The sequence below is a fragment of the Manis pentadactyla genome, chromosome 4 (assembly GCF_030020395.1).
Source record: "Manis pentadactyla isolate mManPen7 chromosome 4, mManPen7.hap1, whole genome shotgun sequence".
Taxonomy (NCBI): domain Eukaryota; kingdom Metazoa; phylum Chordata; class Mammalia; order Pholidota; family Manidae; genus Manis; species Manis pentadactyla.
Genome location: NC_080022.1, coordinates 163,573,230 through 163,717,408, shown reverse-complemented (window position 1 = coordinate 163,717,408; position 144,179 = coordinate 163,573,230). Strand labels below are relative to the sequence as shown.

At 39.7% G+C, this 144,179-nt stretch overlaps 1 pseudogene; it reads left to right on the top strand.

Moving 5' to 3' along the window:
- Window positions 1-5,040: 5,040 nt before the first annotated feature.
- Window positions 5,041-5,158, top strand: LOC118909458 (small nucleolar RNA SNORA18; annotated as a pseudogene).
- Window positions 5,159-144,179: the final 139,021 nt, after the last annotated feature.

The window sequence follows — 144,179 nt, the reverse complement described above, 5'->3', positions numbered from 1 at the left end:
CACTTGTATTGGGTCTTGGGTTTGGACTAACAGCTTATCTGCAACTCTCCTATTAACTTTCAATGAGGGAATCACAATTCATTACACTGTCGGTGTTGGGTGTGTTTGAATTGAAAGAGTGTATTCAGTCTGAGTGAAAATACAGTTGGAAAGCAGCTGTTTGAATAAGTTATGAGAACTGCAGTGGTGCTGGGGATAACAGCAGGAACTCTAAGCAACCTAATGCTTTTTATTTTTTAACCATTTTCTGATCTAATATCAAGATTGCACAGGACTTTGCTATTATGGGAGAAAACTGAGAATCCATGGTCCAGTCCTACTTTAGAAATGAGGAGAATTTGGCCTGGAGACTGCAATTAATTTACCTAAAATGATAAAATTATTTGGTGGCAATCTGGAGTTAGACCCCTGGTCAACTGCTCTTGCCCTGGCTCTTTCTGTTATAAGGTACAGCTTTCTCAGGCAAGGATGTTCAGAAAAATGATAATTCATATTACCTCTATCTCCAGTCACTGCCACTCTCTCCTATCAGTGGGCACCACCTGGAAAAATGGCAGCAGGGCCGCCGAGTGCACAAGGGTTTTCTATTTTACCAACAGATCACTCACATGCTTTTGGGGAAAGAGTAACCTTAAAATGATAACTGTTTGTCCTATTAAAAGCTCCTCCAGCACAGGCATTATTGATAGTGTGTAAAAAGGCCATCTATTTTAGTGCAAATGAAAATTGAAATGGAGAGAACACCATGGCTTATTTTCTAACATATGAAGCTGACTCAGGAGCAGTGCGATTGATGTGAGCTGAAAACAGCTGTCTGGAGTCCCTACGACCTTCGCCTTCTTCCCACTGCTGATCCCAGGACACCCAGCCAGCTTCCTAACACTTATATAATAACGGGAACCGCAGCCTTAGCAGGGCGTTCAAGGACTCTCATTATCTGGTATCAATCTACTCCTTGGATTTATCTGCTGCTACTTTCAGTTTCACAATCAACCTGCTAGTCATCTGAGATAATGATCATTATTATTTCTAGATCACTGTATGTTCTTGCAATCTCCTCTGTATGCCGTTTTCTCTGCCTTTCAAGCCCTTCTCCTCTGTTCTGCAAGGCTGAGTAATTCTCTCCACTTCACAGTCCAGCCCAGTGTCCCCACGGGTTCCCTCTCCACCCCTTCCATTCCTCAAGCTGCATGAACTTGCATCACCAGTACACCTCCAGTGCTTTTTAAAGTTATTGAGGGTGTTCAGATGAATAGGATTATGGTCAGGTATATGCCTGTCCCCTCATCCAGAGGAGGATCTTCCTGATAGTAGAGACGTTCCTTCTGTGTCTTTGCATCTCCAGTGCCCAGCACAGTACTTAGAAGATAGCAGGCAATTAAATATTTGCCTAAAGAAGGAAACTATCAATGAATGATGAGTGAATGAGTAACACATGTGGATCAGAAAGCTTCACCCTATGGATACTTCTTTAAGAAGACTGTCTCAGCAATAGGACTTCATCTTAGCCACAGCCAGTCCTAATGATCAGGAATTGGGCAATCTACCTGGGCAATGATCCCAGCTGCCAAGATATGTGTCATCTTAATAACACACTGAAATTATGTTCCAGGAGTAATGTGGTGCTCACCTGAAAGAGGTTCGTCTTTTAAAATGAAGTGATGTTTTTCAGTGACATGGCACAACACTTGGGACCCTCTGTACTGCATAATTAACATCCATGCATTAGTCTTTCTACCTTATCACTGGGTTGGAGCCCTTTTCTGGTGATCATTATCTTGTGACATGAGAATTTCAAAATAAACTGGCTGTTAATTTAGCATTTAAAAGTGATGAGAGAATAAAGATGTCAGAATAAAATGATGTATTTCTTTGAAAACTCAGACAACTATGCAACTGTTTTGAAATCCAGCTAAGCGTACAAACCTTAAAAGGGGCAGGATGAAAGTGTGGCTGAATTGTGATTTAGTGCAGACAGAGAACCAGTAGGGAGGCAGTATGGGAAAATGAAGAGGATTAGGCTCAGAGCCAGAAGGTCTGGATTTGAAATCCCAGTTTCACCTGTCGTTAACTGTGCCAGCTTAGCTGTTTTTCTTTTGCTCATAAACTGTGCATATTAATTTCTACATTGCAGCACTATTGATAAAATGAAGTAATGTTTATGTTAGCTCCAAATCTGGCATGCAGTTGGTGCTTACTGAATGCTCCTTCATTTCTCCTTAAAAAAAAAAAAAGTAGAATTCACAGAGCATTTGTTATACCTCTGTGTCCTTTGTGAGCATGGCAAGAAAGGCTGATCTGGAAATGGGGATGAAGTAGAATCAAATATGCATAAGGAGGTAAGATGACTCAGGAGCTTAGTAAACCACTTCAGATTTATTTCAAATTGGGAAAAAAAAATCAGTCTACTCAATCTGACTGCCCTCCTGGTACAGCAGTTGAAACCTCTGGGAAGATAAAATGAATAGGGCCTGTGTAATACCAAGACTAACCTTTTAACTCATAAGATGATCTCATACTGGTGGAAAGATTAGGGGCTTTTGGAGTCAACAAGAACTAGATTCAAATTTGGGTTCAGCTACTTCTTAGCCACATGACCCTATAGTCATTTAAGCCCTTTGAAATGAAGTGACCAACATCTCTAAGTATAGTTATTTTGTTGGTAAAATGGGAGTATAGTACTTACAGGGTGGCTGGGAGCATTAATTTGATAATGTATATAAACAGTTCATATAGTACCTGACACACAGGAAGTGCATGACCATCTAGTGTTCCTCCCAACTTGGATGCTGGTGTTGGTTTTCCTTTACAGACTGGGAATTAGTCCCTATAAAGTTTTAGAGCTGCACAGGCTCATGGGAATCATCTCCCCCAGAATTTTAGTTATATTACATGGACCCCTAGGATTTTTCAGAGGTGTCCTCCATGCCACCATAGGGATGGCAGAGTTCTCCATTTTAATCTGTTTTGTCTTTAAAAAAAAATGGTGACACCACTAACAAAGCAAATATCAATAGAACAAAGGTCTGTAAACCAGTGAGCCCTCACAACTCCTTATTTTATATTTGAGTAAACTCAAGCCAGTGAAGGGTTTGGGCTTGCCAGAAATCGTCCTGCTGGGGAGATAAATGATGGCATGTCAGATACTTAACGTAGAATGGAGACATGTTCTAACGTTCTAACGTTCATGAGGTCATGTGAGATAAATGAATTGAATAGAAACTCTCATGTGAGAATTTCATTGTCGTCTACCTATTATGATTCTTTCCTCCCAACTTAACCTCATAATTTTGCCTAAAACTAACTCTATTTACAAAACAATTTGTGTAAAAGATAGTCAAGTATTTCTACTGTATAAATAAATTTAAAAAAAGGGAAGTGATATGTGTCATGGATGATATATTGGAGTGGTAGGATGTGTATTCAGGTCTGGGATGAGGGTGGAGAAATAAACTGGAGAGTCATCTTTCTAGGACAGTTGAAGGTAATGTTCCATGAACTGTGGAATATGGTTATATCAGCCCTCTCCAGTAGGAAACAAATATATGAATGCACGCACGTCCAGGTTGGAGCATCAGAGCTAAATTCTAACCCTGGCTTTGCTTCTGACTTGCTGTGGACTTCGGGTATGTCACTTGGCTGTTCAGTCCTTCCCTACTTGTAAAATGAGACACATGAACAGTATTTTGATGGTCCCTCCAAATTCTAACTTTGTCCGATTGTAGTTGAAAACAGTATCTCTCTTCTTTCACTCCACATTTCTTACACACCAAGGGCAGAAAGAAGGTTTGTAATAGAGAGATTCTCTAACATGTATTCAACCCCAAACTTTAACATCACTTCTATTCAAGTAGTTGACTCTGTCGCTGGGACACTGGTTCATCACAGAATGGTGCCTTCATCCCTGGTTCTATCCCGTGTAGCAACAGTGGCGATAAAAATGGGTCAATTAGTCCATGTAAATTATTTTCCAAAATTTGCTTTGGTCCCCACATGGTCACAGCCTGTCAATTTCATTTCCTTCTCCTGCAGCCCTCAGCTTTTATTTTGAAATCCATCAAACATCCCTGTCCCAACTGAATTCAGGGTTCTTTTTCTTACCAACAGCCTCCGTAGCCTGCAACTCAGCACAGTGTATCTGGAGCACCCTGGTACATTACAAGCAAAGCAGTTCTCCTAATGTCACCCATGCAAGTTAGAGATGCTAGCTACTATTATTGTTTCCATTATATATTTAACTGGATGATTGCAAGACTGAGATTTGTTACATCAATTTATTGCCTAATGATTATTTGGCATTTTGTTCAGTGCCATTCATTTTAACATTGCTGTTTGTATTACATACCCAAATTGGGATTATGGTAAGGTAGTTTGGCATACAGGGAGGAAGAAATAATCCTCTTGGAAGAGTTAAATATTTAACACATTGTGGCAGGCTTACTTCATGAAATAGATACTCCTTTTGAGGTTGATGATGTGTTTTAGCTAATGTTCAGTTATAGATGACTTCTATTCCACTTTCTGGGTGTTTGTGGGAAGTGAGGAGAAGAGCATGGAGGAAGGATCAGTATCGTTCTACTTTAGGGATGTGCAAAATCATGTATTAAAAACCTGCCAGGGATCAAGCCTCAGAAAAAAGCAATCCAGCCTAGAGCTGAATGGCGCTGGGCTTGTGGCTCGCAATTTTCTTTAATGGGGTAGCCTCTGAAAGATTCTAAGTGATCTGGCTCTTTCTCTCCTCCACTTTTCGGTCTCTCTCCCTCTTCCATACACCTTGGCTCCCTCTATCCTAGATGGAAAATTGTTGCACAGACTCCCCCTGGGCTGGGGTGTACCTTCTCTTTCACCCCCGTGGCCAAGTCGGGCCAACCTCTAGCTTCTACCTCAGTCTCCACTGATGTGGCAATTTCTCAGAGGGAACCTTGCCCTCTTCAAATTTAGATCCAGTATTCCTATTTTATTCTCTCATATCACCGTGTGCTTTGTCTTTAGAGTACATACTCTGTGGTTTTCATGTGATTATCTAAAGTACATCCCACGCTTGAGGTCTATCCTGAAGGGGCTTTTTCTGTAGACCTACGTCCTTGGATATGCCTCATAGAGTGTCTATGTAGTTTCCTTTACTCACGGATCTGTGGGAAAGAACTGCAAGACAAGTCTACTACACCTATGAAAAGACCTAATAGAAAACATTTTTAACCTTAGATATTTGCATATCCTAATGATTGGTCCTACTTCTAGGGTATGAAAAATTAAGAATGAATATGATTTGAACTTAACTCATGGTTACAGGGTGTCTGAAACGGAGAACCAGGCAGACCTATCTACTTGACTCTAAATGTGGCCCCAAAGTAAATCACCTAAAGAAACTGGATCTCAGAGATTACAGGTGGGAATTTTTGAAGTATGTCCGTATTCAAGTGTAGAGCAAAGAAGCTCAGCTAAAAGAATATGGGATGGACTGATAATGGCAACTGTGGATTGAAGAAAAGTTGATTTTCAAATGGTTGTCTTGAAGATCGTGACTCAGACTTTGAAAGAGCTATGGCGATGGGCAGTAGAAGGAATTTCAATAGACGAAATCCTTTAAAAAATTATTGACTTAAAATAATTTTGCCTATGTTATACATAATTTTTGAAAACCCTTTATAACTTTGCAGGAAAAAATAGTAAAATACATCCCACATCTTTTACAATGACAAAAACCTTGGTATCAGGGATGAAGCTTATTTGGTTTTATCTGTATTTCCCATACTCAGGACATAATGGAAAATCAATATACATTTCTGTACCAATGGATATTTTCCCTTTTATTCCTCATTTGTTCAACTCTGGACTCAGCCTTGTAGAATTACTGGGCCTGGTGGGTACCAACTTACTATAAAAATGGCAACTGGTATGAAACTAATCTTGTAATAAACATTGATCATATTAACTTACATTCATATAATCTCCATTACTTGTGTTTCAAATAAATATTACAAATTCTTCGTTAAGGATTGGTAGCAAAGAAAAGGAATCCACTCAGTGATGCCCAGTATAAAGGCTATATGGGGACCTAGTGTAACCAAATGCAGAAAATAGAACTGTACACCATGAGACTGAAGTCTTCAGGCAACCTCTCTCTCCTGCTCTTTATCTGGCTCTATGATATACTTTTTCATTTCTGCCTCTTTCTGGCCATGCCATGACTGTTTCAGAATGGTTTTCTCAGTGAGATCCTTAATTTCCCCTCCCACTTCATAACTGGGGCTTACACAAGCAACACTTTGTCATGAACCTGACTCCATCCCTACGTCTCTGTGACGTTGCAACTCCAGTGCTCAGCCTCGTCTTACTCAGTCATCCTTGGTCTGGTTTGGCTCAAACTCTCAAGAAGATACTGAGAGTGGTTGCTGTCTATGCATCAAGGTGTTTCCTTAGGACCTTGCTGTGTAAGACCTTTGTGAAGACCTGCAATGTGCCAGAATCCTGACGCAAGGGCTCACGCTCAGCATACTGCCTTAAATAAGACAACAGAGGGGCAAACGTTTTAGAAATTTTCCTATCAAAGTATTTAATGAACAATTTTGATGTTGGCTTTGGAAATATATGTTTATCTGGATTATTATTCTATGGGGAATAATTTATTCCTCAATGATAAAAGATAACCAGGGTGTTATGAGTATTATAATAATATTGTAAAACCAGAGGCAGGAATAAGTCTTCACTCTTGGGTTTGACTTTGTTTCCTAAGGGGAGTGATGGTATATGTTAATCAAAATCTGTCTTGAGTGTTCCTGTACACTTTGTAAGTGCTCAGCAAACAGAGAGCTGGCTGGCCCCTTGCAGAAGTGTGGAAATGCCCATGTTTAATGCAGGTGTCCATGTTTAGGCAGGTTTAATGATGTCCATAGTGCAGGCTCCTGGACTTAGGCATGAAGGCTTGGGGGGTAGGGATGCTGATGTATGACATGCCTACTCTCCTTCTTGGAGCTCTGAATCAATTGAGATAGACAAAAGATTAGGGAAGAAGGAGAAATGAATAATTGCATTACTTATTAAAGCCAAAGTAGACAACAAGACATTAGTTATGGCACACAATGGGCTTCCTAATACTCTTGCTTCCCTCTCTCATCCCCTGCCCTCTCCTTCTTTCAAGTATAGTCTTATTGTCAAAATTGGACTAATGAAAGCACCAGTTATAGACTGAAAGTTTTAAGGCAATACCAACTCCAATCTTATGCAAATTGCTCTAGAGATGAAAAAGTAGTAAAAAGCTACCTAACTTATTTTATGATGGTGGTATGGTCTTGATACTAGAACCAAAGGAAAATGTGAGTAAAGCAAATTGTAGGCCAATGTATTTTCTAACATAAATAATGTAGAATCCAGTTGTTCATACACAGAGGTGATGTCCCAAGGTGATAATGAATTTAAGCCTCAGAGTCCTGCAGTTACAAGAGAGCCTTCCAAGTCATACTGCTTCATTTTAAATTTAAAAATTCTTAATTTTAATTGTAATAATTCTTTTTCTTAAAGAGGAATCCCAAGTTGTGTAAATTTCAGGTCCTACCAAAACTGGATCATCTTTTTACAGATACATGTACACAAACATACACACATGAACATTTAGGGCTTACTCTATGAATGCAAGGATCTATTAACATAATTAACCAGAATAATAGAGAAAAGAGAAAAATTATGATCATCTAAAGATTAAGAAAAAAAATTACATTGGATACATTTCAGCATCTATTTTTGATAACAGAATAAAATGTGTTTAATCCAGTAATGGCTAAGCATCAAGAACTGCTACCAAGCATTCTGCTTTATAATGAAATGTTGGAAGCATTCCCTTGTGGGAACAAGGCAAAGATGTCCACTATTGCTACTTCTATTCTCTACCATTCTTAAGGGCCTAGCCAACCCATCAAGGCAATATAAACAAAGAGTATAAAAATGGAAAAGAAAACATGAAATAGATTTTATGTGAAGAGAAATAATTGTATTTATAGAAATACCCAAAATAGTCTAATGATGAACAGAATTAAGATTCAGCAAGTTTATCTGACACAAGTTTAATATGCCAAAATCAGTGACATTCTAATGCACAGCAAAATCCAATTAGAAAATTTAGTAATAAAGACGTCATTTATAAAATAAAAAATTTGTTATGAATTAATGCATTCAATACAGTTGCAACCCAAATCACAGCATGGGTTGATACATTAAGAAAATTCATATGGAAGGATCAAAAATAACCAAAACAGGGAAAATGAAAAAAGTGGCATCCACTTTGTAAGATGTTGGCCTATTATAAAGCTCTAGGAATTAAAATCACATGGTAGTGTGCTAAAATATCAAGTAGACTAATAGAACATAATGGAAAGAAAGTCCAGAGACCTATGTCAATAGGGGATGTTGATATCTGAGACAGACAGCCATCGAAATCAGTGAGAAAATCAGGGTCTATTCAGTAAGTGGTGCTGGGCAATTAGGTTAAATACTGGGGGAAAAGGTCACATCTCTTTCTCCCATGAGACAAGAAAGTCAAGTCCAGATAGAATAAAGACACAAGTGTGAACAGCCAAACTTCAAGTTCTTGAAGAAAATATAGAAAAATATTACAAATTTCATATGGAGAAATTTTCGTAAGTCACACAGAGCAGAAAACAAAAAGGAAAAAATGGATGCATTGACATAACCAAAATGTAGAACTACACCAAAGCACATTATCCAATAGAGTTAAATGATGACCACTGACAAGAAATCAGTATTTGCATCACATACAGGCAAGAAATGATTAGTGACATGGATATTAACATGCCTGGATTTTGCATGCCCTTTCTGATAATTGGTGAATCCCTCATTAAGTGGGTACTGTTGCCCCAAGGCAGAATCCAGCTAGGGCATAGGCAAGGGGACTAAGTGTCAATGATCAGATGTACCAGGGCAAGAATTTGATTAGGAACAAAACCCCAGCTTTAGGGCACAGCAGGCACTTTTTCCAGCCTTCAGTCTCCAGGTTCATGAGTGACCCGTGCAGTGCTTGGGTCCAGCTGTGCAGCAGTGTGGTCTCTTCTGTGACAGTCCTGCGGTGCGATTTGGCTGAACCATAGGACCTCTGGTTCTGACTCTTTGGTCCTTCCAGAGATTCTGTTAGCTGCCCCACATCCTCTGAATACATAACTTTTCTGCTTACACTGGCTAAACTGCGTTCTTCTGCTTGCAAGTAAGAACAATGACTAATACAGTTCATACCCAGAGTGTATACAGGAGAGGCAATAAGAGAATTACCATGTCAATAGAAGAATTAAAAAATGAACAGGAGATTCAGAGTAGAAAACCTGCATAGAATGGCTAACTAGAACATGAAAAGATGCTCGACAGTGCTAGTAATCAGGGAAATGCAAATTAAACATGAGATAATGCTTTGCATTCACCCTATTAGGCAGAATGAAAAATCTACCCAGACCAGATGTGGTAACAGACAACCCATCACTAGTGCTGATGGAATTGTGATGTACCAACTGCTGATGTAAGTTGCTAGAGCCACGAGGAAGAGCACACATCTTATCAGGGGGAGGCTGTGCATACCTATGACCTACCTGACCTACCAAGTATGTTCTCTGGAGAAACCCTTTCCCATATGCTCAAGGAGGTATGTACAAAGATGTTCACTAGAATTGTTTGTAACATTGAAGGTTTGGCAACAACCCAGAAAGTCAACAGGAGGATAAATATATAAATTGCACTAATTTTAGTCAGTGGAATTCCATGTAGCAGTTAAAATGGATTAATAAATACACACCGGGTGTAAATGTCAAAACAATGTTCAATGGCCCAAAAACAAAATGGTATACTCAGCAGTGACATACCACATTTGTATTTTTTTCCAAGCCTCTCCCCCCACCAAAAAAAACAACATTTTGTATAGTTTAGGGATACATACCTAGATAGTGAAAGCATTAAAATCATGCATACAAAGGGTACTCACCAATTTTGAGATGATCTTTACTTCTGCAGAGAAAGGGGTGAGGAGGAATTTCTAGCCATTTCCATTGCTATTTCCTTAAAAATATTCTGAAGCAAATGTGCCAAAATGATCAAAGGTTAAATCAAGTAGTGGATGTATGTGTATCCATTGCCTTATTCCCATTCTTCTATGTGTATTTGAGATGCTTCCTATTTAAGTTTATAATTAAGAACTTTATAGATGTTTAGGTAAAACAAGACAAAGAAAGAGGATGTGGGGAAAACTGACAGCCTGACAACCACAGCAGCGTGGACATGTTTTAGTCCAACACAGCATCAAAATGTGCAACACTGACGCCATGTCACTTTTGACTTACTGGTGTCCCCAGGCATTGGGCATAAATCCTCCTTCTTGTCCTCCAAAGCCATTAAACCAGTGTACAACATGGGATTCCATATGAGAAAACTGAGTTCCCTGAATGAGCACAGAGGAGATACTCAACAGTGCTCGGTCATTGACTGACTGAATCAATAAAGGTGATTAAGTAGCCAAAACAGGAATAGCACACATAGTGTATGGTGGGGTGACAACCTGAAGTGTCAGAATATAAACTAACTTGAAAAAAATGGAAAACAGTCTAAATTGCCCTAGAAAATCCTTCAGAAAAACCCCGGTTGGGGGAAGTCAGTCTCATTGTTTAAAATGCATCTCACCTCTTGCTGGGGAACCACTTTTTTTAATTGTTAAAAAGTCATATAAAAGGTAGTTGTTGTCTATTAAGGGGTGAAATTGTCCTAAGAATATGTATCTTTGAATGTTATAACCACACTCTGGGACACAAGAAGTCTATGCTATCAGAAGCATGAGGAACCTGCTCTTAAGAGTTTAGCACATCTCAAGGCTGCTGTTGGGTAGGTAGGTACTCAGTGAGTGGAATAGTGCACAGAATCATGTGCCATTTAAATCATTGTTCATCTCTCCATTGTCTTTACAAACCAAGCAAATACAATTGAATTTCCACAAATGAATTGAGAATATCATGTGATTCAAGCTGAAATAGAATTGTTTCATTATTACCAAAAGAATCATAATTAACTAAAGCATGCTAGGAACCTGTGGCTTTACAATTGAACATCATCCCAACATGCTCATATTAATGACTTAATGTTCATTTATTTATTTTAGATCAGTCACAAAAGGACATCTTTCTAAAATTTCCCCACTACAGTCCATTTCTACAAACTGCTGCATCTCTAACTGAAAAATTCACAGTTCCTTGTAATTTTCTACTGTGTATGTGCCTGCCGCATAGTCTATTCCAAGATGTCAACCCAGGAAACAGGCACTTTTAAGAGCGTGATACAGGGTGTTGTCTATAGCCCTGACCTCTTCAGAATTTTTGTGCCAAATTGAAGGCAGGCTTATCAAATTTTCAAATGACAAGAGGCTCAGAGATAGAGAAAATGCTTTCAAATGCAGAAAGACAGAAAGAAAAGCAGAAACTTGACAGTTTGGAATGATAAGATGAATAAAACAACATGGATTTAAAAGAAATAAATGTAAGGGCCTGGACCTGGGTTGAAAAATCAACTACTCAAAGAGAAAATGGGGGAGATAGGTGTCAGGAACACACATATGAAAAATAATTAGATATTTTCATCAACAAGAAGGTCATCAGGGTAATGGGGGTGTTGAGACTTCATTCAGAAAACATTTTCATGGAATGCATGAGCCCCAATTCACAGAGTCTGTAAACTCTAATGATGCTGCTAATATAAGCACTTAATATATCACAGTTTGGAGGTATTGTACAATTGCATTTCAGTGTAAACCTTTTGTGGGGTAAATGGAAGAATTTCCAGAATCTCCCACCTATCCTTAGTCTGTTTACCTACCAGTGGATGTTTCAGAGCCTCCAGTCGAACTGGGGAAAGGGGTGGAGAGAAAACAGCCATTCTCTCCTCCCCTCTTTTCCTGGTGCCTAATTGGTCTGGTGCCAGTCAGTCCTCACGACCCCATCCATGGAGGTCCTGCTAGAAGGTGTGGGCACAGTACGAGAGTGCACACTGCAGCCAGAGGTGATGGACAGAGCCAGGCCTGGCTAGCAAACTGAAGCAAGCTTGCCTTACTTTGGTTTCACTGGATTCATAGTGGAATGTGTTCCAGGAGGGGAACCCCTTTACTACTAGAACTACACCCTTTTAGACAAATGAATTAATACATCCAAATATAGCTCAAAGGATAGTGTTTCAGTTTTCTATTGTGGTCCAAAAAAACAGTCCAAAGCTTAGTGGCTTAAATGTATTATTTCCCACAATTCTGTGGTATGGGTATTTGGTCAGAGTCCCACTGGGTGGTTCTTCTCCCAAATGTACCAGCTGAGATCATTCACTCTTTCAGTTGCATTTAGCCAACACCTAGGCTGAGCAGCAGGCCCAGGAGGTCTTCAACTCAAAGGCCTTGGGTCTCTGTAGTCCTCCATGTGGCCTCTCTGCATGCTCCTTCTCTCATCATTTGTAGTCCAAGCCAGTGTTTCTCTGCTTCTGCACTATTGACACTTTGAGCAGAAAAGCAGGTTGTTTTTTTTCCTATTAGGCAGTGTTCTGTGTTCTGTTTGTAGAACCTTTGAAAGATTCAGTGGTTTCTACCCTCTAGGTACCAGAGGAAGCCTTCTCCCATCCTTCTGCCCACCCCCAGTTGAGACAGTCAAAAAATATCTCCAGGCATTGTCAAAGGTCCTGAGGCATTTTTTTTCCTGATTGAGAATCCCTGGTCTGACCCAATCACATTTTTTAAAGCATGGCAGCTGGCTTCCCAGAGAGGGAAAGGAGAAGCTTCCAGTTGTCTTAAGGCCCAGCCTTGGCATTCCCGGCCCATGACTTCTGCCACATCCTTTCAGTCAAAGCAAGTCACGCAGCAGCCCAGACTGAAGGAGCAGGAACATGACTCTACTGCATCAGGGAAGAGACGCAAAGTGTTTGTGGCCAACCCTAATCTACCGCACATGGCCTCCTGCCTGCCCCACGATGATCCTTTACCTGTGTCCCATTCTATTCTTATCCTTTATAAGACTGTGCTGGGATGTCACTTCCAGCAGAGGAGACTAGCATAATGAGCAGGAGTCTGAGTCAGAGACTCTGGGTTTAAATCTCAGCTCTGATCCTTCCTGACTGTGTGACTCTGATGATATTTTAAATTCACAGTGCCTCCATTTCTTCATGTGGCCTGCTTCTTCCTATTACTACCCCTGAGAGTTGTTTTAGATACCGAATGAGCTCATAAGTGCAAAGTCCTGCACACAGTTCCTGGCGCTTCGTAAATGCTCAGTAAATGTTTATTATTACTCTTATTACCAAGGCCTTATCCTCAGTGTCTCTCTATGAATGTACACAAGGTTCATTTTAAAGGCAGACATTATGAAGTGATTTCTACAGAAGGTTTTGGCCCCTCATGGTCTCTGAAAAATATTTGCCCCCAGTTATGTTAACCTGAAAGCCTTCTCCCTCTGTCTGTACAGATTTGCCATCTCTGTTGTCCAAATGGAATGTAGGGTATCCCAAACTATGTCATCCCACGGCGCTCTCTTTACTGTTGAGGTGAGAAGTAATTTTGGTGGAAAGAATTACTTTCCAATTTGAATCCAAACTGAAATCAGTTTTTCCCACTGAGTATGAGCATGATGGCAATATTATTTTCTCAAAACATAAAAAATCATCTTGTCTGTGTTATAGCAGTTCAGGTTTAACAAGTTAACTATGTGCCTCTATGGTCCTATTAAAAGCAATGTGTAAAATTTTTGTAGAGGGGATTTACTCTTAAGTAAGTAGTCAGATCAAATGAAATTTAAGGTGCCGAAAATACCAAAATGCCATGATTTTATTTCCATCTATGTGCATTTCTCAAGTTCTATTAAGTCATATCAGGCCTATTTTGCAATGAGTGTATAAAGGAGGAATGACAAGTTTGTGAATGTAAGTTCAAGGGGAATATGATTTTGTAAGGCATTAATGTCATGCAAACATATTTTAGTGGCAATGCTCTATGAGGGGCAGTCTCAATACATTTGTAAGGCAGCCATCAAAATTCGGTTGAACTTCAACAACAAAATTCCAACCAAAATACCAAGTAGGTATCCAGATGAAATCAGGTTTCTGTTCTGTTGGAAACTGCCACCTACACAGGCTTTCAGCCTTCCTCACTGCGTGGGATAGAAACCTTGTCTGAAACAAAGCAAGGAAGAGAGACAAAATTCTATGTAGGGACTATGACAGGGCTGAAGAGCTTGCCAGAGTTCTGGAAATGTGATTTGCCCAAAATGATAAGAATAAGGACATGATTATAGCAAGTCTCTCAAAGATATCTTCGATGTGGCAAAGTCTGAGATTAAAATGAATGGATTTGTTTGGCTGCATCCAGCATAAGGTAAAATGTCTTTCCACATTGCTGGAATTGGAAGCTGAGAAAGAGAAAGAAGACCACCACCTCACTCCTGGAGAGATGAGAGAACACAATGATTAGAAGGCAACTAAGCCATTTTCAGGTAGTGTGTGTGCTCAGAAAACTTGGCAAGAACCCAGCTGCAGTTAGAAAGTACCATGTGGGCCAGGAAGTCTCAAAGTGGTTAAAAGAATATCTTGACTGAGGTTTGTCTCTTAGAATTATTTCCTGTGCAGGCTGCTTTCTGTTCAGAGATTTTAATAAATTCCTAGTTCTAACTGGGCAGGTAGGTGTCTTCAGGTTGATGAAACATTCAGGTTTCCCTACCTTAGTACACATTTTCTTTCTCCTCTTCCTTACCAATTCTCATCACTGTGGCTTAAGACCCCACCCTTCTCCTGAAATCTCAAATACCACTGAGAAACTACTCTTCGAAAAATCCGGTGTCCCTGCCTGATCTTCACTATCCTCAGTGTTTTTGAAGCACTAGATGCTGTTGATCATGCATTGCTTTTCTAAACCTTCTCTCTGTAATTTTTTGCTCTGCCACCTTCTCTGAGTACTTCTTTTTCTGATACTTTGTTGTTAATGTTCATCTGTTCCTCATCTTTCATGCCTTTATTTTTGTCCATGTACTCCCTCAGAAAGTTTATCCACTATATATTTTTTTCAACTATTACTATCTGGGAAATGAGTTTCAAATCTCAATTTCAAACTGTGAATCTTGTTGTTTACATTCCAACACTGTCTTTTGGATTTGTCTGCTTAGATGGCACATGTATAATAGGACAGGAAAGGTGCTGTTGCACAACAAATAAACCTAGAAGATTAGTGTAATGATGATACAAAAAGTTTAATTGCTCATCATGTAACATGATGTGGGGCAGATGGCTTTCTTCTAAACATTGACTCAAGAATCCAGATCTCTTCCTTCTTAAACATGTGGCATCCAGACCAGACCTAGAGAGGGAAGTGGCATGCATCCCTTCTGATGACATCCCGTTGGCCAGAACCCAGTCACCTGATCCCACCCTAAGTTGAGGAAGACTCATAAAAGCAGTCTTCATGTGAGCACAAGGGAAAACAAATCAGATGGGATTTGGTAAACCCTGAATATTTTCTCTGCCACAACATTCTCAGTAAAGCTCAATCTAACTCAAATTTAACTCATCTTCCTCCTCAAACTGTAGTTAACCAATCATAATAGACTATTTCCAACAGTCATCCACTACTTCTTCTTAAGTAGCTTAAGCTTAAAAACATTATCTTTAGCAAATCTTTCTACTTTATTCCTTATGTAAAATTTGACGCTACAATGTATTATTTCGTCTTTGACAGCATCAGTCAAAATTCTCAGCCAGAGAGAGACTAAATACTTGTAAACTCTGCTAGTATTACTTCAAACATCTCATTATATCATTTCCTTTTTTAGTTTATCCTGTGTTGTTGTTCTGGAAATATCTTCCTAAAACAATGCTTCCTCCTTGTCTCTTTCCTGCATAAGTGACTTCCTTGTTTTCTCGGCATCAAATTCAGATACTTATGGATCTCTGAGCTTTGCATGATCTGATCCCATATCATCTAGTTGGCTTGATCTTCCATTGCTATATTAGTCAGGGCTCTCCAGAGAAACAGAACCAATAGAATATTTATACCCATATCTGCATACACATCTCCATCTCTACCTAGAAAGAGATTTATTATATCGTGTTGACTCACACAATCAAGGCTGAGAAATCTCACCATCTGCAACCTGGAGACCCAGGAAAGCTGGTGGTGTAGCTCCAAGTCCTAGAGCCAGACACCTAATGGTGTAGATTCGAGTCTGTGTTTGAAAGCCTGAGAACCAGGAGCACTGTGGGCAAAAGACTGATGTCCCAGCTTAAACAGTCAGGCAGAAAGTTAATTCACCCCTCCTCTGCCCTTTCAGTCTATTCAGGCCCTAAATGGATTAGATGATGCCAACCCACACCAGGGAGGGCCATCTGCTTTACCCAGTCCACCAATTTAAATGCTAATCTCTTCCAGATTCTCACAAACACTCCCAGAAATAAAGTTTAACCAGTTATCTGGGTGTCCTATGGTCCAGTCAAGTTGAAAAATACAATCAACCATTCCAGTTATGCTCTAACATGTTCCCTGTAATCTGGACACTCCCCACCATCGTCCTCCACCTTCAGTACATACAGGTCATCCTATTACTGGCCTCGGTGACCCTTTCCTAGCCCAAAGATACATTAACTCTTTTATTCATCTGTCCGAATCCTATTTAGCGTTTTAAGACCGAACTTCTATTCTATTTCTTCAATGAAACATTCATTGTCTTTTCCAGGCCATGCTAATCCCTTCATTCCCTGTGCTCAGTTTAGCACTTCAGTGTGTTTCCTTGTTTTGTGTTAGATTTTCCTTCTAAATTAGTAGATAAACTCTTAATTTAGGACTCACAGTCTTTTTAACAATTGCAGTATTCAGCTCTTACGTCCTCACTGGTGTCTTTTTTTCCCCTTAGTCTCTTATAGCGTCTAGGAGAGTGATAGGCAATAGTCAACTCTAAATAAAATTTAAATGTTTATGGTTCAGAAAATTGCAATGATAAGACACCAAGAAGAGTTGTTTATTTCTGTTGCATGTCTTTCCATGGGTATTTTCATGAATTCTACCAGGTTGTTAATTTCATGGGGTATTGATACTTTTCATGTTATTTTCATGGGATTGAAGCATATAAACTTTTTAAAGGACTCCTAAAAAGCCTCAATACAGTCTAAGTACCCTTACCATAAACCTACATTAAAATATTTAATTAACCTAAAATATTATATGACACACTTGGCCAATATTAAGTATATGGCTATATACAGATGCTGACAATTTCTGGACATCTTCAGCCTCACTTACTTGCAGAATGTAGAGTTTGTACATTAAAGTTTTTCCTGAAGTTTTAAAGCTCCCCTGAACTTACTTAGCTGTTCTCCTGAGTATTTTGTGCTTTGGTTAAGCTCAGTTATGAGCTTTCAGGATTTGATGACTCATGCCATTATTTCAGGCTGCTTATATGGTTTTTCTTGCAGCTTCCGATCAGTGAATTCTTGATGTCCAACAGGAGTGGCAAGAATCAAATCTACTTTGCCGACAGTTGCCATATTTCCCTCTTCCTTTAAATTCTTTCTGTCTCTGGAGAATTACTTTCTGAGCCTGTCTGTTGCTCTATGAGGTACTCTGCCCCTTGGTTCTCTAGTCCCTCCTTTAGTCCTTTCCTTTAAAAAGGCCTGTAACTCATCTCATGATCAAATAAATAGCTATCCATGAGAACTTACACCATCTAGGCCTATATATACACTCATTGAAAATTAATTGGGTGAACAAATGATTCAGAATATTTACAAACTATTTCAGTTTGTGCCACCTACAATAATCCACTAGGGTCTCTGGCTTCTCTATTCTCTGTATTATTGTGAATATTTTCCAGGCAGCCTGTCCATAATGCGAAGCCATGTAAAAAGCCTCTCTGATAAGAACATTGTTATTTTGTGAGCAGTCGACATGAAGAAGCACTTGAGGGAAACCCTGTTTTGGGGGTCTGACTTCCATATCTGCAGCTATTCAAGGGTGCAGGGAACTCGGGCTCCCACCCCAGGGCTGCCAGTGACTCCCTGTGTAGCCATCGGCAGATTAATCAATCTCTTTACACCTCAGATTCCTCGTTTGTAAAGTGACAGAGTTGGACCAGATGATTTCTGAGGCCCATTTGCCACCTTCTGTGCTGTAATTTTTTCATCATTGATATTCATTGCGATTTGCAAAGAGATGAGAATTTTGAGCAAAGCTTTTGATTTAAAGTCTGTGCTCAGAAGTGCAAGTTTATCGGGTTTGGTGAAAACGAATGAGGGGTTTAAATGTTTCCTAGGATGAGTTCCAATGTCTATCAGGATCTTCCTTCTCCTGAGTTCCAGGTCCAAGAATATTCTTAAGATCCATTTTTAAGGTTCATTCTTCAGAATGTTGATGGACAACAATAAGAATTAAAGTTATTTTTTTTTTTGAGGAAAGCCAAGATAATATAGACCAGCCTTGTAAATATGAATCACACATGTTTCAGCACACCAGGAATGTTTCAACCATCTTCCCACCAGTGCTTGCCTGGGAAGAAAACAATTAGCTTGTTATCTGCTTTTTAGATTTTTTAAAAATTTCTAAAATAAAAAATATGGCAAGAATGACCTAACTGAATACCTAATGTAATATAAGAAAACCCTGTCTCTGACCTGGAGAAAGCCCAGCTCAAGTTCTATCCTCTAAATCTTGATTCCTAGACCTTAGTGAGTTTATCTCTTTACAAAGAATGGTGCTCAAGCTCTAGTGAGCTTCAAAACTGGCTAGAGGGAGGCGGAGCCAACATGGCGGCATGAGTAGGACAGTGGGAATCTACTCCCCAAAACATCATATTTTTGAAAATACAACAAATACAACTAATCCTAAAAGAGAGACCAGAAGACACAGGACAACAGCCAGACTGCAACTATACCAGTGAGAACCCAGCGCCTGGTGAAAGGGGTAAGATACAAGCCCTGGCCCGGCGGGACCCGAGCGCCCCTCCCCCCAGCAATCGGAGGGAGGGAGAGGGAGCCCAGGACTGCTAAACACCCAGCCCCAGCCACCCGCACAAGAGCGCAGGCACAGTGCATGCATGTAGGGCTGGAAACTAGGGAAATAGGGCAGCAAGACCTCTGAGTAGGTGCCGAAGCTGATGCCCCTGTGACAAAGAAAAGCGGGGGCTTTTTGAAAGTCTTAAAAGGACAGGGATTTAACAGCTGGACAGAAACAGCATAGGTCACAGCCCAGTGGCTGGAAATTACAGGGAAAATGGGGCGCACTAACCCACTGGGCAACAGCTCTGACACCCCTCACGGAGGTAAACAGCCAAACAGCGCCCCCATCCATTACCCGTCCGGGCGCTGTGAAAGCAGAGAAACAGCCTGAGGCAAAACAAGTCCACAGAAAGGCAGAAAGGAAAATTCCTACACTTCGGCCGGGAAAGACACAAAGACCCAGCCTACACGCAACTACCCAACACAAGCCACTAGGGGTCGCAGTTGTCCCAGTAAAGAAAGGCCAGTAGCAAGTGAAAAGTTTGGCCCTCCCAGCTGACAGTCAATAGCACCTGTCAACATGAAAAGGCAAAAAAATATGATCCAGACAAGACTAACCCAGACAGCATCGGCATCTGCTACATCTTCCCCTGAGAAGGAATCTGGGGAGATAGATTTAGCCAGTCTTCTTGAAAAAGAATTCAAAACAAAAGTCATAACCATGCTGATGGACTTGCAGAGAAATATGCAAGAACTAAGGAAGGAGAATACAGAAATAAAACAAGCTCTGGAAGGACTTCAAAACAGAATGGACGAGATGCAAGAGACCATTAATGGACTAGAAAACAGAGAACAGGAATGCAGAGAAGCTGATGCAGAGAGAGATAAAAGGATCTCCAGGAATGAAAGAATTTTAAGACAGCTGAGTGGCCAATCAAAAAGGAATAATATACGCATTATAGGGATACCAGAAGAAGAGACAGAAAAAGGGATAGAAAGTGTCTTTGAAGAAATAATTGCCAAAAACTTCCCCAAACTAGGGGAAGAAATGGCCTCTCAGACCACAGAGGTACACAGAACTCCCATGACAAGGGATCCAAGAAGGGCAACACCAAGACACATAATAATTAAAATGGCAAAGATCAAAGACAAGGACAAAGTATTAAAGGCAGCCAGAGAGAAAAAAAAGGTTACGTACAAAGGAAAACCCATCAGGCTATCATCAGACTTCTCAACAGAAACCCTACAGGCCAGAAGAGAATGGCATGATATACTTAATGCAATGAAACAGAAGGGCCTAGAACCAAGACTACTGTATCCAGCACAAATATCATTTAAATGTGAAGGAGGGATTAAACAATTCCCAGACAAGCAAAAGTTGAGGGAATTTGCCTCCCACAAACCACCTCTTCAGGGCATCCTACAGGGACTGCTCTAGATGGGAGCACTCCTTAAAAGAGCACAGAACAAAACACCCAACATATGAAGAAGGGAGGAGGAGGAATAAGAAGGGAGAGAAATAAAGAATCATCAGACCGCGTTTATAATAGCTCAACAAGCGAGTTAAGTTAGACAGTAAGATAGGAAAGAAGCTAACCCTGAACTTTTGGTAACCACAAACTTAAAGCCTGCAATGGCAATAAATTTATACCTTTCAATAATCACCCTAAATGTAAATGGACTGAATGCACCAATCAAAAGGCAAAGAGTAATAGAATGGATAAAAAAGCAAATCCATCCATATGCTGCTTTCAAGAGACTCACCTCAAACCCAAAGACATGCACAGACTTAAAGTCAAGGGATGGAAAAAGATATTTCATGCAAACAACAGAGAGAAGAAAGCAGGTGTTGCAATTCTGGTATCAGACAAAACAGACTTCAAAATAAAGAAAGTAACAAAAGACAAAGAAGAACATTACATAATGATAAAGGGCTCAGTCCATCAAGAGGATATAATCATCATAAATATATATGTACCCAATACAGGAGCACCAACATACCTGAAACAAATCTTAACAGAACTAAAGGAGGAAATAGAATGCAATGCATTCATTCTAGGAGACTTCAACACACCACTCACTCCAAAAACAGATCCACCAGACAGAAAATAAGTAAGGACACAGAGGCACTGAACAACACACTAGAAAAGATGGACCTAATAGACATCTACAGAACTCTACATCCAAAAGCAACAGGATACACATTCTTCTCAAGTGCACATGGCACATTCTCCAGAATAGACCACATACTAGGCCACAAAAAGAGCCTCACTAAATTCCAAAAGATTGAAATCCTACCAACCAACTTTTCAGACCACAAAGGCATAAAACTAGAAATAAACTGTTCAAAGAAAGCAAAAAGGCTAACAAACACATGGAGGCTAAACAACACGCTCCTAAATAATCAATGGATCAATGACCAAATCAAAATGGAGATCCAGCAATATATGGAAACAAATGACAACAACAACACTAAGCCCAAACTTCTGTGGGACGCAGCAAAAGTAGTCTTAAGAGGAAAGTACATAGCAATCCAAGCATATTTTAAAAAGGAAGAACAAGCCCAAATGAATGGTCTAATGTCACAATTATCGAAATTGGAAAAAGAAGAACAAATGAGGCCTAAGGTCAGCAGAAGGAGGGACATAATAAAGATCAGAGAAGAAATAAATAAAATTGAGAAGAATAAAGCAATAGCAAAAATCAATGAAACCAAGAGCGGGTTCTTCGAGAAAATAAACAAAATAGATAAGCCTCTAGCCAGACTTATTAAGAGGAAAAGAGAGTCAACACAAATCAACAGTATCAGAAACGAGAAAGGAAAAATCACGACGGACCCCACAGAAATACAAAGAATTATTAGAGAATACTATGAAAACCTATATGCTAACAAGCTGGGAAACCTAGGAGAATTGGACAACTTCCTAGAAAAATACAACCTTCCAAGACTGACCCAGAAAGAAACAGAAAATCTAAACAGACCAATTACCAGCAACGAAATTGAAGCGGTAATCAAAAAACTACCAAAGAACAAACCCCCCGGGCCAGATGGATTTACCTCGGAATTTTATCAGACATACAGGGAAGACATAATATCCATTCTCCTTAAAGTTTTACAAAAAATAGAAGAGGAGGGGATACTTCCAAACCTATTCTATGAAGCTAACATCACCCTAATACCAAAACCAGCCAAAGACCCCACCAAAAAAGAAAACTATAGACCAATATCCCTGATGAACGTAGATGCAAAAATACTCAACAAAATATTAGCAAACCGAATTCAAAAATACATCAAAAGGATAGTACACCATGACCAAGTGGGATTCATCCCAGGGATGCAAGGATGGCACAACATTCGAAAGTCCATCAACATCATCCACCACATCAACAAAAAGAAAGACAGAAACCACATGATCATCTCCATAGATGCTGAAAAAGCATTTGACAAAGTTCAACATCCATTCATGATAAAAACTCTCAGCAAAATGGGAATAGAGGCCAAGTACCTCAACATAATAAAGGCCATCTATGAAAAACCCACAGCCAACATTATATTGAACAGCGAGAAGCTGAAAGCATTTCCTCTGAGATCGGGAACTAGACAGGGATGCCCACTCTCCCCACTGTTATTTAACGTAGTACTGGAGGTCCTAGCCATAGGAATCAGACAAAACAAAGAAATACAAGGAATCCAGATTGGTAAAGAAGAAGTTAAACTGTCACTATTTGCAGATGACATGATACTGTACATAAAAAACCCTAAAGACTCCACCCCAAAACTACTAGAACTGATTTCGGAATACAGCAAAGTTGCAGGATAAAAAATCAACACACAGAAATCTGTGGCTTTCCTATACACTAATAATGAACCAACAGAAAGAGAAATCAGGAAAACAACTCCATTCACAATTGCATCAAAAAAAATAAAATACCTAGGATTAAACCTAACCAAAGAAGTGAAAGACTTATACTCTGAAAACTACAAGTCACTCGTAAGAGAAATCAAAGGGGACACTAACAGATGGTAACGCATCCCATGCTCGTGGCTTGGAAGAATTAATATCATCAAAATGGCCATCCTGCCAAAGCAATATACATATTTGATGCAATCCCTATGAAACTACCAGCAACATTCTTCAATGAACTGGAACAAATAATTCAAAAATTCATATGGAAACACCAAGGACCCCGAATAGCCAAAGCATTCCTGAGAAAGAAGAATAAAGTAGGGGGATCTCACTCCCCAACTTCAAGCTCTACTATAAAGCCATAGTAATCAAGACAATTTGGTACTGGCACAAGAGCAGAGCCACAGACCAATGGAACAGACTAGAGAATTCAGACATTAACCCAGACATATATGGTCAATTAATATTTGATAAAGGAGCCATGGACATACAATGGCGAAATGACAGTCTCTTCAACAGGTGGTGCTGGCAAAACTGGACAGCTACATGTAGGAGAATGAAACTGGACCATTGTCTAACCCCATATACAAAAGTAAAGTCAAAATGGATCAAAGACCTGAACGTAAGTCACGAAAACATTAAACCCTTGGAAAAAAAACATAGACAAAAACCTCTTAGACATAAACACGAGTGACCTCTTCTTGAACATATCTCCCCGGGCAAGGAAAACAACAGCAGAAATGAACAAGTGGGACTATATTAAGCTGAAAAGCTTCTGTACAGCAAAAGACACCATCAATAGAACAAAAAGGAACCCTACAGTATGGGAGAATATATTTGAAAATGACACATCCGATAAAGGCTTGACGTCCAGAATATATAAACAGCTCACACGCCTCAACAAACAAAAAACAAATAACCCAATTAAAAAATGGGCAGAGGAACTGAACAGACGGTTCTCCAAAAAAGAAATACAGATGGCCAACAGACACATGAAAAGATGCTCCACATCGCTAATTATCAGAGAAATGCAAATTAAAACTACAATGAGGTATCACCTCACACCAGTAAGGATGGCTGCCATCCAAAAGACAAACAACAACAAATTGGCGAGGCTGTGGAGAAAGGGGAGCCCTCCTACACTGCTGGTGGGAATGTAAGTTAGTTCAAGCATTGTGGAAAGCAGTATGGAGGTACATCAAAATGCTCAAAACAGACCTACCATTTGACCCAGGAATTGCACTCCTAGGAATTTACCCTAAGAATGCAGCAATCAAGTATGAGAAAGATCAGTGCACCCCTATGTTTATCGCAGCACTATTTACAATAGCCAAGAATTGGAAGCAACCTAAATGTCCATCGATAGATGAATGGATAAAGAAGATGTGGTACACATACTCAATGGAATACTACTCAGCCATAAGAAAAGGGCAAATCCTACCATTTGCAGCAACATGGATGGAGCTGGAGGGTATTATGCTCAGTGAAACAAGCCAAGCAGAGAAAGAGAAATACCAAATGATCTCACTCATCTGTGGAGTATAAGAACAAAGGAAAAACTGAAGGAACAAAACAGCAGCAGAATCACAGAACTCAAGAATGGACTAACAGGTACCAAAGGGAAAGGGACTGGGGAGGATGGGTGGGTAGGGAGGGATAAGCAGGGGGGCGAGAAAAAGGGGGCATTAAGATTAGCATCCATAGGGGGGTTGGAGAAAGGGGAGGGCTGTACAATACAGAGAAGACAAGTAGTGATTCTACAACATTTTTCTACGCTGATGGACAGTGACTGTAAAGGGGTATATAGGGGGAACCTGGTATAGGGGTGAGCCTAGTCAACAAAGTATTTGTCATATAAGTGTAGATTAATGATTAAAAAAAAAAAGTTCCTGTTTGGTGACCTTCAATGAGTTCTACACAATGATATAAAGGGCATATAAAAGTGTAGGCAAAGGGTCTGTTTGTGTTTATACAGAGGATCAAAGCCTAATTTGGCTACCCCGAAAATGAACTAAGATACGATATGAAAAAGAACTTCCAACATCAGCACTCTCGGGAAGACTCATGCCAGAAGATGATCATCAAAAAAACCCCAACAAAGATCCACGCACTGCTACAGCTGTAGATGCACTCATCCCACCAGCTCCTGGACTTGCCATGGGAATGAGGAAGGAGATATCTAAGCTGGCCTGTGCATACAGTAAAACAACAAATTTGACTGGATCTATACTGTTGGAACTCAACCAAGAATTAGGAGAAGTGCAAATTGTAGCGCTCCAAAATCTTACAACTACAGACTATTTACTGTTAAAAGAACATATGGGATGTGAACAGTCCCCAGGAATGGGTTGTTTTAATTTGTCTGATTTCTCTCAGACTGTTCAAGTTCAGTTGGACAATATCCACCATATCATAGATAAGTTTTCACAAATGCCTAAGGTGCCTAACTGGTTTTCTTGGTTTCACTGGAGATGGCTGGTAATTACAGGTATGCTTTAGTTACATAACTGTACTCCTATTATGTTAATGTGTGTGTGCAATTTAATTAGTAGTTTAAAACCTATACATGCTGAAGTTACTCTACAAGAAGATATGTCAAAGTAATAATCAATCTTCCCAGGTTTTCTTCCACCTGCTACTTCTATAGCTTTTCTTCTTCCTTCCTAATTACAACCCTTAAATAGAATTTGTGCCTCATATCAAATTTACCAAGTATCATAATTCTTCCAAGTGGTAAAGACACCTCAAGACAAATGCTGGGCATAGAAGCCACAGGGCATAAATATGCAAAGAAGTAAAAAGTCAACCTTTTCAAACAATATTGCTTCTCTCTCACTTACCAACTTTACATTTCCCTGTATGGCCCCGGAAGATGACTGGTTAGCCAGAGACGGGTAAGATTCCTCAAGGGAGGAACAACCTAAGACAGGCACAGTCCCAGGGGGGCCATCAGGTGAGAAAATGGGGATCAACACAGGTGAGGCTTAGAACCTCCCCCCTCTTGTTCTGAGAGAAATGTTCTGCATACGTGGATGTTTTATTGCCCTTGTCTAGCTCGGATTAACACATAGTCTACAGGCACACACCTGATCATATACATTTGCTCTCTTATAACACTAAACTATATTTTCTACCTTTATCTTGTATGTACCTACCACTTCAGCATTTTATTAAAAATAATAATAATAGAGAAATGTATCCACATATAAATCAAGTATAAAAATCAAATGAATATTCGTATTTGAACTGACTGTTTATAGTTCATAATGCATAAGCAAAACCGAAAGCTTCTGTGATGACTGCCCTTGTAATGTTCACCATGTAACTTATTCACTATGTAAGAACTTGTACTCCATGTAAGAACTTGTTCATTATGCTTCAGAAGATTGGAAACTGACAAAAATTAGGCCTGGGGTGGATTAATGATTGTGCATTGAGCATTGACCCCCCTATACAGAATTTTATTGTTGTTAACAACCATTTGATCAATAAATATGAGAGATGCCCTCACACACACACAAAAATAATATATATATATGTATATATATATATACACACTTCCAATTGTAAAGTAAATAAGTAACTGGGATGTAATGTATAGCATAAGGAATATAGTCAAAATATTGTAACAACTTGGTATGGTGATAGCTGGTACCTAGAATTATCATGTATATAAATGTTGAATCACTGTGTTGAACACCTGAAACTAATGTAATACTGTGTGTCAACTACCCTTCAATAAAAAATAATTATCAAAAAAAAAAAAACTGGCTAGAGAATTTGTTAAAATAGGGGTTCTGGGCCCCAAATCCAGCCATTTCGATTCAATAGTCTGGGGTGGGATCCAAATATTTACATTTACCCCAAGCCCTCAGGTAATGTTGATACTTTGAGTAGCCCTGTTTTAAAGTACTACTGCCTTATCTGACTGAATTTTGCACACAGATGATTAGTAATGTTGGCTAAATTAATAGGACATCAGTAAGCAAATAAAATATTTTCTAGGATTATTAATCTTTCACTCTGATTCTCAAGTTCCTAGTTTCTAATGTAACAGAAATTAAAAATAATAGCACCTACCTCTTGTGGTTTTTATGAGGATTAGCTGAGATGATATATGTGCAAGCCCTTTCTAAAATGAGTAGTTTTATTAAAATTTGAGATATGGTAGTAATTATAGGACTGACGGTAATAGAACTCACTGAAATTTGATAGTACTGTATATTAGGCTTGTGGGCAAGAGGTGAGTCCTTAATCTTGCTGCAAATCTTAATAGGTTTGTGTAGGCTAGCTGGGAACCTAACTCCCATATATGAGAGGGTACCATGTTCTCAACTGTATCTGCCTATGGGAAAATGCATCCCAGATTGCAAAGCCAGTTTTAAGAACACACCTATTTAGAAATTAGAGATAGTACGTGATTAAAAACACAGATTCTATAGGTTTCTCACTGTTATAGAACCTAACAAATGAGCAAGAGAAGAAGGTTAGAGTAATAAGTCAGAAATGTCACTTGAGCTCATGTTTATAGATAGATAAAGATAGCTGGATATAGATATATGTGGATTTGTGTGTGTATGTAATATAAAATAAAAACGGAAAATAAATTTAATAACAAAACTCCCTACTCATAAATACCATAAAGACCTCTCCAAGATCTGAGTGCAAGGTACTGTTTAATGTTATGAAGGATAAAGGATTTGAAGTCAGTAATCTTCATTTAAAATTTGATTCTGATCCTTATAGCGTGCCTTTTGGTAAGTTGTATCTCCAGGCCTTGTTTCTCCAGTATGCCTTTTCTGAGTTGTGACAAGCACCATGCGAGATGATCATGCAAAAGCAGTGGGAAACTACAAAGTGATATGAAAATATTAGTTATTAAGAGCTTATTAGCCTATTGCAGTGATTTTTTTAGTTGATATACAATATTGGTTTCAAGTGTACAACATAGTGATTCGATAGTTATGTACATTATTAAATGCTCACCAGGATAAGTGTAGTTACCCTGTCACTGTACAAAGGTATTATGATACTATTAACTATATTCCCTATGCTGTACTTTTGCCTCTGTGATTAATTTATTTTATAATTAGAAGTTTGTACCTCTTCATCGTCTTCACTGGATTTTTCAAAGCATGGTCTGGGGACTCTGAGAGATTCCTAAAACCCTTTAATGAAGGTGTATGAGGCCGTATTATTTTCATAAAAATTCTAAGATGTTTGTTTTTTCACTCATTCTCTCATGAGCATGGAGTGGAGTTTCCCAGAGGCTGCGTGATGTGTGATAACATCATTATTCTAATGGATGATGGAATGTGTATTGTTTTTCTGGTGTTTTAACACATTCTTCATTTTAATTTCTAATATGGCAAATATCAATAGATTTAACCTATACAAATAAAGCCTTTTGGAGTCCTCAAGAATGTAAAAGGTTTAAGAATGTAAAGGGGTTTTGAGATCAGGAAGTTTGAGAACCACTGTTTTATTTATTAAGAACTCTAAAGTAATAATTAAAGCAAATTTTTAAATCTAAAAACAGTCATTTTGGGGGCAGACTTCTTAGATCAACTGAATAACGGTTAAACTATTTTGAATTTGAGAAGTCATTTCATTCAGTGAATGTGGGCTTGGGCTTAGTGAGTCTGAGATGAAATGCAAATGTGATCAGAACTTCTAACCCAGAGTCAAATGCAGTGATACAGAAGCATAAAAAAACAATTCTAATACAGTGTAAGTGTTGAATATGCCTGAATGCAGTGGCCTCCCTGGGAGGAGATTAGGGAGATTTATCAGAGCAGGAAACATTTGAAATTGGGCTTTTATGAATAGAGAAAGAAAATCCAGAAATTGGATTTTTAGTCCAGAATTCCAAATATTCCAGAAATCAGAAATAAAACTAGCAAAGGAATGGCAGAATGGAAGAGTAAGATTTCCTTAGGAATGGCTAGAAATTTGTTGTGACTAATTTTTCTACCAATGTAGGTTTTGTTTATCTGGTTTTACTATTATTCAAAAGATTTCTACTGATGTTAAAATGGGAGTTTTGTGGGGGGGGTGAGTAGAAGTCAAACAGCAAGTACCTTGCTTTAAAAAAAAAGGATTTTTTTAAACAGGGAAAGAAGAAATAATAGGGAAAGTAAAGAAAGGAAGAAAAAAATAAAATGTTTGTTTCATGGCTGGTCTACGGTATTCTTATATTAGTTTATGACATTGAAAGTTCTTTCTCTGGCCATCTCAAGTGAGCCATACTTTGGTAGTGGGTCTGCTTTCCGTATCTCAAATTATATTTTACTGAAGCGGCAAAGCTCTGTTTCTATTATTTCTCTCTTAAGAACTTGACAAAGATGGAAAGGTTTACAGTACAGGCAAAATCTGATGTGTATTTCACATGCCTCGCCTCATGTTGAAAGAAGGAAGTGAATTATCTTTTGATGGCCAGCTGACTGCATGCATATGTGAAAAGAATGCTTCCCTCCTTTTCACACCTTGCCCAAACCTAATTATCTTCCTTAAACCCCAAAGATTTGTGTTCTTTGGGGTTTGGTGATTTTTCAGAGTCACTATTGTCTTCTTGGAATCAGTTTTCCCTGTGTTTGTTCAAGGGTCCAGGTTCATATCAATGATAATTTTAGTTCTTCAGAAATTCAACTCTTTTGTAAGGCATTTTGCTCACAAAGGTCAACCTTTAAAAGTTTTAAGTTGATAAAGAGAAGGGCTCCAGGGACTTTAATTTTCACAGATATCTGTTTTGTACATGTGGACAAATATGGCATTTAACCAAGACCAACGTAGCAGTTTTTATAAAAAGTAAATTTTTATGTCCCTTAGTTCTAGGTAAGACCTGAGCTAGTGATACATTGTACACTTCAAATAGCAAAATCGGTTTCCAATTTATTTCGGTAAGCATAGACGTCACCCCATACAGGGTAATGGGTAATGTCAAGATCTTATATAAGGAGTTTCAGTTTTCCTCCCTTTACAAATTGATCATCTGCCTGAATAACATAATTACGGAACACAGCTGTAGTCAGAGAAAACCGACAACCTATATGGGCTCCCTGATCCTGAAAAATGCAACTCAATGATTTACAGATTGCTGTTGACAATTCAAAAACAAATGCTTTAATAAAGCAAGTTGTTTTTGAATGTTAACATAATAACCGTGATAGGCAGCTCTTTATAATCAGAGGCTAATCATTATTAATTTCTTTGACATTCAGTGCAGTGACATTAATTATAACAAACACTTTCAGCAAACACTGAGTGCAGTCCAGAGCTCTATAGCAAATGCATTGCCATTTGGAATTCACTTTTATATAGTTATTGGGAAGTGTGGCTGTATTATTATTTAATTTTGAGCATCTTATTAATCAAAGCGAGTATCTTGCTTTTCTGTAGATTTAAAACAATCTTTGTTGTGTAAATGTTTGATAATTATGTCCTATTTTTTTCTCTTAGATTCCATGACTTTGAAATGTTGTTTGACCTAGAGAAAAAGTTTCTTTTTCCCTATCAGGACTTCCCCCACCCATCTATTATACAGATTCTCCTTACTTTTCTTATATTTCCAGACTCATGAAAACTTAAAAAAAATTAATGTTACTCCCACTTATCATATCCAGTAAACTGGAGGGAGAGTAACTATTAGAATCATTTCCTCACTTTGGAAATTTAGTTGTAGTAGAAAACAAAATCACCCCATGAAAATGCAAATACATTAAAGGAGTGCTAATTTATTTTGTCTCAAGCTTACAGGTTTTTTTATGTCATCATGCTTTTGTTACTTTTTTTCCCCAATTGCTTTTGTTCGTAGTGTCTTATTTTAGGGACAGTGACTTGGTCAAGGGTATGCAGGCTTTGGAATCACACCGCTCTGTTGTTTATTTACTGTGTGGTGGGTGTTCAATCTAATGGGAGAATACATTTTAGGCATGTTGTAAGGGATTAGTTGTAAGGTAACTCAGAGCCCCTGGTAGACGTTCAACTCAGGATGAGTAATCAGAGCTAACATTTACTGATCTCAGTTTGTGTCAAACAGTGTGCAATTTACATGTATTTTCTCATTTAATCTTCAGAATAACCCAGTAAGGTAAATAAACTTCTTACTCTTGCTTTAAAGATAAGGCATCTGAAACTTATAGATGTTTAATAGTTTGCTCAAGATCCCATAACTAGTATGTGATGAAAGAATTAATGGATTGGAGATTTGAACCCAGGAGGTCTAATCCTAGAGTGCTTTTAACCAGGGTTGTTTCTTTGATATTTTGTTGTTATTACTCTTATTATTAGATAAATTAGATTTTTGGCAACAAATTCCCTTTCAGAAAATCTGAAACAAGATCAGTATTGTTCTAGGAATAGTCCCTGCCCCCAAGCTGCTCTGAGTAATTTTTGGCTGGGGTTCTTCTGAGTTTCCTGTGTAAATAGTTTTTGTCTTCTTTCTTCTTCCTCTCCTCCATGTTCTCGTATTTATTTATTTTTCTCTCTCTCTGTCCTTTGTTACAGTCTCCGGTCCTCCCCATCTTTATTTTTCTTTTTGTAATTTCACCTTTGTTGAGGTCTATTGAGAAATAGAAATTGCATATATTTAAGGTGTGCAACTTGATGTATTGATGTACATAAACATCATAGTTCATCATGATCAAGCTTGTTAGCATTCCCATCATCTTGTATAGTGTGTTATGTGTTATGTTTGTGTGTTTTGTATTTTATGTGTGTATATCATAGTTGTGTGTTTTTACTATTTTATCATTGACATTTTATGGAGTGATCTTTTATTTTATTTCTTTTTTTTGTGATGGGAACACTTAAGCTCATCCTCTTAGCAAACTTCAAGTGCTCATGAAAGTATTGTTAGCTATCATTACAAAGGTGTACATCAGAATTCCAGAAATTATTCTTGTGTAACTAAAACTGTGTGTTTTTATTAACATCTCCCCATTTTCCCTCCATTCCACTCCTGTTAACATGAGTTTATTTTAGATTCCACATACAAGTGAGATCATGAAATATTTATTTTTCCATGTCTGACTTATTTCACTTAGCATAATGTCTTCTGGGTTCATGCTTGTTATTAAAAATGATAGGATTTCCTTCTTTTTCAAGGCTGAGTAATATTTTATTTTATGTATATTTGTATATTCTACATTTTCTTTATCCATTTATCTGTTGATGGACACTTAGGTTATTTCCATATCTTGGCTGTTGTGAGTTTTACTGGAAAGAACATGGAAGTACTGGTACTTTTTTGAGATACTGATCTCATTTCCTTTGAATATATACCCAGAAATGGGACTGCTGGATTATATAGGAGATCCATTTTTAATTTTCTGAGAAGATTTTATACTATTTTCTATAGTGGCTACCCCAGTTTATATTCCCACTGACAATGTATGAGAGTTCCCTTTTCTCCACATCCTTCTCAACACTTACTGTCTAATTCAGAGCTGCCAGCATGTCCTAACTGGTTAGATTTAGCATCATGCTGTAACCCCAGGGCTCTGGAGGGTTGACTGGCATTTGTTCTCCTCTTTGGGCATGGACCATTCTCATAACCACCTCTCATAATTACTCTGTCATTTCTTGTTCCATTTTTTAAAATGAAGGTAAAAGAGGAATAAAATGAATATAATAAAAGATCACTCCATAAAATATCAATGATAAAACAGCAAAAACATGCAGCTATGATATACGCATCTAAAACACAAACATAACACATAACACATAACACACAAAAGCCCCATCCAGGCAAAACCAGTTCATAGGATCAATTAGAGCTATGCACTTAAATCTGAAATTGCTGAAAACAGAAGGAAACATCCTCAGTTGGCTGCCTGTTCAGGAAAAGGACAAATCCATAGAACAGTTAGTAGAAGCTGCCACAGTCTCTTCTTGCTCCTTTTCCTTCTGCCTTTCTCAACTCCCAGCTAATTTTCCTTCTAACAAAGCCCAGTCCAGCCTCAGAGGCTACTGGTTTATGCCATTGATCTCCCCCAATTGGTTGATGAAAAGAATCCCTCAGGCAGTTTTCCCATCATCCGCAGTGAGCTCTCCACTTATCCTTGATCGCAGAGGAGTAGGTGGCCTGTGAGGCTTGAAAAAGCTTCTTGGGGATTCTGAATTGCAACTTCCCCTGCTGCTCCCCCAATTAGTTGAATCACAGTTACAGAATTTTAAAAGTGAGACATTTCATCTTATTTCCTGATTAAAGGCTCAAACATGATACTGTCTTGAATTGGCACCCTACTAGAGACTGTATAGGATTCAATGAAGAAGACCTGTGCTGTCTTAAAGATATTCTCTGTGTTTCCTCAATAAAATAATTTGTATGTGTATATTTATACTAGAGGTTTTCTTCTATTTAGGATCCTAGAAAGTTAAGAGTTGGGAGAAAAACCCTGCTAGAGTCATTTAGTTCAGTGAATCCATTAAAAGACCAGTAAATGACCTCTAGGGAAAGAAAATGATTGGATTTACCAAGTCCCAGAGCTGGCTGGCAACTAAGACAGGACTAGAGTCTGGTTTTTCTTGATAAAAAAGCATTTTGAATGAGAATGGTCAGAGGTCGTTTGGAGGAAAATGCTGGTATGGGATTTAGCTAAGTTTTTCTGGGTATGAAAGCGTAAATGGGACATTTTGGAACTCAAACTGACATAGCCAGGCTAGAAGGATGCCATTGAACTCCGAATAAAGACTCAACAATTGAGATTTAGTACAAATTAAAGAATGAATGGTCTATAACTATCCTTAATTCCTCCCTTTAACTTAAGTGACTGGACTACCCAGCTTTATCCAGGGCTGTACATCCCTCACATGGGTGTGTCTATAGCCATGACTGGACACTGGATTTGAACCTCGGATGACCTGGGAATTTGTGATTCTCTAGGCGTTATACAAATACTGAACCCAATTTGTAAATCTGCAGATTGAAAGTCAGCCTGTAATCAATCTTTGTTTACAAAATTACATAATGGTGAAGCTACAGAGGTTAAGGAGTGAAAACAAAAGAGAATGAAATAAAAGACCATCTATCTCCTTTGGGTATTTCAGCCTTCAGATTTAGACCTTCAAGCTTTCAGAGATGGACCGGGGAATGCTTGAGGAGCCTGGAAGGGCTGAAGAGTCTATCAGTGAGATAGATGACGTCTAACTCTGCTTGGTAGTCCACAAAAAACATTCATGAAGCTCCCGATTCTCTGCTCTAATGATATCGTCACCATAGCAGGAATGCTATCATCTTCTTGAAGTCAGAGTTGGGGAGCCTGCCCTTACTGCTCTCTTATTGCTTATTCAGAGGGTCTTTTCATCTTCTAAAGAATCACAGCTCAGAGCTCTGAGATTCTGTGTTACTGGCAGAACACTGTGTTTCTCTGATTCTGTTCTACTCAAGGAAAGAATTCAATCAAGAGACAGATTTGGGATTGTTTTAAACAGCAGGAGTGTATTAAGCAAACCTTATAAGTACACTCTCAAGAAGGGTGGAGGGTGGGCTGTCTGGAAACCAGAAGCAGCCCTGCAATTACAGTTAGGATTGATTTTTAAAATGGTGGTAAGTCCCCTCCCTGCATCTTACATCACTTAATTGACATGTTAATTGACAGCTTCAGGTTATATAATTTTCTCAGTGCACAGATGGTCACCCATAAGAACCTAAGTGAAGCCCATGGCAGTGAGCGGGGGTTAGGGGGGTGGGGGTGGGGCAAAACCACAATGTCAATTTACTACAATTAGGGTATAATAAATCCTGAGATAACTCTGGGTCACCTTTTGGGTCTTAGTGTGCAGGCACCAACCCAAGGTGGGGGTTCTGGAAGCTCTGTTGGGCTTTTTATATTTGCTTAGGCCCTGATAAGGCAGAGAAAGAACCATAAGTGAAGGGGCCTGGGGGTGTGTTCTGCCATCTGGTGATAAGGGATAGGTGGGGACGGGGAAGATCTTGTCCAGGCAGAGCAGGACCGCTTATGTCTGCTAGGCTACCTGACATCTGAATCAGTTTTCTCAGGTTCTCATCCAGAGGTGAGCCATGATTCAGTGTTACCTTCTTCCTTGGTAGGTAAGGAAAAAGAAAAGCTAAACTGTTTTACCCCCCTGCCCGCTGTTTGTGAGCTTTTCCAGTAATTCCCCTATTTTCCAGCAATTTGTAAGGCCAACTGCAATCTCACTGTGCCCAGCTCTCCACCATATTTTGTGACACTCTTTGTTGACCCCACATGAAAGATGAGCACAGTAACAAAACTTAATCCTTCTATGAATTTGTATGAGAAATCCACCCACATAGAACATTTTGTATGATTCGTGCATGTGCAGAACATTATGGAGGTCATGGGGGATGAGTCACACCATGGAATCTTCTTCCACTTCTTCTCTCCTCTTCTGCTTAAATTACTCCCAAATATTTTCTTCTTCTTAAGTGTAGCTCTTCAGTTTTCCTCAGCACCTACCTTCAAACTTACTCTCAAATTCAACTCTAGTCACTCACTAGAATCACACAGGCTGTTTCATTGATCCACCACCCTAACAAGGCAGTTGGGAGTTTACTTTTTTGCTACAGATTGAATACATTCTGTCCTTTAAACTGCTACATACTCTGTAGGATTGATGGAGAGAGGCTGTCTTTAAATCACAGGTCTGAAATCCTGTGGTGTTCTGTGGTAACCAGAAAAAGTGGTTTAGAAGGTTGAACAGTAAACCTTGCAAAATGCGTACTTGGAGCAGCACAGCCAGGATTCCAAGATGGGTTAGTGGGAAGAATGAGGAGGGGAAAAGACAAGAAAGTAGCAAATCCTTGTCTAATATGATGCTGAGTCTTCTGTTCTATTTTCAACCCTCATTTCTTGCACAGTCCTCAGTTCAACCCTTGTTAGGCTTTCCTCGCATTTAGCTGAACCCAGAAATCCAAATCTGCATATCAAAAGTTGATGAGTTCGGGTGTTTAGTTTAAATTAGTTAACTCATCACTCTGACCGACTCTTTAGTTTCAAGGCCAGCAAGCCCAGGAGCACCCCAGCCACAGTGAAAACTCTTTATTGTCCTGTATTATGATTGTGATTATGATTTTACTCAAGAGAAGAAGCACAGGTTTTGTGGATTAAACATAACTTGGGCTTAAACTCAGCTCTACCATTTACTAGTTTGTCACTCTGGGAAAGGAAACTTACCTACTTAGGCTTTAGTTTCTTCATTTGTACAAAGGGGATAATGAATTAGATTATATGGTTTAGTAAGATAAATGCATAAAAAGCACTCTGCATGGTACTAAAAGAGAAGCTGACTCCACTTCTCCTTTCCTGTCCTTGTCCCTTTTAGTTCTGAGATCATTTTGTCAGACCACTATTTTTCCATGGAATATGGAGGCCTGTGCTCAGGTATAGAGATATCCAGGGAGGAGAGCCGTGTGTGTGTGTGTGTGTGTGGTGTGCATATACATGGGGATTACCTTTTCCTTTGTTTCAAAACATATTTGAGCATATATGCATTGGTTAGGTTTTTATCATAGTTTTATAGGTATTTATCATATGCATATATTATTTACAGTTTTCAAAGTGATTTCATATCCTACAAGAGATTTTATTGATCCTTCAATCATTCTTCATGGTAGATAGGGCAGTTGTTTCCCCCACTTTATAAAAAGAAAAAAATTGAGAGTCCCAATGTTTTTCCAAGTGAATTCTTCAGGGAAGTGGTAGACACAACTCACTCAGTCCATTTCGAACCCATACAAATTGTTTCACATTCAGATATGAGATGTAGTATTTTTTGTTTAATTAGCATTAGGTTATTGTCTATGTCAACATAGGTACCCTATCTTCAAGTGGCTTAGCTTTTCACGGTTTCCTAATAGTAAAACACAGTAATTCAGGTGTGAGAGTCTGAGTGCATGGGCTGCTAAAAAATGGCAGCTGGCTTTGATTTCTCTCCTGTGATGACATGGAAGCTCACTATGATAATGAAGTCATTGTTAATTGTTACATGGCAATCCCTCAGGCAAATCTCTTTAAAGCACTAATTTCTAAGATAACTCAAATCAAACATCAAATTGTACTTTTCATAAAAATTCAATGAAACATCAAGCCAAGGGCAGGACAGATGTTGCCCTTATGAAATGATCAGTGGATTGCTTGCTAAAAGTTCATTTATAGGTACATCATTTTGTGTAATATGCTTGTTAGTAATGTTTGGAATGTCTAGCTAATTAGCTGTTTCAGTAGTTTCTAGGTCAATGTTTGAGACTTACATCAGTGTTTGAGACTCAATTTGGTATAAACACATATACATGCACACATATATGCCTTTCCCCAAAACACAGAAGTAGCCAAGAAAATGAGAAGTGAGATAGTGAGAAGGTTAAAGAAAGGGGTGAAAAAGAGCAATTTCTAACTAATCTATTCTTTAATTTTATTTTTAACTAGTCTCCATTATACCAGAAGAGTTATTTTTCTAAGCCACAAATCTATTGTATGTCTTTTACTAAAAAAGTCTTTTGATGGTGTTTCTCTGGGAAGAGGGTTCCCTGTGCTGGGCAAGTTCACTATGAATTCAATGAGACTGAATAACCACAGTGCAGTGTTAGGGGTAAAAAGAGGCTCGTACCAACCTTTATTCTCATGGTTGTAGGTTGTAGGTTGAGTGCTAGACTCCTGTTTGCCTGGCTCAGTCTCCGGCCCTGGCTCCAGGCTCTGCTGGCTCGGGTGCTGCCTCTGCTGTGGCTCCATCTCTGCTCCCTCCTGCTCCCCAGCACGGGGCTCCCATGGCTTCTTTCTCTCTTGCTGCCCTCTTGGCCGCCTCTCTCACTCTCTGTCTTCTCTCCTAGCAGAGGGAGGAACTCTGTGGGTGGGTCTCTTTGGTGACTGGCAGACACTGTGCCCAGTTACATCCAGGTGCTGGGTTGTTTCCTCTCCACCCCTCCCCTGGCCAGTACTTCCATGACTGACAGTTTGCTCTGCAGGCTCTGTCGGCAGGTAAACAGCTCACTGCCAATGGGCATGGAAGCAGGCTACGTAGGTATACAATGGGCAGTGTTAGAATAAGGGAAGGTGAGAATTCTGGCCTTAAAATTTCCATTTTCCCTACAGATAGCTTATTACTTGTAGACCAAAGTCTAAATTACTGATTATGACTTTTTTAAAATCATGATTTGAATGGGAGCCCCTCCCACCTTCTCAGACCCATTTTTTCCATTTCTCCCCGCATATTTACTCTAGTCATACCTGGCTGCTGATCATTTAATGAACAATGGTCATAATTTTCATATCTCTACATTTCTGTATCTTGCTTTAAGATTTCTTCCTGGAATACTCTTCTCTCAATCTGGATTAAGAGATATTCATACTTCAGTACTAAGCAAAATCTCAAGTTATTGATCTTTCCTGAGATCCAACATTTTAAGAGATAAGATTAAGAAAATCTGTTTCCCAGGTCAATACATGCAGTTTTTTTGGATGTAAATTTTGATGCAATGTCATCATTCTAGAGGATTACTAGAAGACAACATTATTGAAAACTATATGGCCTATAAGAGCTATATTGGGACTGTCTTAACTACCAACTTTGCTAATGGTTACCATCTACCTTACATATGTGCAAGATAGAGATTTTTCATTCTTACTTTATGATAAAAACTTTTAGAATCTCAGAGTGTACATTCAGATTTTAAACAGGTTAAGGTTCTATTTTTTTCTGGAAAAAGTACTATCTGGATGCTACAGCTATTAACATTTTGTTATGTTTGCTTTATCACATACCTATCCTCTGTCTTTCCATCCACCCACCCATAGACCCATCTTACTTTCCATGCATCTCAAAGAAAGTTGTAAATATCAGTATAATTCAGATCCTTTTCCTTGTTAATGAAGAATGTTAAGGCTTCCACCTGAAAGCTTGGTAATCCAAGCATATATGTTTCCCTTCAATCAGTAACGCATAATATCTGTACTATAGTCTTCAAATACATGTGATTTGTTTCCTGTCAAATGCATGGTTAAATGGAATAATATTTGAGCAAGCTCACCTATTTCTCTGTTTTTTTCACAAAATTCTCCCTTCAGGTCATATCCCCAGAATGTAAAGCATTTTTAATGCTGACGGCTTAGGTGTGACAGAAATTCCTTGAGAAAATGATTTGATTCTATGCCATTAGTATTTACATGAGGTTAACATAAAATTTTGCTGGATAGCTTATGTTTTTTTTCAGCTTCTATAGAGCTATGCTTAAAGACAATTTCCTTAATATGATTTATTATCCTTAACCTTTCAGAGTATACTATCTAGGTTGAATGACTAAATAATGAATGCTTAGAGATATATGCCTTGAAGTTACAGAGTTGCTTGGTGGAGTAATGAAAAGGAATAGAAGAGAAGGTGGAGGAAAGGTTTGTAAACTGATGAATCAAATGTTAGAATGTTATTTAGCACTGTGAAATTAACAACCTGAAACACTAAATCTGGAAATAGTTTAAATAGGGGATTCTTAGGGGCTGGACTGGGTAAGAAAGGGTTGTGGAAAAGAAATGATTTTCATCATAAACCTTCCTGTGATAATAATTTAAAAAAAGCACATATACTTATATAATAATAGCACATATACTACTTATATGTACCAAGAACTATTCTGAACTCTTTACATTTATAGTACATTTTTCTTAAATGGTGCATTACATTTTACTTAATTTTCTTTTAATCTTTATGAAAGTCCTATGAGGTAAATAGTATTGTAATCGCCATTTTAATGATGTGGAAACTGAGTCTCAAAGCATGATTTGAGTCTTTGAACTCAGGAGGTATGTTTTTAAGTCCATGTTCTTCACTGTGGCATCTTTATAAAATTTGTTAAAGAAAAAAATCATACTGAGATAAGTTATTTTTAGCCTTTAGTACCAGGAAAACTTTCTCTTTTGAAAAAATCTTGTAAGCATTCTTTTATGAGATAATGAAAACTACTGTGTGGGGTAAATGGCAGAATTTCCAGAATTTCCCACCTAGCCTTGGTCTATTTACATATCAATGGTTGTTTCAGAACATCCTCCAGTTTATCCAGGGTGAGGGGTGGAGAGAAAACAGCCATTCTCTCCTTCCCTCCTTTCCTGGTACATAATAGGTTTGGCATTTGCCAGTCACCAAGGACCCAGCCATGGAGTTCCTCCTGGAAGGGGCAGGCAGGGAAGGAGAGCGTAGGCTGCAGCCAAAGGAGACTGATGGATGGGGCCCGGGCAAGAGACTGTAAAAAATAAAAGCCTTTTCCCCAACCTGCCCTTTCCCTTCACTCTGGTATCATTGGATTCATAGGGGACTGGCCCCAGGTTGGGAACACCCTTCCCAAGCTATACCATGTAAGAGCATCTGTTAAGCCCCCTTCCCTGTTTTGGTTTGAAAGTCCAGATAGCAGTATATTGCTAAAATATTGTAGTTATCCCACTCCTGTTTTAGTATCTGATCTCACTTTTTTCTTTACCCTCTGGGCATATAGTCAAAATATCCAAAGTAAATAAATGAGTGCACAGACAACTGTGACAATAAATTATTTCTTTGCTCACTTGCTTGCTTCTACTCTGATGGTTTTTATTTAAAATTCTACACCTTTCATAATTTCTGGCATTGTTATGACTTCCAAAAGAATGCTTCCCTGAGGATTCAAAAATAGCCATCAAGTCATTCACTAATAAAAATTCATGTGGCGTTGGAAATGCAACATGAAAATCTTTACTCAGGGTGCATTAAAATTGATACATCATTTGCTTTTCACTAATGAGAGCTTTCCTAAACTGATGGATTCTGGGAGGAAAACCTGGTATTATCAAATCAGTGCTTGTCTCCCTAAAGGAATAAAGAGAAGATCATGGGGCTTACATATTTTCTGTGGACTAATGCTTCCTATTATAAGAGCACCCCTTTCAAATTGTGACCTATCATTTTTGATCTTTTATTCTTCAACATTCTAATGGACTGTGTGCCTCCCAAGGATTATTAAGATGTGACTCTGATCACATAGCACTAGACCTCTGAGCAAAGCTATCAAGGAAAGAGTACTGGGAAACCTCCACACTGAGACCCACATGGGCCTAATGATGATTTCACTTTTCATCTCTGGTGTCAAGTAACTCTCAGTTCAGAAGGGATCAATGTGTTAAAGTAGGCTTAAAAAAAATCTCTTTAAGGAGTATATCCTGCCTTAAAATATATGTGTGTTCTTCTTTCACCCCAGGATTGATGGATTTTTCAGTTTCTGGAGTCAAAACAAGCTAAGAAAATGCTTGTATTCAAGCTAAACAAAACTGCTAGAGAACATATAATTGCAGCCTGAATCCATCTCAAAACAATCAAAGGAGAAGTCCCTTGTTATTGCTACAGTATTAGCTCCCAGTAGAGTCAAAATGTAAGATGTGAGCAACTATTCCTGATATCATGGGGTGTTTGTACTTCAGAAATATCATGCTACTGCTCCTAACATAATAAAAAGAGATGATATTAGAACTGGAAATGAACAAACAAGTTTCAGATGACATTATTGTTAATACAATTAATCAATCAATCAATTGAATGTTATCAAGTGTTCAAATAGAGGAGAGACAAGACCTGAATTATATTTAAAAGAAAAAAGACAGGACTTGGCTAGATTGTAGAGAAGATATGAATATAAGCAGAGTGATCAGTTAGGATGGTAATCGCCATAGACCAGATAACAGGTGATAGTGGGATAGATTATGGGGGAGGAAGTGAAAATGGAGAGAAGCAGGTAGTTGTAATACATACTGTGGACATGAAGAATGGAAAAACATACAGAGGGTGATGGGATCACGGGTTGAAGAAGGAAGGAGCCAGAGATGACTTGCAGGTTTTGGCCTGAGCAACTGGATGGATGGCAGTGCCATTCCCTGAGATGGAAAATTGGAGAATGGAACAAGTTTAGGGATATAAATAGGGGCCTTCATTTGATACAATGAATATGCAATTGGTTCTCAAGTGACATATGAAAAAGAACTTGAGCTATTTTAATCTGAGACAATATATTCTATGGTCTTACATATGTGTAAGCATACATAAGATAAAACTAGGAAAGCATGAATTATATTTCCATGTACATGTCTATGGAGAAATCTAGTGTTTTAAATTAAATCCAATGGCCTAATTAATTTTGCAAGCATCAGAAAGTAGTTACTTCTTGAAAAGCTTCATGCTTTAGTTTATTTCTTATAGTTTTGAAGAAGAGGGCATTTCACTGAAGTAGATTTTTAAAACAAATAATTTTACTTGTCCATAGAAGAAGCTAATTGTGAATTCCTTGATACAAGGGTCATACGTTACAATTATTGTTGACTTGTATTTTTCTTCACCTTTGTAAGACATTCATTATAAAGGCTTAAAAATGTTTGTACTATGAATGACCATTTGCGTATCTTGTCTTTTCACTTAGGCTGTAAGGTTTTGACAATAGGATGTCTTTGCCTTTTTGGAATCCACCCAGTAACTAGGAACATGGTAAAATGAAAAGAATTGGGATTTTGGATTACAGAAGATATAGGTGTGAGTTACAAAGCTACTTTTTATCCTTCATTTGAGAAAGTTACTCAGCCTTGATAAATTTATACTTTTTCATCTGTAAACTGTAATAACAGTACCTATTCTCATGTGGTTGCTGTGAAGATTAAATAAAAATAGTTGAGCTAAAGCCTAACACAGCTCTTGGCATATATTGAAGAGCTCAGTAAATGTTGGTGTCCCTTCCCTCAATGTGGTTCTATGGATAGGCTCAATAAATATTTGTCGAATAAATGAATGATATTATCTTTAGAATATCATTACCATTAATTCCTAATGGGTCTTGCATTTTAGGTCAAAAGGAAACTCTGCCAACCCTTTCCTGTTTGGTGTTAATAGCTGTACAGGGTCACAGATCACAAAACCATCCTTAATGTTTGTTGCTATTATCAATCAGTACAGCTGAACAAAGCCCGCAGAATATAACTGAGTCAGATTAATTTTAATAACTGAAAGTGAACATTAGCATTCGTGGGAATGGGAATAAAATTGTCCTCATCACAAGTTAAATTACTGCTGCTATTCATAAATTTTAAAACAGCTGACTTTGAATTTCCACCTGCATCTTATAAAATGATCTTTCTATCTTCCCATTATCTTTTTAATAGGCACTTAGGCCGTATTTCATCTCAGTTGTACTTAGAGTAAAGCTAGAAAGAACCTGAAAAAAGAATGTGTCTTATGGAACTATTTATACCAATAGTATATAAATATTAAGTGAGAAATTAGAGCTTACAGTAGTTTTCCTTGAATATTGTTTTGACATTGTATTTTGTTTGATTATTCTCCCCCTGAAATACCAACCCTTGGTATTAAATACTGTCATAATGCACATATTAAACTCTATTTCCTGGGAAGGAATTTTGAGAACTACTTATTGATAAACAATTATATAGATTTTTTAGCTTCTATAGGCTTTTCTAGCTTCTATAGAGGTACTCCTGCTCTAACTTCTAATCAGCCAAAGGCATTCAGTTCTTCAAATAACATTCTCGTCTACATATTTGTAGATTTGTAGACTCTTCTTTACCATTGGGTTAAGGAAACTCAGTTTATATTTTAAAACCTTCCCCACCCCTACAGGAAACATACTAGAGCCACGTATCTAGGAGGGAAAAAAGCTACTTGGTCTGTCAGAGCCCAGAGGTTTGGCTCACAATAGATTCTAGGTTCTGACTGCTTGAAAAGCACTTCAATATTTCTCCTTAGTTTGGTATTTCAGAAAGAATGTATTTACAGTGTTAAGCTTTACTGGGGAAGCTAAGTATGTCAAGGATGCATTCCTAGGAATAGGTGAAAGAAAAACATCTTTAAAATGCAGGCTAAATTAAGAACAAAACACAGGAAAACACTCCAGGAGGGTGGCTCTAAAGCACAACAGACTTAGAAGGCAAAATTGAGATAAAGTAAAATGGGCAGATGCTAGGGACAGTGCATATCAATAGATGGGCTAGGATCACAAGGTTTCAAAAGTATGATAAACAATCAGGAGAGCAGTAAAGAAATTGTCTACTTCTTGAAACTGGGCCCCAAATCATCTAAAATGAGTATTCATTTTGTTGTACAATGACATAGGAAATTATAATTATAGAGTTGACCCTGGTTCTGTTCTGAAACTTGGGGAAGTTACCTTCATCCATTAAAAAAAAAGCACATTCAATGGATTTTTAACATATTAATAGGAAAAAGGAAAAAATATGTTTTCAGTACATGCCAAAATAGAGAAAAATATTTCCATTTATCCTTATTTATAATATCAGTAATAGTGTAATAGAAAGATATTTTCTTAACGTGAAAAATATCTATATATAGTCAACACTGTGCTTACTGGACAATCACTAGAAATTTTCTTATACAGTGGTAGTGTTACTAATTAAAAGCATGGGTCTTGGGGCTAGATTGCCTGGAATTAAATTCAGTTCTGCCATTTATTAGTTGTGTGATCTTGGACAAGTTTCTTCATCTTTTTGTGTCAGCTTCTTCTCCTGGGAATGATAACATGAACTATCTCACAAGATTGTTATGGGGATTAAATGAGCAATCCATGCAATGCATGTAAAACAGTGCCTGCCATACAGTGAACTGCTATGTACTTGTTAGTCACTTTCATTCTAGAAATTAAAAGATGAATATCTACCAGTAACAGTATTGCTTGGCATGTGTATTTAAAAATGTCAGATATTGCAATAACATGAGGAAATAAAATGCAAGTTACAAATAAGTAAGGAGGAAGCAAAATTATCATTATATTAATTATATTATAGTTCACCTGTGGAGATAAAAAAGGAGAGTTATTTGAAAACCATTATAAAAGAGGAAAGTAAACAACAGATGAGACAAATAGAAAACAAATAGCAAGATGGTATATTTAAGGCCAACCAAATGTAAATGGCCTTAACGCTCTGATTAATGGCAGAGATTGTAAGAGTGGATAAACAAATCAAGATCAAACTATATGCTGTCTATAGGAAACCCACTTTAAATAAAAAAGACGCAGATAGGTTAAAAGTAAACAGATGCGCAAAAAACATACCACACTAACACTAACCAATAAAAGCAAATGTGGCTATATTAATATCAGAAAAACTACTTTGTACTTTCAGACAAAGCAATATTATCTGGAATAAAAAGCATTATTTCATGATGGGAAAGTGACCAATTATTTAAGAGGACATAATTCTCAATGAAAATGCATCTAATAACAGGACTTTAAAATGCTGGAACCAAAAATTAGTAGAAGTAAAAGGAAAAATTTTAAACTCACAACTATTATTTGAGATTTCAATATCTCTCAGTAATTAATAAGCCAAGTAGACAGAATATTAATAAGAATATAGAAAATTTAAACATCACTATCAAGCAGATCAATCTAAGTGACACTAGAATACTCTATCCATTAAGAGTGGGCTACATATTCTTCCCAAGAATAAGCAAGATGCTGAGCAAAATAGGCCATAAGACAAATTCCAATAATTATGAACAATGGAAATAATAGATAATTATGTTTATTTTAACAGAGCTAAAATAAAAACCACAAACAAAAATATATCTGTAAAAATATCAAATATTTGAAAATTTGAACAACTACTTCTAAATAGCCCATAGGACAAAACAGACACACACACAGCAAAATTAGAAAATATTTTGAACTGAATAATAAAAAAAAAACATATATATATATAAACTTGTGAGATACAGCTAAAAGAATGTTTAGAGGGAAATTTATATCATCAAATGCTTTTATTACACAATAAGAATGGTATTAAATAAATGATTGATCTAAGCTTCCACCTTAAGACATTTGAAAAAGATGAGTAAAATTAATGACAAAATGCAGAAGCAAGAAAACTTTTAAAAGGGATGGAAATAAAGGAAAGAGAAATCAGGAAAAAAGAAAGAAAAAGTTAATGAAACCAAGTTTGCTTTCTTGAAAAAAATCATGATAGTTGATACAATTTCATCTAGACTGATGAGGATCAAAAGAGGAAGACACAAATTAACTATATAATGAATAAGGGACATAACCACAGCCCCATAGACATTGCAATAATAAGGATCTATTATGAACAATTCTATGCTAATAAATTGAACAACTTTGATGAACTAAATTCTGTGGAAGACACAAACCATCGAAATTCACTAAAGAAGACTGAGACAACCAGAAGGTTAAAATATTTTTGAGAAATTGATATTGTTGTTAAAAACCTTACAAAGAAAATTCCAGACCCAGATGGCTTCACTGGTAGTTTCTACCAAGTATTTCAGGAAGAAGAAGGAATACCAATTTTAAATAAAATGCTCCTGAACAGAAGGGAAGCAAATCATCTCAAACTCAATTTGTGACTCTAAAATCAGATAAAAAAAAATTACAACTAAAACACCCTACAGATCTCTCTTAGTGAAGGGGTAAGAGTCCTCCAAAATAAAAAAATGTTAGTAAATCAAGTCAAGCAACATATAAAATATTTCACCATGACCAAGTGGGTCTATCCTTCAAATGCAAGGCTGGCTCAACATTTGGCAACCAATGTACATGGTCTTCTCAAGAGTTAGAGAAAAAAGCATTTGATGAAAGTTAATATACATTCATTCCATACATTCTCAACAAATTATGAATAGGAAAAAAAAAAATCCAAACCCTTCTTTCAAAAAAAAAAAAAAAACATCACTACTCCTATTCAACTTTGTATTAGAGGTCCTAGCCAGGGCAATAAGGCAAGTAAAAGAATTAAAAGGCATATAGATTGGAAAGGAAGAATTGTAAGTATCTTTATTCACAAACAATATGATCCTTTATGTTGAAAAGCTAAAGAGATGTACAAAAGGGATGCTGCTGGAAATAAGTGAGTTCAACAAATTTCCAGGATTCAAGGTCAATGCACAAAATCAATTGTGCTAGTCTGTACTCATATCAAAAAATTGGAAATTTTAATAAGCATAATACTATTTACATTATAGTCAAAGATTTGAAATACTAAGAAATAGTTTTAACAAAATATCTACAAGACGTGCACTGAAAACAATGGAAAACCAATGAAATTAGAGAAGATTTTAATAAACAGTGATAGGCTGTGCTTGTGTCAGATTTCATATTATTAGGATGTCAGTTCTCTCCAAACTGTTATATACACTTAATACAATCATAGTATAATCTTAGTGGGAATTTTTTTCTTGTAGAAATGTATATGCCACTTCTAAAATTTATGTGGACATGAGAAGTACATGAGGTAGCTCAGATTGGAAAAAGAAGAAAAAAGTTGGAAGACTTAATTTCAGTGGATAACCTGCTTTCAAGAGGTACTATCAGGTTGGAGTAATCGTTTTTTGTATTGATACAAAGATAGATATATAGATTAATGGAAATGAACAGAAAATCCATTAATAGACCCAAACAGATGTGGCCAATTGATTTTTAAGAAAGGCACCACAGCAATTGAATGGGGAAAATATCATCTTTTCAGCAAACTGTTGGAATAATTGTGCATACTTATGAAAAAAAAAGCCTCAAGCCCTTCTTTCACACCACATACAAATTACTTATCATACACCCATCTTTAGGAGGAAAAGTTGCAAAACTTCTGGATTAGGAGAGGTTTCTTAAGTAGCAAACAAGTACAAACTAAAATAAGATGATAAACAGCACTTCCTCAAAAGTAAAATTTTGCTCTTCAAAACATTAAGGAAATGAAAAAGACAAGCCACAGACTGAGAGAAAATATTTTCAAGATACATATTTGGTGAAGGGCTTGTATCTAGAACACAGAAAGAACTCTTACTACTTAACAGACAAATTAAAAATAGGCTAAGGATTTGATCAGGTGCTTCAGCGAAAAGACACTCATATTGTAAATAAGAACACGAAAATATGATCAACAACATTAGTCATTAGGAAAATAGAAATTAAGCCACAGTGCAAATTAAAACCAATATAAGCCCACTAGAATGGCTAAAATAAAAAATATTGACAAACCCAAGTCTCCGTGAAGATCTGGAGCAATAGGAACTCTCATTTATTGCTGTCCATGCAAAATAGTAAGCTATTTTTGGAGAACAGTTTTGTAATTCCTTCAAAAGTTAATCATGTACTTACCATATGACTCCACAAACCTACATAGTACTAAATGCACTAATTTACCACAGAGGATTAAAACATACGTACAGTAATGTATTAAGCCATAATGTGTATATAGATAGATAGGTATCATTACTCTTCTTATATGCCAACAATTAATTTAATATTGTTGTTAAAAAGATCCCACTCAAAGCAGCAAGATTGAAAATTACAGAAGAATAAACTTAAGACATAGATAGGGATGATAAAAATTAAACTGTAAAGCTACTGAGAGAACCAAAAGAAGATTTAAATATGTGGCTAGACATGTTGTATATTTGGAAGAAAATATTCAGTATTCCAAAGATATCAGTTCTTTCTTAATTTATCTAAAAATGCAATACTATTTTTATTTTCAATGAGATTATTTTTCTATTACTCTATAAAATATGAAAAATGTCCCAGAATATTTAGCCAGAAAACCACGACTCAACAAGTAAGAAGTTGGGAGGACTTACTGTTCAAAGTGTTAGTACATATTATAAATTTCAGTAATTAATGTGTCATGGTAGCAGTGCTGCAACAGATTAGCAGAGCACTGGAACAGAATAAAAGCACTGTTTCTCAAAAGCCTGAAGCACATCTTAGAGATCCTGGACATAACAGAGTGAACTGTCAGAGCAGTAGAGTAACCAATATTGGAACAAAGGGCTAATCAGTTGAAGTAGATACAATCAGACTTTAACCCTTATGCCAAATACGTGGAAAATATCAATGAATGGTCTTATAACCTAGAGCAAAGAGGACACTTCTAAACTGGCAAATAAGAGAAGAAAATATAATGGGACAGATTTTAATATTTAACTCCTTAAATATTCTAAAAACTGGTGATCATTGGAGGGCATATCATAGCTTCCTCTCCCTTTCTGCACTGTCCTCTTTCTGCAGTGAGCCCTGTTCTTCTGTTAGGGTGGGCACTCCGTCCCGGCTCCAGGAATGGATACTAAGCATGAACCACGTGAAATACTAGACCATTTCTGTGATGGTACTTTTACGTGTCAGCTTCCTCGGGCTAAGCTGGTAAAACATTATTCCCGGGCGTGTCTGTGAGGGAATTCTGCAGGGGGTCATTGAGAGGATGCGAACCTGGTTGAGCTAGCAACTGGATGCTTCTCACCCCCTCCTCTGTCCTGGGAATGTATATTCCGCCCCTTTACACTAGGAGCAGGTTTGAGGACGGAGTTCTGAGAGCAATGTGTTGTGGAGACCATCTGGACCATACATGTGACTGAGGCCAGATAAGGCCTTTATATGAACTTAAGATTCTGGCGGGCGGGTGTGGAGATCTATTCATCTTGCCACCGCGCAGGACAAGCCGCCTCTGCAAGTTCTCTAGCTTTCTATACCCGTCACCTACCAGCTTGGAGCAGCTTGCCTCTTTCTTTGGTCCCTCCCCGCCCTTTGCATATGGGGGCTAGTTTCTTTTTTCACGTCAGAAGCTTCCAGAAGGAAGAGGAAGGACAAATTTGCCCTCTGCTTGAGTGCGACATCCATCGTCTGCCCGTGGACATCAGCGCTCCTGGCCTCCAGACATGAACTGGGGCAACCACTGGCTTTCCTGTGCCTTCAACTTGCAGGCAGCGGAACGTGAGACTCTCAGCGTCCTGAGACTCTCAGCCTCCATAATCCAGGGATCCAATCCCTCGTAATCTCTTTCTATGTTTCTATATAGCCTATTGATTCTGTTTCTCTGGAGAACCCTGGCTCCTATAATTTCTATTTATTACATTGGCAAAGATCGGAAAATTGGAAAATTCATTGTTATCAAGGTTATAGAAAAATTGGCTCTCCTGTGGTTCTACTGGGCGTGTATACTGATATCTTTAAAAAGGAGCATGTAAATGTGTCACCAAATGTAAAATTACATGTTTTTTTATTCCAAAATTCCTCTCCTAGCAATTGATCTTAGAGAAGGGTATAAAGATATTTACCATTTGCCATATGGCAAGAAGTACTAGTATCTTAAATAAGTATTTTTAAAAATAAATTCTGATTTACTGACCAAAAGGAGACTATAATAACAAAGTAATCTGAATACCTAATAAGAATAATTAACATTACAGCATTTACTAAGCGTTAGTCACTATGGCCGTTGAAATGATTATGGAGCTCTGTGTTTTTTGACATAAAAATAAGTGTACCCATTTTATCTTAAAAGAGAAAAACCTACAAAACTATGCATAGTATGATCCAATTTTTCTAGGTAGGTAGGCACTCTATAGTGTGCATATTCATGGAATAAGTCCTGGTTATTAGGGTGAGTAACCACACATCTTGACTTACCTGGGACAGTCTATTGTTCCAAAATAATTATTAATACCTTTATTCACTCTAAAAATATCCCAGTTTGGGTAACAAATAATATAGATATGCTAGTTACAGGCAATTTTTAAAATTTTCTTAATTTCTTTTATTTATATTCAATTAAATATGAACTTAATTTATATTCAATATATTTTATAAATCAGGCATGGGGGTAACAGTAATGAAGCTATTTTAATGTGGAAGAACCAAAAAGTGTGATCCACACAGTGTGTGCTGTGCAGCACACAGACATACATGAGATACACTATAAATTAAAACACTTATGAAAAATAGCCTAGCTTTGGTGTTTCCTGTCCACTACTTTTTAGTCATTTCTTTGTTGAGAGGAGTTGCAGGGAGTTGGAAGATGAATTACCATCATTTGCTCAGCTTCAACAATCTGATCCTGTGATGAAACCACAGTAAACCCGTTTCTAAAAAGTTTTCTGAAAGGGAAACTGCTTTTCAGTGAGAGGAGAAAAAGAATCAATTCCTATCAATGGGACATAGAATGCTAAAGATCTCTAAAAGTAGAAGAGGGTTTGCAGAGAGCAGATGCATATTCAATAAGCAATAAAAGCAAGAGCAGGAAGAGGGTGCAGGGTTATGAGACACGGAGGAAGCCCCCAAGATGATTGTTGGTTAGAGGGTATCTTGGGAGAATGTCGCTGTGTCAGTGACTACATGTACTTTTCTTACAGTACTTTGGTTTGTCATCAAAGAGATTTGTAGAGAATTGGAGCAAACATTGCTTAATAGGATGATGGGAACGGTGGCAGGCCTGGGGTTGCAAAGTAGGGCAGAAAGCTTAAATTAATTAAGATCTAGCTAGAGTAGTTAGCATCAGCCTCTATGCAGTGGAGAGGGCTGGGGCAGATGGGATTGTTCTTACTGGTTTGAATTTAAGTTTGAATCACTGTAACTCAGAAGATTTCTGATCTTAAGAAAAGAGTTGTGATGAACTTAAATTGAGTCCTTAGAGAATACTAGAGTTATATTTAGCAGGAAGTGGTATTGTTGAATTTTAAATGATCAAATCTAGCAGAACATGCTTGGATTTGAGCCTGGGATGTCCGCTGGCAGCATCCTATAACATCTAAGTAACACTAGTTAGCACCCACTGCAACTCCATATTCTGGGATTTTGGAAAATCTACAACTCTCCCCACAAAGTATGTAAGTTTCCAGGAGAACTGCTTTCTCAAGTTCACCTTTGAACTGAGTTATTTCACCGTCCTATGTGTGTGCCCTTGCTCATGTAAGCCCTTATATAGAACTCAGACCTTTTCCTTATTACACACACACACCCACACCCACCCACACACACACACACTCAATGAAAGCATTTGTGAGTGTAGCTGACTCTTCTGAAAATGTGGGAGTAAGGAGAGGTTGACAACCATACATTCTTAACTGTTGCTAGACCCTCTGCATTTTCAAGTGTCTCAGGCATTTCCACAAATCTTGATCCTGCTTCTTGCCATCTGTGCAGCCCACCTCTTTCTCTCTCTTTCTTTCTCTCTTCTCATCCTTTATCCTCTGCTCTTTTTTCTCAGACACACAAAACAAATACTTGCTGTGTTTTTCTACAGAATAAGTTAGCTCTTTCTAGTCCCTTCACACAGGCTTAGTTTAGGTCTCTTTTTGTGAATCTGAGGTTTAAAATTACTCTGGTCTAATTAAAGTTTTAGACAATGTGTCTTATTCTCCATTACCATCTGAGTGAAATGGAGATTTTATTGTACAGTTTTAATTGTGTTTCTCAAACTTGTTACCAATTCATAGAAATTTTACATTTCTTATGATGGGCAGTTAAATAATTAATACTCTATTTTAATACATAGCCTATTATAATAGAAAGTCATTGAAAAGAAAAATATTTTCATCTTACCTCTAGCAGTTATTCATGATTCTGATTATAGTTCACAACTCAAAGCAGTATTGTTCACCTGGTGGTCTTGAGCCAGGTATTAGGCACTGGAGAAAGTGTGGGTAGGGAACTAACATATGTTGAATTCCAGAAAACTGGCTAGGTTCCTCACAATTTTATGCTTGCCTTTTAACTTACACATTAGTTTAATTTATGAAAAGTAGAAGGAAGTTCAGAAAAACACTCAAATCAAAATTTATATTCTCATGAGAAAAAAATATTAGCAGAGTCAGTGGGTCTAAACAATGTTCGGTTGAAATTGGTTTTGTTTTTGCTTTTTGTCACACTTACTTATAAAAGTAGTAAGTAAACAGATTTGTGGGGAGATGAATGAATACAAATGTGTATTCTCAAAACGATCTAACAAAAGCTAGAGTCAGAAATCAATTAAACTGCAGAATAAAACTACCAGCTCTTTTATTCTCTGTCTTCTCTGTCCTGGGATTTCTTGCATCGGAACTTGTTTTCGTATTCACTGGTTGCATATTCAGCACATCCTTTAATCTGGGCAGCTCTGTCAAGTGTTTCTGTGCCTGGGCTTTTTTTCTATGTTGACAGCGAGTCCTTCTCCTTTTCCAGTGGTTCTTTATCTGAAGGCTTCCTTATGACATTAACTGGTGTAACTATAGACAAGAATTTATGTAAGAGGAACCCAGCAGCAGAAACTATAAATCTGCAGAAACACAAGACTTCAGAGCCTCACATGTGCACGGCCTCACATGTGAACAACACAGAGGAACCCAGAAGGGAATGCTTCCCTCCAATGGCCTCATGTCCTTGCAATGGTGTCATCTGGGTCCCCTTCACTACTAGTGGAAACTTGACCCAGTACATGACCTGCAAACATTGGAATGCATATTTTTTCTCACATTAGTATGTATATATTTTAAGTTATTTATTTAGCTGTCATGGTGTTCACCAAATAGATTAATCAATTACTTGTATGTTAATTGTCTACATATTTGAAGGTGGGCATAGTTTATTTGATTTTCTCCACTGATCTGAGAGGTAGGGGCTACTATTTTTACAACAAATTCTTTGAATTTTCTTCCATAGTTTAATTTCTCAGACTCATTCCTCCTTCCATGACACTCCAATTCCTCTTACTCTGATCTCCTTTTTCTTGGAGAACGGAAGGTAACACTTACATTATTACTGCTTGTCCTTGTTCTTCACCAACTCCTGTTACCAGCTGGTTAAGCAGCTGACAACTGGAGCATCGCTTTAGCTAATGCTACACACGTGGTGTATCCACCTCAACATCATGCCCGCATGCCTTGCCGGTTTCCTATTTTGCTAACTCACAATGTGCAGACCATTAGTTGTCATCTGTCAAGAATGCAGAACAGTCAGCTTTCATCCTGTACGTTTTTTCTCCTTTTCAGGCGTTTAGTTCACTGACTCAAGCAATGGTGTAATACTGTGCATTGCATAATCACGTGATCCACGTTCGCTTGGCACTGGAGATTGCGCTTCTCAGGAGCAGACTCAGAGATTCAGGTTCATGGATAGGGAGGCTTATTAGGGAGTCTTCCGAGGGTTTGCCAGGGGGAAGGGAAAGGGGGCAGGACTGGGCAGAGGAAACGTGCTGCTGTCGCAGGAAGTTCAGCTGACCTCGCTGGGGGCTCTGACCCTGGGACAGCAGTTCAAAGTTGTCCTGGGTTCAGGCAAGAGGACCAGGCCTTTTTACACTTACATGGTCCAGACCTTGGAGGCTGATGCGATCAGGCAATTTCTTCAACTGAGGCAGACATGGAGGGTGGATGGCAGCTGAGCGTCATCTTCCGGCAGCTCTCACAACAGCTGGGGAAGAATGTTGTCATTCCCAAAGACCTGGGTGGCACATTACAGTATCTACCACACACTGCCATGGCCACTCAGTTTGAAAGGTTTCTCTACATCAATGGATAACAAACTTTTTTTTTTTTTTAAGAAAAAGTACTTTTTGTTGCAAGCAATTGCTTACACAATAATCTTTCTATATGAAAGAGACGGAAGCAGCTACTTTCTCAGAATGCCCAACAAATGGCTCCTAAGGTACCTCCAGTCACTCAGACACCCAGGGTTTCTGGGATCACATTTGAAAAGCTGCTGGGTGAATAGCTGGAAAACTTGGCTGATCTTCAGGATCAGCTGAAAAACTGCAAACAAACAAACAAAAAAAAAGCAAAGCTATGGGCTCTGTAATTCTTCTAGATTTATGCTTTTGGATAATAGCTTTAAAAAAAAGAGGTTTTTTTTATTAGAAGAAAATAATGTGTAGATATGAGTCACTATTTATAATCTGAATATGAAAAAGATCAGAGTATACAGATTGGGAGGCAAGCAGGTCAAAAGTCCTGCTATGCTGCGATTTTCTTCTGTTCTTAATCTTCTTCTTCTTTCCATATTTACACATTGTTGAAGTTTATGGATTTGTGTTATTCCTCAAAAGAAATGTGGTGACTCTTTTCCTAGGCTGATTTTATTGGCTCATCTGGTTGGTCGTGGGGGAAGGAGGTTCAGAGATGACTCAACCTGCCATCTTCACATTGGCTTCCTGGGTCTGTGCATTTCCACATATATTTGACAAAGCTGAGTTCCAGTCCAAAGTGGCACTCTTTGCTGGCAGTTTATGAGTGATCCTGCTAACTGTACATATTAATTAGCACTTGGGATTGTTGTAAATATTCGTTGACTACCTGCTGTGTGCTAAACACCATGTTTGGGATAGATCAGTGAACAAAACAAGAACATTCTAGCGGACTGACAGTAAACAATACACGTGATAAATAAGCGAGTTTTATTGGATGTTAGAAGATGTTCAGTGCTGTGGAATCAAGGTAAAGGAGAGCAGAGTGAAAGGGACTGGAGTGTCATGGGAGGAGAAATTGGGGTGGTCATTGTAGAGGTTCTGATCAGTCTTCTGAAGAAGGTGGCATTTGAACAGATTTGAAAAGGGAAAAGGCAGTTAACTGTGTGGTTATCTGGGGGGACGTCTGCTTCAGCTGGAGCTGGTTTCTCAATTATGGTATCAGTAACATTTGGGTTGGACAATAATTCTGTGTTGTGGGGCTGTCCTATGCTCTGTAGGATGTACAGCAGTATCCCTGGCCTCTGTCCATTAGATGCCAGTTGTATCTTCCCCTCCCGTTTGTTGTAATGAAAAATTACCTGAAGATTGACAAGTTGTCCCTGGAGGCCAAAATCACCCTGATTGAGAACCACTGGCATAAACAACATAAATAATGTTGTTTTTCTATGTGGATCTTATTTTCTCACCTACTTCTTATAAAGCCATCTTCCTGCTTAATTTAAAATGTTACCTTTGTCAAACTGAAAGTTCTTTTATTTGTGAGGGTTGGAGTCCTACCCTTTATTTCAAAGATCTTTTTCCCTATCACTGATCAAATATTCTCTTAATTACTATAACTGTATAAATCTTGCTATCTGATAAGGTAGATTCTTCCTTCTTATTCTTCCTTAAAATGAAATCAACCATTCTTTGCTATGTACATTCTTCCATATGCATTTTCAGACCAGCTTGTCTCAGTCTATAAAAAACAGTGATGGAATTATGATAGGGATTCATTAAATTTATAGATTAATTTAGAGGTAATTGACACCTTTATGAAATTGATTCTTCCAATCCATGACCAAAAATATCCTCTCCATTTATTTAGGGCTTTTTTATGTCCTTCAATAAAGATATTATTCATTTTCTCCATATAGGTCTTGGACCTTTTTTGAAAGATTTATTTCTGGCTATGTAATAGGTTCTGTTGTTAACAAGAATGGTGTCTTTACACACAATGATTACATTTTCTTAATTACTGTTTCTAGTGGGTGGGGTTGTAATTCATTTTTGTATCTTCAATGCAACATTTTTGCTTATTGTTTCTAGCAATTTCTGCAGATTGTATTTAATAGTTCCAGAGGAAAATCATACAATCTGTGGATTATGAAAAAAGAATTCCTTTCCAATCCTTTTACTTTGTATTGCTTTTTGTTGTCTTTTGCTTTGGTTAGTAGTATAGTAGAGATTTTTCATTCTGCTCCTGATCTTAAAGTGATTGATTCTAATATTTCACTGTAAGTTTAATCACTGCTATAGCCTTTTGGTAGGTGACCTTCATCAGGTTAAGGATGATCCATTCCATTTTCAGTTTGCTATGACTTTTACCTCATGGGTATTAAATTTTATCCAATATATTTTTCTGAATCTACGGAGATGATCATATGATTTTTTTCCTTTAATCAATGAGTGGAGTAATTATATTAACTGACTTTTCTACAGTTAACCATTCTTACATTCCTGGAACAAACCCTATTTCATGCTTTCTAGAAAGGAGAACTCCACTCTGCAAGTGAGGGAGAATCTGTTAGAAGCAGCTCCAGGTTGATAGGAACTTGAAGCCTATTCAGTTTGGGGTCTGTCTATCAGAAGATCATGCAGATTTATGAATATAAATAGTAAAAAAGTGAATACTATTCAAATATATACAGGTTATGTAAAAATGAATATCTATCTAAAATTGAAAAGAAACCATAACAAATTATAAGTTTTATAAAGCTGATGAATATCAGAAATATCACAAAATCTAGAAAAGTAATTTAACATTTTTATTCAAGTACTTTGTGATACACCACTGTAATATGTTTTTTTCCAAGAACTTTTGACTAAATACTCTTAAAAGTACCTCTTTGTGGGAAGATGATTTTAAAATATTTTCTATGTAGATTCTAGACAGATAACTCAGTATTTCTGTTATCATGAACAATCAAGATTATTTTTATAAAATAATTCATTTTGAGTATTATAAAATGTGTAAATTCACACACATAGATCCTGTCTCTCTTGTATTTCTGTTGCATGTCTGTCCCCTATGAACACCACAATGCTGGTTAGTTCTATTTTGCATGATTTACATAAAAGTGACCAATACTTTTGTTAGGATATAAGCTGCATTATTAGTATGTTCCTGACAGAAGAAGACTTCTTCCTTGAATAGACATTTTTAGGAAACAAATCCTCTGCTTAACAATTTTACACTTATTATTTGGAAGAAATTTCCAGAGACTAGTTTCTGGCTACACAAAATGCAAACTTTGTTTCTCTTCCATTGTTCACACGCTGCTATTACTGAGCACTGGATACCTTCAGATTGTGTTAACACCTCTGTCTGTGTACTTTCACCCCTTGTCACGGTGAATCTTCACAATGGACAAGAGGAGTGTTTCTGGAATTCACTCCTATGCTGGCATGGTCGGCAATAACTTTATACACAAAAGTAGCTCCACATCACACAACTATTATCTCAGTAAATGCAAAATAAATATATTCTGCAACTCAACTTCTTAACTGAATTCCAAAAATTCTCAATAACATATCACTATCAATTGGTACAAGGGGAAGAGTGAAGGAAAGCTAGTTGACATGGAGAGAACAAGATCTTAATGATAATAGCAAGTCTTACTTAACAAATTCTATAAAAAACAAATGACCATATGCCATCGCTAGGACCCTTTCCAAGGCCTTGGAGGACTAGTACAAGCTAAGAGCCTTCAAGTTTGAGATTTATTAGCTTCATGGTTAACCTGTCATGGCAGGGGCTGCATATCAAGCATTTTTTTAAAAAAGAAACAACTGCAAATATAATGTATGGCATTAGTAAACTTGTATGACATATTTCACAATGTGTTCCCCTTGCAGACTTGTGAAGTGAGGACATACACTCAACTTTTCACAGAACATTTACCTCTGTAATGCTAATTAAAATAAGATACTCATAAATCCTTTCTCTGATAGAGAGCTTGCTCACTGAGACAAAGGCAAGGAAAATTAACTTTAAGAAAATGTCTGATAATTAAGTTTTAATTTTCCTTTCCACTCTGAAAATGTGCTTTCTTTTTCCTACCAAAAGGAGTCAGTTACCCTTTCTCCAAACTCACAGAACTACCACTAATATTTGATATTAATGAATAGACACTACTAAACATTCTTGCACGTGATGATTCTCTGTTTACTCATAGATGGATGATAAATAACACTTTCTAAATGTTTCGATATTCAAACCATTAATTCGCATTAGTTTTTTTATGGAGGTCTTTGGAAATATTGAATAGATATTCTTGGATTTGTTCTCTGTTGGCAAACTATTCCACATGTTGAGAATCAAAACATCTGCTCCAGAATATATTCATGTTTCTGAGAATTACTGGGGAAAGCAGGCAGGGAAACCATTCTAAGGAACAATGGAGCACAAAATGTTACCTTGCCTCCCTCAAATCTTCTCTTTCTGTGCATTTCCCCTCTTGTCTTGCAGGCTGGCTCACATGGGTACCCGCAGCATTCACATCCTTCCTAGTTCTTCTCGAAACTGATTTTAGGGAAGGTTCTGATAGACTTCTGTCCATTGAGGTATCAGTTCCTGATAGTCTCATTCCTGATTGTTTTCCTGGCATTTCTGCTATGATTCATGATGCTTAAACCATGCCTACAAGCAACATGAAGAATGATATTTTCTGAGACAGTGCTCAGAACAAGGAAATAAATGTGGGCTCCAAATGTAACCATAAAGCATTTAAAATGAAATAGTTCTGATTTATTAAAGGAAAGATGAACAACAAAGAGACATCTTTAAACAGAGGGTGAGAAAATTAAAAGTTGAGAAAGATCCTGGCACCATCACTGCCTTTTAAAGTCAGAGGAAATTTAAAGCTGCAGCAATGGATCAGCTTCAATTCTAAAATGTTCAGAGTGTCTAGGATAAATAAACACTTCAAATAAACTTTGAAATTAGAAAATTAAAGAAAATAACCAATAAAGAGAATTAGCCTTGCTCATTTGGTTCCCAGAGAACTAGAAGTTCTAGTGAATGGGGAGGCAACTCCCCTCTGTCCTAAGCATAAAGTTGTATAAAATACCTGGCATTTTACTTAAGCACTCCAACCTTTTGCTCTTAGGGATAAAAATTAATGCACCTAGCGAGCGAAAAACACATTGGACCTGAAAACTTGTTACTATGATGTAGCTCAGAGGTGGCTGAGCATCTGCAACCCCTGAGTCACTTGTTACACCACCACCAGGGTGCACAGCCCACACCAGGAACTGCCCTGTTAGAGGTAGGTTAGAGGAAAGAGGTTGAACTGGCTGATCTTCAGAAATGGGTATATTTTAAAAATCAAGTTGTGGAAATCTAGTGACTCACACTCCTCCACCAAACATAATCTGGCAAGGTATCCAGATAGTCATGGAGTAGACCCCTGAGTCAATGCTGGAGTCTTCAACTCTCCTTCATTTCTCTCAGTGAAGACCACCACCCCTTTTCTGCACCTGCTAAGACCACCCTTCTTCACGGTGGCAGACTCACCCAAACTACTATATAAGTGTGTAGGGAATAACAATATGAGGCTTGGAAATGGATCAGGACCTGAATCCTGACTGCTACTTATCTGTACTGTGAACCTGGACAAATCACTTAATCTCTGAGCAGCTTTTCTCCATCTGTCAAATGACAATAATGGCACCTGATTTATAGGAATTTACAGGGATTCAATGTCAGGATGTACACAAAAGTGCTTTACAAGGTACTAGGCATATTTTAGGTACAGCTTAAAACTGCTTCCTGTTGATGTTTAAAATAAACACCAATCCCACTAGAGAGCTGTTTACTCATCACATTGTTGGATGCATTACTTTCCAGAAAGTTTCACTAGAAACAGCTTGACTTTCCTGACCATTTTTTTCATTATTTTCTGAATTGTATCTATTTGTAGCCACACTGATGTGTTCTAGAACACAGTACGTATCCAGGTGCTTTTAGAGTAGTGAGCACATATTATTTCTCTTCCCAAAGGAAATATTTATTATTTCCTTCCTATAGGGACCATCTTATTCTGATCTCATAATAATACTCATCAGTCCCCATTATCCCACTGACCAGTTAAAAGCATCTCAGTGGTGGATCTACAGTTATTTTAGGGATGGGCAGGGCATGCTGTACAAGCCAGACCTAGAGTCCTTTCCTGTACTTTTGCAGGAGTTCGTTGAGAAAGATATTCCTCAGTATTCTCTAGGAACAAGGCTGCAAGGGACGTGCACGTCTGGAATTGCTGGGTGTTGACTTTCCCATCATAGGGAGACAGCCTTTGACAATGAAGGCAGTGTGGATGGGGAGAGTGTAGAAAGAGACAGAAACCAGGAACCAGGGATGCAGTGGGAGCCCCTGGTCTCAGGCACCCCTGAGATGATCAGTACTGTTGGATACCTTCATGGGTATTCTAATTTTATAAGCTAATAAGCTTTTTTTTATTCCCCAAGCTAATTTGTACTGAGTTTTTACCCTACTTCCAACCAGAAGAGTTCTGGCCAGTAAAAATGTACCTTCTATGCCTCTGTGAAAACCCAGTTTATTTGTGAATTCCTCCTGAAAACCTTCTTGGACCATTTTCTCTTTTCTATCCTGGCTGAATTCATGGTTGCACCCTTTGCGTATGCCTCCAGTGTTTGGTTATGTGAGCTGTCCTAAGTGTGTGTCTTCCTTATCGATTATGAACTCCCTGAGGAGATACATCAACTGTTTTTTATTTAACTTTATAATTTCAGAGTTTTGCCGAATACCCAACACCTAGTAGGAGCATAATGAAATCTGTTGTGCCATTTGACTAGTAATCAAATGACTCTAGTAAATCAGTTGCAATTTTCAAATGCAATGACAAAATTTTATTTCCTCCTCCCCACACTGTAACTCTGCAGGAAAAATATTTTCCTAGCCAACCTGGGGCAAAATACCTTTGAAACCAAAATCAGTCAAAGGGAGAAACAAAGTGGGAGAAATCCATTTATTGCCTACAAGCAGTTGTCCACTTCTACTTGCCTGTTGTCTTTCGCCACCTGACTGTAAACAGGGGACCCACCCAACCTCTCCTGTCCAGATAGCCCTCACTCCCCCTTATAATTACCTGTTGATATGGAGATGGGCTACTTCTCTCCACCCCTCGGAAACACCCATTGAAATGGAGATACACTAAGGGCAGGCGAGAGATTTTGGATATAATACAATTTTACCCACACACACCCTCCCATAATAAGACTCAAGGACTATTTGATCACAATATCTATGGAATGGAAATAGAGGTATCTGGAAGACAGCAGAACACAACTTCCATGATGGGGGGTATGGAGCTAATGCGGTTCAAGTACTTTGCTTTCTGATGTTTTCATAACTTGGAAAATTGAGAATAGATTGTTTGCAGAATGCATTAGATTCTCCCTCTCTAATATCATCTGTCTTAAATTATCCTTTGGCTTGAGTTCTCTGGCAAACTCCTGGGGTGCAGGTGGACTCTCAAGTACGTTTCCCCACAGGGAAGGAATGCACTGATGGGCTGCTGTGAATGGCTGGAATCCCCATGGTCAAGATTGTTCCTTGCAATTTATTAAGCAAACTTTCTAATACCAGTCAATCCCCTGTGGGTTTAATTGGAGTGAGCCAGGTTTCCTACTGCGAGGTTACTGCCAGGAAGCTGTTCAGGTAGCACACCTGGGACATCAGAGTGTGGACGCATGTCTGCAGGAGGTCTGCCCAGGAGCAGTTGTGTGTTTTGCTCTCTATGCCTTTTAGTTCTGTCTGGTCATGATGGAGGTGCACACTGAGCATATCAATACTTTATCAGGATGTGGTATCATTTTCCTTTAAATGAAGCATTTGCTGAATCCTCAAATACAGTTTGATTATGTCTCAGGGCCACTTTTGCCTGGGACGCTCATTTCATAAATCCAACTGTGAGGTGATGGGGACATAGAACTAAATTTAAAAAAATGTGATTGTTTCCCCCACTTTAAGAATAAATATATATTATTGGAGGTTAAAGAAAGTACAGATTGTAGAGAGTCCAGTGTTATGCCAGTCTTCCAAACTCCAAACTTTACCCACTTTCTCAGGGCTCTCGATTCTAGAGTTCAGATGATATCATCCACAGAGACATTTCTCTTGGAAAATTTTCCAACATCCCTCTCAAAGCCATGTGGGTTAAAGAAGAAGGGTGTTATTCTTTGGTTGGAGAATTTCTTTAAGATAAAACAATGCCAGTTCTTTAGCATAACTAGTGAGTGATTGCTCTCCGTGGGTGTGAGTCATTGTTTTGTAAATACTGGCTGTGTCCCCATCAGAAGGCTCTTCAGCACAGCATGAACTGTAACAGGGACTTAGAAGGGGAAAATGGGGTTCACCCAAGAGGGGTAAGAAGGAAAACATAAACATTAATTGAATATCTACTGTGAGGCTAGTGTACCAAGTAAGCTCTGTCAGCAAAATCTACTTTAAACCATGGGATGCCAGTAAGCCTGGCAATTTGGGAGTCAAGACACGTGGCATCAAATTCCAAGTCTGTCCTTTGCTAACGGAATAACCTTAGGCAAATTACTTAACCATTCCGAACTTCCATGTCCTCTTTTTGTCAGGTAATATAAATAATACTTGAATTTATAGTTTTCAAAAATGAGAATTAAATACAGTAATGCTTGCAACCATTCGCAACAAAATCTATTAGTCTGTGCAATGGTTTCTATGATTATACATTTATCATTATTTATTATTGAATTAACCCAGATTAGGAAACTGGGTCTCAAGTAAGATATCCAAGGCCATTTATGAATGCAGGCTGACCGTCTCCCTTCCAATCCTATTTTTTTGGAGGTAAAGTTCATGGGAAACAGGGAGAGAGGTGTGTGTTTCAGAGAGAGAGAGGGAGGGTTAGGATTTTTGTGGAGTCTTGCAAAACAGGATTCACTTTCTTTAAGTATGATATTATGATTGCAGCTGCTCAGTCTCCCATTAGTTTTTAGAGTCTATTTTAGAGCCTTTGCCATTTTTAGGCATGTTTACCCCACGTCTCGATTCTTCTGATGTCAGATACAGCTTTGAAAAGTTAAGCAACACTGCGGCTACCTTGGCCATTCATCAGCTCTCAAGCATCTTAACTGCTGCTGCTGTTGTTCAGCAACATTGAAGGAAGGGAATTCGCCCCTCGGGACTCGCGTTTGATTGCTATTAGATTTTAGTCACAGCTATTGCCCTCGTAAAAATATCCGCAGCCCCTGGGCTGCCCTGCAGTTTTTCATTATAGTGCCCAAGCTGTTCATTGAGATACAGTGAGGGTCTGAGCAATGTCATCTACCCCAGTCTCATTTGACTTAAGAGTAAAACCCTGTGTCTGAAATCCCTGTCTCTTTCCATCCGGAAACTGTAGCCATCCATCTTTCTTTTCATTAGTTTTAGCAAAAATGACAGAGAGACATTTTCCCCATCTTTTCAGTGAAGGCTGCTGAGCTTCCTGGTGGACTTACATGCGTCTCCTCTATCCCATTACACAGCTAGAATGGAGCCGTGGCTGGTTCTCTGCTGAATGTGGGTTGCTGCCCCTGACCTTGTGTAGGAAGGACAGTTTCCTGTTTTAACACAGTCCTTAGAAAATAGATGCACTGAAGCACAAACCACTCAAACTTTCTTGGCATCTGCTTTACTCATTTGCCACTAGAGAATCTCAGTATGCCATCAAACCAGGACAGGTGTTTTGATGCTTTGATTTCAGGTATCAACTGAAGCTGTCTCCGTAGTAGGAAAGAACTGCTAGCCAGTTCTTAAAGTTTTGATAAATATTTTCTAATTAGTCATTTGTTAGCCTATACAAGCTCCAAAACCTTTAGGATAAATATTACTGGCGAAACCATGAGTGCTTGTCTCTATTGCATTTTTTTTTTCACATGGCCAATTGCAAGGTCACTGGCCAAGCAGCCAGTATTGCTAGGGAACTACAGTGGTCAAAACAAGGGTGGATGTTCCGTCTCAAGGACACTGGGTTCTTATTTTGAGAAAAGAGCTTATGAACCTGAATGAGAGTCCTGTCATAAATATGCAAGGAAGGGCTTTATCAATATATGCCAGTAGAAGGCCTGAGATAGAATGAAATCCATAGTCATTTTAGTGTTTGTATATTCCAAGGGTAATATAAAATTCTCCACTTCTTGTGGGTCAGTTATATCAGGTTTAAGACTGTTGGGGGAGTAGACTATAAAAAAGAATAGGAGAGATTCTGGTATGTTAGAAAATGTGGGAAATCCTAGATTAACTAGGTGATTGTCACCTTGTCCAGATGGGAGGCTGCTTGGCTGGACAGGGTATGGTCCACAAGCTCTACATCAGAGATCTCAAATACCCATTTGCTGGTGTTGCCCTGTGAGTGCTGCTAAAAAAACAACAAAGAAATGATTAAGAGCACATGTAATACCAGGTCTAGAAACTGTATCAGGTTTTTTTCAAAGTAACTCACAAGTCCTAAACCTCACAGACTGTGGGAGGTGCTGTCTATCAAGTACTGTAAGGTAAGAGGAATGTTGTAGAGGCCAAGAGCCATCACAACCTTGTAACAAAAGCTAGTCTGGGAAAGCTGTCATTCCCTTATCTTCTTCCCACATAAGGACAACATTAATATTTGCAGTGTCCTGAAAGTCCAGTTTTGGAACAGAATCCGCTTGAATCATGGGTAATGGCCTCCTTCAAGTCTCAGCTCATAGAAAGTTTTATTCCAAAAAAGCATCAGGGGATGAAAGAATAATATAGGCGAATCTGCAGACACAGAGTAGTTGAGTGTTTGCCTGTGGCTGGGGAGGGGGTGAGCACAGGGTTTCTCTCCGTGATGGTGGAACTGTTCTGCAATGAGATTGTGGTGATTTTGTGGAACTCTGAAAACAGGCTGAAAAACACTGGCTTGTTCACTTGAAATGGGAAAATTTTTACAGTACGTAAATTTTATCTCAGTAAAACTGTTCAAAGAAAAAGGGCATGAGGGGGCTTTGGAGGGGGAGAATGGACCTAATGGATTCTGAAAGACACAACTACTGGTTCATTAAGAGAGCACGTGCCCCTGCCATGGTCTCAGGCACCCGATCATTCACACCATCTCATTTTCCGCAGAGAAGAGGCTCCCGGGGCTTGGAGTCCACATCACATCAGCTTCTGGGACACAGTCAATTCAGTTGCCACTAGAGGGCACCATTATGCCATTGCTGTTAGGGGCAACACTGGGCTGAGTCTGGATTGACTTGCTGCTGGTGGATGCAGGGGCGCTGTGGGCCCAGGGCTCTCCGGGTATTCCATGTAGATGGCCACTCATAGACTTGGGCCCCGTGGTCCTGATTTGATTATTGGCCCTTCCGATTGTGCTGGAGGGAGCAGCACCAGAAATTACTCTAGTGAATCCACAATGATGGGAAGGATGCCAAAGATGGGAGCATAAACCAAAACTTTGACAGAGCTTTGAGCTTGGAGCCTGGATAGGTTGTCACCCAAGCCTAAACCAAGTTATAATTCAGTAGTGACATTCTCTTTGAATGTAGTGGAGTGGGGAAAATGCTGACTATTCACGACTTTCTTCAGATAACCCAGGAAGAGACAAGTTGTTACAAGAAGTTATTTACTGTGATTGAATAATGCTTCATGGTGTCATACACTTTTATATTTTATGTGTCACAGAGTTTTTTCAAAGTTTCAAATTTATGTAAAAAAAAAGAATAATTTCCACTAACTTTCATGTCTTTGGAAACATTTAGAATTAGATTTAAATTCCTAGGAACAATGCTACCAATTTAAAGATCGAACGGGCATGGCGTGATCGGTTGGGTGTACAGAGCTAAACCACGGATGTGTCTCCATCCTCCCACAAACCCAACGCGTTCACCTGGGCAAAGCGTTACCAGAGTGTCCTTCACAACTTGCTGGCAGCTATTGCTCCTGTGTTTTAGTGATGCTGACTTTTGGTCTGAGATACTAGAGGTTTACACTTTTCACGTATTCCATTGCTCTCATAAATTGAGGACTAACAGGTTTTATGGTGCTGTCGTTGTTGCTGTGTCTTCTGGCTTCTTTGCTGGTAATTGAATTTATTTTGCTGGAAATTCACACATGGGTCCAAGTCAGAGTCTTTGTGAGCTACGGCTGAGTGTTTGTAGGGAAAAATAAGAAAGGTCGTGTTTGCTTGAATGACAAAATTTTGCATTTTTGAATTTTTTTTGTGTGTGTCTTATAATGTCTTTGATTTTGGAATCAGAGTAGAGTTGTCCTCATAAAATGAGTTGGAAAGTGTTTCCTCTTCTATTTTCTGCAAGAATGTGTGTGCAACTGGCTTCTCCTTTCTCTATGGGGTTTATTTTGTGTGTGTTCACTCACTGCTTACATCATTGTTATTGTAGAGGAAAGTGGTTTCTCACAAGCTGAAAAGAGTGAGCTAGAACCACTCACATCCTTCACCATTCCACCCCCTGGGGCAACCCAACTCTCACCTCCCTGGAGCTCTGAGTGGCCTTTTGGTACCTTCCTGGAGCACAAGCTTTCATATTAGACAGACCTGGGTTCAACTTCTAGCTCTGCTTCTGATTTTTTAAATAGACTTTATTCTTGAGTGAGTTTAAGGTTTCCAGAAAAATTGCACCAAATATATAGAGTTCCCATATATTCTTTTTCTGCCCCTACACAGTTTCTCCTATTTTTAACATCTTGCATTAGTGTGACCCATTTGTTAGAACTGATAAGCCAGTATGAGAATATAATTATTAACTAGAGTCTGTAGTTTAAATCAGTGTTCCCTCTTTGTGTTGTATAGTTCTCTTTGGGTTTGGACAAATGTATGATGTCATGTAACAGCCATTACAGAATCACAGAAATTTCATTACTCTAAACATGCCCTGTGATCCATTTATTTATCTTGCTCTTTCTGCCCCTGAGCCCCATGGCCACCACTGATCTTTCTACTATCTCTGTAGTTTTGCCTATTCTAGACTGTCATATAGTTGGAACCATACAATATTTAGTCATTTCAGACTGCCTTCTTTCACTGAGCAGTATGCTTTTAAATTTCTTCCATGTCTTTTAATGGTCTGATACCTTGTTTCTTTTTTAGCACTGAATAATATTCTACTGTCTGGATATACCATCACTTGTTTATCTAGTCACCTACTGAAGGATATCTTGGTTGCATCTAAGTTTTGGCAATTATGAATTATGGATAAAGCTGCTATAAACATCTATGTGGATGTAAGTTTTTGTGTGGACATAGATTATCAACTCATTTGGGTAAAGGCCTAGGAGTGTGATTGCTGGGTTATATGGTAAGACTACATTTAGCTTTGTAAGACACTGCGTTTTCTCATGTGACTATGCCCTTTTTCATTCCCACCAGCAAAGAATGGGAGTTCCTCTTGTTCCACATCCTCATCAGCACTTGGGATTGTCAGCTTGTTGGGATTTAGCCATTCAGATAGATGTGTAGTGGTATCTTGTTGTTTTAATTTGAAAATTCCCTGATAATAATGTGATACTGAGCATCTTTCTACATGCTTATTTGCCATCTGTGTATCTTCTTTGTTGAAGCGTCCTTTCAGATCCTTTGCCTGTGTTTGAATTGGGTTATTACTGTTGATTTTTAAGTTTGTATATCTTGGGTATGAGCCCTTTGTTTGATATATGCTTTGAAAATATGTTTTCTCTGTCTGTGCTTCTGTCTCTCTCTTGTCAATTGTGTGACTTGTGCCAAGACTCTTAACCTTTCTCAGCCTTAGTATTCTTCTCTCAGAACATGAGAATAACAATTATCCACCTCCTTTGTAGTGTTGTTTTAATAGATGGATGTGACAAGTTATGGGAAAGAACCCAGTCCACCTCCTGGCTTGACAAAAGTTAGCCTTGTGACCATGCCCCTTTCTCACCCAGCCTCCAGGCCTATGTCCACTTGGCAGTCCTCGTGCTTTCTATGTGGTTGTTTCTAAGTGCTTGTACACTTCACCAAGCATCTGAGTCGGAGACTCTGGTTGAGGAGGTCAGAGGGACAGAGCCTGAGCTTCTGCGTGTCTAACAAGCAGGTGGTCTCAGTGCTGCTGACCCGCGGAGCAGTCGGTGTATGCCTGTGTTCTCCTTGAAATCAAGGCTCTCGGGCCCCTTTCTGCTCTATTAGTGAGCTGTGAAACCAGTTTTGTGGATTGGCACCCATCATTTTTACACACAGAGAATACAATAGGAAATATCACACGGAATGAATCATTAACAATATTGTTTCATGACCAAAAAAAAAGAATACACACACACCATATGAATATTGAGGTCTAGGTAAAGGGTAGACGAAGTTTACTGTATTTCACTGGAAGAAGGCTGAAAACTTTTCTTGTTCATCTACATTGCCAGCTTCTAAAACATGTGTTTTCAACTGGTAAGTAAATTGATACTTGTTTATTCCAATTGGGGGGTAGAGAAAAGGAAGTTAGGTAAGTTGTGAAATAGTCTGGATAATCCTCATGAAGGAGCAAGACAGGGATTTGGGCTTTGAGGAATAGGCAGGATGACACTTGGTAGAAAAGGGAGGGGGCTGGGAATGACCTTTGAGCTGTAAATAGGAGGTGCACACAGGAGGGCTAGCCTCTAGTGGGGAGCCAAAGGGGAGAGGTGGGGGGGCCAGGGATGGGGGGAAGCAGGGAGCCAGCCAAGGGCTTCAGCTGTGTGTTTAGCATTGAGAGATAAAAGCAGAAACACACTGTGAATTAGAAGTAGGTACAGTCAAAGGAAATGAGGCAGGAAGTCCAAATAAATTCCTTCTTTCTTGTATTGCTGTAGGAATGAGCTGATAAGAGCCTGAATTAAGTCAGTGGCAAAGATCACAAACCAAAGGACCGTTTTGTGCCCTACACGCATCCTCTATCCACATTGCTGTGGGGTACCCCAGGTTAAGTGCGGGAAGCCGACCCTTAAGCCTCTTTGCGTCTGTCACCAGATGTCACCTGTTGATGGTTCGCACTGTGCTTCCATCCCTAAGGCAGCTCAGTGTGTCAGTGATGGAGGACCTGAAATGATAAAGTATGAGGAGGGAGGGATGGGGGCATGAGACTGAAATCCACGCCTCTATCTCTGCAGCACTCTTTTCACACCTGTCCTGCACAGCTTCTCACACCACCAAATAAATCAAGATTCCCCCATTTAACCAGCCGCTCCATACCAAGTTTTACCATCTTCACGAGATGCCCATTATGCAGCCAGGAATGTAAGAGTTGGAAGGAACCTAGAGACTTCTCCAGCCTGACCAGTCCATTTGCAGAGAAGGAAAGGGAAGGTGAGCAGTTCAGGGAGCCAGCAACTGTCACCTGGCTGGGGCACGTCCTCCGTGGGGGTTTGCTGAATGAAATGGGCGAAATGGGTGCAGGGAAAGGATTAGAACTGGAGCCTCAGACCTCCAGACCTCTCTGCTCTTCTCCTTTCCCTTCAGCTGCCTCTTCACAAACTCATGCTGAGTAAAAGTCCAGGCTTCAAATACTGGGACCACCTGGGGAAAGTGGAGTTCATCGTTAAGGCGTACAGTGAATGCTGCTTTTTACTAAAAGGCATGTGTCTATCTGGGGAAGACAAGGATGTGGGAAAGCCATGAAATCTGACTCATTAAGATGCCAGAGCCCTGAAAAAGTCTGGACCCACTTGTGAAACACTGAAATAAAATAATTGTTCGGGCTGGCCCCAGGGGACTGAAGGTTCACAGTGAGCAGTCAGTGGCGAAGGTACCAAGAAGAAAAATAGCAGCAGGAATCCCTCAAAGCCAGGGGTACTTTTTTTCTTACAACCCTACTTTAGCCTCGCTGTGTTTTTTATACTGTTTTGAGGCTATTTTATTAAGCCCATGGATCCATCAGGCAAGTATACAGCAAAAGGGTGAAATAAAAGGAGAAAAAGTACTTGCTACACACGGAGAGAATAAAGATACAGAAGATCTTTTTCTGGGAGTCTCTGGAAACCTCATGTCTCTTTATCTATGTTCTCTCCTTAATTTTCTCAGTTCCCAGAAGTTAAAACTTTGAGCAGTCAGGAGGCCCAGAGGAAGCTCTGAAGAGGGGGTGGCCCTTCTTGGTGTGTTGGAAACCCCTGGACTGGTGGGTCAGGAGGAAGGCTGAAGGGTGTCTGGGCTGTAGAAATCTGGTTCACATTCCTGGGTCCTGAAATCAAACAGACCAGGATTGAATCTTGGCTCTGTGATCTTGGGCAAGTTCTTGACCTCCTCATTCAGTTTTCATTAAAAAAAAAATCAAGATCATCATCATACCTCCTTCATACGCTGTTTTGAAGTTTAAGTGGGATAATTTATGTAATATGTTGAGCATAGCTTGGCGGACAAGAAGCATGCAGCAAATGGTGCAAATTGCCATCATTCCTGGGGATTATTACTGTTACTAAGGAGCTTCTTGGAGCAGCCATGGGGGTGGTGACTGGGACAGTGTGGCCATAGCATGGCAGCAGGTGGAAGAGAAGATAAGTCCAGAGTGGCTCTGGAGCTCTGGGTGTCTGTCTTAGCACTGACACTGCCACTTGCATTTAACTGGGAAAAGTCCTCAGTCTTCTCCAGGTTTTGTTTTTTTCATTTCTGAAGTGGGGGAAAAAAAATATATATATAATAAAAGCCCTAGGAAGATGATGGGCTGGATAGAAAACTACATACTGAACTCTGATTATATAAGTGAATACTTTTTTTGTTATTTATAGCAAATCTCGATAGCTCCTTCCCTGCACCTCCAACCCTCTGCCTTTTTAAACTCTGGAGCCCATCTCAGCATGCTACTGGGGAGATCTCATTAAAGTGAAGCTTGATGCTAACTTCCTATTGCTTGCTGTGGTGACCTGCACGGAGATTTTGACCAAGCGTATTAAACCACATACATTCTTGCAGAGATGTTGGTCCCTCATTGTCCTTGCTTCCCCACCTTTCAAACTCCTTCTGCCTGCAACATCCAGATGGCACAGGACACGGCCGCTACCCTCTGAACCAGTCTCATGTCACATGGGAGGAGCCTTGGTCACTTAGAAAATCAGCAACAAAGGAAGCCCTAGAGGGAAGGAATGCCACTCAGTGCAGTACTGTAGTTATAGACACTATGTTCTCTAGCAGATCTCCAGGACTTACATTGCATAAGCCAGCAATATGGTATTGTACAGTTAAAATTTTCTAAGCAGGCAGATTTTGTGTTAAGTGTTCCCATCCCCCCACAAATAATAATAGTAATAATAGCAATAATAAAGAAATAGGAACAAACTTCAGGAGGTTATAAAGATGTCTTTGGCTTTGATGGCAATGATTTCACAAGTGTTTTAGGAAGCCCCAAACCCATCAAGTTGTATCTGTTAAATATGTCCAGCTTTTTACATGCCAATCATGCCTCAATAAAGTGGTTGAATAAAGAATGAATGCCATCCTACACTGTGATTGCCGCAGTTTGACTTCGGTTCTCCTTGGCTGGTTTATGCAGCCTCCTCAAACAGACAGACCTGTTTCTGAGTCCCTGGGAAGGAGAATAAAAGCAGAGGAATCCTTTTTGCCTGGGGGAAGAACCAAGCTTGCAGCCTGAGAGTCTTGTGTTCAGGCAAATTCTGCCAGCCAAGTTGTACTTCTTCACAAAAGTCCTCAGATTGGATTCCTGAGAGGCGAGTCTGCATGGAATTCATCTGTCCCTAAGCCTGCAGCTGGGAGTTGGGGGTGGCTGTAAAGCACAGAGACAGCTCTTTGAACAAGTATTTCAGCATCAAAATAATGGTGCCCTTCAAAATAGACATTACTGGAAGCTAGAACTTTTTCCCTTGTTAATGCACAGTGTTAATTCCCACCATGCAAAATGTTGGGGATTCTTTCCTTGGCTTGGTGCAAGAAACAGTTATAAACTGCAAACAGAAAATGGCTCATCTCACATGTGGTTGTCACATTGTATTGCCTACATTTATTAATCATGTGGTTTATTTTACAATGTTTTTTTTCATGAAAACAGTAATAGGTAAGACTTATTAAGCATGTTAAGTCCCTGAGCTGTGTGTTTTCCAACAACTTCCAAGGTGGGAACAGTCATCCTGGGGTTAATCCCGAAGTTTTAGTTGTCATTCCAATAAGCTTCTCAGTGTCAAGTCACAGTTGGAATGGTTTAATTCCAAAACCAATAAAATTTCCATTAAGGCAAAGTGATTATTTTCCAAGTTTCTGTCCATCTTTACATGACCAAACATTGCCAGAAAATGTACTATGGGGAATTCTTAAAGTGGTTTTTTAAACTATAGCTGCCTCTACTGTTATAAACTTACATGCTCACATCGTTAAAACATGCTATAATATGTGAGGATAACTCCTTTGAAGATGGGGGTTGCCCATTTCTTAACACATATTTCATGTGTTTATTTGGAAAAATGATTTCTACCTCAACTCTGATCCATGGATTTTCCTCTTACGCTGTCTTCCTTTTTATTTTTAACTTGAAAGGAATTTCTAGAATGATTATTAGAGTATCTCTGCTTGCTTGTGTTCGCTGACTGGCTCAGGGGTGACTGATAAGCCTTCATTAATTCAGCACATCAGTATTCCCGGGTGCCTACTGTGGCCACAAGTCAGATCCAAAGCAGCCTTCCATATCTCCAGCAGGCACCCTTCCAGTCGCTCGTTATCTGATGGAGTGGCCTTCCACTTCAGTGATACCATTGACCAGCCTGCTCACCATCCACAATAGAAAGTCAAGCTTAATAACTATCCAAAGATGATGTCAACTGCACTAAGGAGCAGGGCGCCAAGCTTTCACCAGGAAGTATAACCTGAACTTAATAAAGTGGGTATGAAGAAATCTAGACAGTGCTTAGCACAGAGAAAATGCTTTATAGATATTAATTTCTTCTTTTTCTTCTTTGAATTGCCTGCTTTGCATCCAGGTGTAGACACAGGCTACAAGAAGTATTATTTCAGGAAGAATAGTCTAAGGGGACACGTTGTGCTGTTCTAGGTATTCTGAACCCTATCTCAGAACCACTTGGAAGGACTGTAAATTCACTTCACAGAGCCTCTTGACCAGTGATTATCTGCTCTGTTTCAAGAAACTCTAGGGCTTCTCAGGTTATCTTCCAGAGTTTCCTGAAAGGATCAAAGGTTTTAAAAAGCCAAAAATCTTAAGTCTGTCTCTTGATATTGGGATGAAAATCACAGACGCTATGAATCAATCTGTTACATTGGAAAGACAGTGACTCTGGAACCTCCAACTGACCTCCATTCAAACTGTGATGTGACTCCCAGTTGTATGATCTTAGGGAAGATACTGTATTTCTTTAGGTATCAGTATTCTCCTCTGTGAAATATAGCTGTCTTTCTTATTTACACTGAGCTCCTGTTAGAAGATTAAGCTTTATATATACATAATGTGAGGCATACACACATATATACACAAATGTACACGCATATACACATGTACATTTTATAAACATATATATCATACATACACATGTGTGTATATTACATAAATAAAATACATATAGAGAAAGGGGGAGGGACAGAGAGTGTCTAAAGTGGTGGTATCATACATTTATGAAATTGTTATATTATAGTTTCATAATTAATATAATTATGTTATGTTAAGAGTTTTATCTGCACTTTAGCCATTACTTTTATGTACTGATCTTGTGGACCCATCCCTGGCACTCCATCCTCTCTTCCTGCAATACCAGAATTCCCTGGATCTGAGGCAGATTCTGCTTGTCTTCACTTGTCCCCCACAATGTATGCCTTTTCAACAGGTGTCTGCCCTTCCATCCTTGTAACTGTTGGCAGTGCCTCCATCTCTTTACTGGGCATGGCACTAACTGTCAGTGGGCTTAGACACTCACTGATGATTGGTTATCCATGTACTCCTCTGTATTCCTCAGCCTGAAGTTAGGCAGGGCCATTTGACTTCTTTGGCTAACTGAATATCAGGGAAATGACAAATGTCCCTTTCATGATGAAACATTTAAGAGTTGGTGCTCAACTCTTCATTTCTCTGTTTCCCACAGAAGTGACATGTAGATGTGGCCACCCAACAAATTCAAAACAGCCCAAATCAAAGAATGACTTCAAGCAGAACAGCTCCTCCAGAGATCTGATAATCCAGCTCACATCAGAATTTACAGGAGCAAGCAATAATGTGTTAAGCCACAGAGATCACAGGACTAAGGTTACTACAGCTCAGCCTGGCCTATGCTCCCATTAATATGGATACAGTTGATGTCCATATTAATCTATTTGGTTGACCACATTAAGCTTTGTGCGTCTATGGAGTTTGTGAGACAGATGAATCTTCCCATTTCTTATTGACGGTTTGACTTTGAACACATTAGTGCAAGACCTGTCTTATCTATAAGGTATTTCTAGTGACTTAGACTTATAATCACTTATGATGACAGTAGGCCTTGCCCAGCCCCATGTAGATGGTAGCATTGGTTAAAAAACTTCCTTCTTTTTGTTTATCTGATTTCCTCCACAACTTGAAGCTAGCTTCTATGATTCCACTTTCTAATTCCAAGACAAATTCATGTCTTGGCCACCTTAAGCAAGACCATCACAGATAAAGGAGTCAATTTTACCCCAGAGAACACATAGTAGGTTGTAGAAATTAGGTATCCTGATCAGAGCACATTTTCAGTAATCAAGCCACTTTTACGTCTCTGCTATAGACCTTAGTACAGTGCTTTGGAAATGAGAGTGCTTCATGTATGCTTATTGGAATGAACTTGCAAATGCATTCATCTCTTCTTTTGGATTATTTACCTCTTGAGGGGAGGGACTATGTCTTGTTTTATCTTTATGCTCCACACAGTACTATGCTCATATTAAGAGCTTGGTGATTTAGCAAGTCAGTCTGACTGATCAAATTGGGGAGGTAGTACTTGGGCCATCAGATATGGCTAGTGAGCCTCCATCTGTTCTTGACTTTGATGAATTAGTGTCAATGAAATATTCAGCAACAAATCTTGGTGAATCATTTTTTACTGTATTTCATGTTCCTCCCACATTCAATATTTGGTTGACATTAATTATAGTAACAAATATTAAGGCCTCCAATTTCAGCATGACTTTCTTTGGAAAAACAACACTATAGTTTTTTAATGTCAGTGAGATCAATGTAGTCTTATAACTACCCTTAGTAAGATGCATTTAAGTCTTGGATATATATATGTATGTGTGTGTATGTCTATTTCTTCAAAAGAAATTAAGTGTGCTTTACATTCATCTTTGTTATAGGAAAGTTTCCACAATGAAAATGTTATTCTTGGGAAAAAAGTTCACTGCACCTTTGGTATTAGAAATGCTTTGCAAATTATTGTGATTAATTTCTGGTGCAGCTGGTATTTCTTTGGTCATATTTTTCTCATGTAACTGAAGAGATATTTTCCCACTCATTTATCTACTGAATGGCCCTTGCTCTGTTGACATGAACTTCATAATTAGCAATTCAATATGTCTCCTTTATCTAGAATCAATTAATTATAGTATTTGGTAATGTGTTTTACTCCACTTTGGGACATTCTTCCTGCTTGATGAACAATGGTTTAGAACACATAAAACAACTTACAGGTTTTTCTATAATTTGTGCTTACATAGGGCCTTGCTAACAATGTACTATTTTAACATCAGTGTTGAAAGTCTGGATACAGATCATTATTTAAAAAAATAAAACTTAAAAAAAATTCTTTATTTCATGGTAGACTTTATAACATTTTCAAAGGGTTTGCACATCATATTGTTGACTATTCAAATTAATCACATTTATTAAATTCTTAGTGGGTACCCAACACTGTACTAGGCTTCAGGAATGGAGAAAATGATTATACAGAAAGCTTTACTCTCAAAGACTTGATAATCGAGTCAATAAGATGTGCATAAACTCAAAATGTCAATATTGTGGTGAATTCTCTAATGTGGTTACTTAGGAGGAGAGAGGGTAGACCTATCAGCACTTACTTACAAGGAGGCTGAGGCTGAAGGGAGGGAATAAAGAGGACGTGGGGTCAGAAAAAGCTAAAAACAGAGTTATTTCTGAAAGAATGAAAAAGATGTTACCACATAGATTAGGGCCAGTTTGGCATTCCAGGCAGATGGAACAGCGTATTTAAAAATATTGAGGCGTACATGTTTTGTTTTCTTTGACATACACTCAGGATGATAAGATCATGTTTCAGGATATATAGGAGTAAGAAGAAAGACGTTAGACTCAAGAGGGGCTCAGGGGTCAGACCATAAGGGCATCATGGCAAATTACAATAAAGCCTTTATCTTAGAGGAAATTGGCAAGTTGTGAAGGGTTTTGGACAAGGGATCCCACAATCAGTTTGGAGCATTTGTAACATCAAGTTTTGTGATTAGGAAACAGAGAATCATATAATAAACCACTCTAAGCTTTTCGCCATCTTTGCTCCCTGTTAAATGGTGGTTAACTTTAACTCAGACATCACACTTCCTCAGACAACGCTAGGAGGTCATTAAAACTGTGGTCACATTGTATAGCAAGAAACCAAATCTAGGGTTCTGAGCCAGTACACACCAACTAGAAGGAAGGTCCTTATGTTCTAGGACATTCCTCTGTTAATACCCTGAATAATCCAGAAGCTTTGCAGCTCTTCTCACCAATTCTGGTGACTAGGTAAGCTACTTTCTTCTACTGCATCCTCTGGTGTTTGGTGCTCCCGGCTGTCCTGTGGCTCCGCCGCTCATCGGCCCAGCGTTACTTTGCTGGTCTCAAGCCCCTTTGCCCATCTCTGCTGTCTTCTCTTCCCTACACTGCTGGACCCTCAGCACCCCCCAGGATGTGTTTGTTACTGCAGGTCCCCTCTGTATCCAAACTCTGCCGCTTCTGCCTACTTTTTGAGCTGTGCAACAGTGAAGCAGCTCAGGATCTTGGGGACGGTTGTGTTTGCACATGATAGACATTCTCCTCCCACGCATGGACATGGTCAAAGAGTCCACATGAGCTCGTGTAGTAACAAAGGTCAAGGGAAGTGAATCCGCCCTACCTTGACAGTCTCCTTGGTTTGTAATGGTGTGTGTGTGTGTGTGAGTGAGTGTGAGTGTATCATCTGCCTCCCCAGCTGTGGAGGGATAATAGAACACAGTTTATCAGAAGTAATGATAATTAAAGACGAATTTCATCTTCTTTTCCATTTGGCTCCTGGGCTCCAATTAAAGCAATGGATATGTCTGGGTATCTATTTCACTATTTCCATAACTTCTTACAAGTGAGCCTATTCTAATATGCCTCAGGTGGGGAGGTGTACCTCAGTCTGTCTCCTGGCCAGTTAGCTCTGGTCCAGCTAACAAAGCCTACAAACATAACACATCTGATGGACCTAAGATGACTCTTGGTTATAGCATTTTAAGAAATATTTATTAAACTTCTATAATGTGCTGGGTAGTGCTTCTGTTGGCTAATGACTGATGTGGATGTTCACCTTTTCCAGTAAATCCCTTTAGGGGAAGAGAGCTCCCAACAGGGGAAGAATCTGTCTCATTCCTCTTTCTGTCCTCCCCCTATTTTCTGAAGGTAACTATGAGCAGGTGCCTGGACGTGTGCATTTGAAGTGACACAGGAAATTATAGTTCTACCGGTCAAAAGGGTAGGATTTACTATTTGTGACTGGAAATAAAGAAAAAGCTTTAAATGTTATCGAGGCCAGCTACTTTTTGGTTTGTTCTGTCACACCTTCCTTTTTGGGACTTTCCCTATTCTGTGTACTCTTAGTGGAAAAGGTAGTCATGTAACACATTATTTCCTAAGATAAGGATGAGCATATGGCCCACACAGGCAGTGGTGTGCTGATAATCTGCCTTTCCACACAAGAAAGCCCTGATCTGTTGCATTTGCACTGTAGCATTTCCTGCCCTCCCACCACTGCTGACTTCAGGCTCCCAACGTGACATCATTAAATGTACTGCTGGGAAGAAAAGCACAGAACTGGCTCTGCCAGGCTGATGTAAGCCCACTTCATCAATTTACTGCTAACCGGCCATTCTGGATAACCTCTATCCCTGTGGACTCAGAGACTGGTCCAGAATCAAGTGCATAAATCCAAGCAGTACTGATAAACACCCTTCTTGGTCAAGACTGATACAGAAGCTTGTGGGGAGAGGGCCACGCACTTTCCTCTGGGGCTAAGGCTCGGAGCACTATATAAACCTAGGGCTACTGGTCACCCCCTTGGGGACCTTAGGAAGAGATTGTGTGTGAAGATAAGGGAAGATGAAGGTAGAGCCAAGAGGTGAAGACGGAGAGTCTTGATGACAAGTTACAGCCCTGGCTCTAGCTTTACCTGGCCAGCCGCATTCCTCTGGGGCTGCCTGATTACATAGGCAATGAATTCACTTTCTTACTAAGTGGATTTGGCTGAGTTTCTGTCATTTGTGTGCAAAATAATCCTCATCCTAACACATAATGTCTTAGGATAGGTGATTTATATTTTTGTATTCTCAGAGTAGAAAGTTAAGAAATCTTTGGGGACTCAGATAAGGACGATTAGACTCTTCTTAAATAGATGGTGTGCATAAAAAAGAAAACCCTGACATTTCCCTGGGAAGCAAACCAATTGAGGAGACCACCAGAGCAAAGAGAGAATGACCAAAGGACTCCGGGAGCAGCCGCCAGGGCGCTGTGCTTCTCCACACAGGGCACTTTTTTACCCTTTTTAAAAAAAAATCAATGGTTTCCCAGAGAGAAGGGGTGATGAGTCTCTTGGATGCTAAACTCAGTCTACTCCAAACATTCTATTCATTACACTATTGCCAGAGTTATTTTTTACTCCTGGACATCCGATTACTCCATCTTAAATGAAAAATGCTTTCCTAATTTCCCTTTTATGATATTGCAATTCATAGTAAGAAACATATATTTGGTCTTCTTCCTGTTCCTGGCACAGAGCTCCTAAAACCTTGGAATTTCCTAAGTGAGAGGGCAAGAAATGTATCTTTTGTGGTGTTAATGAGGCAACTCTTGGCAAGCCCCAAGGTTAGGGGCTGGTTGCCAGAACAACCATGTGATTAGAAAGCAGAAACTTTCAGCCCCACCTCCTGACTTCTGGGAAGGGGAGAGTGACTGGAGGCTTAATCAATCACCAATGGCCAATGATTTAATCAGTCATTCCTATGTAAAGAAGCCTCTATAAAATCCCAAAGGGTTGGGGTTTGGAGAGCTTCAGGGTTGGGAGGTGCTGGGGGACTGGCATGCTCTGAGAAGGCACAGAAGCTCCCGCCCTTCTCTGCACCCCAATCTTATCCTGTGAATCTCTTCCCTCTGGCAGTTCCTGAGGTGCATCCTTTTATAGTAAACCAATGATCAAGTGAGTAAATGTTTCTTGAGTTCTGTGAGCCGTTCTAGCAAATTAGTCAAAACTGAGGAGGGGCTCATGGGAACCTCTGATTTGTAACTGATTGGTTGGAAGGACAGGTAACAACCTGCACTTGAAACTAGTGTCTGAAGCCCAAGGTGGGGGTTATAGGAGACTGATGTACAGTCCTTAGGTCAGAAGCACAGGTGATAGCCTGGGCCTGAACTGGCATCTGAAGGTGGGGGAGTCTTGTAGGACTGTGCCCTTAACTTAGGGGATACTTGCTGGATCCCTTAATAGACCTTGCTTGCATGTGTCTCTGGACATTTGTGTACCTAAGAGTTGCTCACCCTGCTGTCAACCTAGTTAAGACCCCCTTACCATCTGTGTCTTAGCACAGTTGTCATTTCCTGTAAAAAGTTTTTGCAGATTCCTTCAGGAGGTGTTAATGACCTCCACCTCCATTCCCCTTTACCACTGTATCTATCTCTCTATTGAAGCTGTAAGTCTGTTTGCTTCCATTTATTTTGTATTCCCATTCCTCACTGTAATGGGAGACCTTGGAAGACAGGTTCCTATCGACTCTTAAAAATGTACTCTAAATGCTATTTGCAAATACTCGTCTTTAGGTTGTCTCAGGAGTTCGAGTGGCAGACTGACTCTGGTCCAGAATATTCATCAAATAAATGTCAGACATTCTGCAAGGAATTAGAAAGATTAGCCAGACATGGCTTAAGTACTTTACATTCCAGAGCAGAAGTAGAAAGGTAGAACTATCAATAAATAGATAAACAGACTCACGGAGTGAAAGGAGGTGTGTACAAACTGCAATGGTTGCTCAGGAGTCATTGTGCCTAGAGAGCTGCAGAAGGCTTCATAGAGAAAATAGCATTTGAATTGAGCCCTAAAGCATATTTAGAAACTCTTCCAGAAGGAGAGGGGAAGACGAAGGAGGGAAAGTTCCTTATGGACAAGACTCTACATGTAAAATCACATAAAGTGTCGTTCATAGGGTATAACTGGATGGATGTCTGCTGTGTGGCATTCAGCTCAGTTTTTGGCATATAGTAGGTGCTTAGAAAATGCTTGGTGAATGAATGAATGTAAGCTGCATGAGTAAGAACAATGGAAGCATGTGGAAAGTAACTGGGGGCATGAATTGAAAGGGTCATAAAAACGCAGTATTTGCTAGTGGTGAAGCCCAACCGCTAGTCAGACTGCTGGTTTTGAATGCTGTCTCAATCACATACCTGTTTCATAGCTGTAGGAAAGCCTAAACCTCAGTTTCTTCACCTATAAAATGGGATTAAATGCTAGCCTGACTTTGCAGAATGGTGAGGATCAGAGTTAAAGCATTTCATACAGAGCTCATAAAATGTGAGTCCCCAGTAAAGGTTATCTCTTGTTATTATGGCCTGGAGAGCTTCTGGAGAATTTTAAGGGTGAGAGAGACAAGAGCAGTTTTGTTTCTTTAAGAAGCTACAGAGCTGTGGGCATGCTGAGTCCCAGAAACTAATTTTTCCTTATTTTGTTTTTCTGGACTCTCTTGATCAGTGGTGAAAAAAAAGGCCCTCAAAACTCCTCAAAAACAATGGTGATTTCAAAGAGAAGTCAGAGGCATAGAAAATCTCAGTCAAAGTCTGGGACTGGATAATAATCTACACGCTCATATAGGCTGTTGTAGCCCTGGAGTTGGAAAACAGTATCTTGATAATGGGACTGAAGCAGGATCCTTAGGAGTGAGAGTTAGAAAGGTGAGCATTCAGCATCAGGGTTAACGGGGTTTAGGAGAACAGGCATGGGGAACTAGAGCGACAAGAACATGGCTAAATGGCCATTTATAGTCACCAGAGGAAGGAAATGCATTAAAATGTCTAACTATCTCACTGCCTTGGTCCACCTCTAACCCTTTTAAGGACAGCTGCAAATTCTTGTATATTCTCATTTAGGGTAAGCACATCCCTGGGTGGAGTGATTTTGGCCTGAAGGCTGATTCAGAATGGGATGGGGAGGAACCAGAGAGCAGGCACAGAGCTTTCTAGCCACTTTCTGCAGCTCTGACTTGAGTCCTTTGACTATGGCTGGAGTTCTAACAGTTGGTTGGTGTTTTAGTGCATGGGATAAGCCTCAGCCATTATTCCTAACAACCACACGTCTACATCCATGAATCCTATTGTGCATCAACGTGACCCAGTTTTTGGAATTGCCAGCTCAGTGGCAGCAAAGAGAAGACCAGCACTTGGAGCAGGGGTGTCCAGGCTATGCCTTGGAGATTTTGTGAGGTATTAATACGTGATCTGTGAAAAAGTGATTCTGGGGTTACATTGGCTTGGAAACAGTGACTTAAGCAGAATGATCAGTTTTTTCACTGTAGGACTTCTCACAGGCTGACTATGCCGATGTTCATTGTTGATCTCTGGAGGAAAGATGTTGGCAAAGGGAAAGACGGTGGGTCATGGAATAAAGAGTCCTGCTCCCACTGTGGCCAATCCAGTGAGGGGGAGAGAAAAGTAATTCAACCAGAGCAATTGTTGGTGAAAACTTCTGCCTGGTGGACTCTCCTGCTTACCCACTTCCCTTATGCCACTTGACTTTCTCAACATCACTACCAAACCATTGATGTTATCTTACTGGTATTCACTTATCTGGTCTCTGGCATCAGGAATTGGCTAAATACTCAATTAGACTCCTAAGCACACAAGGGGGCAGATTAGCCTTCCAGGTGGCTGTATGTTTCACCATCAATTCTGTTTTAGTGCCCTTGGTCTCAATCCTGTCACAAAGATTCAGTGCGATTCACAGGACAGTCATGAGCTGTTTGTTTCAAGTGCATGGAATTCCTAGCATCAGAGACATTCGACTGGGAAAAAGTTTTAGCCCCTATCATGTTCAATCCCTTAATTTTATAGCAGTTTCTCTAAAATAAGTAAGCCTAGGCATGGCTATCCTGCACAACTGCAGAGTATCTTTTCCTGGGCTGTGGTGTGAACAGCACCCCATGAAGTAATCTATGCAACCACACATAGTAGCCACTGTTAGGCATAAAAGACTTAAATCGATTTTCCCCTAGAAGAGGTAGCTGTGCATTCTAAGGAGGTTAAAGTGTAATAACACAGAGAGTGTAAATCTGGAAGCCTGAAAGGTATATTGTATTTCTAAAACACTATGTTCCATTATAAAAGATATTCCCAGGATGAACAGGTTACAGTTATGTAGTAAGAACTTGTATTGTATTGTGTTTCAGATCCCTAATTTGGAAACTTCACCTTCTCTCTTTAGTAGATGATTAAAAACTAATAGGTAAAAAGGGCAGGAACAGAGGTGCTGCAGTGGGCAACAAAGAGGTAGAGGCAAAGGAAAAATATTCAAAGAACATTTAATGGAAAGCCAATGTCAGAATAACAATGAAGTGTATGTAAATACAATCTTAGGTTTATGTAGTACCTTTTGGTGAGTCATCACAGGTGGCTTACTAGGTTGCAAAAAAAGAGTAACCCAAGAATTTTAGTTTTGTAGATAAGAACAACTGAGGAAAAGGAAGTTTTAATGTGTTTTCTGACACCCCTTGGGAGTTAGTTTCTGGAACATCTAACCCAGGCAGCAGCGTCATTAAATCTCAGTCCTATGCCTGCTTCATCTTTGTGATCTACCTCTATTTGGCTTGCTGAAGGTTCAGAGCATACTATGTGTCCTCCCCCTGCCCTCTGCAAATAGCAGCTCTTCTCCATCCCAGTGGGGAGCTCCCCATGTCAGGTGGGACCGACCTTAGTCATTGGAGGGGATCGTGTAGCATTGCCATGGCTGCTGTTCTTCAGTCACTCACTTCTCCCACTGGACTGACTACACTGAGCACCGGGATTCTCTATTCCACCCTGCGCATCCCTCATTTCTAACACAGTGCCTGCTGCATGGAGAGACTCAATAAATAATTGTCGAGGGAGTGAGAGTTGTGGCTTCTTTCAGCCATCATTTGAGAATCTGAGCTCTAGTCCCTGTAAGTGGTTTTTTTCATGCCTCTTAAGCCGCAAGTCCATTAGTACCCTACAAGGTCCAAAAGGCTATTTTAGCCAAGATAGATGTTTGCACAGCTTCCTCATTGTCCTGACAAGTGTGGGGGTGGACAACACTAATATTCATTCTGGATCAAAATCAGGAATTCCTGTTGGCTTAAGTTCCAGGGGTAAATCTTCCTGTACATAGAAATGTATCACGTTGATGCTCTTGATGGGCAGGCTGCCCAGAGCTTCACTGAGTTATCAATGTTCCTGCTTCATCTATTGACAATGGAGGATGGAAAGTAAATAGCTTTGCCAACTCCAAATAGCTGGCTTGAGGCTGGGCAAACAGGGAAGCTTTGCACACAGCTGAGAACTGGCACAGGGCTAGGGGTTTTCACTAAGTTTCTGTGGTTGGCTTCAGGAGGGGAGAAAGAAAGCTGAAATCTAAAGTTAGGGCAGGAATAAGACCTTGAATTGAATTAGTGTATTTAGGAAGCGCTAACCGTATGCCAGTAACTTGGTAGTGCTGTATCTGAAGAGAAGGAAGTGGGTTTTAAGTCTAAGTCTACCACTTGGGTAAGTCATCTGACCTCTCTCATATCACATATTTGTGTCATTTCTGTATCTCTATAAGGACAGAGTGTCAGCAGAGATGACTTGATAGAAAGGGAGGTTTAGAGTACTGACCTGAAAGTGAGGTAAGTCTGGGTTCTGCTAAGGGATCCACAAAGCCCTGCACTGCCTGTGAAATCTTAAGATTCTGCTCAACTTTGCTTTGATTTCTTTATCTGTAAAGTGGTAATACTGCCACAGACAGTTAGTCAGAAATAAGGAGCTGGATAGTCACATAGCAACATAGACAGAGCTCAGACATTTTTGAGTGGGGAAAACAAGAATCAGAGTACACACAGTGCTCCATGTGTGTGTAAATTAATATATGTAGTAAAAATTGGTGAGATGCCTTTGAAATGGACTGGAGTTGGGAGCTAAGGTGAAGGTGGGGAAAGGAGTGATAAAAAATAATGAAAAAAAAACCGACAGTAATACAATTGCCTGGCATGGACCATAGATAAACTGTACTCCTGAATTGAGTAATAGGATTTATTCAATTCTGTGACCCATGAAGGGGAAGAAAAGTAACATGCAAATAAATATGTAACTACAAACCATGACAACTGGTATGAGTAAAATAAAAATAAGAATAATGACATAGGGGAGCTCTAAAAGAGATGCTAAAGAAAGCCAGGTAGGAAGTAGAGGAAGGGACGTTCCAGGCCACAGAAATAGCAAAGTCCTTGGTGCTAAGAATGGACTGATGCAGCCAATGCACTGAGCGAGCAATGAGGGTAGTGAGTGAGGGCCAGAGTGGTTAGAGATAAGCCTGAAGTGCAGACAGAGGCTAAGCTATGCAAGGCCTTGTGGCCCACCTGAGAAGGTTGCATTTTAATTGAAGTGCAGTGAGAAGCCATTAATGGGTTTTAAAAGCTGGAGCTGGTGGATAGTGATGGGTTTGGTGGGAAGAGAGTGTATGTGGCATGCTCAGATTTTTGTTGAATATTCTAACTGCTGTTGGAGGTCAGAGTGGATATAGATAGATCTATTAAGAGCTTTCTTGCAGCTGTCCAGTTGAGCCACGAGAGTGGTTTGAACAACAGTGTGGGCAATGGGAATTCAGAGAAGTAATTGATCGGAAAGACTTGGAGATAGAAGTAATTGATTGGAAATACTTGAAATCATATCAACAGGTCATACAAGACTAATATGACTTTGGCATGGATTATACATGTGCTCAAATTATTTACTGCTCCTTTTTGTTGCACGATTATACATCCCTTTCTGATTGACATTACTTTTCTTACTCTTCTTTAGCCAGTGAATGTGAATTAAAGAAGTATGTGCCTCTTGTAGGTAGAACTGGTAAGAGCCAGAGGATACTTTCTATACTCTCTATTTTCTTTGACATGAGATAAGCAATGTCCCCCATAGAGGCTGCTTCACCAACCTAGGTCTCAAGGTGATAATGATGTGTGACAAAACCTTAACTGATTAGTCATAAAATGAATGACAAACTAATCTTGCTCAAGTGCACGTTTAAGCTATAGCAAGCTGAGATATGCTATATGCTTGGTCAAAGACAAATTTCAACCTGTTTCACAGGAGCAAAATAATAGAATTTTTTTTCTTACTATAGTGGTATTAAATTTAAAATCAATAACAGAAAGCTATCTGAAAGGTGCCCAAGTATTTGGAAATTAAACAACTCGTTATAGAATAACCCATGGATCAAATAAGAAACAATTAGGGATGTTAGACAATATTTTGAAGGGATAAAAATGAAAATCCAGTATATTAAAATTTATGGGGAGCAGCTGAGGGAAATGTAAATTTTAAATGACTATATTGGAATGAAGAAAATATAAAATCAATGATCCATGATTCTACTTTAAGAAGCTAGAAAAAGAAAAGCTAATTAAACCCCAAGTAAATGGAAGAAAGTGCTTAATAAAATGTGTGTGGAAATCGATAAAATAGACAATGGACAGGCAATTAAGAAAATAAATGAAATAAAAAAGTTGCTTCTTTGAAAAGTTAGTAAAATTGATAAAACCTAACAAGATTGATTTCAAAAGAAATGACAGAAAACAGTAACTACCAACATCAGAAAAGAAAGAACACTGCTACGGATCCTAGGAACAGGAAAAGGATCGTAAGGGGAAGTGTTATCATGAGAAAACCTTGATGACAATAAATTCAGCAACTTTGATGAAATGAAAAAAATTTTTTAAACATAACTTATTAAGCCGCCATTACAAGACATTTTTTAAAAGTTTGAATAGCCTATATCTATTTGAGAAACTGAATTCAAGCATTAAAATATTTCCACAAAGAAAATTTTAAAGGTTTTTTTCTTCTAAAATTCATATGGGAATGTAAAGGATCTTAGAATAGACTCCAGAAGAATCTTGAAGAGGAAGAAAAAAATCAGATTACTAATGCTATCTGATCTTAAGACTTACCATAAAACTCAGGTCACTAAGGAAACCTGATAGGATATTGTCAAAAAGGTATGCATATAAATCAGTAGAATAGAAGCTCTAGGAATGAACCCACATATAAATGGTAAACATATGAAGGTGCCATAGCAACTCAGTTGGTAATGGAAAGTGTTCTCACAAATGCTGGAGCAAATGGATATTTGCCTGGAAAAAAATGAAACTCAACGTATACTTCACACCATAACATACAAATTTATTTGAGATGTAACATAAACCTAAACATCTATACAACTAAATCTATACAACTTTTCAAATAACACAGCTTCACAGCCTCATAACTTTGAAAAAGCCAAGATTTCTTTTTCCTTAGGAAATATACAGAAAAGACAGGAAATAAAAGAAAAAATTGATAAATTGAACATCAAAATTAAAAACCTCTGTGTATCAAGAAAATAAATAGGCAAGGCACTGATTGGATAAAAATACTCACAGTATATATATTTGACAAAGGACTTAAATCCAGAATATGTAAAGAAGTCCCACAATTCATTAACCCAATGAAAAATAGTAAAAGGTTTAAAGAGACACTTCACAAAGGAAGATCTCCAATGAGTGATTAATGAGCATATGAAAAACTGCTCAACTTCACTAGTTATCAGGAAAACGTAAATTAAAACCACTGTACCCCCACTAGCATGGTTAAAATGAGAACTTTGGCATTTATATGGAGCAACTAGAATCTTAAACATTGCTGGTAGGAGTGTAAAATAGTACAACTGCTTCAGAAAAATGCTAAATTGTTCAGCAGTGTTTCAGACATTCATCTATTCTACACTCAGCAATTCTACTCCAAGGGAAATGAAATCATATGTCCACTAAAGACTTGCCCACAAGTGTTCATAACAGCTTTATTTATAATAGTCAAAGACTGGAAGCAATCCAAATGTCCATCAATAGGAGACTGAATAAGTCTATTTAATAATTCAATACCACTCAGCAATAAAAAGGGTGAACTAGTGATGCATTGTACAAACTAACCTTTATAAGGTCTTTCTGTCCCAGTCCTATGCTGTCAAAATTGTTGACCTCTAGTCTTGACCTTGTCATGCCTATCTCCCCTTTGGTCACTATGCTCCAGCAACAATGTCTTTTTGTCAGTTATTCAGGAGACTCATAAAACTTGACAAATGAATGAGAATTGAGTAGCATGGAATGTGTTCCTGTATCAGGGATGCCTTCTGTCATCCTCCCACCACCGCTAATCCTTCTGAAAACCCACTCTATTTTCTTCAACACTTTACCATGACAGTTTTCACAAGTTGAAAAATTTTACAATAAACATCTATATACCTACCACCTAGATTCTACCATGAACAATTTACTACTTGTGTTACCACATATCTATCTATTATCTATCCTTCTTTTCAATGGCCCACTTTTATTCCATTAATCCTTCAGGGAAGCTTTCTCCAAATCCCCAAAGGGGCAAAGACCTTACATCCTAATCTGGTACCTTCCCTGACAATTTCTCGTTCTTCTGTTAACGACACTTGATTTAATTCCCATGAATAACCGTTTGCTATTTGTCTTCTCTGCTGGACCCATGATTCTTAAAATTGAGCTTGGTCAGAATCACCTGGGAGGCTTGTTAAAACATCTCCCAACTTTCTGACACAGCAGGCCATGATAGGGGTTAAAAAATCTGCCTTTGTCACCAGTTCCCTGGTGTTTATGATAGTGCGGGTCCACAGACCACACTGTGAGGACCACTGAGGTTGATTGTAAATACCATGGCTGCAGGAGGCAAGTCTGTTTTGTTTATTGCTGATACCCATAAACTATTGTGGTTGCAGAGTGGGAACACAGGATATAGTATGGATTTGCCAAGTCAATGAATGTACATACATGCTTTTCACTTACTGTATAATAGGAATTCCTTGTAACCATTTTTGTCGATGAATAGCTCAATGATTTGACATATCCTGTTTACTTCCCTTGTTGCTAGATATTAATATTGTTCATAATTATATCCTGGTACATTTATTATGAGATTGTTCCTAAATAGGTTTTGATTTTCACAGGGATTCCTTAACATAAGAAAAAATAATTTGTGAGTAACAGAGAATGAGGTACTATAGGGAAAATGGAAGTTCCATGGCCAGGATTCTCACCTGACCCTGGTCTGCTTGCCTACTACCTATGTGAAATGCTTCCAGGTGCAGGCTTGCACATGGGTGGGCAATGATATTATTGACTATATAAAGAGCTCTGTCCAGTTCTTGGGGCTATGAGGGACTGGAGAGGCCTGGGGGCAGAGACCAGCTTGCTGTGTGCAGACTTGCCCTGAGGCAGACGGGATTCTAGTGCTTGACCTGCCACCGCTAGAATAAAGCTGCGTATAAACTCTTTTATCCCAAGAATGTTCTGTTGTCATTTTTCAGTCTCAGAGAATGCATAGGGAAATTGCCTGGGGCTGAAACCCTCAGGTAAGACAGGCACAATTTTTCTATTTTTTATTATCTGTGGAAAAAGTGAAGGTTCCTATAGTCAGGATTCTCACCTGGCCCTGATAGGCTTGCTCACTAAACACATGTGGGCAATACATCATTACTGACTCTATATAAAGAGCTCTACCCAGTGCTCTGGGCCGCTGCATAGCTGCAGGGCTGCAAGGCTACAGGAGAGCAGAGGCTGGAGTGGTGGCAGTGCCGAGAACAGAGCCTGAGACGGCTGTGGGGTCAGAGAGGCCCAGAGGCGGAGACCGGCTTGCTGAATGCAGTCTTGCTCTGAGTGAATGGGATTCTAGTGATTGACCTGCCACTGTGGGAATAAAGTTGGGTATAAACCCTTTCACCCAAAGAATGTTCCATTGTCATTTTTTCATCTCACTGAATCCATAGTGAACTTGTCCAGGGCTGAAACCCATTTGACAAGTCAGTGAGGTATCCCTAAAGTCTTTGGTCCATTTTTTAATTGAATTTTTGTCTTATTATTAAGTTTAAGAGTTCTTTGTGTATTTGGGTAATAATCCTTGATTGGATATATCTTTTACAAATATTTTCTCCCCGTCTGTGGTTTTGCTTTCCATTCAGAGTTGCTCAATGAAATCTCAGACAGTATCAGAGATCTCAGTGTTACTCAGAGTAGAAATTTTTCATTTGAGTGGACTAACTACCTTTTCATTTTTTCTTGATACCAGGACATGGTATACTGTGTAAAGGGAAGTGCTATAAGCAGGCCCCTAGTGATGTGGTGGTGAGGTGTGGAGGGAGAAGCGTTCTGGAGGCCTAGGATTAGGCGTCAGTCTTTCCAGTGAACCTGTGCGTCAGAATGGTGAACTTCACAAGTGCCCTTCAGTCCTCACTCCCTTTTGTTGGCACAGCCTGATGGCGTGGGCTTCAGCTGCATATTGGCCTTCTTTCATGTGGAGGGCTAGAGCCAGCTGGTGTTGGGTATTTCCCTTCCCCCAGGTTAGTTAGGTTCTGATAAATACAGAAGATTAAGCTCTAGTTAACTAATTTCTCCTGAGGGCAAAGCTCATTAGGAAGAATGTGTGGGTAAAATTGCAATATTTCCAGTATCTCTCACTTGACCTTAGTCCATCTCTATATCAATAGGTGTTTCCAGGGGCTGGAGAGAAGTAGTCCATCTCCATATCAACAGGTGATTACAAGGGAGGTGGGAGCACACATGCACCTGGACTGGAGAGGTGTGTTGGGACCACTTTTTGCAGCCTGTTCATGAAAGACACAGGCAAACAGGAGTAGATGACTCTTTCTAAGCAATAAATGGGTTTCTCCCACTTTATTTCTCCCTTTGACTGATTTTGGCTTCAAAGGTTTATTTGCCCCGGGCTGGAAGCATATTTCCCCCTGCTACCCCTCAGAGTTACTTCTGGCATAGTTGACAGGATCTGTGAACCCAAAACCTGTCTTCATTGGTGTGATGCTTGGGAAGGCTGCTCCTAGAGATGGTGGAAAGCTACCTGGAAACCCCACTGTAGATGATGGGGAGGCCCTAGTGGCAGCTTCTGTGGAGGTAACGACTCACCCTTCACTCCTGCGGTGGTCAGTAATGTGGCTTCACCTGGGAACTCCCTATCTGTGGGGCTTCCACTCAGGGGGCCCCTGGTGGGGAATTAGTCTAGGGTAAAGCACCTCCCAGATAGGCGGGCCCTTCACCAGAAGTGAGGAAGGATGGAGACACCAGCAGCTGTGGAATTAGCCCTCTGAGAAATAGAGGACTGCTTAGAGGCCCTGAGTAGCTGTGTGATGGGCAGGATTGTGGGATGTCTGTTTCTCGAGATACTGGAAAGGGTTATCAGTGAGAGAGACACACTTCCACATTGCTTGGAGTTGCTGGGTGACAACTTATGGGATGCCCTTAAGTAAGAGAGACAGTTATTGAGAAGTCAGGTTGCACTCCTGAAAGATATTTCAGCAGCGAGACGAGAGAGGAGGCAGCAGGAGAATTCTGCTGGATTACAGGGAATTAAATAAAGTCACACCCCCTTTGCCTGCTGCTGTTCTCTCTATAGCAGTCCTTATGGACAACCTCAGTCATGAACTAGGGATGTATCATTGTGTGTGGACCTTGCTAATGTTTTCCTCTCTATTGACATAGAACAGGAAAGTCAGGAACAGTTTGCCTTCAGATGGAAGGCCAATGGTGGACTTTCACTGTTTTTCCACAAGGATACCTCCGTAGTCCCACCATCTGTCACAGACTTGTAGCCCAGGACATAGCCACATGTAAGAAACAGCTAATGGTGTGGCTGTATCACTGATGATATTATGCTCATGTCTGAGTCTCTTGCAGATTTAAAATGGGAAGTTCATATACTGCTGTGACATCTACAGGAGAAAGGATGGGCTGTGAACAGCACCAAGGTTTAGGGGCCTGGTTTGTCTGTAAAGTTCTTGGGGGTAGTCTAGTTGGGTAACAGTAAAGTTATCCCAGAAGCAGTAATAGACAAGTTCCAGGCTTTCCCTACCCCCACCCCTACCACTGTGCCAATATTATAAGAGTATTAGGGTCTTTTGGGCTACTGGGGGGTGTTTATCCTGCACTTGGCACAAATTCTGAAGCTCTTATACCAGTTGGTACAAAAGGGCATCAGGTGAGCCCTGGATGAAACTTCTGCAGCTGATTTTACTGCTGCTAAGTGAGCAGTTCAAGGCTGTACAGGCCTTGAATATAATGGACTCATTAAGACCTCGTGAGCTAGTTGTTCATATAACTGAAGGTGGTTATGGATGGGGTCTTTGGCAGCAGCCTGAACAGACATGCCAATCTGTTGGATTCTGATCATAACTATGGGAAGGAGCAGAGGTCCATACACCTTAATAGAGAAGTAACTGGCTGCTGTGTATCATGCCTTGGTGACTATGGAGCCCATCACCAGAATAGTTCCAACCAAGGTAATAACCACCTATCCCATTGCGGGTAGGTGGGAGACTAGATCCAAAGGCTGCAGAGTGGTGTGGCACAGACACCTACACTGGTCAAAGGGGGCACATTTATAGCAGTGTAGTGCCCTTTCCACTAGCCCCTTAAGTGGAGAACTCCACAGCTTATTGGGGCCAGTGACATTTACCAGTGGAAAGTAGGAAGAACTTGCTTTTGAGCCATTGGTAGCCAAGAGTCCTTATCATGAGGGAAAAGCCCATATACCTGAAGATGGTTGGTATGCAGACAGCTTCAGTCATGCGCAGCCCCTAAAGTGGAGGGCTGTGGCTTTCCATCCTAAGACTGAGAAAATATGGATGGAGGATGGAGAGGGGAAGAGCAGCCAATGAGCTGAGTTGCAGGCAGTATAGATCATGATCACCCAGGAGCTCTCCCCTGAAGTTGTCTGCACTGACAACTGGGCCGTCTGTCAGGGCTTGACCCTGTGGCTACTGACATGGTTCCACACTAACTGGGTGGTTGGTCACCAGCCACTTTGGGGGCAAGAGTTAGGGCAAGACCTATGGGCCTCTGGTCATAATAAGACAGTTATGATATATCATGTGATTGGCCATTTTCCTTTGGCATCCCCAGGGAATGATGAAGCAGACACACTGGCCCAGGAGCATTGGCTAGAAGGCAAGCCTGCCTCTGATGTGGCCCAATGGTTACATCAGCATTTGTTGCTCACAGGGCAAAAGACAATGTGGGCTGTAGCCCATTGGTGGGGCTTGCCATTGACCTTTGAAGAAGTCAGCCAAGCCTGGAAGGAGTGCCTTGTGTGCTCTAAGAGGGAGTTAAACCAATTTCCCACAGCAACATGGGATAATAGTAAGGGGGCTGATATGCCTTGTCAGGTGGCAGATAGACTATATGGGGCCTCTGCCCATATCAGAAGAATATCAGTATGCCATGACTTGTGTGGACATGGCTACTGGACTGTTGGCTGCTTTTCCTGCACGTCATGCAGATCAGCAAACCACCAAGAGGGGCCTAGAGCATCTGTGCAGCATATGGCCAGCTGTGGGTTGTTGAGAGCAATCAAGGCACCCACTTTATGGGACATGCATTACAAGAAAGGGTGCAGCAATTAGGAATAAAGTGGAAGATTCATGTACCATATAACCCTACTGGGACAGGCATGGTAGAGAGGTATACACTGGTTTGTTGAAATCAGGGCTGAGATTGGACACCAATAGTCCACAAGGCTGGTCAGTTTGCTTATAGACAGTGCTACAGCATCTGAATGAAAAGCCCTGAAAAGGAGCCTTGAGCCCTGTGGACGTGCTAACACACGTTGCTGCCTCTCCCTTACAACTGTATGTGCAAACCAGAGAGGAGTTATTGAAGTCAGAATATGGCCTGCAGAGCAACATCCTGCTGCCAGCCCCAACTGCGTTAAACACTGGAGACTCTGTTGAATGGAACTGGCCCTGGACATTTCAACACATGGACCAGTCAGTGATGGCCGGCCCTTCTGGCACTGTGGGGAAAAGGTCTGAAAGCTGGTCTCTGTGTGTTCTTGGAGTAACAGCAGATGGCCCCCAAAGATCAGGGTAGTGTACCCAAAATATTCATGTGGTAAGAGCATTTTATGTGGAAGTTTTGTTTTATCTTTATGGCCAGTGCATGTACCTCCCATAGCCCTATATGTTGACCCATCTGTAACTCCCGCAGGGAGGGGTGTGAAGGTCTGATATAGTAGACCAGGATGAGACAAAATTCCTGCCACTGTCCTATCACAGGACCACTCCCTTGAACACATCCTACCTGATGGGCAATATTTGCCTATGCTGGTGTCAATAAAACATGTATCTTATCACCCTGAAGGTTATTTTCTTCTGCCGTCTCTGTGGCCTCAACCTGCCCCCTGGCTGCAGCTGCCGTGTGATGAGTGCACTCAACTCCCTGCTGTTTCAGCGACTGGCCTCCTATGGAATGCATGAGCTATCGACTTAATCTACAAAGGAATTTGTATCTAGCTGGCTTGAGGATTTTATTATTGTTGTTTTGTATATTATTAGTCTGGTTGCAGTGCTCCAGTTTTCTTGCACAGGGGCCGTTGGGGAAGATGAGGAACAAGAAGATTGTGAGGTGAGATTTCTGGAGGGGTCGGCTGTGGGTAAAATTGCAATATTTTCAGAATCTCTTGACTGGCCTTAGTCTATCTCCATATCAATAGGTGTTTCCAAGGGGTAAAGAGAAGTAGTCCATCTCCAAATTAATAGGTGATTACAAGGTGGCAGGGAGCAGGCAGGCACCTGAACTGAAGGGGTTTCTTGAGCCCTCTTTTGCAGCCAGGTGTGAGAGATATGTGTAAACAGGAGTAGATGACTGCTTATAAGCAATAAGTGAGTTTCTCCCACTTTATTTCTCCCTTTGACTTATTTTGGTTTCAAGGTTTATTTGTGCCTGGCTGGGAACATATTTCTCCCTGAGAGAAACCTCCTGGGGAGGTTTCTGCTCTGTGGATTTTTATTCCAGCAAGCTGTGATTCTCTATACTTACCTGTTTGTCTACACAGTTTGGGGGAAGGTGTTGTGGACTGTGACCTCACTTCTTATGCAGATCTAAGAAGAGTTGATTTTCCAGTTTGTTTAGCTTTTTACTTGGTGCTAGGTTGGAGAGGTGACTTCCAAGCTTGTTATATGCTGGACTGGAAACCAATAGGCTGAATGTGACTTTTAAAACCTGCTTATGTTCTGGTTCCTTGGCTGCAGTATGGGTGCAGAGGGGAGGCATTGATTACATAATTTCTTTGAAGTTTGGTCAGTATTTCTGCCTTATTCAAGTGATGGACAATTTCCAAAATGATTTTTATTTCCTCTGCACTGGAATTAGGGAACAAAATGCCCATAAAGACCATTCTTCCCTGATATTGGAAGCTTCCCTCCTCATTTGAAAGCTCTCATGAACCTATTTGTAATGCTTTTTATTCAACACAAGACAAAGTTGTTTAAGTGAAGAGATAATATTCATCCATAAATATGTCCAACTTCCCTTTATTGAATGCTTCCTTTATTCCAGGTATTGTGGGAAAAAGAAGTTACATGAAGCACTGTCTTTCCTCAAGGAACTTGGAGTCTAGCAGAGAACAGAGTTAATAATCTCAGTGCAATATGATGTATTCTTCAAGCACAATATGCATGGGGCTTGTGGGGAAAGATTAGTGTTTATATGAGGCTGGGGCATCAGTGATGGTGCTTAACTAGTTTTGAGGCAAATTAGTTTTATTATAAGAAGGGTGGCCATTGTATACCTTTAACTTACATATGGTATATGTCAGTAATACCTCAATCGGGGAAAAAAGTGGGTAGCCAATGCAATTTTAAGTAGAGGTAGCATCTAGAAAGATAGGAGGTTTAAACCGAATGAAGCATTCCAAAGAACAAGAATCGTTTGGTGTAGTTAGATGTGGGATTGATCCAGAATTTATCTGCATGGTGGACCAAGATCAGATCTTGAATTGCTGGGAAAGTGACTTATCAAATCCATGCTTCCCTTTTCAGCCTTGTTTCCCTGCTTCCCCTTGTCATCTGGGTTCCGGTCCCACTGGCCTTAGATCATTCTCCCAAACCTCTCATGCTTCCCCTTTCGTCTGGACCTTTGCACACTGCCTGGGAAGTTCTTTCATGCATCCTTCTTTACACAGGTGATGGCTCTTCCTCCTTCAGGTCTGGCCTCCAATCCTGCTTTCTCAGGGAGGACCTCTCAGACCCTCCAAATGAAATCCATTTCTATCTTGCATCTCCTCTGTTCCCCTACTCTTCCCACAGAGCCCTTGTCTTGGTTGATATTTAGGAACACGATCACTACCTCCTCCTCCACTATTCTACAGACTGAAGCAGAAAATGACTTGTCTTTTTCCCTCAATATTGTATTTCTGTTATAAGCAGAATTTCTGGGTATAAGGAGTGCTTAGCAAGTACTGAAGGAGAGAAAACAAAAACTAGTATTGATTCAACCGCCGTAAGCCTCGTGGAGTGTGTGTACCTACAAAAGTTTTTTCACTTCTCCTAACCCAAACCTTTGAAGTTGGTGAGATTATCCCTAATTTACATTTAAAATACATGGGGTTAATGGTGGTTAATCTCCTTAAAGTTGCAGAACGCCCTCATATCGCCATTCATTCAATGTGTTATCCTTTCTGTCCACCCATGGCCTCCCAATTCTACTGAATAATAAAGTAGTGATTTTAGCATTTGAAGTCTTAACCCTGTGTGACTTTCTCAGATTCTCCCTGCACCTCCAGCAGCGGAGTCTGGGCCCTTCTCCTGCTGGTTTCCATTTAGCTACGTGGATTATTCTGATAGGCACTAACGTTGCTCACTTATCTGTCCCTCACATCTATACTGTGAGGTCCTTAAAAATAGGGATTTTTTTCCTGGGCACTGTATTACTGCTGCCTCTCAAGTATCTGATACACAACAAGTACTCAAAGTAGAGCCAGCATGGTTTGCGTAAAACAGTTCAGTAACTATCAGAGACGTTCGATATTAGATTATGAACTTCAGAGAAAGTGACTCAGTCTGTCCCCTGTCTATCTTTAGAATGATATTAAATGGTCAAATCATATTATTAGTTGTTCACGTATGTGTGACAGGGATTGTGCTAGGCTCTGGGAAAATAGCAGTGAGTAATACCAGCTCAGTAGCCAAGTCCGGGTTCCTGGTTTCACGGGGCTTATGCTCTGGTGGGAGTTCAATGGGACCCTGAGGATCTCAGAGGTGAGAAGCGGCAGAGCGGGCCTTTCAGGTGAGGTCGGCCTGGCTTGGAAGCCTCTTCTAGGCTGCTGCTGTATGCGGCCTCACTAGTCCAGGCTCCCAAATAAGTGCATTTCCTCTGATTTTCACACTCAGCCTGATGGACACCTTACTTCTTCCCTCAGCGCACCCTTACCAGTTTGTAAGGTGACCCACCCTGTCTTGCCAGCTTGAAAAGAAAACGCTGCTTTCCTTCCCACCCCTCCTTCATTCCTGTGCTACTTTAGCATTTTTCTTATTCCAAAAGCAATGAACATTTCCTCCTTATTGTGCAACAAAACATCCCAGCTTTAGAGGAACTAACTGTGCTTTTTGCCAAAAAAAGGAAGCATCTTTAACTCTCTGTACTATAATGCACAGCAAAAATGCAGTCAATTTGTGGTGCAGTCCCTGTGTTGAGAACCTTTTTTCCAGAGCTTTGGCTCCTCACTGTCCAGAGTACTTATTTCCTTTCCCAGAGACTTAGTTTAACAATCCCCTCTTAACACGGTCCTTTACACCAAATTCAGAGAAAGTGCTTCATCTTAAAATGCCATTTTCCTATAAATGCATTTATAATTCTGATGTTTCTGTTACCTCATTCACATTTTCCTACTCAGAACACATGCCTCTTAAATGTCCTGTTTAAAACAATACACTTACCTGTTTTGCTCTTTCTTTTCTTATTGATCATTGTGAGTATCAGCAAGTTAATCCCACTGTGGAAAAAACAAAACAAAACAAAACCAAAGCATAACACGCTTCCATCCGCTTGGATAGACCTAGTGTTTTTCCCCAGAGCCTGTAGGTCACAACGCTAAGCTTCTACATCCTCTCATTTCCTGGCTGTGGTGCATGAGGCGATGGCTCCTCACAAGCATTTATCTGATTTCAGTTTGCCCATCCATCTTCTTCGTATCCCACTGGTCTCCCCCTTGGCCATTTCCGCTTGTTCCATTTTCACTGAACCGTTCCTGCAGCCCCACCTAACCTAAGGCTCAGGCTCCTCCAGCAAGGACCTCCTCTTCAGACTGACTCGGGCCTCCCCTGTAAGGTTCACTGCTCCTTTTTATTTTCTCTGTGAGCTGAGCTTTGTTAAGCAACTCTTCCTTTTTCCTGCTTCAGAAAGAGGCAAGAAATTTAAAAAAATTGTATTAAAAAAAATTCATTTTCATAAAGAATAATTTTTTTATTCTTCTCTCCACCACCTCCTGGAATTTACCTTTACTTTTCTTTTTATCACCAAGACCCTTCCATTCTCTTTTCCTTTGGTCCCAGGAATATTTCTCGTCTCCCTTGGGGAGGATATTAAGATGTTGTAAGACTCACCCTGTGGGTCCTGGCCTCATAGCTTTCCTGGCTGCTTTTTATAAATTTGCTTGAATCTTTTGGGTATTCATCCCTCATTTCCACAAGGGTGACACAGCTGGTCCGTTTTAAGTCAGGGCACCACTGTGGTTTTTTTCATGTCCCTTTTTCTTAAAATTATGCATCACAGTCACCTCATATCATATCTGTCACATTAATGTGTTTTCTTAATTTCAGAAATAAGCATTGTTGTTTAGAAATTTTAAAAATAAAACAACATGTGTAAATTATTAATCTCATAATAGCCATATAGTATATTAGCCTTATTATGTCCAATTTACAGATTTAAAAATACAGACTTTTTTTTTACTAGAAATATTATAAAGCCAATATAAACTACTTAATTCTATGAATTTAAATTTTTAAAATGTTATCTTGGTTACTCTTTATCTTATTTGAGCACCTAAACATTGCCAGATAGTGTTCTGTGTTCTGGGAAAACTAAATAAATTTCCTGCTTAAAATATACGCAAAATTTCATGGAGACACTGAAATACAAATAATTTTGATTCATGTGATAAATACAATTATGTGATAAAGAGTTAAGGGAACATAGGGGAGACAGAAATTCATCTAGAGAATTAAGATAGCTTCATAGAAGAGCAACTACAGATTATAGGAGGTGGGAAGATAGAAATAAGGTGCACAAAGCAAATGAGAAATAGATTCTATCTGTTTTTCCAGAGTTTGGGTTATAGTTAAAGATGGTTGCAGACAAACCCTGGAAACTTGCTAGGTTATATTTAAGTAACTGAATGTTCTTGTTTAGCGGTGCGTGAGGGTCTCTTGCTCTGCGAAGTTATGCTGGGGCTCAGACTGAAGCTGACTCTGCCATCTTCAGGTCCCTGGATATCAACACTGACACCTACCCAGAAGAGGGAGAGGAAAAGAGACAACAGAGAAGAGTACAGGAGGTTTGTAGGAGCCAGTCTGGGGTGTAGGGCACTCTGCTTCTATCCATATTCCGTTGGGGGGAACTACAGCACAGGCTATGTTTACCTGGAAGGGACACTGGGGAACATAGTTGGGTTGGGGTCCAGGATAAAAGTCTCTACCCCAGCAATGTAAACACTTTCAGGTGGTGTTGGGGTTTCAAGTAGGAAAAGGACACATCTAGATTCTGATTTGTGTGCAGGAAACCAACGAAGCAAGCTTACAGAAATTCTAGCAATTTTATGATTGTATACACTGAGTTTGAGATAACTTTAGCATAGGAAAATGAAAGGAGGGTAAGCCTGGAGCTTGGAAACATTGAAAATTGTTATTAAATCTTTGAGAATTATCCAAATGAAAATGAGATCATTAAAATTACACAAATTGATTATTTGACCAGGAAAAGCATGTAAGGCAAGGTAAGAGAGAAGGTATTGCTAAAAATTCTTATTTAAATAATTGAAGAAGGAAAAATGAATCAAACTAGGGCAATGGTTGTCAGAAAGTAGGAAGAAAACTAAGACCCAGAAATATCACTTATAGCCATGAGAAGAGGTGGTTTCCTAGGAGGATTTATTCAACAGCATAAAATGCAGTAGAAAATCCAGATAAGGAAAGGACAAGCCAATGAGTTTAATAATTAGAAGTTTTTAGTAGCTTATGCAAAAGCTGTTACAATTAAGTTGTTGGAGCAGAAGCTAGAATGCCGTGGTTTAAAGGAAGAATGGGAGAGAACTACAAAGAAACAAAGTATTGACTCTTTTAAGAAACCTGGATAGGAAGGAAAAAGAGAGAAGAGTGACTTTGGGGAGGACGGGGATGAGAAAGGTTTTATTTTGAATTTTTTAACGATTGCAGATATTTGAACATGTCTGTAGGATCAAGGGAAGAAACGAGTGGAGCAGGTTTGAAATATCCAACAGACAGAATAATTGATGGAGCAATGCTTTAAAGGAGCAAGAGTTGCAAACCTAGGTAGGGGCATTAGCTTTAAGAAGAAAATGTCAGTATCTTCTTTTGGAGAGGAAAAAGAAAGAAAAGTTTAAAGGATACACACATTTTGGGCCAGAGGGAATATGATTCAGAAACTCAAGTTCTATGGTTATTTTCCCAAAGAATAGGAGGCAAGGTCTTCTGATGAGAGTGAGAAAAAGGTGAGAGAAAAGTTGATGACTGGATAAACTGGAAAACACATAGAAGATCCATGGAGAAGAGCAGAAGGAGGCAATAAAGTTCTCATGAAGGAGTTTCCAGACATGGTTAGAAGGCCCAGCCAGGAGAGTAGTTGTGTTATGTCATATTTCTTGAGAACACATCCTTTATTTAAGGCTACATCCTTCACACTCCACTCTCCTAGAGACAGTATGGGTTTTTCACAGTTTCCTTTGGTCCACCATTCTTCATGAGATCCTTGGGAAGACAAATTTGTTTACCATAATCTGCCAAACAATCAAACTTGATATGCCTAATAGGCAAAAGGACAGGACCTTAGCTATTTCCCTGTTTTCTTTCATCTTCAAATTGCTTATTTGCAGATAACTTTTACATCCCAAGATGGAGGAAGAAAATCAGGTCTGTTACTTAAATCCCGTAATTTAGTTTCTTTTTCTACATATGCATTAATAAAGCATTAGTGGTCACATTCCTTGTAGCTTGCACATTCACAACGCTCAATATCTTCAAGATCTTGACCTGCTAGCTCATGCTTCAAGAAATCTCAAAAGCCATGCACTTTATCAGCTGGGATGCTGAGCTGAAGAAAGAAATTGACATGGGATAAAATTGGGACTAAGAGGTCTAACTGATTCCCCCTTAGCCTGGCCCTTAGACGGATGTGGGATGAAGACATTAACCGTGTATTAATAGAATGATGACCTCCGACCATAGTTCAGATGATCACCAGTAAGAAGAGAGTCCAAGCCAGTTGGTTTAGTCTTCCCGGGCTGCCATAATTAAATAACATAGACTATATGGCTTAAACAACAAAAATGTATTTCCTCACAGTTCTGGAGACTGGAAGTCCAAGATCAAGGTGTCAGTGGTGCTGGGATCCCAGTTGGTCCTCAGGTCTGTATGGAAATTGCCAAGATGTGCAAAGAATGCCATGACCTAATCCCGGGAGCTGAGATTCTTCTAACAGGAAATAAGTCTCCATAGAAGGTCGTGAGGCCTTCATGAGACACAACTACCCCACACTGGCGAGGCAGCGGCTACCCACACAGAACTCCTGGGATCAGACTGACCGTAGGCCTGGAAGGGTTTGCAGCCATAGGTGTGTATCATTAGTCACTTTGGCTGCAAGAAGGGACTGGGACAGCCTCTCTAACTATTCACTCGCTACGACTATGTTGCTTTTCTCAGTGTAGTCACCACTTCTGAGAGCAGGCAAGACAAGATGGGAAGATTGAAAACTGAGTCAGCAGGCTTCAGATCAAATAAGCAGCTAATGATAGCAGTCGGACTAAAACCCAAGCACCTAAATCTCCAAGTGCCATGCTTCTTCTGCTGGTATTCTCTTGCACTTTAACAGTGGATCGACATTGTCTGCAGGGAACAGAGAGCCTGTGTCTGCTTTGTGTTTCTAAATTACTGTTTGAATGTTGGAGTGTGAGACAGACAGCTTCTGGGAGAATGATAAGAGCTCACAGTCTCGAAGCACTTCGTATGTGTCATGCACTTTCAATATAGGATACCATTCAATCCCCCAAACAACCCTATGTAATGGGCACCATTGCCATTTTAATTGTGTAAATGAAGAAAGGTTTAGAGGAGAATGAGGTGCCAGAGCAATGTAGTAATGATTCCAAGACTCAAACCCATCTTGACTGTGTGTAGAGACAAAAGTTGTAACTAGGAAACTATAGATTGTGTGCCTGTTAGCAAGTAGTAGCTCTCATAGAGAAGAAAAAGGGTAAAGATACTTTATGGGTCTCTTTACGGCACATATTCTGTGTCAATATGTGACTTGACCTCAAGCATCTAAAGGTAATGCAATTTTTCCTTAAGTGATAAATAAAGCAATAATAAGAAAGTTTATTCTCCCTGGAGGCTTAAAGAGGGTAGAAGTTGAGATGTAGGTCCTGAAATTACCCATTACCCAACCTTAGTGAGATATCCAAGGTACAGTTGGTCTCTTTTCCTCCCCAGCTTAGAGAGCTTCAATTATCCCTAGAGGCCCATGGACCTGCTGTGCTAAGTAATAATTGTCTCAGCATTCTGAGGCTCTTCCAACAGCCCATCTTCACTACTGACGCTGCGTGATTTTCTAAACCCAGGTTTGCTCACTCACTGAGATGAGCTAAGAGAAATAACACTCCTAATTTTTAAGGCTGTGAGCAACCATATCTGGGCAAGAAGCAAAGAATGCTTACCAGACAGGATCAGTTCAGCACTGCAGTCAAATAAAACTTACAAGAAATCATCTGACACAGTTAATGACCTGCTTCATCATTATTTGACTGCATTGTAATTTGACCTAAATGGTGAACAGTTTGTGTAAATTGCTGTATTTATTAACAATGACTTTCTCTTAACGTTTGTATGGGGCTTTAAAGTTTATAATGCACTTTACCGTAGATTATCTCATTATCTCACATGAGAAGACCTAACAAGCTCAGTAAATATTAGTTTAATTTACGTCACTCAAAAAGATGTTGGAAAAGCTGGGTGGTAATTACACCTTTTATGGATGAGGAAGCTGAGGCTCGGATATAGATATGCAGCTACCTTTTGATTGGGCCAAAGCTAGAGCCAGAATTATCTGACTTCCAGTCATGGCTGTCCCTTATACCACACAGTCAAACAGCATTTCTGAAGGTAATGTCAGTGCTGGGTGGAAGTGGAGAACGGGTGGCACTAAATTAAAAACTGGCTTTGCAGTTTGGTTCCCTCAGCTCCTTCAAGTGGCTCCTCATCCTTCCTTTCCATCCAACTCTGCCATCTGGGACAGCCTCCCTCAGGTCCTTAAGGCAGGTCTCCTTTGTGTTGCTTGAGATTTCAGAGGGAGAAAGGGAGATGCAAAAGGTGTAGCTCTCAGGAGATTACTGCTGCCTGTTAATATTAAAGACATCTCATGTTTACATTGTGCTTTTTAGTTCTTGGAGTGTTCTTTAGGCAAATGGCCGAGGTTCAAATAGCTTGTCATGTCACAGAACCTTTTGATGATCTGGCCCTTGCCTGCCTCCCTAGGATCAGCTCGTCCAGATGCACTCTGTTACATGAAACAAAACTTACAACAAAACTGGAAGGTATTAAACTATTTTGTGCCTCCATAACCTTGTACGTGCTGTTCCCTTGATGTTTACTGCCTCTCACCTTCTTTACCTAAAGGCTTCAAGTCTTCTTCGGTCCTCAGTCATCTGAATCTCCTGGTGGTGATTTTAAGAAACACTGTCCCTTGGCTTTGTCCTGGGCCAGTTGTATCTGCATCTCAGAGAGGTGAGCTTGGGCATGGATAAAAACATCTCTGCTTGATTCTGGTGCCCGTGAAGGTTGAGTGTCATTATTTACACCTCTGATCATCCTATTAGACCTTCAGCTAGCTCTTCAAGAGTATGGAGTATTTTATTCAATTTTCTATTCCCAGTCTAGCCTGGGGTCAGACTCATTTACTAGACTTACATTTGTCTTAGAAACAGGACTAGTTGTGCATGCCAAGGGATGCTGATGTTTCACACTCTTCCTTTAAACACAGCCACTTCTGTCCTGGGCCTTCATATGAATCTGTAATGTGTCACAGTGCTCCACCTCTGGCAATATTGGGCATATCTTCTGTTTCACTTATTCTGACTTAATACATTTCAGTCTTCTTTCTTGGTTCCCTGAAATCCATGTTGTGTTTCCATTTTGGCTCCTGCCCTCTGTCTGGCTCACGTCACTTACGTTGCTATGTTCATGACTGTTGTCTGTAATTGATGATGGTTCTACTTCCCACTTAGACTGAACATGGTCTCAGAATCCTTCTCTTGGTCTCAGAATCCCTGACTTGGACCCTTGAATTAATGACATGAGTTTGGGTCTGGCTATTTTGCCTGGTCAGTTTCCTCTGGTACTGACTGTCTAATATCCCTTGGCATTAGCCTTACATGTACAGGAAAGAAACACTCTGCGCTGTGCCCCACTTGCTATAGACTGAAAATATGTGTTTCCCTAAATTTCATATGTTGAAACCTAATTCCAAATACGATGGTATTAAGAGGTGGGGTCTTTAGGAGGAGACTGGGTCATAAGGGTAGAGCCCTCATGAATGCAGTTAGTGCCCTTATAAAAGAGACCCCAGAGAGATCTCAGACCACTTCTACCATGTGAGAACCAGGAAGTGGGTCCTTACCAAACACTGACTCTGCTAGTGCCTTGACCTTGGACCTCCCAGCCTCCAGAATGGTGAGATATATAAATTTATGTCATTTTTAAGTCACCCAGTCCGTGGTGTCCTCTTTTAACATCCTGAATGGACCGTGACACCATCTGAAGCCTTTGATTTTATCAGCAATTGAAGGAAATGTGCAAGTGCTGATTGCATTTCATACGACCATCCCAAACCACTATGTCAACTTTGGAAAGTGTAACAGCAGAGTTAAGAATAGTAGAAGTAATCTAATTATATATTCTCATCTCACTAATATTTATAAGCAGCCCCAACCTGTTCAGTCTTGGTCATTGCTATGGGGCTACCATCTCAGCCTCAACACCCACATGTCTTTTGGTTCTGGAAGTGGTTGGACTTGACCTCTTGAACTTTTGTCATCACCACCATGAAAGAAAGATGCCCTGGATAGCCTGCTGGCCCAAGAGGGGAGAAAGATGTATGTAGCCTAGAACTATATCCAAACTATGGCTTGGAGGCAAGCCCAGCTACCTAACATCATTTAATTATTATATCCTACAAGCAGCAATTTGACTTTGGTAAGTGAATTCACATCTTTATATTCTTTGTTCTGAATTTGCAGAATGAAGCTATTGAACCCTACGATTATGAAGTCATTTAGAGTCCTAAAACTGATTCTGACAAACTTGAGGTTGGAAGAGGGAGGGGGGAGGCAGAAATTAATGTCTCTATCATATAAATAAAGAATATAGAGTTCTTAGATTTTAAATAAGCTAAGGTTGCTCAGCTGATAAGTGGTGAGGTCAGGGGTCAAACCCTGAACTTCTGACTACAATACCACAAAATGTTTTACCACATCACATGGATTTTAGTTCAATTGCAGGTCTCTGTTTTTAAAAAGCTAAATGAGTGAATCTGTCAATACCAGAAACTTTTGGTTTGGATAATAATGCTGTAAAAGGATTGACTGAAAGGTAATCTTAGAGCTTGTGAGGTTTAGGGTGATCTGGAAGTGTGCTCAGCTTGATGGTGAACGGCTTGGGGTTGGGAGAAAGAGAAATTCCTGCATCCCCAGGAATTGAGAACATCCCAGGAGATGGAATAGGGCTGAAACAAAGGTGATGTGAGCACTGTGGCTCCTCAGAGAAGCTTCCTGGTGTTTGTCAAACCACTGTTGAGTCGAGTATCTGTGGAAGGCACCCAGGAATCTGTATTTTAGTAAGCTCCTGAGTCTATTCTTACATCATTTATGCATTCAGTTTTGAGAATGCCTCAGACACCCTTCAGTAAGGACTTCAATACCTGAGAACTACCCGCACCTTTAGCCATTATTGTCTCACACCAGGAAGGGTGCATTGCAGTAAAGCAGAAGACAAGCTATCCCCAGTCCCAGCCTCCACAGTTACCCTTCATCATACTGAACTGAGAAGCTAAAGGGCGGATTTCACATCATTCCCAAGTCAAAGATAATTCTCCAGCTTCAGGTGAACTTAGGTCCCAGGCTTTTACTTCCTGTATGAGCCCAAGTGCTTGCATACTCAGATTCTGTTCTGTTCTCTTTCATCGAATGATGACATCTAATCCTGATCCCAAGATTGTGTACAGTGGGCTCCCTTCCGCCTGTGTTCCTGCTCTTGTTTGGATGTCTGCTTTACCAAGCAGACACCTGTAATTACATCTGAGCAACGCTGTCCCTTTTCTGGGATACCTTTCCTTTGTGAGAGAGCGGCCTTGAATGTCCACTATGACCATCTCTGGTCATAGCTTATGAGTCGAGGAGGGGAAACCGTCTACTTAAACTTTTTCCCAAGATTTTGGAAGTAGAGCTAGGTAGTTTTACCCTCAGACTGACTAGTCACTTTGAACAAGTAAAATTACATTAAGGACTGCTAGGGACAATGTTTTTCCAAAACAGAAAGAAACATCACCAGCGGGGTGGGAGAATGCATACAAAGAGAACAAGCAAGCAGACATGCAAAAAGTACAAAGAAAAGAGAAATGAGGCACAATTTTCACATTTTTCTCTCCAGTTGCTCTAGGGAGGAGAATCCAGATTCATTTTTTTCTCATATAGATATCCCACTGGCCCAGTTCCACATTGTACAAGCTATCACATCACCACTGCCCTGCAATGTTGTCATCATTAATTGATATATTTCTGTGTCTATTTCTGGATTTCCTCTTTTAGAACATTTATCTATTTGTCTTTGCAGTGTCTGAAATTATGCATTTTGGAAATCTTGATATCTAGTAGATTAAGTTCTTCAGTTTTGGACCTTTGTATTTTTACATATATCTTATTAGCAGCTAATTAATTTCTACCATAAAGAAGCTACTTTAGGATTGCATTGAATATATAAATCTGTGAAGAGAGAATTAAAATCATTTGTAATAGTCTTACAACCCAAGAGCATGATATATCCTGTGATTTAGTTCTTTAATTTCTCTTAATAATATTTTGCAATTTTCTATATAAAAGTTTGCACACTGTTCATAGATTAATTCCTTGATTTTTGACACCATTGTAAAAGTATCTTTCAAAATATCCATCTTCTAAAGTACTTACTAGTTGTAATAGTTTTTCTGTATATTCTTTTGGATTTTTTTATGTACCTATCATATCATCTATAAATAAGACAGTTTTATTTCATGCTACCAAGTCCTTTTAAATAATATTTACATAAATAGTGATAATCAGCATTCTTGTCTCCTCACAATCTCAAGAGGAAAGTGTTCTGTATGATGTGGTAAAAGGATTCAAGTATGATGTTTGCTATACATTTTTGGGCGGTAGATTTGTGAGTCATATATATCTATTCTTAGTTTTCTTAGAGGTTTTATCATGAATGAGTGTTGGTTTTTATCAGATTATTTTTTTCTGTGCCTATTATCACATTTTTCCTTCTTCAGTCTGTTCATATGGTGAGTTATATTGATTTTCAATCTGAAATGAACCTTGTATTCCTGAAATAAGCCAAACTTAGTCATGGTATGTTACCTGTCTTATATTATTGCTGGATTTGATTTTTCTCCCCTCCCTTCCATCCCTCCTTCCTTCCAGAAGGTTTACAAGTGATTTGATTAGAGAAGAGACTTATAATTTTCTTTTCACTTAATGTCTTTGTCATCTATTTTAGTGATGGCTAGGGTGACTTCATAAGAAGAGTTGGGATATGGAAATTTCAATATATTTATTATTTTTTTAAGGTACATTGATTCATAAGGCAGATTCACTGTGGGAAGATAATACAACATAACAGCAAAAGTGCTGTCAGGAGTGTTGGAGGCCATTTATAAAAGGGTAATAGTTTTTGTTCAGGGAGTATAAAACAGAGGAAATCTGTTTTTGAGACTAGTGTTTCTTTATTGAGCACTTTATGTCTCAGTCTATTATGGGACTTCTGTCTTCTTCAAATTGTGCTAAGCCCTTTTCATAGCTTATGTCAATCTTCCCTGCAACACTAAGTGGTGGACACTTTTTAAATCTCCACTTTACAGGTGAGAATATCGAGACACTCAGAAAGCAGATAGATGGCCCTACTAGATTTATATAGGCATTTTCCCCATTTTATTTATTGGAATATTCCTTTTCAGACAAGTTGGGACACTGCCCCAGTACAGCATACCTAGTAAGGAGTTGAGCTAAGTTTAAACTAATTTCAGAGTGCATGGTTTTCCTTCTGAGCAACATGGCTTCAGGGACATCCTAGAGCCTACTTTGCATGCCATTCTCTGTAATATTGCAGTTCTCATAATTGTCAAGTTAGACTCCACATTCTCAGAAATGGTTGAGTGAGTGCATAGGCCTCCTGCCTAGAATTCTAAGCTCTTGTCTCAGCTTGGCCACTCAATAGCTGTATGCCATTGGCAAAGTCGTTTTATCTCCTTAAAGGAAATGAGATAGAGGAATGAAGGTAATCTTCTGTTCTTTATGACTGTGTGGTGGTGGGAACATTGTTGGGTGAAATTATTATAGCAATCCTTTTTCCCTTTAAGCACAATGAGTTTGATCTCAGTCAAGTGCACTGGGGCTTTATTTATACCACTATGAGTTTCTCCCAGTTTACAAAATAATGTAGAGCGTTAGCCTCAACTGGAGGATGGACTCCTTGCTACTTGGCAATTTTCTTAGAAAATCTATCTACTATAACTGCCATCTTCCCTCTACTAGAAGGTAGGCTGCAGTGGTTATGAACATAAGCTCTGAAGCAAAAGCCTAGCTTAAATCCTGTTTCTCATCACTTAATAGTTGTGTGACCTTACTGCATGCAGGTTACCCAGATGTGATGATTTTTACCTGATCTAGATGTGATGATTAGAATGGTGTCTGCCTTATGTAGCTGATGTCAGCATGATGAAAGTTGATTAAATCTTAGAGCAGTGCCTGGCACTCAGTAAGTGTTAGCTTATTACTGCCACTCCTGTTACTATTACTATTGTTAATACTACTACATGTCTTCTAGCTGTTGTGCAAATTGGGAACAAACAAAAAAGCAAAGCCATCTGACGCCATCAGAGCTGTCAAGTCCACCAAGAGAGATCTGCTTGGGCCAATTTCAAAAGAAGTGCTTTAACATGGGGCATTAGCAGTGGAGTGACAAGTGTGTCATGTATAGGCTGAGCAGATTACCTAAGTACAGATTATATAAAAACGAATTTATGCCACCAGTACCAAGACTTTTTGATTACACCACATATTGTGTGTATGTGTGTTTATGTGTGTGTGCCTTCTATCACTACCTGATAAGTGTTTTTTATGATACATAATCACACAAGAATATAGATTAAAACAAGCCCTCACTTGCCCTCATCCTCTCACCATTGCCATGCTACTCCCAGCCAGATAGGAATCATTGGTCACTGTTAACAGTTCGATATGAATCCTTTCAGTTCTTTTGAGATAAATTTGTATATTCCATTTCTTTGTACAGAAATGGGACAATGCTTATTTTTTCAGCATTTTCACTACTTAATAATGTATTTTGAGAAAGCTCCCCATGTAAATATAAATAGATCTACCCCATTCTTTTTAACACTTGCATATTATTTCATAACATGAATGCACCTTAGTTTATGTACTAACCATTCCTACTGTTAGACATTTATTTAGGCTTTCTGTTTTTTATTATGAAAACCATGCTTCAATAAACATCATTATACATATATTTCCATGCACACAGATACGTGCTTATTTAAGTAGCATTTCCAGAAGTTAGAGCTTTTACTGTTTAAAAAGCAGTCACTACTTTTCACTGTTTTACTGTTTTAATAAGTCACTATTTAGTTATCTACTAGACACCAGACACAGGACTAAGAGTTTAAGTATATTGTATGACTTAATCTTTACTATTATTCCACTTGTAAATGAGGAAAATGTCTCCTAGAGGCTAAGCAACTTATGCGAGTCATACGGCTAGTAAGTGATATTAGATGTCAGTTTTTCAGTGCCCTTCAGGGAAATCCTTTAGTTCAGAAAATACTATTCAGAGGTTTAAATTGATTTTAGAGATTAATGTTTAATTTATTAAAGCAGAAAATTCAATACTCTTCCTTGTTTTTAAAAAGTTTAGCTTAACTTCTATAGCTTTTCTTCTTCCTTCCTAATTATGACCCTTAAGTAGAATTCGTGCCTCATATCGAAATTATCGAGTATCATAATTCTTCCAAGTGGTAAAGACACCTCAAGACAAATGCTGGGCATAGAAGCCACAGGGCATAGATATGCAAAGAAGTAAAAAGCTAACCTTTTCAAAGAATATTGCTTCTCTCTCACTTACCAACTTTACATTTCCCTGTATGGCCCAGGAAGATGACTGGTTAGCCAGAGATGGGTAAGATTCCTCAAGGGAGGAACAACCTAAGACAGGCACAGTCGCAGGGGGGCCATCAGGTAAGAAATTGGGGATCAACAGAGGTGAGGCTTAGAACCTCACCCCCCCTGTTTTGAGAGAAATCTTCTGCATTTGTGGATGTTTTGTTGCCCTTGTCTAGCTTGGACTAATACTTAGTCTATAGGCACACACCTGATCATCTACATTAGCCCTCTTACAGCACTAAACTATGTTTTCTACTTTTATCTTGCATCTACCTACCACTTCAGCATTTTATTAAAAAAAAAAAAAAAATAATAATAATGGAGAAATGTGGGATTCACATATAAATCAAGTATAAAAATCAAACGAATAATCATATTTGACCTGATTGTTTATAGTTCATGATGCGTGATCAAAACCGAAAGTTTCTGTGATGACTGCCCTTGCACTGTTCACCATGTAAGAACTTATTCACTATGTAAGAACTTGTTCACCATGTAAGAACTTGTTCGTTATGCTTCAGAAGATTGGAGACTGTTGAGGATTAGGCTTGGGGTTGATTAACGATTGTGCATTGAGTCCCCTATACAGAATTTTATTGTTGTTAACAACCATATGATCAATAAATATGAGAGATGCCCTCTCAAAAAAAAAAAAGAGAAGTTTAGCTTAAACAGTATGATTCAATTCATAATTCTAGAGAATTTTAGCCATCCCATATAAGGAGATTTTGCATAACATTTGGCTTCCATTTACAACCTGAGTTAATTATCGTCAAACATTTCATATGTGTAAAGTTTGATACAGAGATATTTAATTTAAGGGCTCTGTTGACTGATGAGCCTTCTCAACTTCTTACATAACACACTGAAGCCTAAAATAAAACCTATAAGTATGCTGAAACTTAAATCACTTTCTAGTATTGTACATAAATTGAATATGACTTCAACTTAAAATACATAACTATTTCAGTCACACATTTCAAATTAGAAAAGTAAAAATAAAGGAATCTTATTCTAATGGACTAAATTATATAGAACATTAAGAATATAAAATAAGATTCCAAATGCACAGACTCTTTATTGAGATATCAGTATTATGGGTTTCATTATCTTAAATATGTCTAGAATTCATCATGGATCTTCCCAGAATTTAAAGGTCCTAAACAATTAAGGATAATAGAATTTTAACGCAGGAATTTATGTCATTTTAGGGTTAATTTCTAGTGAAGATTTTAGATTCCTGGATTCTCAGATTGTTCGGGGTTGCATAATGACCAGAAATCTGTGCAGATATTGTCTAGACTTTTGTCAGTCATCCTGAGAAAGTGTACAGTATTCTGTTTAGTCACTCTGTTGATTAGCAAAATAAGCTTTATGTTCAGCTTGAACATTTTGAAAAAAAAACACATTTCAAGCACAGAATAAAAGTTTTTCCTCAAAATACAGTATTTAAAAACACACTGAAATGAACATTACTTCACTTCCCCTAAGACTTCTGAGACTAATTAAACAAATGCCTTTAAATACAAAGTTAACAGAAAGATTAACAGGCATTTGTTAATCTCTTTTGATATACTTAGGAATTGTCTAAGTAAATTCCTTTAATAGTGTCTACTAAAAGTTAAAAAAAATTTTGACTGACTGTTCCTTTTCCTTTTTCTTTTGCAAAACTACAGTTGGACGTCAGGGCAGGACCAGGGTGAGGTAAATGAGGCACCTAGGGAGCACAAAGGAAGCACGCACCCAAAGGGTCGTGTAAGAAGCTGGTCCCTTGCCCCACCCTGAGCATGGCTGCCTCCTTGCTGTCTTCCTCTAGTCCTGGCCCCACTGTGGCCCCAAATGAGACTGCTGATAACTTTATTAAAATTAAAGACAATTACTTATATTAGATCACTGTGTAATTTTTGTTGTAGAACTCAGAAGGGATTCAAAGAAATGATTGCCGTTGTTATAATGAAATTTCAATCTTGGGAAACAGGCTTCTTATGCTTACATTTATCAAATTAAAATTAGGTATAAAATAAATGCTGAATTTGATCATTCCAGTAATAAGTCCTAGTCATCCAGGGACAAATGGATACATTGTAATAGAAAAGCTCTGTATTAGTATCCTATAGGTGCTGTAATAAATTACCACAAACTTAGTGGCTTAAAACAGCACAAAGTTAACCTCTTACAGTTCTAGAGGTCAGAGGTCCAAAGAGTCCTTCCAGGCCTAAAATCAAGGTGCCCCCGGTCTGTGTTCGTTCTGGAGGCCTGGGGAGAACCTGTTCCCTTTCCTCTTCCGGCTTCTAACGGTCATCTGCGTTCCTAGGCTCAGGGTCTCTTCTTCAAAATTCCAACTTCTATTACCACATCTCCTTTTTCTGACCTCGATCTTTCTGTCTTCCTCTTATAAGGGCCCTTGTGATTACATAGTGTCCACCTAGATAATCCAGGACAATCTGATCAGGTCAAGATTCTGAATTTAATCACATCTGGAAACCCCTTTTATCATGTAAAGTAACGTATTCACAGAGTCTCAGGATTAGAACATGAGCAATTTGGAGGAGGCATTATTTTTTCTACTACAAGTCCTTTCTGCCTCACTGAGATGCATTTCAAATGAAATACTATTTATATTAACAACTCCTGAGTAACATGAGCAATATTTTTATGTTCTTAAAATCAATTCTGTACTAATTATAGCAGTCTTAATATTTCAATCCAAAGACATGAATTTTAACAATTAAAATCTTATGGTTACAGAAAAATCCAAAAAGTTAAATATACAACATACAAATTTTCATTACAGAACAGTGTGATAGAATGGCAATGCAGCCATCATTCAAATAAGGAAATATTCTATGCAGGGATAAAATTCCATTGGGATGTGGAATAGATATGAGTTTCAAAGCAAAATGAAGAAATATAAGAGGTTTAAATGTTAAAGAAGACCTATTTCATGTAATATGTAAATAAAGGCATGTGTCAGATCCTAAGTGGCATTTAAATTCCTTTGAGTATACTGAAAATACAAAGCAAGTCTTATTTTAAAATATTAATATTTATAATATGCCAGAAATTACATACTTTACAGTTATTTGATCTTATAATAGAAATTTTAATGTGAAAATATAAGACTGTAGATAGGCTACATAGTTCCAAGGTATCTTACAAGATAAATGAGCAAATGTTGTAGCCTGAAGTTGAAGGGTCATATTAAAATATTGGTCCAGGTCAAGAGATACCCATTAGTGGCAGAAATTGTTGCAGAATTGATGCGTGATTCGTATGTCACCTATTTGCAATCCCAGTTTCTCTGATTAAGAGTTCTTATTTATAGATGGTAGCAATAGCACTATTATGCCCAGGGATTTTTGTCAGTACCAAAGGCAGCAAACTGTCTAAAATTTTTAATAAATTATAGATTGCAGTACAAATTATAGTTATTAATGTTGCTCACTTTTATGTAAGCACTAACCAGTAACAGACTTTTTCCTGAACCCTTTATTTTGGAAACAAGTTTGCCATGAACCTGCTTATGAGAAGACCAAAAGATCAAGGAGGGAATTCTGACAAATGTTCCTCTTCTCACTCATTAAATCCTCCCTTAGGGATGACTTTAATGGGAATGACTGGTGACTGTTTACTGAATTATAAAAGTTCAGGTCTTTGGGGATTTTCATTTTACACAAAGTCTTTCAAAGAGGGTTTTTAAAGGTTACATTGAAATATGTCATCCTCTCTCCTCAATCTTCATGCCTCTGACCTCAGAAGGACACTAATAATAGCTTTGTGAAGGGGGATTTGCTACTCACCAGAGGCATTGACAATTATTACTTGGTGGAGAAAGCTAATGATTTTGCTCGCTGGTGGGAAGACTGGCACTGCCATTGGTTGTTATCCCTTTGATAGCTTGAATGTCTTTTCTTATGGTAATGTAGAAAATGAATGAACTATGCATTAAGGAGCTGTCTGAATAGGAAAATGTATTGACATTTCAGCATATCTAAATTGGGTGTTAAGAGTGGCTTTGTCAAATTAAAATGAATGGCAGGTCAAAGCAAAAATTACAAGCTCTTTCTCACTACTCAGAAACCATATGAAATGGCCTCTAATTCTAAGAGTTGAAAAAAACATTAGTCAATTAAGGTTCTGGAGGCAAGTTTTCTGTATGGGTTTTGTGTAGAAAACATGGAGAAATGTGAGGTACTAACTCCCATTCCAACAAACCTTCTCAAGGGCGACTCCTGCCTGGCACTTGCTGTTTTCCCTCATTATTTTCATGTCTTGGTTAGCTCCTTACAGGGAGGACAGCTCTGTAGTGGAGAAGGCTTCAACTGGAGTTCATAAGAATCTAATCCCTTTGCTCTGAATTTACTCTCTGACATGGCAAGCCACTTTAGTTTTGGATTCTGAATTGTAAATTCTGACTGTCGGGTTTTTGTTTCTTAATACCGTGCTATGTACAAATAAGGATCACAGTCCTGAAGAAACCACTCCCTTGGTCTGGGCTTGAGGTTCAGAGAAAGCCCAGTACTGATTTTCTAAGAAGAAAATCTCTCCCATGAGAAGGAAGCCGTGCTAACTTTACCATTGGCTTTCCCACTCCAGAAAGCTGTCAGAATGTCAATGGGTGAGATGGATGTTGTTACAGGGCCAAACTCGAATGAGCTCTAGTTAATTTTCAAAGTATATCTTTTGAGTGTCTCCAGACAAGGGGGACAAATGGCCAATGAGGAGATGGAGGACAAGAGATGCAGTGTGACTTCCATGAAGACATAGAATCTTAGCAAATAATTTTGTGAAAAACTATGCCTCAAGTCTAAAGAAGCTGGGAAGCTCCCTGAGATGGGTGAGTTGACACTGGTTGAGTTGGATTAGAAGATGAGAGAAGCTAACATAGAAACTCAGAAAGCAAAAAAGCAAGTGAAACTCTCAGGCCATTCTTCAGAATTCATGATAAGAAAACTGGCAAAACTTTTTATCTCTTCATGAACAGAAAGCTACAAGCCAAGAAATATGTGAACGCCATGTTAAGGAGCTCCATGCAGACCAAAGGCTGATAGCTGGATGGAAAAGAAAGGGTTGTCAGCATCTGGTCTGTGTGTGATGCATTCAGACCTGATGCCAGCTTTGGAACTGACTCATTTGCTGAGTTCGTGGAAGTAATCTGGATGTGGGGATGTCATCAAGGATCATCACTGTAGCTGCAGGGACTGCTCTGGCTGAGGCTGTCTTGGCCCCAGTTCCTATGCTGCCCTCCACCTTGGATTTCAGAGTCTGCCTTTTCCCCTTGCACCTGCCCCCTGCTTTCCTGGCAGCAGTTTCCCTGGGAGTGGTCAGAGTCGGAACACAGTCTCCAGGGGTGGTTGCTTTGGTGTCCATCTGGTTCAGTTATTTGTAATTAGAAATAATGTGTCCTGAAACCTCACTTAAATCATTTAAATTCATTTAAGTAAGTCGCTTAAATCATTTGAATCACTTGTACTTTTATTGTAAGCAATGCATCATTTAGGGTTAAGGCGTATTTCCAAACTCACTCGAAGAACTACACCAATGGCCTCAACTTTTACCAACAGTCTCACCTAAATTTATGTCTCTTTTGTCAAAGGCGTAAAGGCAAAGGTTAACATCCGCTGGTCTGCTAAATAGCAGAAGGTTATAACAACATTTTCGGAGGAAGAATGATGCTTTCAGTTGTCAATTCCAAGAAGCTTGTGGGGCTATATTTTTTTAAGCACAGTCTTAGCAGGAAGAATATAAATAAGTCTGTATCTCTTGTACCCAAAGCCTTAAAAAGAAAAATCCAGTGATAGGTCTTTGTTTCCCCGTGAATTCTTTAAAATTCTTGGATAAAGGCCCTGACATCTGTCTGTCTTTCTCTTGGGCTCTTCCTTATGTCCTTCTGGATTTTTCCCACACAGTTGGATCCCTGGAGCTTTGGAAGCTGCCTCTCCTATTACAGAGTTCTGTGGCAGGAAGCCTGGATCATCTCGGCTCTAGGCATTGGCGCAGTCTCTTAACTTGCTGGGCTTGTCTCCTCTCCCTGACTACATATTCTTCTTGGACCACTCTTCCCTTTCAACAGAGTTTTATGACAAAGAGGCTTGGAAATGAGGTCTGAGTTTATGGACACAGGGAGAAAGGGGGTTCAGTCTGCTTGGTTCTGAGATTCTAGGCATGTTCCTTGGTCAAGCAAAAATATTAACACAAGTACACGTCTAGCCAAACAGGCTACTGTGCCAAGCTTTTGAATCAAAACCTCATAGTAATCAAATAAGTGCATCTGATGGCATATGAGTCAAGTCATATCCTTGTTCTTGCTGTGAATTTTTTAAGCCATTTTAAGATAATGAATAACTTGAACATGGATTTTGGCGAAGGTGAAGGAGCTGGTGGAGAAAGAGAAGATACTGAGTCTAAAAATAGAGGGAATTTTTGATAAAGCTAGGTCCCTTTATTTTCCTTGAGATATAATGGAAAAGGTTGGTAGTGTCTCCATTCTCAAACACTGTCTGATACCAGTTCTCCTTTCACTCCAGGTCTAATCCCATCCCAGCTCTAGAGGAACCCAGCTTCCTCAATAATTTGTAAGTTCAGGGTACATGGCAAATTGGAAAATCAAGAGGATGGAGTGAGAAATGAGGCGTGGCTATTCAGGAAACTAAATATGTGAGTTAGTGGCATGTGTTAGAATATTCTTTGTAAACAGCCTAGTGCATACTCTCCAGAGTGTTTGTAATTTTGATATCTAAAATACAGTCAGGATAGGGCACCGAGTCCAGAGGGCCATGGGTGCCATTGATGACAATGCTCCCTTACACAGGGAGCTGGCCAGGGCAGGAACAAGTCATTACTGGTGGGGAGATGTTGAGGAGATTGTGGCATCTGAAGTGGTCTTGAAGCACCCGAGGTATTCTGCTAATACTGTGTTTGAACCCTGAGGTATGAGAGGAAGACCAAAACCTAGAGCTCCTTAAAATGGTTCATACAAAATCAGGACCCGGTTGGGAACCAAGATGCAAGATTGATGTGCTAAAAGAGCTCTGAAAATAGAGCATCTCCTTCTGGAAAATGGCTATGCATCTCTTTCTGAGGGGGAAATTCTGTGTGGGGACCAGATGAGCTATTATTAGCACAATTGTACTAAAAAAGGTATTTGCCTCATAGAATTTTGAATCAGAATCCTTGAGGATGAGGTCTGAGTATAATACTTACTCTTAAGAGATCCACCTGGAGACCTTTATCTGTGCCTAGCTAAGAGGTGTTGCTAATTGTGACTCCTCTGTCACATGCACTTAGAGGGAGTGAAGGAAGTTTGAGCTGAGAGTTTAAAGTTTTCATAATTTCTTGAACTCATGAGACTCAGACATGTTTCCAGAAAATCCTGGGTTTAACCTAAAATATCTTAGCATACATATCTGTCAGTGTAGAAGCATAATTCCCATTACAGGGCTAACAAAAACTACAACCAAAAAAACAAAGAAGACAATGAATTTACAGGGTCTTCAATGGTCTGCCAGAACCCCGGCATGGCAGAATGTGCGAGGGATTTGGTTTTGGGTCTTGTTTTCTAGAATACACAAATGATAGTGACCCTGTGGGAACTCTGCCAACCAGAGTGTAAGGTGGTGAGTTAGAGAAGGATTGAGGATCTTTCCCATACCCTCAAATGTGGACACTGGCCTGCTGCAGACACCAAAGTCTTGCCGCTTCTGCATGTGATGGCCAGACTACACATTTGTTGGGTGTAGGATCTTCCAGGGCAGAGAAGCTTCTGGGCCTTCTGGTGATTGATTGGTTGAGAATCTAGTGCTTTTGGCAAAGGTAATTGTAAACTGAAACTTAAAGCCCTGGAAAACCTGGAATTCATTATATTTGGCACTGGCTTAGCTTTTCAGGTGGCCCATCTTCTGTGCTTCTGTGACTGGGGGGCTGAGTACTGGCAGAGAAAAAGCATGCAGCTGGTGTAATGGGGCCTCCTTAAATGTGTGGATTTCCAGCTTGATTAGAGCCCTGCCCCTACCTGGCAATTCATCCCTATTTGTCTTCTTTTTCTGTTTTTTCATAACACTGTATTATAGGAATTTCTACCATGCAAGACAGTGTGTTTTGGAAACACCATTTTTATAAAAAGCTCCTTTCTATTCCATCATATGGTTATTTTATAATGTATTTAAACATGCTCTTACTGTTAAGCATGAAGGTTGTTTCCAATTTTTAGCTGTTATGGATAATGTTGCCATGGATCTCTTTGTATTAAGTCTTTACAATAGATTCCAATGTGTAGAATTACTAAGTAAAGGAGTAGAAAATTTAATTACGTGTGTGTACATATTTGTATATGTCTGTAAGTATCACCTACTTACTATAGAAAAAAAACATATTAATACAGATCAACAAATACCCATAATCCCAAGGCTCAGAGATCAATGTAGTTAATATTTTACTAAATAATCTTTTGGAAATGTTTTGTGCATACATTGTTATAAACTTTCCAGAAGGCTCATACACATCTTGTCAAATGGCTTTCCAGAGGAACATGACAATTTACTCCTGCCTGCTGTATATGAGTGCTTTAAATGAGTATGTAGGGAAATAATATCTCATTATTTTTATTAGAATTTGTGTAACCCTAATGAAGTTGGTTATCATTTTACATGTTGATTGTTTATTTCTTTTGCGAATTGATCTTCATGTACTTTTTGTTCCATTTTTTTCTAGAGGGAAAGCTATTTTAAAATTTAGAAAAATAAAAAGATGTAAATATCAGTCACTCAAATATCCATCACACAGAATTAACCATTGTTTGTATTTTAGTAAAATTTCATTCTCCTTTGAGTTTATAAGTTATTTATGTTATACAAGTATTGTGTGCTTCTATTTAATAGGAAAAAAAAATGTTGTACACCAAAGTAGAGTCCCCTTGACTTTGACCTCTCAATTTTTATATATTTTTCTTCCCTAAGTAAAGAAATAGCATGGATTTAAGGAGTCATCTTCCAAAAATAACATACACATACAAGTAAACACACACACACAGATATATATATATATATCTATATATATCTATGGGAAGTATATAGTATGATCTTGTGTCTGTACTGTTCTTCCCAGCCAACATGTTTCTGAAATATTCATATTGATAATTTTGAGCCACTTCATTGCTCTGAAATGCTCCATATGCTGTCTAAATTCAGTATATGTACATACAGATTTCTTTATCCTTTCTCTTATCGTTGGATATTTGGTTTGTATAATTATTTAAAAAGGAGGCTCAGTTCTCTGAGGGTATGTGAAAATGTCTTATTTTTCTCGGTAACTACAATAGCAGTTCTCTGTCAAGCTCTCTCCCGCCCTCCTGCTGGGTAGTGGGATCCCTTAATGACAGCTCATTTGAATCAGTTAAGTCACTTTCTGTTATTAAACCAGTCCCACTTAGGTTCTGTAAGACTCAGGAATGTACATTTTATCACCATAATTTCATATTCGATTCAAAGCAATCTTCCCTTTCCCTCCATCACCCCTTCACCCAGTCATTGTGTTCTAGGGGTTTGACTGGGGGACAGAAGAGAACGCACTGAATTTTCAACCCCCACTTTGCCCCCAGATTCTCTTTCCCTCTTCTCTCTCCTGCTGTTGGCCCAGAGGAGAGGAATAAAACACATCATCCGTTCAGGAGCCCAGGCTGGAGGTCCTCCCTTGGGCTGGTTGTAAACTTTCGCAGCTCACCGATTTCACCGTGGAGGAGAGGCAGCTCCGGGCTTTGCACAGAGCAGCTCTGGACGGTCCTCGGAGGCAGCGGCCCCCACCGAGAGCAGGGGCCGACCTCCCAGCCCTCTGCGGCCCCTGGCTCTGGTCAGTAAGCCAAGGCCAAATCTGCTCTCTAGACCTGGGTCTTTGGGGAACTTAGAGGACTGTCAGTGCCCCCAGCTGTCTACCCTTCTGCACTCTCTCTCCCTTCTGCTATTTTTTCCCACCTGTAGCTGGGTTTTTGGTGACTAAGCAGAAATCTGACCAAGGATAAAAATGTCAGTCTCCCTTTCTTGCAGAAATCAAAATTCTTTTCCCAGTGATTTGCCTGGCCCTTCCTTTCCTGGGTGCAGGACCTGGAAGAACCTCTCCCGGACACTCTTCTCTCCCTTTCCTAATATGACCAGTGGGGCAGAGGCGGGTGTCATGTGTCAGTTCTGATGAGAAACTGTTGAAATGTCTCTGCGTAGTCTCCTGAAGGAGATTGCTGCCCCACCCCCTACACTGGGCAATGCTCCCTACTTAGGGAATGTGAGATGTTTAATGTCTTTTGTTCTCAGCTGTGCACTTTAGTTCTATGAAAAAAGGAAAAATTCCTTTTCTACCTCACAGCATCTTTTTACATGAGTTCCAAAGTGCATTGTTCCAGATGATGCAATGGTGGGCATTCTTGTATGACCATTTTGTGCTCACATGTGAGCCCTTATAATGGGATATTGTATCTGCTGCAACCCTTTAGCATTTGCAACTGGGGTTTGAGCAGGACATGGTTGCTTCTTTGGATTTCTAAGGGTCCAGGTCAGGGGTCAGGGTCAGAGTCAACAGGTAGAGTTCAGGGTTTGGGTTTGGGTTCAGGTGTAAGAGTTAGGGTTCAGGTTGAGGGTTTTAAGGTTTCAGGTTCAGGGGTTTGGATAAAGGGCCCAGATTAGGGGTAAGGATTAGGGTTAGGGTTAGGTTTAGGCTTTGGCTTAGGGTGAAGTTATGGTTTCAGTTTGAGTTAGGATATGGGGTTAGGGTTAGGTGTAGGGTTGAGTTGAGCTTCAGATGAAAAGTGAGATGTGGGTGAGGATGAAGGTTAGGGGCTAGGGTTAAAGTTACAGTTAGCTTTAGGATGAGGTGTAGGGTGAGTATATGGTTACGGTTCAAGTTGGGGATAGGGTTTAATGTTAGGGCTAGGGCTAGGTTTAGGTTTAGGTTAACGATTAGGTGTGGGTGAAAGTGAGAGTGAGAGTGAGGGGTAGGTGTAGGGGTAGGGTTAGTGTTAGGTATAGGCTTAGGTTTAGGATGAAGCTATGGGTAGAATGAGAGTTAGAAAAATGGTTTGGGCTAAAGGTTAGCCTTAGAGATAGGGTTAGGGTTATGGTACCATGTGGGTGTAGGTGATGGTGAGGTTAAGGGGTTGGTTGTAGTATTAGGATTGGGGTTAAGGTTAGTATTAGGCATAGGGTGAGAATAGGGTTATGGTTGGAGTTAGGTATAGGGTTCAGTGTGGGGATTAGGTTTAGGTTTCGGCTTATGGTTAGGTGTGGGTGACGGTGAGGGTAAGGCTGAGGGGTTAGGGTGAATGGCCAGGGTTAGGGTTAGGGTTAGGTTTTTGGTTCAGTGTAGGATTAGGATACGGTTATGGTTAGAGTTAGGGTTTGGGATTAATGTAAGGTTTAAGGTGAAATTTAGGTTTAGGGTTATGGTGAGGTGTATGTGAAGACGAGGGTGAGGGTGAGGAACTGCTGGTATGGGTAAGATTAGAGTTAGAGTTAAGCGTAGTATTAAGTTTATGATGAAGTCACAGGTCTGTTAGAGTTAGGATTTGGGTCGAAGCCATCAGAGTCATGGCTAGGCTATGCTTCCGTGCAATTGAGGGTTAGGGGCTAGTCATAAGACAGGGTGAGGGTTAGGGTTAGAGTTAGTGTTCAGTGTAGAGTTAGGAAATGGTTACAGTTAGAGTTAGGGCTCAGGTTTCCTGTTAGGTGTTAGTGTGAGATTTAGGTTTAGGTTTATGTTTAGGTATGTGTGAAGGGGAGTGTGAGGTTGATTAAGTTGGTGTATGGGTAATGTTAGGGTTAGTGTTTGGTGCTCTCTTAGGTGTATGATGAAGTTATAGTGTGGATTAGAGGTAGGATTTGGGTTTAAGCTGAGGTTTAGCATTAGAGTGAGATTTAGGGTTATAGTTCTGTGTGAGTGAGGGTGAGGGTGAGGGTTAGTGTTAAGTTTAGGATGAGGATATGTTTATGGTGAGATTCAGGTTTTGTTTCAGTGTTAAGGTTGGGGTTAGGCTTCATTTAGGGTTACATTTAGGTATGGTTTAAGGTCAGGGTAAACGTGCAGAGTAGTGTGAGTGGCCAGGAAGGAGGGGTGGAGAGACAGTAGAAGCCTAAATTTTAAGGATGTTTGAAATTTGGAACCTATATAAAACTGGACATTTACATTCTTAAGTTGAAGCAATGTAACTTAAGAATTATCAAGAATGTCTTGAGAATGCCTGAATTTTCTCTTTGGAGACAGGAGAAGACAAATTTCACTAAATAAATGGGTAAAAACAAAATATAATGGCTTTATGATTTCACTCCATGAGTCATGCTTACTCAACATGCTGATTACATTTCACTTAATTTAAGTAGGGCCTATGAGCACTCACACATTGGCAGTTATTTACTGGCTGTATGCTAGGGTAAACTATTTTAATAATTTATATGTCTAATCAGTCCTATTTTATTTTATAGTCATGCAGGTTCCTCTTGAATTTTCCCCTAGATGTCAATGCTAAGGTTATTAAATTTTTGCCTCTGTTTTCTGGACCACTTTGGTCCAGTTTAATAAATGAGAAGTTGCACCTGTGATGAGGCTAACTCAGATAAGCAGGAATAGATTTTAATAGTCTCCTATTCTGTTCTCCTAGATAGAATCAGTACTACTGATCATAGTGGCTGAGTTGGCCAGTGTCTTGCCAATGGGTTTCAGCCCCAGGCAAGTTCGCTATAGATTCAGTGTGACCAAAGAAATTGACAGCAAAATGTTCTTGGGGTGAAAGGGATATACCCAACTTTATTTCCAGGTGGCATGTCAGTCACTAAAATCACTCAGAGCAGGTCTGCATGCAGCAAGCTGGTCTCTCTCTGCCTCTGGGCCCCTCTGTCCACACAGCCGTCCTTCGGGCCTCTCTGCACAGTCGTCCCACACAGCCGTCCTCTGGGCCTCTGTCCTCAGTGTTGCCATCACTCCAGCCTCTGCTCTGCTCTCCTGCAGCCTTACAGCCCTGCCACCATGTTGCGCCCAGAGAACTGGGCGGAGCTCTTTAGACAGAGTCAAATTGCCCACAGGTGTGCAGTGGGCTAGTCAACCAGGGCCAGGTGAGAATCCTGGCCACAGGAACTCTCATTTTATCCACACCAAAGAAATGACAGTAGAATGTTCTTGGGGTGAAAGGGTTATTTCCCAACTTTATTTCCACAGTGGCAATTCAATCACTAGAATCCCATCTACTCAGAGTGAGTCTGCATGCAGCAAGCTGGTCTCTGCCTCAGGACCTCTCTACCCACACAGCCATCTCAGTTTCTGTCCTCAGTGCTGCCACCACTCCAGTCTCATCTCTGTTCTACTGCAGCCGTGCCACTGTTTTGCAGAGTACTGGGCAGGGCTCTTTATATAGAGTCAATAATGATGTATTGCCCACACATGTGTAGTGAGCTAGTCAACTAGGGCAAGGTGAGAATCCTGGCCACAGGGACCTTCACTTTATCCACACTCCTCCCCTCCAGGATTCTCTCCTCTCAATCTATGTGCCCTCAATCCTCTGCAATGGTCCCTGTGTGAGAAAGCTGGAGCATTGTAACCAAATTCCATAATAACATAATACAACATACAAATAACAAAAATTATGACAAATTATAATAACCCTCAAGCCTGAGGATATCCATTGCCACCAAGTGGCATCCTGGTTGTATTCAAACCAGTTCTACTCAAATGAGTTAACCAAAAGACCATGGGTGGGCTTTACAATACTGTGGGGAAGTTGGGGTTCCTACGGCCAGGATCCTCACTGAACTTAAACCACCTGATGACGTAACTGGCCTGTTACTAGGCTACTGCTTCCACACCTTTAGGCAATAAGCTATTACTGCACTATATAGAGAGCTTGGCCCAGGGCTCTGGGTGGAGGCAGAGACGCTGGTGCTCGACCTACCGCTGGAGAACAAGCTGGGTAATAAACCCTTTCACCCCAAAGAACGTTTGGTGGTTATTTTCTTTGGTCACATTGAATCCATAGTGAACTTGCCTGGGGCTGAAACCCATTGGCAAGACAAACACCCACCTTCTCCATCCTCTCCAGCAGAAAGTCTTGCAGACACACAGGCCCAATTTGTTGCTTTGTCTCTGCCTTCTGCTTCATCCTCAGCAGACGGAACCGCTGCTCCAGTCTTAATTGTTTTGACAGCTCCAGTCATCCAATTTATTTCTGCCTGCTCCTGCCTTTTCAAACCAACCCACATCTGGGTCCTTGTGACCTTCACGGGGCTCTTTAAATTCTTCCTTTGAGAAGCAGACTGTATTTCCTTTTCCTTTCATGCTTGAGCTTGAGGACAGAAGCAGAGCATGGAGTGCTCCACAACCTGAAAGAATCTGCCGTTGCTGAGTCCTTCTGGCTTTCCACCCGCTTTCAACCAGGTGGGGTCTCAACCGAGGAGAGGCTGATGCCTCCGGCACTGGCAGGGCGTCCACCCCCACCTGTTCGTCACACCTCTGCTCCTCCATTTCTGGGGCTGACTACATCCGTCTCTTGCCCCACGGCACCTGGCAGCCTGCACTCCCACACTGCTTCTTCTCGTGCTGCTTCTTCTCGGGCTACCATGACATCCTTTACTATTTCCACAGCACTTCGTAGTGACACCATTTCAGTGAGCAACAAATTTTCTTTCTCTTGGGGTGGACCCCAGTCCTCCACCCCTTCACAGTACTTGTCCACAGGGGACACTCGAATGTCTCCCCATCCATAGGTGCAGCCCGCTGAAACACTTCTCCCATGAGGGCAGCCTGTTCTTTTCCTTGGTCAACAATGAACCCTGCCACCTATCACCAATTGTCTTGCCAATGGGTTTCAGCCCGGGACAAGTTCACTATGGATTCAATGTGATCGAAGATACGACCATAGAATGTTCTTAGGATGAAAGGGTTATACTGAACTTTATTTCCACGATGGCAATTCAATCACTAGAATCCTGTCCGTTCAGAGCGAGTCTGCATGCAGCAAGCTGGTTTCTGCCTCTGGGCCTCTTTACCAGCACAGCCATCTCAGTCTCTGTCCTCGGCGCTTCCACCACTCCAGTCTTGTCTCTTTTCTCCTGCAGCATTGCAGCCACATGAACCTTCACTTTATCCACAACCAGACAGCTACTACCCCAAGGAAAGGACCTGATCAGTCTGCTGGTGAAAACACAGGAAGCCATGGAAACATTTCAGAGAATGATGGTATTCTATGCAGGCCAGGCTCGCAAGTCACAGAGGAAGAGAGGGTATGTACTTGACAGGCTGCCATGTTTTCAACATTGACGCTGATAGTAGGGATATTCTATGTTCAGTTTGTCACAGAATTACTGCTGAATTGCAAAAGAAATGAAATTCACTCTATTTTTAGGTTGATGTATCAGAGTTCAAGGTGAAGCAGAGCCATTATGAGTGTGATGGTAAGGAATTTGTTATAAGAATTAGAGCTTATCTATTTGAGGGAGGAACTGGAGAATTAAAGGTCTGAAAAAGGAAGTTAAAAGATCAGAGAGGCCACTAACCATCCTGGGAGACAATGAGTTGGAGTTTAGAGGCAAATCTGGAGGTTCCTTGTCTGGAAAGGTTGCTGGGATGGAGGTGTGTGGACAGCTGGGACTCTTCACAGCCATGGGCTCTGTGAGTTTTCAGGAAGCATTTTGTGGAGGGTCTGGGGTGCTGTCAGTCAGGAGGACCAGCAGCTGGGAAGGAGACTGGGGTGCAGATGGGAAAGAGCTGGGACCTACTGGAATCTATGTCTGCATCTCTCACCATCTCTAGCCTCACAGAATGATAGTGGCTGCTTCTGCTTCCCCAATATCACACAACTTAATTTTTCTTACACAACTTAATTTTTGACAAACTCTAACCCAGAATTACGTAGCAAAGGAGATCCTGGAAAATGTACTTCTCAGCACAAGCAAGCTGACAATAGAACTATCCACCACCATCTACTCCTTGTCAAATTGGCATACATATACACTCTTTTACCTGTATTTACCTTCCAAATAAAGACAATAGCAGAATGAGCTTTCCTTTTAACATGATAGAGCTATTCTTTTATAAGATCTCAAACACACTAGCCTTCTCTTCAAAGGAGAATACACCAATTCCCCCTTCAACCATTTCTGGGGTGATAGTTATTTTTCTTCTATCTAAGTCACATCCCCCTTCACTTCCTGTTCCTTAAATACTGAGTTACAAGGTTGTCTCAATGAATGGGAAAAATAGAGAGAAACAAAGCAAAAAAGGAAGCAAAAAAAAGAATCAGGGAATACCACTATACGGATATATTCCCATCAGAATAAGGAAGAAGTCCTCATTCATGCTACCACAGTTCATTTTTCTGCAATTGTTCACATGAGCATGCCTGCAGTTTTAATTTCTTTCTTCCAATACCTGCTTGATATTCCTTTTACCCTCAGCAAACATGTCATCTGGTCATGCTTTGCTGACTGTGAAGGTGACCAAAACCTTCCTTCATTTCTATGTGGTGTTGTAGTTCTCCATCACTTGGACTATAGGACAGGGGACAACTAAGAAGTGCACTAGGGGATCTTTTGCATCCTAGACATGCCCCTCCCTATGCCCAGAGTGTAGAAGCAATTTAATTTCCTCTTCTCAGGGAAAGAAAGGGGTCAGTCATGATATACAGTAACCCTATCTTTGCCCATTGTTTCACTGACGCAGTTAAATCAGTGACCAGGTAGCAGTTTCAACTTTTAGTTTAAAGACATAATTACTCTGCTTCCTTTTTATTTTGGGAACTAAGACCTGTAAACAAGCAGAACCCAATGTTATGAGGTTGGGGGAAATTTCTGCTAGATGATCACTAGTAGAAAGAGTGAGTGTAGCCATTCCCATATCCACCTCTTAAATCCATGATCTGTGATTACTGGCCAAGGAAAGATGGCACTGTACATTGGTTGCAGATGGAGTACTTACCGTATCTTTGAGGTGATCAACCCAGCCCCTCAAAGTGTTGCCCCTTAAATAGTACACTGGGTCTTCAAAAGTCCATTCTACAATTCAGCTATTTCGGGGTGTTAGGAAACATAACACTGATAAGTTCTGCGTGCAAGAGGCCATCGCTGTACTGGTCAGATCTCTGCTGTATGGTATCGCTGATAGAGTGAACCAGTGTTAGGAAGAGGAAGACTATCATGGCCCCTGCAGACTAAATTATGATAGTGATTAAGAATTGATATAACCCTGAGATGGGACAATGAAAGAGACTCATACTGACAGCTGCAGGTAAATTGCTCTTGGTGGGCCATACTATTAGGAACAGAGAGAAAGAGCATTCACCAGAAAAACAGCTGGCCCTCGGCTGGCTCTGGACTTGTTGACCACTCTGTCAGCTGCATCTGCCCTTCTCACCAAATCAAGTTTACAGTCATCCCCTGCTGTTTCTCTTAAAGATCTGTTTGTCTTCTGCACAAGCCAGATAGGAAGGTGGAATAGGAATGTGGTAAGAATCATGACTCCTGCATTTTCTAAGGCGTTGGTGGTGGCAGTAATATTTGCAGTTCCTCCAAGAATGCCATATAGCTTATGTTACTATTTGGTTTACTATTTTTGATACATAGAGTCAATCCTGGTGGCTCCTGTGTGACATTTCCTGCAATAACAGCCCTCACTTTAGGTGTTTTGAAACCGATGTGGAGACTCTGCAGGTTTCTGAATATGTCTACTAACTTTGTGTTAGGTACAGAAGAGCTAACGGCAGACTGGGTTTGGGGGCCCCACCTGTACCCACTGTTAGATAGACCTGGACCAAGACTTCATAACCACATAACTTCCATAAGCCTCTGCTCCGGGGTAGACCATAGGGACATGTTAGGTCTCCAGAAGTTAGGGTCAGTTCAAAGCCACTGCCTGGTAATTCCTGAAAGTTTGGTAACATTCTTCCTCTTCGATCCAAGTCACTTTGGTAAATAGGCACTGGCCATGCTGGAGAAGGTTATGAGGAAAATTCGAAGTATACATTTTTAGCAGTGTATAGTTTCATTTCTCCAGGGAACCTAGATTCCTCTTTAGTCAAGTGACTCTGGGTCGGTAAACTGGCTCAAGTCTGGGAATTAGTTGGGGGCTGTATTTTGACAATTCAAGACAGATTTCATTTTGATATAGAACTTTCTTCACTTACACAAGTCAAAACTCTGATTTGCCACCCTTCTATTTTAGTTCCGAGGACAATATGATAAATTAGCCAGCATCAAAGATGTCAGTGGTTTTAACTATTCTGCTTACTGCTTCGGCTCTAACCTTTCTATATAAATTGGAAGAATCTTGGCGGGTCTTTTTGTGTATATGGCTCATTTTCATGTATTTGACTTCTGACCCTATGGGTCTGGAAGTAATGAGGAGTGACTGGAATAGGTCCTGAGGAGGACCGGCAGCCCTCTTTAGGTAACTACCTCAGAGCAGTCTAATGCGGGTCGTTCAGCTATGGGGAGATTATCCTACTTAGGCAAGGCAGCAAGGTCTGCTTCCATTGAAAAAGAAAGTGTGCAGAATTTTCAGGATGTGATGTAGTCAGCTTCATTAGAATTTGCTTATTAAATCCCTCCCCTGAATTTTCAAGATCCTGCTTCTTCTTAGTTAGTACCCTAAATTTAACATAAAAAGCCCTATTTAGTTGTGGATTCAATCTGCATTGTACTTTAGTAACCCACAGGTTTAGACAGTCAGTTTGATTTTTGGAACTTTTGTCCCCGTGGTTTAGGAGATAAAGCCTTGTTTTAGGATGGTTATGAAGGCTTTATGATCCTTTAATGGACCCTCTGGTGGGAATTTAAAGTGGTAGGATCATTATTTTATTTCTCTAAGTCCTATATAATTAACCAAGTCACCTCAAAATGCCTTATTTTAACTAAAAATGTGTGTGGCAGCAATTACTTGGTCACTGAAAGCATTACTTTCTATGGGTGCTTGAATACAGATGTCTGTAGGTGATAATTCAGTTATCTGAACTGTCTCCCAGTTCCTTAAACTACCAATGCACTCTTTAACACTGGCAAGAGGATTCATTAATGTCCTTAGGCCTAGTCAGATGTGAAAAACAATTCGAGATTCCCACTCTAAAACTTCTGTTGTCTCACTGCCTTTTCTGGAGAGTTGGAGCTTGCAGGAAATATTGAAGCTGGCATATCTAGCTGTTAAAGGAAGCCCTTCAAGAGAGGCTGGGGAGAAGGTCTTTGAATATCATTTGCTGTTCATGGCTACTGCCTCTGTGAATTTTTAGCAAGGCATCTGATGATAGGCCCGGGATTTCTTTTGGCAAGCAGATATATTAGTTATCTGTTGATATGTAACAAATCGCTATAAATTTACCAGTTTAAAACAATACATTTATGATCAGTTTTGATGGGTCAGGAGTTTGGGCACAGGTTAGCCTGGTCCTTTCCTCAGGGTCTCACAAGGCTTCAACCAAGGTGTCAGGGCTGGGGTCTGATGCTTGGAGTGTCTTCCAAACTCATGTGACATTTGGCATAATCCATTGCACTGCAGCTATAGAATTCATGGAAGCTATCTTTTCAAGGCCAATAGGAATGAGCTTCTCTGATACTTCACTTTCTTAAATGCCACTGATGACTAGATCAGACCCACCCAAGATGGCTTGCTTTGGATCCATTCAAAGTCAGCTGATTAATAACCTAACTGTGGGAGTGATATTCCCTCCTAGTCACAGTCTCTACCTACACTTAGGGAGAGTACCACACGGAGCAAGTACCATGGGGGCTTTCTTAGAAGTCTGCCTACTACAGCAGGGATGGCAGTTGAGAAAGGATCTGGGCATGGAGCAGAGGTGACTGGACAAACTGGAATTTGCCCACACTTCCAAATCTGTCTTTCATTCGCTTAAATAGGCAACACACTTTAGAGGGTAATCTTTGCTACTTTACTTCTTCTTCCCCCAAATCCTGCAACTTCATCTGACCTTAACCCAGAACCTTAGTAGGAAGTGAGTTCTGGGAAATGCAGTTTCCAGTGTAACCAAGCTGATAATAGACACTCCAGCATAGGGTGGAGAAAATACATTACATTGCACTGAGTTAACCTTCTTCCCAGAGAATCCATCACATATTAACAAAATAGTATTACTGTTTTCATATGAAGAGGTCCTCTTCCTGCACTGCTAATGGAGCCAGCCCACTTGGGTTACCCCTTAGGGAAATGAAATGAGCCACTTTCTGTTTGTTCTGAGTACAAAGAATGGTGTTTTCCACTCTTATTTTTATGACATAGCTAGATCAGAATGGATCTCTTTCAGAAATGGAATATTAAAGAAGTCACGTTTCTCTATTTCATGCAATTTAAATGAACATTGATAGTAAGAGAAGATATTATTTGCAATATTGAATACCTGCCTTTGTCTCCATGGTACTTTTCTCCGAGGATCTTGGGTGACTCTCTCTCTGTTATGCTTATTATCATGTATAAACAAGGGCAAGTTGCAATTGTATTATCATTTCAGAGTTGGAGAAACAAGAAATGGATTAAATGGAGTCACCTTTAAAATCAGAACAAATTAGAAAATGCCAAAAGAGCCAAGGCTTCCAAAGGAAATGTCTGGATTTGGAAAAAAAAATAAATGAGCACTTTATATTAGAGAGAAATGTAAGAAATCGGCAATAATGCAGACAATCCTAGACCAAAACTCAGGAGGTTTTACCACGAGTTTTTTTTGAGGCCTTTGTCACGTTGCTTCAGATTTCTGTGCCTTATCTCTTACCTCATCTTTGCAGCCCCAGAGCTGAAGACAGTGCCTGATACACTATCTGCTCAAGGCCTGTTGAACCATTTGATCGCCCAGTTTCTCAATAAATCCATGGAAGTATTAGAAGTAATTTTTGACCAGCTTTGATACTATCTGATTCTACACTTTCCTCCCTCTGATTTTATAGTTAGATTTTTCACTGACCTTGGTGATCTTTTTCTATACTTGTACAACAGGCAGGACTTCTCAACTGAAGCTGTTTGTTCAGTGCTCCTTATTCCCTAGAGTTCCTTGTTTTGATAGATTGTGTAGACTATGGCAACCCTCAGGATATCATATCAGTTTTATGCTTTTGGGGTCAGATGCCAATCTGAGGAAGCTCCCTCTACATGCCTTGTCCATTCCTATTCTTAGGTAGTTACAGAAAGTTATAAAACAACATCATCTCAGCTCTTCATAGATTGCTCTCCACTGGGTCCTCTTGGCTGCTTGATACCCATGTTATGCTCTTGAGATTCTACTCATCTTCCTTAAAGAAGCTCTTCAAAGATCGTACTGCAATGTCGACACCTACCCGCCACTCACATGCTGTTGAAATGATTTTCCCTTCTCGTCTGCTTGCACGTCTGCCCTTATTTGCGTTCCTCAACATTCTGCTTAAATTGTCTCTAACATCTTGCTAAAATAGTTTGTATCTACTCAGTTTTCCTTTCTGCTTATCTCATTTAGTTCTTGCTTTAAATATCACATCAATGGAGATTCCTAAGTCTGAGTCTTAGAGGCAGATTTATTTCCTAATTTTAAATCCCACGTTTCCAGATATTCACTAGATCTTCACCTGAGGGTTCTGCCATGTTTTCAAAATCAACATGGTTTTAAACTGAAATGATCAGTTTTTTCTCTGGTTCTTCCACTTAGGCAAGGGAATCACTACTGTCTCCATCATTCAGGGTTGAAAAGTTGGCTTAACTCTTGATTCTCTTTTCCTTGTCCCTTCATTTCAGAATATCAAGTTACTTAACTCAGGCTAGTTGTGGTGCAAGGCATTCTAAGACCACTTGATTGGGAAGATGGAAGGAAGGTGGACTGAGTGGAGCCAGAGTCAGGGAAAGTGACCCAGCTCTAGACTGACCTGGCTTCACTGGAAGGAGTCCTGTGGAGCCTAGGTCCTTATTAGGTGTTCCTGTAGGATGTGGTGAGCTCATTCTTACTGAGATCCATCCTGAAATCCAGAATGTTTAACTAGAAGGCAGGAGAATTCTGAGGGCATAAACCATAGTTAAAGTCAGCCACAAAGCAGTGAGACACAGCAACAGACTCCACTACTGGGGCGGTCCTACCTTCATGGGGGGCCAGGGCTCTGCTGATGCACGTTCACCTTGTTAATCTGCCTAAAGCACAACTTCTATCATTTCAGTGACTGGTCAAAAATCGTCAAAGGTTTCACATTTTTGACAAAATGTTTTTCAGACCTTTTTGTCAAACTTTTAAAGTACCCATTATTTTAGTATAAATACCCCTTTTCCAGCTAGCTGTTCACACTCTGTTAATTGGACCTTGGATTACTTCCCAGTACCTACCACAGAAAATAAACAAATAGAAATCATCAAGTATGCCAACTGGTGATCAGAGTGGTACTATGAGGAACAGTGAAGGAAGTTTAGGTGATGGAGAATGACATGGGTTGGAGTGGGTGTATTATTTTAGAAAGTGGTTAGGGGAGGCCACTGGGATTTGATAACATACAATAAGAGACCTGAAAGAAGCCAAGAACTTAAAGCTGTCCAAGGAAGGGGCAATCCAGGCACATGGGACAGCGGTGCAAGTACCCTGAAGTGGAAGCATGCCGCTGTGCTCCAGGAATATGAAGGAGGCCAGAAGACCTGGAGCAAAGAGAGGAAGATAAAGGGACACTAGGTCATGTAGGGCCTTTCAGATGTGGTGACCCAAAGTCTTCCAACACTCCTAATTATGCTTGTTTTCCCAGCAACATTGTTAATAATGCCCTTGTCATGCTCTTAACATGTCTGAGTTTAGGTCACTTCCATTTGTATATTGTTTTTTGGTTAATATGGGGATGATAATATCTCCTTAGAGTGGCATTATAAGATTATATGAGGTGGTTCATTAATTCTTTCAAGGAACACTTACACAGAATTTACTCTATGGTTATTTACCTGTAGATTCAAAAATGGTTAAAATTGGTTACAGTGCTCAAGAAACTTGTAGCATATATGACAACCCAGAAACATAGAGCATGAGGTATGTAGGGTAATCATTTCACATAAAGGGTACAGAAATAATACAGGGTGGTTGACTCTTCTGGAAATTTATGGGTATTCTAATAAAGGCTTCATGAAGTTGATTGAATGTCTATGGAATATGACAGAATGAATGAGAGTATATAACAGTCAAAGGGTAGGAGGAAATCCAAACAGAACACAGAGAAAATACAGTCAAATGGCAAGAAATATCCTATTTTATTTTAAGGAACAGTGAGTGCATGGTATTTTAAGAATTTCCGATGGTAGAATGGGGGTCAATTGAGCAGTAGGAAATTAGGCAGGAGAAAGAGGTAGCAGCCAGAACTGAAAGGTTTGTTTTTGTAACTCCAGAGAATTTGGTCTTCATTACCTAGTCAATAGAGCTGCAGAAGGGTATCCTCCTAGTCATTAGGAGAGTATAAGACCTGACTTATATTTTTAGAGTTATTCCAGGGTCATCTTAAATGGGTTGCAGTGATAAAGTCAGTGAAACGATAGAAAGCCATTGTAATAATTCAGAAGAGAGAGACATGTCTGAGTTTACAATGCCTGATATGGAGTAGGTGTGTAATAAGTGATGGTCTCTATTCTCATTTGAGAATTCTCCAGTTTAATAATGACAGATGTAATTTTCACTTTTTTACAAATTGCAGAATAGAATTGCTACTTCACAAGACTTTCCATGGACTCAGATTGTAAATGACAGGGCCAGAGGTCCCACTTTCAGGTTCAGCACTCTGTCAATATCTAAGAGCTTTGAGAATACAAATAGGAATACCCAGTTTTTAAGTAAATAGAACATACATTTTCTCTATATGGCCTTCAAGGCCCAAGTATGAATCAGATCCTTCCTTAAACAAGTGGCATCTCCACTGTTCATCTATTCCACAGATACTTTTAGAGTTTATTGCAGTCAGGAACTGGGGACTCAGTGGAGAGAGACAGAGTCTTTGCTGTAATTGAGCTTCAATTCTTGTGGGTGAGTGAGACAGTCAAAAGTAAATGCATAAGTGGGTCATATAATTACAAGCAAAGATAAAATAGAGCTGTGGGGCAAATTAATAGAAGGTTAGGAAATGAGGAGAGTCTATATGAGATAAGATGATCAGAAAAGACCTTTTGGAAGAAATGACATTTGAGTTGGTGCCTGAATGATATGAAGAAGTAAGACTTGTAAGTATGTCAGGAAAGATCATTTCAAGGCAACAGTAGGACCATCAGAGGCAAAGGCCCTGAGACAGACTATGTTGTACAGTTAAAGACCAGGAAGATGACCAGTGTGGATGGCACTGAATGAAAAAGATGGTGCTTGAGAAAGAAAGGGGACACAGGAAAGAGTTTATATTTATTTTAGTTTTATTTTTCTTCTCCCTGAGTGACTGAAGAGTGATGTTATCTACTAAAAAAATGGTTGAAGCTTCAGGGTAAAATCAGGACTTGATAAGGCTGAGATGTCTACTGAAAATCCCATGTAGAGATACTGAGCCACTTGCTAATTAGTGGAAAACTCAAGAGATAATTAGAGAAATAAAAATGTTAGAGGCATCAGTGCACCAAAGGTTTGTGATGCTATAGAATCAAATAAGACCATCTACAGAAGGAATATTTGTAGAGAAAAGGGGGCAAATGACCAGGTTTTACAAAACTTACATTTGGGAAAGAGGAGTTCCTAGTAATGAAAACTCAGAAGCATTGACAGGGAAGGAGAAACAATAGGAGAAAGTGGTTTCCCAGAAGTCCAGTGACTGAAGGGTTTTAAGAAAGAGATATATTCCATTGTGTCAAATGCTCCCAAGAGGTCAAATAGAATGAGGACAGAGCATTGACCAATGCATCTGGGAAGATGACAGATATTAGTGACCTTGACACAGGTGGGTTTTGCAGAGTGATGGGGATAGAGGCTAATTGGAAGTGTGTTAAAAGAAAAAGGGAAGTGCAGAGGTGAGCACTGTAATGACTACAACCTTGTCTAAGAGGGTACTGTTTGTGGGAGCTGGGAAATAGGACTGTAGCTAGAGGAGGTAACAGGGTGCTAGTAGGGAGATTGTAAAATGACAGTTACTACAGACTATCCATTTGATAATGAGAATGATCTAGTAGAGAGGAAGATATGACACTGCCAGACAGCGTGGGCAGGGAAAGTCTTACCAAATGAATTCACATCAGCACAATGAGCTAGACTTATAACAAACCATATGAGGAGAAAATGAGTGCCGGCTAATATTTATTGCATGCATACTATGTGCAGGTATTCCAAGGAGCTCTTCCCCATACAACATTTATACCACACTCTGTGGTGTAGGCACTATTATTTCTTCCAATTTATAGTGGAGAAAGTATGTCTTTAGAGTGTTCCAATGACTTACCCAAGGTCATACCATTAATAACTGGTGGGACCTTGCTTCAAACGTGGGTCTACCAGCATGTGATTTAATTACTGCAATGCTAAGGAAGGGAGCCAGGACTTCTATCCAGCTCAGTGAAGAATAGCTTGGATAACCAAAGATGATGACATATTACTTACTCCTTATTGCTGCCTGGAATTTTTATTAAAACACCAGGTATTTCCCTCATGGTTTGACATCTCATAATATCAGTTAATACTAATCCCAGAGTTATAGGATGTGGGTTATTCCCATAACCTGACTTCCCAGAATTTCAGCCTAAAAGACACCATTGCACAGAAATTGTCCTGAGGACAGATTCCTTGAGCATGTGCCATGTAGCAGGCTTTTGATCATTTTTACCATTTTTCTTGTAATTTCTCAATTCAATTAAAAAAAGAAAACAACCTCTTTATTGATCTACATTGAATCAAACACTGAGCTAGTTGGTGGGCATATATAATAGATGAACAAGATATAATTTCTGTTCCCAAATGTTCAAAGCAAGTGGCAGATTCAGGGTGGGAAGTGTCTTCTCTTGGTTACTTCTGTCTGTAGAATTGAGCTGGGTCCTTTTGGGTCCCTACATCATTTATTCCCAAACAAACCTATACCAAAGCCCTGCATTGGGGTGCAGAGGGAAGGGAGGCAGTCAACCAGGGACAGGGAAGGAAAATTGAATGATGAATTGATTTTCTACCTTATTTCAAAAAGAACTTCAGGAAGTTTGCAAAGTTGCAGAAGATAATATAATTAAGGGTAGAAATTAGGGAAAAGGAAAGCAAGATGACTTCAGGTCAAAATAGGAACTGAATACCTCCCTAAGCTGGGAAGATTGGGCTAGAGTTTGGGAAAGAATTCATAAACAAATACAAACCAGATGCTCTCTCACTGGACAGAAATGGAATAATTATGTTAATTTGTCTTTTTTGTTTTTAATCAGAGAAGACTTTTCATTCTTTGGATGGATTCAAAACTAAAATATATCTATATTATTTGGCTCTTGCCTCAACTCCTCCTTTGAGGGCAAACCTACCCTGTAGTGGGACCTTCATGCACAGATTTTGGTCATGAAGATCAGGTCAGGAGAGGATCTTCTTCATTCACATATGCCCACAGCTCTGGGTAGATGTTCTACTGCAGGGTACAAAAATCTCCCCACATTAAGTTTTAATTGCAGCTCTGTAATTGTTGCTTCAATGTTGGCATTCGTTTTATGAGTTGATTTTGCTATGCTAATCAGTACTCAATTCAATCCAGAACAAACAAATAAACAATAGCAACAACAAGAAACATAGAACTCATGTAGTTAAGCTGCTGACTAAAATAGTGCCACAAATCACAAGTGTGACTGACTAATTACTTGCTGTCTGACGGGACCCACACAGACTCCCTGTTCACACAGCTTCCATCACTATAAACAAAATCTATTCTGATTTGTTTCAGAATCTATTTGATTTGAGAAGGCGCTGGGGCTGTGTCAATAAGTGACAAACAAAATAACAATTTCCTCCGAATGGAATTGAGATTATGCTTTGAAGAGATTGTTTTTCTTCTTCTTAAGGGAATTGGGAGGAATGAGACTGGAAACTCCTTTCCCGGTGGCAAGATGTAGGAGACAGAAGCTCAGATGCTTTTCTTCAAATTCTTTGGGCAGTAAAAAACAAAGAAAAGCCCCTAGTCAAGAAGTACTTAATCACAGCATAGGAGAGAGGGCTTAATGAAGTGAAATGGGTTTGGGATTTGGAGGCAAAGGATTGGGCTTTGGTATGGATATAAAAACTGTTACGTGATTTTGGGCAGTGTGATGATAATTCATACTCTACATGATCACTGTAAGAATTAAATGAGGGAAATGTATTTAAGAGTGTTTTATAGATGACTGAGTGAAATAACAAGGAAACATTGTGTCTTAAAATAATGGGTCTCAAATACAAATTAAATGCATAACTCAGCTTTAGCTAATGCTTTCTGGACTTTGGTGAGCTCCCTCTTCCAATGCTTGACATAGAAGGGAGTAGAGATTTGAGGGCTATGCTTTAGAATAAACAGAAATTTCTGCTGTTGTGACTCCAGATTTAATATTCAATAAATTATGGATTTGTTTTTGTTTTAAACTTAGAGAAGTTTGATCAGTGTTCACCACTAATCCCAGAGATAGTTGTCTTAAAGCCATTTTCTTGTTTGGTTGACAAGGTCCCATTTTTTCACAAGGTCTTTCATTTCAGTGTCAGGCCTTTTAATTAAAGCTCTGCTCCTAGAACATCCAAGTACATTATTGGAATTTAGCACAATCCGATAATGAGTCAGAAAAATATCAGATACATTTTTGATTGCCCTAATGTAGGTTACAATTTGTCATCTTCATAGAAAGCCTAGAAGGCAGGAAAGCAGGATATAACTTTATTTATAAATGTGCATATTGCCAAGATTGCTGCTCTGATTTTAAAACTGATGTAAGTGCTGGACTTAGGCTTCCCAAAAGTGGCAACTTTTTGTTAGTAGGGTGGGCATGTACAGAGTAGTTACTCCACCCTTGATTTCCAGTTCTGTGTGGTCTGCTTTCTGAGGGTTCCAACAGTTTGTGTTATGGCAGATACTTAGTCCTCAACAATAAATTCTTAGTAATATAAACAATGGGGGAACAAGAGTAGAAGCAAGACCAGTCAGGAGGCAATTGCAATTATCCCAAAATCTATGGCTTCACAAATTTTAGTGTGTAGAGGGATCATAAAGAAACTTGACAAATATGCAGATTCTAATGGGGTAAGGCTCAAGATTCTATATTTCTGTGATGTTGACATTGTTATTTCAAGGAACATACTTTGAACAGCAAGGATCTACGGTGTATCCATCCCCAGTTTCTACCACTATGCTCCTTTCCTTGACTTGATACTTCAGTGCAGTGGTTCTCTACTTGGACAGCACGGCAATCCCAAATAGAGAGTCTCAGAAAAATGCTGATGTCTGACCCCACATCCCAGAAATTCAAATTGAACTATTCTGGTAGAGGGCCCCAACATCCATATTTTTACAAAGCTCTCCAGGTAATTCTAGTGCACAGTCAAGAAGCAGAAGTCTGGCTTTGGTTTTTTTGGCTTCATCCCAGCTTCACCCTTTGATGCTACTTACAGGTCTCTGTGGGCTCCATGCTTCCCAGCATGTAAGCCTGCTACTGCATCCATCTTACCCCAGGATCTGAGCACTGTGCTATAGCCCTCACTTGTCCAGCAGAGCAACTTCAATTGGGGGTCACTTTCTCTCCATTTGATGCTCCCAAAGCATCTCTATTATTTTATTTTGCCAATTTGATTGTCTCCCTCATTTGGCTACTCAAGGACAAGGTCTGTGCCATATACATTTGTATTTTACCAGGCCCTAGTATAGTGCCTGAGATAGACACCCAATCTGCATGGATGTGCAGAATAAATGAAACTGATTAATGGGCTCCCAGAAGATTTCCTGACAATTCTTCAATGAGGGATTTATGTGTGGACTATGGATGGCATATATATAGATTACCCCCATTTCCCAAATGTGGGCAAGGAAAACCTGATTGAAAGGAATACAGTCTAAAATGAACATCAGTGAACCTGACTTCTTATATATTCACATAGAATTGTCCTACTGAAGATTTCAGGATAATACATTACTTTTATCATAATTTCTAACACTCATTTATAGGCCTTATTACTATTTTATGGAGTACTTTTCAAAAGTAAAAACACATGTGTGTATGTAAAAGCAATAATATATTTGGCAGAGCTGGGATTTAAACCTGGCAGTTTGCATCCAGGGGTCATGCCATCAATACTACCCTTCACCGCATTGCGCTACCCTGTGTGCCACAGATGGCCTGACCGGTTCTAAGCAAAGTGGGGCTATCACACTGACTCTCTCTCTTTAACTTGTTTTTTATTGGTTCTATCTCATGCTATACTCATAATCAACTTCAATCTAAATTTTCTTAAATGCTAAAAAAATCCCCTCAAATTATTCTCTTTATGTTCAATCATTTGCTATGTCTGGATCTTGCCTATCAGCTTCTGAACACCCTTGAGTGATTCCAACCATTAAATGAGAGGCTTGCTATGCAACGTGACAGGGTGCTAACTGTCAATGACAATCATATGACAATGCACACTGTATCAAATCAACATGCTGATACTGTAAGTTTACACATTGTTATATGTCAAATATATTTCGATAAAAATGAAAACCATAGCCTTGAATCTCTATAATTGAAATAATAATAATTAATAACAATAAACCCTCTCTCAAATTCATATTCCTCTTCACTTGCCACTCCATCTCTCCCCTTCTTTTTATGAGTATATTATTGTTATATTTTATAATATCTTTTGTTCAGTTCTGGTTTAATACTGAGCCCATTGTAGCCTGACGCCTGCCCTCATCATTCCATCAAAAATGATTCTCATTCTGCCACTGCGATCACCGTCCCTTTTATCTCCTTTAACCTATTAGTTTTCAGGCTCCACGTTACGTGATCTTTCAGTAGCTTCTGACAGAGTGACGTACTCTCTTCTTAAAACACTCTTTTCCTTGACTTCCATGATGCTGCCACTGCTCTTTGTTTTATTTTGCTTCTCTGTCTGCATATCAATCCTCTTTGCAGACTCATCATCATGGCTGCAGCAATTAAATGACAGAATTGCTCCAGCTCTTCTCCTAGGCTCTCTTCTCCTCTTACCCAGTGTTCTTTTTGTAGAAGATATTCTCCACCCTAAGATTTTCTTTACACTATATTCAAGTCAGACATCTCCACGGACCTCTCAGTAGTCTACTTGGCTGACTGATATTGTGGTTGTGTCACGAATCCATCACAATTAACATGTCCCAATTATTTTGAACCAGTTATTTTCCCCACCTGCCCTCTGGGTCCTCTACCAGATCATCTTCCTTGGTTTTCTATCTCAGCAAATGGGTACTTGCTTGCATCTAGTGATGCCTCCCCCACATCCACAAGTCGTCTTTGGCATCCTTCTCCAACCATTCACTATCCCTCTTACGTACACTGACTATTCACAATGACTATTGCTAAGACAATTTTAATGCTCTCTGTACTTATGACAGGTTTCAGTATTTTGACTTTTTTTTCTCTCCATTTTCTAGAAGCCAAGTGACTATTCCAGCCTGGCTAGTTCATTGGAGGCCCTGAAACAAAGCTTACTTGAACCTTCAACTCTTGATTTTCTTGAGCACTTAAAAAAAAACTAAGTTGCACAAAGCTGTATCAGTCATTTAAATGTTGCTATTGACCCTTCAAAGGCACTGCTTTTTCCCACTGTAGAATCTAATTTTATTCCTAAAGCTCAGCTGAACTCGGTGCAAACTGCATCTTGATTCTCTCTTCCAGCTGATGAGCTTGTTCTGGGGGAGAAAGAACACAGCCACCGGGGCTTTTACCTCCTTTCTGACAGTCTCATTAGGTCCACATTTTGCTCAATTGACAAGTACTTGAGGCTGCCTTCTCCTTTTCTATTTCTGGAGGTTTCTGAGGGGTATTTAATGATTTTTCAAGCATTTCAGTCTTTCCAGTTGATTCTCCCCTCCTCTCCCCTGCCTGGCACACACAGAATGCAGACTCACACATCCCTGAGAGCAGATTCATTGCAACCTCTTACCTGAGTGGAAACAGATGCTCACTGCAGAAATCAGCTTCAGATGGATGCACGTGGAATAATCATCCTTCCGAAGCTAGACTCCCCATGGTAGGTGAGCAGAGCACATTCAGATTAGGGCTGAATAAAGGGAAATGAAGAGTGCAGCAGAGGGGTGACCACACATTGAAGGGGACACCCATAGAGTGTTGGAGTGTCGATGCTGCAAGTAATTTAAAGATTCTCTAGCTCAGATATCATACTTCTAACACTCATTTATAGGGCTTATTATTGTTTTACTGGGTACTTTTCAAAAGTAAAAAATACGTGTGTATGCAAAAGCAATAATATACATGTGTGTGTATACACATACACACAGAGCTCATGCTACTATGCTGGTGAGGTAGCCTTTCTTATGCCACAGATAAGGTCACAGAGGAAACTGAGGCCTAGAGAGTTAAGATAATTTGCCCCTGTAATAAAACCAGGGTCAGGAGTCAGTCTTCTGCTTCCCAGATCTATTTGGAGATTAGTTACTACCTGCTGGTAGGCTCCTATAACTCTGCACTTCTCTGGTTGAATGTCACCTATCCCATCTATAATCAATCAATCAATTGCTCTTTCCTCTTTCTATGAATTAAATATGCAGGAAAAAAATTGTAAAGGCATAACAGTCACCTTTCCTATAGATATTTCGCAGAAGTTTAGAAGCTATTTTTGTTCCTATACCCGATCCACAAAAAAAAAAGAAAACAACAAAGGATCATCCTGAGCCTTTAACCAACTTTCCTTCTACTGATTAAAATTTTCAAGCTCTCCTTGAACCAGTTTTGACCTGGTATTGGGTATATGGTTCTAAGAAGTGGAATAAGGCAGTACTGACTTAGCTATGATGGAGGGCGGTGAGCAATGCAGGCTATTTCAAGGGGTGACAGGGAATAAACAAGACCTCTGTGGCACCTGACAGTAGGGATTTGTTGTTGTAAGTAAGAAATTGCCAAAATATGGAATAGAGAAAGTGGCTTTTTGGTAGTAGAAGCCCAGTCTTTAACCCCATGGGATTAGGTGCTATTTTCCCACCTTTGTCTCTAGGTCCATTTTAGCCTTGGTCTCGAAAAGCTAAGGAAAATGAGTACATTGTGGAGGATGCCATCTTTACGAAGTATTTATTAAAGGCTTATGACACATTAGGCACTTTTATGAATGTCTGACTCTCCCCCTCCAAAAAAAGTAATCAAGATAGATGTAGGACCACTTCACAACTTGCTTGTATTTCAACATACGGAAGCAGCTCTCAGCTACTGTCTGGCCCTAAGGGATCATCCTCGCTTCTGAGGCATCCAATTCACACACATATAGTAGGAGTTTAATAAATGGCAGAATTATATCGGGTAGTCGAGTTGAATTCTTAATTATTTCCTGAAAACTATATTCCTAACCTACACTAGATTCTGGCCCACATCCGTCTACCCTTATCTTTCCTAATCTAGTAAAGGGCCCCATGTGTGTTTCTGCCTGCCTAGTATCTTCTCCTACCATATTTGGTGCTGTCCCTTGGCTAAACTGTCTCTTCTTGCTCATCTCTGGGTCCCTGAACAGAGTACTCTGTGGACTGGATATCCTCCCCTAATCAGTAGTAATCATGAGTTATTATTTCAGGCTGATTATTTCAAGAAACAGAAGACTCAAGAAGTTTTTCTTTTTTGCCTCCCCCCTTATTGCCTAAAAGAATTTAGATAGAAGACCTGCTCCCGCAAGGGAGCTGTTACTATCCATGGCTTCAGTATCATATGAACTAGGTGTGGCAGACAGCGAGGAACCCAGCAAGGCCTGTTTGATCAAAGTCTCCTCCATGTCCCGTTGTTTCTGTGCGGCCCAGCAAACATTAGTTTACTAAACATTTACTTTCCATTCTTCCTATTGATTGTCCTTCTTCCTTTTGAAGTCCCAGGCCCCTACCCTCTTCTCCTTAGTTCAGGATGGCATATAGGCTTCATTTAGCTGAATTGTCTTTGGAACCTCTCATGTTGATGTGGATTCTCCACATATGTGTAATTAAATTAAATCTGTCTCACGTCACTTTATTCTTAGACCAGCCAGAAGAATCTTGAGTAGCAGAGGAAATTTTTTCTTCTCTAATGGTTTCAAAATAGGCTGTATTTTTGTGGTGATTTGGGAAAATATTATTCCACTTAAATTGGGCTACAAGTATCACACAATCACTAATAATGAAGACATACAACTGATGAAATTTTGAAAATAAGGAAGCAAGTGAGGGTGTATCAATTTGAAAGACTTTTTTTTGGATGGTAGAGAAAAGGATAAAGGGACAAATAGGTGACACAGGCTGCTTGTAAGCTGCAACCAGCTGTTTGCTCTATTCAAAGTGAATGGAGAGGTGTTTGGGTGAAGCATTGATGATGTGGGTGGAGGAGGGGATTGTTAGTTTTGAGCCATCCTAGTTCTAAAGTATCTATACATAGTTTGTTCTTGTCAGTGACTGAATTCACTTTTGTTGGCCAAGGAAAGTTTTAATATCTGAAGTGGGTTGAATAGTGGCTCCAAAAAGATGTGTGCAGATCCTAACCCCCGGTACACTGAATGTGACTTTATTTAGAAACAGAGTCTTTGTGGAGGTAATTATGTTGTTAAAACTCTTGAGATGACATCATCCTGGATTAATCAGAAGATCCTCAATCTAAAGAAATGTGACCTTAAGGAAGACAGAAGAGGATAATACAGAAGAGAGACAGAGGGAGAGACTGAAGCTGTGCTGCTAGCAGCCAAGGGACCACGACAGTCACCAGAAGCTGGAAGGGGCAAGGAAGGTTCTCCCTTGATCTTAGACTTCTGGTGGCCACAACTGGGAGAGAATAAATCTGAGTTGTTTTAAGACTATGGTAATTAGTATAGCAGCCCTGGGATGGAAACTAATACTGGACAGAATCCCCCAATAGTTTTGTTTCATGCTCCCACCAAAGGGGTACTGACCCTTTAGCCTGCTCCCACAATTCATGCAAGGGCATTATGCATGAACAGAAATGAATGCACACTTCACTGTTTGTCCCAGAAGTGTTCAGTCCCTACAGTGAATATGACCAATGAGGATTTAAACACATAGTTGGGAAGAGCAAGGCAGTCCCACTTTTC